Raw genomic sequence first — 144,179 nt, forward strand, 5'->3', positions numbered from 1 at the left:
ATCTAATTTAAAAAAACTGAAATAAATCTATTTGTCCAAGTCTGCTATGTAGGTTTGTAGCAACGCGTTTATAACTACTATGGTTCGTGTGTAAGCTTTTATGTGACCTTAGTCAAGGGTAGTTTTTTTTTTTTACAAAACAGTCCATCAAAAAAATAAACTGCTTTTCCCTATTTTTTGACACATCCTCGTTGGGATGATCATTGTTTTTATATTTATTTGTATAGTGTTAATTTGATGGATTAGATATAAAATCATGGAACACTTTTATGCTGATGCCCACTCGGCTTTGGAATATTTACTCAAATGTGATGATGTTCCTAAGAAACACCTGCAGAAATATTTGGCTAAGCAGGTTTGTAGTATACCAGATTGGAAACATTTTGGATGCAGGTGGAGGGGGGATTTTATTCAGGAAAAATTTACAGGGCTGTAATAAAATAAACTGATAAAATTTCCCGACTGAAATTACTTTACTTCTAAAATTTGCATGTGTAAATTAATTACTATTTAAAACTGTAAGCTAGTAGTTTTGTAGAGACACTGACCCTACTTATAGTTATATTTTGGGTATTGGAATTTGTGAGGAATTGACATAAAACACAATTACGCACATAATGATAAATAACACATATATAATGTATTATACTAATTAAAAATGTATTATACTAGAAATAGAGTTGTGAAATTACCAAAATGACAATGCGCTAAAAATACTGTGACTGATTAACAATTTTAGTGGGTCACATGCTAATTTTTGTAATTTGAGTTATAATTTGTGGGTAGTTAGATAAAGTGTATATTCTTTGTACTGTATTTTAAGCCGGTATGGATAATAATTTTTGATTTTTGCTCCTTGTTGGATCACCGGGCACCAGGCAATAGCCCTTCACAACTATACTTCACTCAAGTTTAATGTTTATAAATAAAAAAGATTTTCACACTGCCGACAAACTTTTAGCACTTCAAATTCAATCTATTAAAACCTAAGGCGCCTACTATGACATGTTATGACATGTGACTAATACAATTTTAACTTCTATTAAATTAGACTATAAATGCCATTATTTTAGGCTATACTTCAATTTCCTGAAACAAATAAACTGATTTTGTTGTTTTATGAACAACAAATGTTATTAAGAATAATTGTTTTATGATGTAACTTAGTGGCATCATTCAAAAAAATATCCTGGATTCACTTATGCATCTTAGTGGTTCCAAATAGTGTGCCTTAAATAACTCAAAAGTGTGCCTTATAAACTTCAAAGAGTGTTTTTAGGCTGTGGCAAAGAAGTTTGCCGACCACTACAAAATGATGAAATGCTTATTTATTTCTACATCTACATTTTTCAGTACTATTTCTTATAATTATGCAAATTTAGCAATGACATTATTGTACCTGGGCAATCATATAGCCAAAAAATTTCGCACAACTTTAAAAGTTTAAGTGTTGTACATTATATACAATTAAAAAGCATACAAATTCTGTTTAATTTAAGCAAATATTTATTGTTAAATTTTTTTTGTTTGATTGTATAGATATGGTCGTCAGCAGATCGAAGTGAACTTCTCTCAACAATATCTGCTGCCATGTTAAAGCCAAGCACAACATGTTTTAGAAATATTCTAAAATCGTTGGGTCCGATTGCTGCTGACTTGATGTTTCGGTATTAACATTTTACATATTTTTATTCCTTTTTAATTTCTGTCTATTATTTGTGTCTATTTTTAACAAAGCTTTTAACATTTTATAGTATTTATTTAAAACACCCAATAAACCACAAATGTTTTCCTATTTAGGTGCACCAGAAAAATCAAAGGGGAATCACTTTCCTCTATTAAAGTTCATGAAAGGATTTGTGTTATACTTGCATGGGCTTGTACTCAATCGCTGCCTAATATTGATGAGTAAGCAATGTTATTTCAAGTGTTTAATGCTCTCCTGGAAGTAAAATAACTCCGTCATCTTTTAGTGGTTAACGAATTTCCATGTTTATAAACAAAACTTAAATAGAGTTTTTGTGGCATGGGCGTTGAATTTAGCGACTGTTAAAAAGTCGACCTTAGATAGTGATTTATTAAAACAGCGACAACACTATACTTTTCCTATTGTTCACCTAACAATTTTAGCCAAAATCTTTTATTAAATTCAACAACAAAAAACTATCCAGGCACACCTACATCAAACACTGCGTTGCAAGTGCTCACCCTAACCCTAGCGAAGATTGATTTTATCACCTTTTCAGTTTACAGTGTAACGACCAATCAGGATATTTGCCTTAGTGAGCTTATATCACAAAGCGAATACACAAACACGAAACACCAGCAATTAAAACATAAGTATGCAACCTTGTGAACATATTTCATTCTGACTGGCCAGTGAAATCGTTCCTATTGACAGTCGCTCATTGTTTTAAATTTATCGTTAATCGTGATGTCGCTATATTAATGGTCCACGCCTCTACAGTCGCTATCCAGCAGCATCCCAGTTTTTGTATACCTAGAACTTGAGAATCACAATTTGTACTATTATAAGGAAACTATAAAAGATGTTTTTGCCCAATTGTGTTATAAAAAATACATGTTTATGTTAAAAAGAAATATTTCATCATTTTTTGTCTGTTTTAGTTTCTGCATGTACTATTTGAACACCTATGGGCCACCTTTCAAACGAATTGCGTTTGTAAAAAACCTAACTACCAAGTTATCCAAAAAGAAGAAAAGCGAACCGCTCCAACATTTCAGTGATGTTTTGGAGGCAACTTACCTTCTTGTCACGGTAAATCTTTACAAAAATGACTGGTAAATATTGTAGAGTTAAGCTCTACAAGTATATACCACATATATGCTTGATAATGATAATATTTTGTCCGTGCATTGAGTTTAGGTTGGTGATAGACACCATTTGTAGTATTGCTATTTAGGTGTCATTTGTAATATTTGCTATTTTTAAGTTTAATTGGGGGACTTCTTAAGCATTGCCTCACCATTTTGCTGCCTTTCAGACAAATTGAGTAATTGTGCTAGCAAGTATGGACCATAATTTATGTACATGTATTTGGTGTTGACAAAAACATTGTTCAAACAGCGCTTTTAGTTAAAAATGGATAAATCTAAAGAAAACGCTTCTCATTGCAAAATATTGACATCATAATTGGCAAAATACTAATAAAGGCAAACTATGACAAAGGATCAAGTATCTTGCTAAAATTATGACTTGTACTAATTGTCTTTTAATGTAGTTTGGTTTCTTTTTCATATTTTGTTAAAACTAAAATATGCGGTTGGTACCTCAAGGTTAACTAAAATATGCGGTTGGTACCTTAATTTGTAGCGCTACCCAAGATTACTTGACATGAGGTGGCCATGGTCTGATTTGCTGGAGTGCTATGAAAATCAGATTTGTCGAGATGCAAGAGACCAAATTTTTCTTCGCAAGATTCTCTTTAGATGGACAGGGCATATCGATTATTTCAACCAAGAATCAGAAGAAGAAAGACTGCTACAGTAGGTTTTAGACAAAGATAAGGTTTTAAAGTTGTAGGACCAAAAGTAAAATTTTATTGTCAAAGTGCATATAAATATGTTGACTAGCCTTTGACTAAGTCTTTCAATCTATTTAAATTGATGCAATGTTACACATTTTGTAAAGTTTTTGTTGTTTTGTTTTCTAATTTCGACAATAGTTTTGCTATTTATCTGTCATCGTTTCTTTTAAATTATACCTATAATATAATAGCCAAACCTTAACCAGTATAAGTAACTTACTACTAAATATATTACAGGTTATCTTGTCATCCTGTCATGCACTCTGGTGAGTTTAAAGACTATCCCAGACTCGCTGTTTCAACACAAGAAAAGATCTTGACTCACACCAACCATGCTTTTGTCTCAAGTGATTTGACGTCGTATGCTGCACCTGTGTGTGGTATTCTGCTTCAAAGAATGGACGTCACCTTAAAATCTGGTATCTAACCCATATATATATATATGTATATATCATATTTTTTTCCTAGGTTCTTTTTGTACATTCTCTTGTTATTGTAAAGAACAGGGATTCTAAAACACAGCATTTAAAAATAAAAAAATGTTTTTGTGCAAACATTCCCTTCAATCATCATTATAGGCAAATTGTATCCAATATTCACCATTTAACATTATTATAAAACCTTACTTGAAAATTGTTGCACATTTAACACTTGCTATATTAGTGATTGTGACCTAACGTGACCATGTGGCAGATTTAGCCAGTAGTAAAAATGTTGTACGATGCATTCAGCCCCCTGTATTAAGTAGGTTTACCAGCCATGTGCTACCGTAAAACTACATCACTAATAGTGCGGCATATTAATGTCATGTTATTAAATATACCAAGGACACACATGTGCACTTAAGAGCTGGAACATAATATTTGTGAATTTATGATATAATTTTTTTTGGAAACAGATTCAGTCGCTAACCAATTAGTGATGACCAGTTCTTGTAAATCTGTCCTCAAAGACTTAGCCCTCGCAATTGCAGAAAGTCAAGCTGTTTTGTTGCAAGGTATGTCAATTGTTTTTAGTCGAAATCAAACAATTTTCCTTTACTACCAACTAAACAATAATATTAAATACCTCTACTGGTTATGTACTTTTTACTAATTGCGTCGGTCAACAACTGTTGATACATTAAAAAATAATAAACCTAAAACATTCAATAAAAAAATATGTTTTTCACATTTAAGTTATTGTATTTAATCATGAACAAAACATAATAGTTAGTACATCATTATTTATTGCCCAGGTCCTGTTGGTTGTGGAAAAACTGCATTGGTGGATTACCTTGGAACAGCCACAGGTTTGATTTATTTAAGTTGTTTTTTAAGAAATATGTAATAAAATAACTAGTTGCTCTCACACTCTCTTTAACAGGCCGCTTCAATCCTCCTCAACTTTCAAAGATTCAACTCAGCGACGACACGGACAGCAAAACTTTAACTGGTGCCTACACCTGCACAGCTGTACCAGGTAAAATAGGTGTGAAGATTTAGAAACATGAGACTGATGATGATTCAGATTTTTCTAGCGACTGATGATGCCTTATTTTGTGGCGAAATATATTTCTATTGTAATTGTCTGACTTTTATCAAGATAGAGCCGAAAGAATATTTGCTCCGATTTGATGCAATTGCCATCATCTACGTATAAGGGCGAGATATCTTTTTATTTTATACATATAGTTTGCCATTAGAAACATGACACGCAAACTTTTTTTTTTATTAGTATTAAAGCGAATTTGGAAATTTTTGTTCTAAACTTCGGTCATTTATTTGTCAAGGTGAATTTGTTTGGCAACCGGGTCTGCTTGTGGAAGCTTGTGTGAAAGGTTATTGGGTTTTATTAGAGGATATTGATCGCGCTCCAATGGATATTGTAAGTAACTTTGAATCCTAGTATTAATGAATGTGTAATACAGATAAATAATTGTAATCTTTCTGAAGAAAAAAATATATACGTTTCCGAATTAGGCAACTTTTACAAAATAAAATTCATGAATTTTTTTTTATCAAACTTGTATGTTCAATAAAGCATGTAAGTTAAACTATGCCAACATTTTTGTAGAATATAAATTCGTGTATACTTTCTTGGTTATAAAAATGACTTTATTAAAAAATGATGTATATTTTGGAACACTATATACGGTATTTTGGAAACACTATATATATATATAAATAACGGCTTTTTACGTCTATTTGGGCCGTTATTTTCACCATTAAACTTATGATATATATTTATTTTAAAGTATAATATCTGTACAAGTGAACTTCCTTAAGTGGGTATTCTGAAATCTTGTCATGTGAAAGGTGTAATATTTTAAAATATATAAGTCAAACTGCATTGTGGAGTACACTTGCCACATCTGCAAAACACACTTCAATAAAGACGTTAGTGTCTCAAGAGATAGTCATCTTCGACAAAGGCCTGCCCAAATTCGAACCAAAACATTACCATTGTGACGTAGATGCCCTTTTCTCTTTTACTGCAGATCTCGCTTCTCTTGCCTCTCATCGAGTCCCGTCACCTCAACGTGCCCGGCAGATCCGCCCAGTCGACCGCAGTCTCGAGCCAGTTCCGCCTCTTCATGACGCGGCGCCTTGGTGCGTCCGGCGCTGGCGCCAGGAGCGTCGGGGTCGACATGATTTGCAAGCACGCCACAGTACTAAATATTCAGGCCCTTCCCCGGGAAGACGTTGAACAGGTTTAAAATAAACGTTTATTTAAAGTGAAGTTTTTGACAGAACTATGTTAAACGCATAACGGACTAAAATTGCCCAAGATTTAAGTTGCATAATTAAGTTATGACAGAAATAAAAAAGCCCAATCGTTTGTAGTTCATTTCGTTTGCAGTTCATAAGTATTTTTGGCATAATATATACGGATGTACGCAGCCACGTTTATATTATAAAATCAAATAAACTCAACAGGTAAAGACAGCTTATCAATTTAGATCAAATTGCTGTTCATTTTAATATTGTTATTGATAACAAAATACCTTCCTAGTTAAATATCTATACGTTGCACCAGTAGCATATGCAAAGCTTGGGTATACAGCACCTGTTTCTTTATGGTAATCAAGTACTGATACTGCGACCTGGTATCTGATTTGACTCTGAGCCAATATTAATGTCCTACCTATTCTGATGCGAATCTTATGTGATTGCCGTACGTTACACTTTCTGTTATACATGTTGGAAGTTTTAGTTTTACACTGACATGGTTCCAAACCTCAGTTTATTTGTTCAAATTAAAACCGATTTTTAATTGTTATACTTAGGTAATTTGCTTTGTTGCATATATGCTTGAAAAACCTGGCCCAGCGTTCTTAATTGTTCGTGTCGATCATTTGTTATTTTAAATTGTTTTACTTTAATTCTGTAGATTGTACTTGCTGACTTTCCCAACCTGAAAAACGTGACCAGAAGGTTGTTAAAGGTTTACCAAGACCTACAAGAAATGACGACGTCATCAACGCAAAGAAAACCTTCTATGAGGTAAAAACGTTATTACACCAGCTGTGCTTTATACACTGTTTTGCACTATTTTTTTTTTTTTTTTTTTTTTCTTTTGTTTGTAACATGTTCATTTTTAATATTCAATATAGTATATTCTAGCCATTTCCGATATACTAATACTGTCAAAAATACGCTAAAGTTATTATGCTTCCCTGCTAAAGTTTAAAATTAAACCTTTTGAGAAAAAAATAGTGTAAAACCGCTTAAAGAAGTAGGTGTCATTGTAAGTAAAATCAATATTTTCCACAAAGAAACGCTTTTAACGTTGAACCTGTTATTACCATGTTACTAGGGATGTCCGATAATATCATATGTTGGCTTATACGCAATGCCAAGTCGTAATACTGGTTTAGTACTTGGCCGGTATCGTTGACGATCCGTTCCAGCTTTTCCAGCTACTATTTGTGATTTAATAGAGCGACTTTTTCCTTATATAGAAAAAAAATTAACAAATAGGAATAACATAGGTTACCAGCGGGAGTGTAATACAATTTTGGCCTATTTAATAACTTTAGAAAGCTTTTTATCGATTTAATATCATCTACTTTGCTTATTTGAGGAAAGTAATAAAGTTATCGGGTATCAGATCAGTTCGCGATAATTTTTCTCCAAAATATCGGGTATCGCTATCGCAATATCAAACCTTCCCACGAAAAAACAAAACAAGCGCAAGCGTTTTTCTTAACCTTTCAACAGAGATGCTACTTGCGTAACTATATAGTATTCCGCTCTTGTTAAATAAAGTTGTTTTGGATCTTTTTTTACAACCTTTGTGATTTTGCTTTGACCTTTTAACAGAGACCTGCTCAAGTGGTGCCGGCGCGTTTCTCATCACGTGATACTGCACGGCGACAAGGACATCGGGTCGTTGGTCGCACTGGCTGGGATCGACTGTTTCGTGGCATCCGCGGCCAAACCAGGCGCCCGGGTCGCTATGGCCGAGCTGATCTGTTCCGAACTAAGCATCTCGTCCGATAAGGTACAGTTCAAAAATACAACAAGTTTTTGCAATTCTTTAATTAATCTGGTTTCCAATTAAGTAAAGCTAAGTCATGTCTGTCTAATTCGAGCTAATAAACCGTCGAAGGTACAGTTGAAAATACACTTTTTTGGAGTTCCTACCTTTTTGTAATTCTTATCAAGTTTAAGAACATTTAAAGGTCTAACCCAGACCTGGGCTTATTTTTCATAAAACTTTTTTTAGCAAAACAATTTCAAAGGAGTATTTTAATAAATAAAATATACTTGAAAGACAAACTTACTGTCATGAAGTGTTCATACGGTTCTTCTGCAAGAGGTTGCCCGCGGTCCCTGAACCGCTTGCTCTGTAGTCACGTGTTTCTAACCATTTATTGTGTTGTGCGTTAATTGTATCGCAATGTAAATTACGCGACTGCTCGCCTATAAATGCCCTTGCCCTTCTTGTGTTATTCGTTTTCGAATTAAACCAATGGCTTACTTGGACTCTGCAAGGAAAACAAAGGTTAAAAACACAACACTCACGTTTCCCAACTTACACTAGTTTGTCAAAATTATGGCATTTGCAGCTTTTCATTTAAAATCACGCTTTTTAAATTTGTACTTTAAACACTTTTTAGCTTTTAGCCACTAACCTCCCAGAATTTTGATATTTCATGAAGCCCTCTGTCGAACATAATCGCTCATCCCTGGTCTAACAAAATTTAGTCCGGTTAAAAATACGTGATTTCAAAGCAATGAAGGAGAACCCAGATAAAACTAGCCCTCGGTGAGATTCGCTTGCTCATGACTTTAGTCATATTGAAACCGTTATTTTTTCGGCTGAGCTATATAGGCTTAGTGGAAACCAAGGCTGCCTGTTGATTTTAGAGCTTAAATATCATATATCGTTAGTTTTTTTTTATTACTCACGTTCGTTTGTTGCAAGGAATACACTGCTCGGTTGACAGATTTTTGTAAGTCGTGCAACCAGCTTTCGGATTGGCTATTGTGATATTAGGTTTTATAAATCCGGCATTAGCTGAGAAATGTATACTTCGATCAGATATTAGTGATTATGTCCCATGTAACCAGTTCATTCATAGCTCGCTGAACCGCTCTGTAAATACTGTAGTGCTTCCATTTTACTTGGTACAAGAATCAAGTTTGGTAAAGCAGCTAACTGTCTATTTTCTTCCACATTCAACCATCTATTATCTCCAGGCCGATTACTACTGTAACTCGTACAAGCCTCAAGTCGACGTCGAAGCGTCACTGTTCAATGTAGGACGAGCCTCTCTGCCGAGAATGCTGTCAGAAAAGCTGTCGAGCTATTGTGAACGCAAACAACCCTTCGCAGAAACCAGGTATTCGGACTGATGGTAAAAGAGCCCTTAAAGCGCTTAACTCCCTAAATTGCCTCCGTTCCTTTCAAAACTTTTAATACTGTTGAAACCTATAAAGCAACCACCTTTTGACCTTGTCCCCAAAACTTGTGTTTTGTTTTGTTGTTTAACATTTTATTAGGTACGGTTTAAAATTCGGGAAATCAGGCAGGTATTTTTTAGGCGTTTTTAAACTAGCTCAAGTTGTAACCTATCGAGTAGTGGGCTACAACGTGTTGTTTGTAAAATTGCTTTCTAGCTGTTTATTGTTAGCTTGAATAATTTACCCTGTTACTTGTGATGTCACCTAATCGCGACAGACATCACTAATAAAAGCTATTTTGTAGAAAAATCGCTTCGGACGTTGTGTTAAAATTTTTGAAGTCGGCGCCTTGACAAAAATAAATATGTCAAGACCTTAACTGTTGTAAAACGTTTTAAGACAATCAACCCCCATACAGAAATAGCTATCATTCTGAACGTTTCATGTTACTTTTTATTATATTTCAATATCTGATGTTGACTTCTGTATGGGCTTTTATTTTCTTACTACGTCTTGCTACAACCTCCAACCATTATGCTCCAAAGTTTATTAACTTTTGAGTTCGTGGTAAATCACTTACACAATTATGTTTGTGTCAGGCATTCGTGTGTTTTGCTTGAGCGTGTGGCGTGCTGCGTGGAGTCCAACGAACCGATTCTGCTTGTCGGAGAAACCGGAGTCGGCAAAACATCGGCATTGCAGTACTTGGCGCAAGAAACAGGTCGAACAAATGTTTTGCATTTGATTTTTTCTTTTAGGACTTTATGTTACCACAAAGAAGCGTATAATTAAAGTCGCAAATACTTGTCGTGATTACTGTAAAATACAAACTATCAATACTCTTAATATCACGGGGCAATCTGACTGGTATTAGTATTGGCCAACAACAGAGTTAAAGCAAACTGAAGGAAAAACGTATCATTTTCTGTATTGTGCTGCTTTACCTAAAATGTTAATTATAAATGCTTGTTAATTATGAATTCTGCTGTTTTACCTGCTGGGATCATAACGAATGAAATAAAACCGAGTACTTGGCTTAAAACTCAGTTATGTTGTTGGTGTCCTCTTTGATTGGATTGCTGTAGAATATACCAACCTTATTTTAGCTTCGTAAATTGGTTAAAAATAGAGTCCATCGACAGAATCAACTAATTAGCCGAGTCGTACTCGGGTTGGACCCAGCAGCCCTGCCTATAGTAAATTTCTCGATTTGGCCAACTAATAACACCTATAAACGCAAAATGGAAAGTTCTATACAATTGTGCATATTATTAACTTAGATAAGTGGTCGGCAAACTGTTTTGTTGCGGCCCAACGTACTCTTTTTAGAGCTATTAAAGGCCCACTACGTAAAGCCACTACGAAAACATTGGTGGATTCAGGATATTTGGTTTTAGGGTGAAATATTTCACTGCGGCTTGATGCCCAAACATTGCCATTTCATAATGTAAAAGAAGTTAAAGTTGGCAAAATATAGTTTGACAGGCTCTCAGGCCACATTTGGCACATGGGCCTTTCTAAGCTGAGCCAATTTAAAAATTATATGCCACACATACTTTTAAAATAAAGTACAACGAATGTACGAAATGTACCCGCAGCCAACAACTACATGATAACACCAAACTATTAAAAGGTAACTCGCGGCCCACTAAAAATGGCTCTGTGCCCCACAGTTTGTCGACCACTGACTTAGATAATGCACTTCGAAAGTCGCACTGGCCTACGTTATCGTCTTCGTATTCTTAAAACAACGGATTGCCAAGTTAGTGTTATTGGCGACATCGTCTGGCCGACAAGGATTCCCAATACTAGCCTGGGCATACGCTCCTATGTAAATGTTCTACGTGGCTTTCTGGTAGGTCGCAAGCTCCACGTGGTCAACATGTCGCAGCAGTCGAGCTCTTCCGACCTGCTTGGAGGCTACAAGCCAGCCCAGATGCGACACTTTGTTCTTCCCGTCAAGGAAGCCTTCTGCGACCTCTTTATGTGCACCTTTTCACGGCAACAGAACCGCAAGTTCCTCTCCCACGTGCAAAACTGCCTTGGTCACAAAAGGTAATAAAACGCGCCGCTGTTCTTATTGGTGCGATGATATAATAAAATAGAGTGAACTTCTCCATTTCGATTTATTTATGTTGATGTTGCTTATCCAAAACGAAATGTAAACTGAAAAAAAAGCACCTAAAATTGAATATATAAATACCTACAGCTAGAATTTAAACTATACGAAACCTTGACGTTGAACTATTACTAAATTGATCGAAGGTCTTTTCCAAAATTCCCTGGCCTTTAAAAAAAATTATGTCGTATTTTTGTATTTGAAATGTTTTTTTTACAGGCCCTATAATTTTGTTAATGGTGTAGTCCAGGGGTGTCCAACTCAAACAAGCCGACGTGCCAATTTTTATCTTATAACTTCTTCCCGTGCCAAAGTTGCAATTATTTTGTTTCTAATATTAAATGCGCTTTTGTTCAAATAATGAAAACAGTATAGTGTTATAATATCAGAAGTAATGGTTTGTTGTCGTAATTGCTGGGATTGTTTTGTATTGTGAATAAACAATGATAATTTTCTGTATAACAAACTTAGCTTTTTTGACAATTGGTTGTGTTTTTTGGGGCCTTGCGTGCCATTTTTTCTTGGGACACGCGTACCTCATGTTGGACACCCCTGGTGTAGTCAATCAAAATTTGGTTGACTAATAATAATGATTTGTTGCGGCAGATATAACGATTTGTGGCAACTTATGTATCATTCAACTCAAGCGGCCGTTAAAAAACTAAAGGTAAGCTTTTTGGTATTAAAATTTCGAACCTATATTAAACAAAATATCTTTTGTATTTAGCACAACGAAGGTTAACTATATATCTGTTTAAATTGTTACGGCACTTTTTGTGATTTTTTATACTTTTGGTTTTTGCTAAAAATTTATGCTTATATCAACGTTGTAAGAAACCTAATGGAATCAATCTGTTTATTTAACAACTTTTTATTTTTACAGGCTAGTGTGGAGTTGGACGAAAATCTTTTAAAATTGTGGAAAGAATTTTCGGACCAGCTGCGTGATCTTAAATTGAAGTTAAAATCGGATTCTCCAATTGCTTTTAATTTCGTAGAAGGTACTCACAAGTTGTTTTGTTTGGTACTGAAACATTTAGAAGGTTTGGATTATTTGGTGTTCAGAGAAAAGATAACTGTGTAACCTTTTAAACAGTTCTAAAATTGGATTCACTTAATCAAGAGCATAACGTTCCCAAATAGTTTGATAATTAATTTTTTGCTATTGATAGCACAACAAAATTATTTTGTATTTTTTTTGTAAAACTCATCCCTTCATAAATAAATACCCCCCTTTTGTAAAATCAGCCATGATATAGTATCGCCAGATGATCTGAACGGCTAATGTGCAACAAGTAAAAAAACAAAAAAACAGTTACATTTTGGTAAAAAAACATTGCTGCGACATAGGTGTTACAGAAAATAACTCGCGTAATTTACGTTGCGGGCAAACAGAGTAATATAATTTTTGAAGTGCGCATTATGGAGTAAAACTGCGTGATTGTCCGGTATACATTTACTGGCCCGCAAAAACGCAGCCTACTAACACCTATTGTGATTCCAGGTCAGCTCTCGGAGTGTATCAAGCGAGGAGACTGGATCCTCTTGGACGAGATCAACCTCGCATCCCCGGACACCCTGGAGTGTCTCAGCAGTGTTCTGGAGTCGGAGTCGGGATCTATCATGCTCATGGAGCGCGGGGACGCCAAGCCTGTACACAGGAGCAAGGACTTCCGGTAAAACATCGCGGCAAGGCGATTGAGGTTTAGGCCTAGTTCTGCAAAAAATAAAAATATATATTGCATGTTTTCCGATAACTCGACATTGGTAAAAGCTATATTGCGACTTTCTATGCTTATTTTGTAGTCTCTTCGCCGCCATGAATCCTGCCACTGACGTAGGAAAGCGAAACCTGCCTGACGGAGTGAGAAACCGCTTCACAGAAATATTTGTGGACGAGCCAACCCAATATAACGACCTCTCCATCATAGTCGGCTACTACATTCAGCAGAGAAGTGTATGTTTTTCTTGGTTGTGATACTAACTGATGTCTGACCTTGGCATAAATTAAACTAGCGTACTAATATGTCTGATTTATGCTAATATTTAAACATTATCTTGTCACCTAGGATTATTGCCACCACTGGCATATTATTTAAGCTATGTAAGGTTTTGTATTTTATAAATGCTTGTAAATGTGATGAACTATCACTCACGATTGTGAAATCTTAACCTAAATTTAAACACGTTTTTTATCGTAAATGTAACATAAGACGATACAACGCGGTGCTGGAAAGAAAACAATTTCTTTCAGCAAATTGGTCTTCACCCTTGTTTTTTTTTATTCTATATTGCTTTCAGTGTAAACATTTGTTATGAATGGTTAAGTCTCTTAATCGCGCCATGTATAAGTAAAAAGTTTAAATTTCTATTTCCAACATAGATTGGCGGAAGTTCTGTGATCGACGGAATCGTTCGCTTTTACCAGGAAGTTCGAAAACTGGCCGAGGACAAACTCGTCGACGGTTGCGGCCACAAACCACACTACTCCTTGCGGACCTTGTGCAGGTTCGAGTCTGTAACCTTAACTGTCGTTTAAGTCGATATTTCGCAATTTTACCACTATAAAGTGACACTGTTAACTTTTTACTAACTTTATAAACGTTTTTATCGATTGTTGTTTAAAATATTGCTCAACCTTAAAAAAAGCTTGTTTTATTGTAAAACATCAATGTATTGGATTTTTACTCCTATTTTTATATGTTTTTATTAAAAAAAATTAATATAGCGGTTTGAAAAAAACGTATTCTCAAAATGCAGTCTGACCGGGTAGTGAAAAGCATGTCTTGACCATAGGAGTTCGTCTGACGACAAAAAAAACAAAAAACTGATAATAATACGAGACCCAATTTATTTGTACTCCCTGTAAACCTCCCCTGTTTTTTTTTGCCGTTTTCCGATAATCTTCCTTTGGCTTACAGGGCGTTGCGTTACGTGGCCGAAAGTACGACGATGTCGCTCGGTAAAGCGCTCTACGAGGGATTCTGCCTCTCCTTTCTCACCGCACTCGACCGTTCCTCTCATCCGCTCGTGATCGAACTCATTGTGAAGCACATCGTCGGAAGGGGGAAGCTAAAGTAAGCATAAAGTCCGTATAAACGGCATAAATACTATATAAGTGCCTAATGTGTACAGTATAGTTGCTCAATCGCTCGAGATGTATTAATAGCTATCTACAGGTCAGCAAACTTGATATTTTTATTGCTATTTCAGGTGTTGTTTTGCTTAAAGTGAACGCAAAGTTGTGCAAATTACATATTTGCGTTTGTAAAATTAAGAAAATTGTTTCCGGGAGTTATTTTTCCCAGTTGAAGTACAATCCTGAGTCAAAAAGCTTAAAAGCCTCCTTTTTTCGTTTTAAATAAGGCACGTATAGAAAGCACTTACTAAAAATAGAACTCCAGTATCAGAATAGGGACACATTTCGTTGCGATACCGATCCTCGATATTTTGGACAAATATATTTTCGCAGACCGATCCGATACCAAATGACGTCATAACCAATCTCAAATAAGCAAACTGGGGAAATTAAAAAAATTATTAGGCCAAAGTTAAAGCATTTTGATCAATGTCCCAAAAGGCTCGCAGAACCCTTGTTTAAAACCTGATTTTTCATTTTTGCAGCGAGTTTTCACATAATATATTTTTTTTATTCAGATCCATCGCAAAACAGGTTCCCTCGGCACCGGAGTACCCCAGTGTGGTGGTTGGGGGCCACCACGTCCGCCGGGGTCAAAGGGCCCCCTCGAAAGACCCCGACTACATCATCACGGAATCAGTGAAGGAAAATTTGCAGGACTTGGCTAGGTTTGTTTTTAAACCTATTTCCTAGTTAAACGTGCTATTTCCACCATTCTATTTTTCCGAGTTTTAATATATCTACTTTTCTACACCACAAATTTTCTCTACAATATTTGCACATGTGCTAACCTGGCCGCTCGTACATTAAACTTGCCGTCGAACTTTTATGCTGATTTTGCAACGCGGGTTTAATAACTACGTCTTGCCTACTTAATTTCAACACTGAATACTTTCCCATTTGTGATAGCCATTAATGAAAAGTAGGTGGTTTCCCGATTGCAATCCGATACCTTCCCGCCTAAGATCTTTGGATGCTTGCGCAAAACTACGCCAGTGACGTCGTTTAGCGTAAAATACGCCGTTTCAAAACAAAAAAAATGCTTTTTTCGGCGTACGATTACGGCCAAAAAAACTATGGCGGGAATTTTTGGCGGCCACGAATTAATTTTAGTGCTCCCCCCCTAAAGATCTTTGGCTTGGCATGCCTGTCAAAATCACGTGAGTGAAGTCATTGGCGTTTAATATCGCTGGCCTAGTAAATTTACTTTGCAAAATAGCCCTGTTTGGCGTCTATGGCGTCCTATTTTGGCGTAGGATTACGTCCAAAAGATTTTAGCGTGAATCTATGGGAGTCGCGAATTATGGAATGCAGTCGGGTGTAGTTTATGAAATTAAAAGCAGCTTGTGAACATTTTGACTCAAGTGAAACAGTTCCTGAACCTATCCACTGAAGCTAAGCTTTGTTTTCTTGGCGACTTACTCCTGTTTGGATCCTTATAATATAAGCAAATTTATAAGTAAACAAATAGGAAATCTAAAAATAAAATACCCTTCTGTTTCACATAAATAATATATCACATTTTCCGGAACATACTTTGACTAAATGCTAGGCAGGATATGGTATATCTCAGGCAGTATAATGTATGACGTAATGCTGGCGTTTTGGTTGGGGTGGGTCAAGCATTTATATTTATTCTCCTAGCATCCATCTAGGACAATAGATGATTAAAAAATACATAACATTGTTTAAAATAAATTTTATCATTACATCATACCTTATCCTGCCTTGGACTCAACGTTTGTCAAAGAAATGTTTTCCACATTTTCCAGGCCTGTGTCGTACGGGAAATACCCGATCCTGATCCAGGGCGAGACCTCGACGGGCAAAACGAGCTTGGTGCGATATCTGGCTGCTCTCACCGGTAATAAAGTGGTCCGGATCAACAACCACGAACACACAGATCTGCAGGAGTACGTCGGGAGCTACAGCAGTGACGTTGACGGTGGGCAATTTTAGGGAATATATTATATTAACGAAGGGAAGTGTTTCTCTCAGCTTGGATTGTCACTATCTTTTCTTGAATTTTATATGAAAAGGACCGCTTTAAAAATTGTTTGGTGTAAAAAACTTTTTTTATGTCTATAAAGTTTTGTTTATTTTTTATATAATTAAAAAAAATTATTGCGAGCATTAAAACAAACTTTCAACGTTAGTCAGGAGTTCCAAGAAGTAAAAGCTATGAAAATGTTTTTAAGGTCGACTCGCCTTCCACGACGGCCCCCTAGTGACGGCGATGCGTGAAGGTCATTGGGTCATCCTGGACGAGCTCAACCTCGCTCCCACCGACATCCTGGAGGCGCTTAATCGTGTCCTGGATGACAATCGCGAGATCTTCATCACCGACACCCAAGAAGTGGTCAGGGCTCATCCTGGGTAAGTCAAAGTTTTAAAGTTCAGCACCGTGTTGAACAAGTCTTATAGTAAGGGTTGCCACTGACATGTACCCCCAAAAAAGGACAGTCAAAAAGTTAAAATTTTATAATAAACTAAACAAACGTTTTTAGACAAATCTTTGCATTTATATAAGCAATGACACTTTACCAAAAACTCCACTTTGCCTCAAAAGCAATTTTAGTCGCTCACTTAAAAAGTAATTTGAATTAATATTATTTGGTCAGAACAACTTGTGGGTTATTTTTAGACAAATATTTACCAGTCACATTATTATGAGAATTACTTTGATTTAAACTATATTGATTGTAAATATTTAAATGCAATTCCAGTTCAAATTTTAGTTTATTTTTAGGTCTTCAATAATGTAGCACTCTACTTCTAATTTGATTTGAAAAAAACGAAGATGATCTAATTCTTAAATAATTTAAATAATTTAAATAAAGCTAAAATAAATCTAGTTGTTTATGTCTGAAAATCTTTGTCTGTCGATCCACTGTCTTTTATATTAACAATCAATCCAACGCATAAAAATCCCGAGTTAAAATATATTCGCGGAATTCTGGGTAAAACGTATGCGGCCGATATGGGCGTTTGTTTAAAGGATTTGCCCATTAGGTTTTTGTTGTTGATTCATTTTGACAAAGGTCAAACAGCATATGGGGTGGTTTGTCTGGAAAGCAACACTGTAGTCGTGAACCGGATATTTATGGCTTATAAAGGTACAAAACATGTTAATATACGGCAAAACACGTATGCAGTAAAAATCAGAAGCATCGCGCATTTTAAAGGCCTTGCTAACTTACTCTTTTTATGTGTTATAAAGATACAAAATCATGTTCAGGTAGGGCAAAATACGTGTGCAAGAATAATCAGAAACTTGGCGCATTTTTTGAGCTGTGCTAACTTACTCTTTTTATGAATTTTAAAGGTAAATAAACATGTTCATACAAGGCAAAATACGTGTACAGTAAAAATCAGAAACATTGCAGATTTAAAAGGCCTTGCTAACTTACTCTTTTTATGGGTTTTAAAGGTACAAAATCATGTCCATGTAAGGCCAAATACGTGTGCAGTAAAAATGAGAAACATGGCGCATTTTAAAAACCGTTGCACTACTCTTTAAAGCTAAAAGGCTGTGGACTGTCAACCCCCCACAACTGCTGTAATATAACGCAGTTTTATTATGACAGATTTCAGTTGTTCGCCACTCAAAACCCACCGGGTCTGTACGGTGGGCGTAAGGTGCTTTCCCGCGCGTTTCGCAACCGGTTTGTTGAGCTGCACTTCGACGAGATTCCGCCCGACGAGCTCAAAGTGATCCTCAACAAACGCTGTCAACTGTCGCCCAAGCACAGCAACAAGCTGGTCAAGATCATGCTCGACTTGCAGGTTAAAATTGCCGCTTGCATCAGTCAACAGTTGGTCATGCTTGTTTTGATTATACTGGGTTATAATTGTGCACGCCACAACGCTAATAGACAAATCATCTTCTTTAAACGATACCGTAGTTCAACGATTCACTACTTTAAGGAGATAATTTACGAAAAAAAGTAGAAGTGATACTCAATATATATTTGATTGGCACCTTATCTAAAGCGGATTTTTTTAAATACTATGATATTGATATAAATCGTAAAATAATACCTAAAGACGAAACAGAATGACATTTGAGTAGCTTATATAAAACCAAAATTCGTAGGGAAACGATTTGTGACAATTGGGTGGGGTTGGACTTTGGGTTAGGGTAAGTGATGAAGTGTGGGGTTTGGCCGGTATAAATCTTGTTTTGGTCTTATTCAGAACTATGTTGTATTCCGACGTTGATGTTATTCTTAAGTTTGGCTTGTTGCTGGCGTCGATTTCATTATTTTATCGATTTTGATTGTTAACTGTAAAATTCTGAATATCATTTGGCATAACCATTAACCATTCTTAGGTTTTACTGTTTTTCTTTCTTCCAGTCCCGACGTCGTTCCACTGGTTTGTTCGCCGGGAAACACGGCTACATCACTTTGAGAGATCTTTTCAAGTGGGCCGAGAGACATCGAATGCATGAGGTAAGGCTTGTACTTTTCAATGTAATGTATTAATCGATATACTAGCTTCGTGTCAGTGCTTTGCGTATGACGGTTTTTAGACAAGTTGAGTGAATAACGTTTCTCGCGTAGTTTTGCCTTGTAAAACGTGGAGATGTGGGAATTGGGTACTGCAGCACTTAATGAAATTGGCAAACGATACATTAAAAGCTTGAAACACGAACCATGCATTTCCTGTTAACAAACCCTCTTTGCTATTGAAAGTCTTTTTTATCGTTTTTAAAATTGCTGAAGTAATGATAAAGTGTTAATATTTGTTTTTGTGGCGTTATTCAAGAAACACAACTTGTCAACAAATCAATTGCGTTTAGCCGTTAAACAAAACCTAAACTAAATGCAATGAATAAGGTGAAATCTATTGTCGAAATTTAACCAGTCATGACCACATTACTGTTTTACCTGTCCTACCTGGGTTTTCATGCAAAGTATTTCCGGTTAATTTTCAGCCCGACAGCGGTGATTATTTTGACTGGGAGCAACACTTGGCCGACGATGGGTTTCTCTTGCTTGCCGGGCGAGTTCGCAAAAAAGAAGAAGAAAAGGTAATACTTTGTTCGTTGTGCTGATTTTTAGTCTTTAAAAGTATCCCGTATATAACCATTTCTGTTTTCTAATGCCTTATTCATAATTCGGCTATATAAAGCGAAATGTTTCTTTATCCGGGATCTTTAAGGTTTTGGTATTTTTAAGTTATTACCGAGTTCTTACTGGTATTCAGACATATTTGTCACTATATCGCAATTTACGAGGGACTTGCAACCATCTATCTTTAAACATTTAACTTTCATGCAATTTTGCCTGATTTTGTAGAAATTAAAAAGCGCCAGATTTTTCCAACGTGCAGTTAATGTATCGTATCACATCTCTTTGGAAGGACTACTTGTTCTTGGTAGGCTAGCACTGCCATGTATTTGTGGCAATATTTCGCCTTATGTTTATTGTGGTTGGATCACCAGCAGATGAAATCAAATAAGTATAGCTTTCTAGTTTAGATCGTGAAATCATTCACAAAAGATCAGGTAGCAGGTGAGCAGTTGTACGTTATATACTTTTGGAAGATTAAGTGAATATTCTATCTGAAGGACACTTATACATACAAAGTGATTATACTATCCAAAATATATTTATATAAACTAAGTGATTATACTATCCAAAATATACTTATATAAACTAAGTGATTATACTGTCTGAAATATACATACATATATATATTAAGTGATTATACTATCTGAAACATCCTTTTATATACTAAGTGATTATATTGTCGGAGATATACTTATACTATAAAACATGAAAATGTCCTAGTAAGATACCCTGTCTTACTGTCATGGCCACGAGTTGCATCCAATTTTGTGTAATCCACAGGTGATAGAGGAAGTCATCTCGAAACATCTCGGCCGGAAGATTAACCGCGACAAGCTCTTCGACGTTTCAAAACAGATCGAGCTAGAAGGATTTTCTCACGTTGTTTGGACGGAACCAATGAAAAGGTATGTTGTGTCGTAAAACAGGCAAACCACGTAGAACGTTCGCAAGGAAGTAAAAAAAAAGTTATTTGTAAAATTCTGTGTGTCAAAATTTAGACAGAAAAAATTGAGAAAGTAATCATCTCTTCGTTGATACTGACATAAAGTGAAAAGGTTGCAAGATTGTCATTTGAACATTTCTAAAGTTTGTTAAGCTAACTTAAAAAAAATCAAATTTTTTTATCGCGTGTGCTATAATAAATTGAGAATGGGTAAATCCAGCAAGGCACATTAAAGCCAATTAGCCTTTTCGGCACCAATTTTTATTGAATTAAACTCTCCCTTGTTTATTTCAATTTACCGCCAACCCTTTAATGTCATAAAAAAATTATTTCAATTATATTTCAAAGCTTCTCGCGTAACAAGGCCTATACCTGCTTGCTTATTGTTTGCACTGTACCTCGCATATTTAGACCTTACTCACTAGAGATAGACCGATCGGTTTACCGATAATATTAGCCGATATTGACCTTTTTCCCGAATTTCGATATATCGTTATCGGTAAATTATACCAGACGTTTTTCATATATAATTTAGTAATATAATACGCATTTCTTAATTCTTTAACTCGTAAATTTGTCACTCCCTTTCATTTTTATGGCTGATTGATTATATGCATAAAATTTGCTTTACTATATGTTAGGCAAAGTGTGAAGCTATTATACAAAATAATAGTCGTTTTATGTTAACATAGGTTGATAAACTGAATGTAGTTTTTAATATATTTGCAATTAAGTTGTTACTGTTGTATCTAATATGTGAAAAATCAGTTATTGGTCTCGGTTATCGGCTGACAAAAACTAACAAGAAAAACGTATAGGGATGTCCGATAATAATGGATCGAAAGCCGATACCCGATTATCGGTTCCGATCCAAACCGAATTAATATTGGCATTTCAGCGATGATTTGCGATCCAGTGAAGCTATCCTACCTTAAAACGTAAACTGAAAAAAAAACTTTAAAAAATAGTAGGTTAACAACTTGGGGTTACGAAACTTTTTAACGCCAGAGCAATTTTAGCTTAAACAATAAATATGCTGTTGCTACCAGGCATAGTATATTTAAAATAGGTTCCTCTGGCATATATTTCTTTAACCAACGTTTCGGCTTACTATCCGGCAAGCCTTCGTCAGGGACTAACACACAAAGCCAACAGGGCGCAAAGTAAAATCAAACAAAGAAAAAAAAAGAGATAAAAAATGTGCGAGACGCGTTCAAACTACCCAGCGATAAAACAGCGTTCAAAATACAAGCGAGAAGACAACGCAATTTAGTGGTTATCTTTTAGCACCTGTAGGTACGGCGCTGGAAACAAAACGTCCGTTTTGATGTTCATCGTATCCGGCCTTTGGTGTATATGCCAGGATTCGCGAAACAGACGTTTTCGGTAGTCTCTCTCTCTTGCAACAACAGTGCCCCCATCAAAATTAATACTGTGTTGACGACTGTAGGCGTGCTGCGCCAAGGCTGACTTCTTGGCGTCGTTGTTGTTCACGTCGCGAATATGTTCTTTCCGGCGTGTGTTGAACGATCTTCCTGTTTCGCCAATCTAAACCATCGGACAATCGCCGCATTTAGCTTAAACAACTTGGACAAAACTACCTTTGAACGTTATCAGTTAATCTAATTGTGCTTGTTTTGAACACACGAATGACGTCATTTGGTATCGCATCGGATCGCGATACGTTTTGTCTACAATATCGGGTATCGAAATTAAATGTCAATTATCGGACGTCTTTAGTTATCAGTATAGGTCCAAAATGACGACCTGTATCACTTACCACACATCAACTATCGACTTCCAAGTCAAGTCATTTTGGTCAAAAAAATACAAGTCAAGTCATTTGAAAACAGCGCTGGACTTAAATGCACTTACGTCAAGTCAGTAAGTCACGTCAATGACTTAAGTCATTACAACACTGGCATCTAATATATAGAAAATCGGTATGGGTTATCGGTTAACCTTAACACAACAACAACAAATATGGTTATCAGAAGGATATAGGTCCAACAAGTGTTCTATGAAGATCTCTATCACTTACCACGCATCAAATTTCAACTTATTTATTTCTGAACTTAGATTGTTCACAACGCTGCAGAGAGCGCTTCGTTTCAACGAGCCCGTGCTTTTGGTGGGCGAAACCGGGGGAGGCAAGACCACCGCCTGTCAAATGACGTCAGCATTGATGGGCAAGAAACTGTCAATCATCAACTGCCACGCCAACACGGAGGCAGGCGACTTCATCGGAGGGCTGAGACCGGTGTGTAGTTTGACCAACGCCAGTAGTGTGTTAATTGTTTAAGATTCCTTATGACTTGGTGGAGTGTTGAATAAGGCACGTTTTTGTCAATATTTTTTGTCTGCTATTTTACTAACGTTATTTTTTTTTTATTATAAATTTGGCTTTTGCCATTCTTATTTTTGTAATATTAATAACACTTTTGTGCACCTAACAAGTTTGTGCACCAAACATTTTTGTGCTTTTCTAGACTTACTTTTTTGGGCCTTTTTTGTGAATTTACTTATTTTGATGGAAAACTAAATTTCCATGAAAATTTCACCTGAATAATCCGAGAATTTGTCGATTCGCGTTCGGATAGAGTTTTTTTGTTACATTCGGCATATTAAAATTTTTAAAATATGCGGACATGTCAAGCTAAGGAGGACAGGTCGTTGATCACTCATCTATCAGCGTTAAACGAATAAGCAAAAAACAATGTTACAATTTGTTACATTTTGCGTGCATTTATTAAAGTTGTCAGTATGCATTCTGTTTATTAAATTGACTATAACCAAACAAAACTTTTCTAACTGAAGCGGTATATGTAGACTTCGATGCAACATTTCATACATTCCCAATTCAAAGAAAACACAGAGTTGAATTAAATAATCTTTCTAAATGGCCGTATTTGTCTAATTCTAAAAAGGGTAATCATGTGGCACTATATAAAGAAAAATTGTATTGAACTTAAAACAAAACTTTTCGAAAATGGAATACAAGTTGTTTTAGTTAGTGCCACGGCCACCTGATTACCCTTTTTAAATCAAATACTGTTTTTATATAGGTGAGGTCTCACCAAAACGAAGACAACGACATTACGGACAAAAAACTGAAGCTTTTCGACTGGGTGGATGGTCCGCTGGTGAAAAGCATGTGCGACGGGAGCCACCTTCTGGTCGACGAGATTTCGCTGGCTGATGACTCGGTTCTGGAGCGACTCAACAGCGTCCTGGAACCTGAACGATCTCTCGTGATTCCCGACAAGATTTCGTCGGTTAGTACTCTTGACTACGATCGAAGGTTCTCAAACTGTGCGTCGAGACGCCCTGGTGTGTTGTTTAAAGTTTCAAGGGCGCCGCACCATGATTCCGCCTGATACTAACCTCAATTGCGGTGATAAAATACTTGCAAACACATTAATATTATACCCTGGCATGTGCGTTGCAAAATTTATTTTCCAAAAATTACAGCAATTCATATTTTCTGTTACAAAAAATAAAGCACAAATAAATAAAAGTGGTTAAATATCTTACGCTGGGTGCAACAAAGGTTTTCAAGTGCGTCGCAAGAAAACAAGTTTAGAAATTAGTGATTTAGGCCATCCCTGGCTGTAGTGTACTACGAAGAGTGGTTCCTAAACTTTTCTGGTCGACTATCATGTATTGCATTTTACTTATCGCTGTGTACCACCTGATTTTATCAGAAAACATTAAAAAATGTGTTATGTGTATCAGGTTCATTGCTAAATTACGATTTTCACTCGCTGGTCGGGCTCCAAAATCTACAAAATTGCCTAGAAAAAATTATCCCTGCCAAAAAAATATGTCGATACTCTATCTCATTGTTTTTTCTATAATAATTTAACCTCACTTTCCCTGTCCGCACTTTTACGTAGTTGTCGTATCACCCGCCTCAATTCTTTGCCGGCCTTGTGCCTATATAGGAATGTTTACCATGTTTGATGACCGTGCTTCGTTGTTTTTCTTTCAAGTTAAACAAGCGTGAGTTGTTAACGATCAAATACAACTTACCGAAGCCGCAACGGTATTATAATTGCGTTAATTTGTCGTTTATATCCTCGATAGCTGTCGATCTTCTTGTTTTCACACTGTGATTACAGCATTTTAAACCTATGCAGTTCTCGCACTCTCGCTGGACACGCGAGAAAGTAAAAAAGAATACAAATATCAATTTCGATTGTAACATATCAATAAACTATTACCCACTTGCAATTCGTAACCGCTGTACGAAATAATATTATTTGTGTACGTTCTACAAGTAATACCATATTAAGTGACGTTCATATCTATAATAACATCGGTTTGTCTGCCCATATTCTTGATATTTTCTTCTTCGGTAGGACACCGATACTTCAGACGCGGGTGCTATCCAAGCTAAGCCAGGCTTTCAGTTTCTCGCTACTATGAACCCCGGCGGAGATTTCGGCAAAAAAGAGGTGAGTGCCCTTATTGCAAGTCTCTAATCTCTATCCTGTCAAGTATTTTTGTTTCGTTTTATTATTTTTAATGCATATAGCTATTAGCTAACCCTGATATTTTTGTTTTTGTACAGAGTATTTTTTAATACTAGCTTTACCTTTTTGGGCTTTTTCAACCATTGTCGAATTACAGCATAATTTTGTATAAAGGTTTGAATAAAACTATTTTAAACATCTTATTAAAAAGACTTCTGATTTCGTTCAACACCATTTTTTACTTCAGCTTCATGTTAAGTGCTAGGTAAATTATTTTCTTGACCGTAAAGTAACTCCCGTGTATATTTTTACAGCTATCCCCGGCCCTCCGCAACCGAATGACCGAAATATGGTGTGACGTCAGCAGTAGTGAAGATGACCTCATCAGCATCATTCGTCATAATCTCCGTCTCACCTCACCTATGGTAGGACTGGTATTTTATTGATCCAAACGCATCCGACTTTTGATTAGCGCCAATGAAAACCTTCTATTTCTTGATCAAATTAGTAGAGTTATATCTTTTTTTAAAGCGTTACTAATGACCAGTGTTGTAAAAAAAGACATTTTGAATAGACTTAAGTCCCAAAATAACTTAAGTTCAAGTCAAATATTTTTTTTTAAATAGCAAGTTAAGTCCCAGTCAACTCATAAAGAGCAAGTCAATTTCAAGTCCTTGTCATAAAAAGTGCACATTAAGCTATTAAAAATCGGCAAACTTGTCCGATAATTATTATTATTATAAGCAATACCTCAACTAAAAATACCAAAAACGCAATATATAGCAAGCAAATTGTTTTTTGTGCAAAAATTTGAATAAATAACCCAATATTTAGAAAAACTGCTTAATGAAAACAATTCATTTCAACACAAGTCACAGGTGAAGTCAAGTTATTTGCCCGGATAACCTAAGTCAATTCAGTTTGCCCAAAATACTTGAGTCAAGTCAAGTCAATTGAAAACAGTGACTTAAGTGTCAACTCATTGAGTTGCGTTATTACAACACTGCTAATGATGGCAGAAATGACTGTTTCTTATCCTTTTAGAACGGCCAACCTTGCAATGATGACGTTTCGCTGCTGTACGCACGCATGATTGTCGAGTTCGTCAACTGGTTTAAAACCACCTTGTTCGGCAAACGGCAAGTTTTGTGATAATAGTGCTTTGTTTCTCTTGTCACCTTTTTGAGTTGCATATGTGATGTAGGTTTTTATGTTTTTGGCAGGGGCCGAGCCAAATTCGCACTTACGCCTAACTAAATGTGCATTTCTTAATGTTAAATACTTTTGATTTTTAAGAGAGTTATATGTATTAGGTATTAAATAAAACCTACTTCAAAACCTGTCGACATCACACGCTTGTGCTTGAGGATATGAATACAATTAGCATCGTTTGTATGTTAAATTAAAAAAAAATAGTATATTAAATTTAAATTACAATGTTAAAAAAATAATGTTTCTATCGTGGGCCCGTGGCTAGCAATACTCTATTCCTTTTGTAAAACACTAACCTTTTACAAATAACCTAACCTGAATAACAATTTTCCCTTCCACTTTTAGATTTGTGATATCAGTTCGCGACCTGTTGACTTGGACCAAGTTCATAAATCTCGCATGTCAAACCATGGATTTACCTTCTTGTCTCGTGCACGGAGCTTGTCTGGTCTACATTGACGGTCTTGGTTCAGGTTGGTCGGGATTTAATTAAATTTGTTCTAGGATTTCGATGCTTTCTGTCAAGTTTCAATATGTTGTTAAGTTACCTGTCTTGCATGAAAGTAATACTTTTTATGTCAATCTGATTAAAAGTATAGAAAATAATAACAAAATGCTTTCTGCCAAGTTTTAACATGTTAAGTCGTCTGTTCTGTCAATGAGAATAATACCTATTTTTTTGTTTTTTGCATTTACTTGTTAACCGGCGGTAAGTTTAATCTGCGTTCAACTAAAAGATAATTTTCTAAATAAGCGTAGGTTGTTTTTTATTGGGGTTTTTATGTGATTTGTTGCAAGAGCTGCACATTTTAGAGTTTCTCATATAACCCAGGGGTCGGCAAACTTTTTAAGATGCAGGCAAATATTTTTGTATATTTTGGTAAGCGCACACGAAGAAAACCTGACAAGACAAAGCATTTTTTTAATTTTAGAGCATAATGGTTGGAGGTTGTAGTAAGACGTAATAAGAAAATAAAAGCCCATACAGAAGTACATTAGGATGTTGAAAATGAATAATAAGTTATTCGAAACGTTTAAAATGATACCTACATCTCTGTATGGGCTTTAATATTCTTAATAATTTTTTAAGTAATTTGTTGAATGGTCCGAAGGCCAGATTTAACGCTGAAACAGACCGGGTCTGACTCGCAGCCCGTAGTTTGTCCATGCCTGTACTAAACGAGTAATTGTGCAGGTTTATCTGGTGGCCTCGCCGCACAGAGTAAAGACGCAAAGCAAATGTGCATCGAGTTTCTTCACAAGCAATTGCTGGAGAAGTCACAGATGCCGTTCGTCTCTCTAGCGAACCGAACGTGGATTGCGGCAATGCTGGATGACACTTGCGAAAACCAAGTTGAACCTGTCGTGGACGATATGGAAAAGTTCGGCATCGGATCCTTTTCGATTTTAAAAGGTTAGTTGTTGCTTTACGTTGGAACCAAGCTTTAATTATGATTACGGCCTATCACTAACGGCCTGCTTCGTTTTTTTGTTTTCAAAAAGCCTTTTCACATGTTTAGCTGCGAAATAGAGCATTTGTTAGTAGGGATGTTCAAAGTAGAATCCCAAGGTATTCTAGAATAATAGGTTTCGAATCTAGAATAACGAATACAGAATAGCGAATCCTAGTATATTTTTATTAAATTATTTATCCTCGATTTTGTTTGGGGAAGGGATTAATCTTAATCTACCCTACAGGGCCCACAATCACAGCAATAAATCGCCCAAACAATTTGCTAACACATGAATTGGATTCGAATCCCATCTGGATTCGAATCCAAGGATTCGATATTCTACTTTGAGCATCCCTATTTGGTAGTAGTCAAGTTGTTAATTAAACTAACAACCCGCTGCGTTATTTTAGCATGGTTTAACTTTTAACTCTACTGGGTATATTGTACAATGTACATATAAACGAGATTTCCTTGGATTTGGTAGATTAAATATGCATAAATTCATAAGGTTAAATATCGTTCTGTCTCACAATTTATCGAAAAACAGACAAATTACGTTCCTTACATTCCTGTTTAAGTTTGTTCTAAATAATTCGATTAAACGTAAATCTAGCGTGAATTCATTAAACACGGACACTTTTGTATTTAACATGCGACATTTCTGCTTAGATCAATGCTTATTGTTCAGTTCAATTTGCAATCCACTTTTCTATCACATTTCCACAGGCCCTCTTGAAGCGCCCAAGAACACGCAGTTCAGCTTTAAGGCCAAAACCACTTGCAAGAACGCGCTACGTGTAATGCGCGCTCTCCAGCTGTCCAAGCCAATTCTGCTCGAGGGCTCCCCCGGTGGTGGAAAAACCAGTTTGGTCTCGGCCATCGCAAGATCATCTGGTCATCAGTTGGTTCGCATCAATCTTTCCGAACAAACGGTTAGATGCTTTGCGTGGTATTAATTATGGACTTTGTGCGGTTTTTTAAATATCGGTCGTTTTTATGGCTGGTAAATAGAATACATCATAGCGTGATTTGTTTTAGTCAATTAGAGTAAAAAAACGTTGGTTTAGCAACTTTCGTTTAAAATATACCAAAAAGAGAGAATAAGTTTTCTGCAAAATAGCAAATCAAATTGTTTTTATGATATGTGGTCCCTTAATGCGATTTGCAAATGCTTTTATAGCTTGTTTTTCACCTCACTCCAAAACATACTACATGCATATTTTCAAAACATATTCATATAAGAAAATCTGTTAATTGGTTTTATTAGCCTATTCCAGTTTTTAATCCTTGCATATAGTTAGATAAGTCTTTAAAAACTAAGTTTTCTGATGTAGTGGATGTAGCGTGTTTGCTATTTAGTAACTATAGTGTAAATGTTTAAGCCGGGAAAACCCATCCCTGTAAGCCATTTTAAAGAGTTGGTTTTTATAAATAGAATGGTTAATTTAATCATCTAATTTGTTTGGTTACATATTTTTGGTTCCGATTTAAAAGTATGCGCCTTAAAATGTATTACAAGTGGATTGTTTTTAGGATGCTTCAGATTTGTTCGGCGAAGATCTTCCTGTGGAAAATGGAGTTGGTGGCCAGTTTTCTTGGCGAGACGGGCCGTTGCTTAATGCCCTTAAATCTGGACACTGGGTTGTGTTAGATGAGGTGCATTTTTACTTGCATTTAAACTTAATTGTTTTATTAGCTTAAGTTAAAGGTTCTCAAACTTTTTGTTGGCAACACAACAAATAAAGAAAAATATTCGGGTCACACTTGTTTTTATAATGTGAAAAGCGTCGTTCATATATCGCAAGACATGGGTAAAAAAATCCCCAATATTGCCTATATACGCGGCTGACTTGAGATTCGTTTGAGGCACACAGTTTAAAAATCACTGGCCTACGCAATAACAGTGTTAAAATAGCGCGATCAATGCAAAAGTTTTTTTCGAACAAACTCCTCAATTTATTTTTTGTTTCTTCTAATATTTTGCCAAATGCAAATAACGTTGAAGTTTTTCTTGTTTGTTAGGTAAATTGCTTTTCGGAACGAACTCCTGTTTTTTGCTTAATAAAATCTTGATATAAGTCATCTGGTTTACAGTATAATTCCTTAAAAAAGCGGTTAATTTTGTTGCATTTGTGTTATACATATTGTCATATGGAATATTAACTATAATAACCTTGATTTTACCAAAGTACCACAGCTCAACCAGCAAAAGCATTTATTACTCGCAATGAAATTATTGTCTATTATTTTTTATCTCTTGCAAATTTTTTTGCAATTGTTTTTTAAACTACCTGTTTCTTCGAATCTTTATCAACAATGTTTTTTAAACGGTGCATTTTGTTATTCCAAGTTAAACCTTGCTTCTCAATCGGTCCTGGAGAGCCTGAACAGCGTTTTCGACCACAGAGGAGAGCTTTATGTGCCAGAGCTAGGCCAAACATTTCAAGTGAAAACCGCGGAGACAAGAATCTTTGCTTGCCAAAACCCTTTACAAGAGGGTGGTGGCAGAAAAGGGCTTCCAAAGAGTTTTCTTAACCGCTTTACCCAGGTGAGTTTAATCTGTTTTTATAGTTTACCAAAAAAATAAAAAATAAAACGTCTATCATGTTTTTCGGCAGTAACAAATAATAATCATTTCATTGTGGCTTGCAAGTTTGTAACATTTAGCATTAAATAACGGTTTTATAGATTGTAAATATATTTTTTCAGGAATTTTATTAATTTAAAGAAGGAGATTTCTTTAAAGCACTGTTTGTCTTATTGTTATATATGTTCAAAAACTGTAGTAACTATCTATAAATGTTTTGGATACCCTAGCAGCTTAATTTTTTGGAACTTTGCACAGAATATTTAGGCAAGCTGTATTTAAAAATCATAAATACTAAGACAAAAACAAATTGACAGTTACAAAACATTTTCATTTTAAACATTTAAAAATATATATCTTGTTGTGACTGGTCCTTTCGCTCAGATTAGAGTTCGCTGCCACCATACTGAAATAACAATATACGCCATTATAAAAACGTTATTTTTATTATGAATTGTTTTAACTTACGTTCAATATCATGTCATAGTGTTCGGCAACATAAGAAATTGCATTGGCATCCTGAACATAAAAGTAATTCATTTTTTTATGGTAAATACATTTTTAATTAAGCGAAAGTATTTAGAAAAAAAAAACGCATATAAACCAGTATTGTAACTTGCTTTTAATATATTTTCTTCTGTGGTTTTAATTTTTATCGAATTCTTTTGAATAGGTTTTATTTTTTTCAAATGTTGGCAGTATACTGCATACATAAAACAAATTGTGGGTCTCCTTTTAAAACTTGAAAAATAAATTTGTTTAACGAACAACTAAACAGAGTTTACTTACCCCTATTTCATAATAATCAGCGCACTGAAAATCCAAAAATAAGCTGATTATATCAACCCTGCTTTTCCGGATACAAGAGTAGGAAAGCATGGCTATATCATCCTTTTGAATTTCCTAAAGTTGTTTTTTTATTTATAAAACATCTTTAAATTTAAATATTTTAATTTAGCCATTAATACAATACTACAGATACTACGCGTAGAACGTTTTTAATCGTTTGTGCTAGTCATTGTATTTTTTATTTAAGTTTTTGTTTTGGTATACTTATTGGCTCCGACGAAACAAACATAAATAAATGTTATGTATTATGTTTCACCATTTGAGGGTCTGCCTGTGCTGATTTTGAAAATTCCACCAGCCAGTGTTTCATGTATAGGTATGTCTGATAGTAGGGTGAAGATTTGTTACATGGACACTTGAAGCTATTGTACTTAAAATCAATAAACTTGAGATGTTGCATTCCATCAAGCGTTCCATTCTGTTACACCAAAAAAAAAACTAATATTTAAAAAGAAGTATATTTAAAGATTTTTTTGTTATTTATTAGTAACATCGTAGTATAATTAATCAATTTAATGCAACAGAGATTTGATATAATTGCTGTTAAGTTTAAAAATATTGTGACATGATTGCATCTTTGCAGTTAAAGGTAAAAGACAGCGAGAGAGTGCTGAATTTGTAATTTTAAACTCAAAAAAAAAATGCAAAGTTTTTGGCAAAATAGTTTATCCCCAATATCCCCTAAACCCACATCTACGCTATTCATTTTGTTCATTCATGAAGGATGTTAACATGTTCCAAGCAACTATATAATAATAGAATACCTGTATTAGCGCTATAGAGTTTGAATGAAAACTTATTTCTTCTACATTTGGTAGTAGTTCACGCAGTGGAATACTGCCAAGTGAGTGAAGTGCATTATTATTACCCATGTCCAATTTCCTTAAACTTGGTAGCGAATAGTTAAGAAACTCGCTTATGTCGTTGCCATCAAGGTTGAGTGTTGTGAGTTGGGTTAAACCTTCGAAAGCCTGCAAATAACAACGGTTTAGTTGTTTGGTATATCACAGTACTTACTTTTATTGTTTAAAATCGACTTGCTTGGTTAAACTATTACATTGTTTACTTTTGAATGTATGGTAACATTGAGAAAATTATTTCATGTGTTTTATGAGAAATATAATATGGTTAAATATAATATAATTTTTAGCCTGAAAATTGTAATAAAAACAATATTTTTTAAAGAAAGGAAAAAAATATTATAAAACAGGCAAAATGATTTTTTATAAAGTAAAATAATTGCTGACCTTAAAGCTTTTTCCAATTTTGCACATAAAATTTAACTTAATTTAAATAAAATTGTTTGTGAATTAAAAATGATGCTTTACCATGATTGAAATATTTGGTGAGTTGTTGCTGAGATCCAGATATTTGAGATGAACAAGATTGTTAAACACAGGATTTAAACCGATTTTTATTTCGTTGCTGTTCAAAATTAATGTTGTGAGGTAGCTACAGCAGCTGGCAAAATTTTTTAGTGTAATGTAAGTGATAAAGTTGTTTCCAAGGTCTATGGTTTCGATTTTCGGGTAAGGTATCAAGTTTGGTATTGTCGTCATGTTGCAACTGTTGAGGTTTAGTACTTTCAAATGTGGCAAACCTAAAATGTAAATTTATTCATATGTGTTATTACTGAAATTTGCCAACAAAATACTTGTCAAAAATATCCGACTAGAAGGTTATGTTATAAGAAAATTAGGTTTACAACTTATTGTGCTATTAAGTTTTATTGGGTTTAACCGTTTAATTATTATTTTCTGTCTGCACAACTTTTTCCTTTACCACTATTTATTAAAAAACCTGTTTTAAGTACTCAAACAATAAATATATTTTTCGCTAAACATGCTTGTGTAGTATATTAATTAATAACCTGCAATAGCTTTTTTGAATTATTTAAAAATATCTTTGGGATATCAAGAATTATTTCAAATAGATACATTAAATTTAAGAATATTTGAACATAAAAATACTTGAAGTGATGTTTAGTGTGCGAAGGTTTGGATTATGAGAAACATCCAGGATTTCCAAGTTTACTGTGGTTAAAAAACTTTCGGAGTTGACCGTTTCAAGATGGTTGTGTGAAATGACCAGCTTCTCAAGTGATGGTAGTGGAAATGGTTCCAAAATCGCTGTTAAGTTGTTGTCTGAACCAAATCATTTTAAATGTATATATAAATATGCCCATTTGAATATAAACCGCATCATTTTATCTGTATGCAGACGGACCTATTTATTATAGGCGAAAGATATAATGTTTTAGGTTAATCCTGTAATGCTTATATTTACCTTTCAAAGTCAGAAACTTGAGGTAATCTAATCCAGATAACGAATTGTGGTCCAGTAGTATTAGTTTGTTGTTGCTCAGGTCTAGTGATTCCATGAAATTGTCTACTTTTAAAGTAGTAAATGCACAAGCGTCTATACTGCTGATTAGTTGACCTAACGTTTAGAAAATTTGTATTGCAAAGTTGCAGTATAACTGTCAAAAATGTTTTTAAATTATAAGCGGCTGCTAAAAGCTTTTAACAAATATGTATTTACAATTAAAGCTCGAGCAATGTATTATATTATTATGCTTATTGAGCTGGCGTTTAATGTTTTTAAGCGAATTGTGTTTAGCTCATACTTATAATATTTGTTTTTTAGTTGTCAGTTGCATTTTTACGAGGTAGGGTTTGTGGCACAGTAGGGGGTTAAGGAAAGGGTTTTAGCAAATAAACCAACAGGGGATATCAATAATATATGTTAACTACTAACCTGTCAAATTCACAGACTTCGCTAAATGAATTTGAGAGAAGCATCTCCTTTCAATTTTGTTGAATTTGTTATATAGCACATCCAAATACTGCACTGTTTTTGGTATAATAGGTGGACGAACTAAATCATTATAGCTTAGACTGAGTTTTCTGCAATAAAAATTTCCCTTACGTGACTTAAATTATTTTTAAATATGAAAGAGTTTATTACCTCAAATATAAAAGGTTTTCAAAAAGTGAAGATTTAAAACCTTGAAAATGTGTTCCACTAAGATATAACTCTTCAATCAATGGCATGTTCTAAAAAAAATTGGAATTTTAACTGTATTTTACAATAAAAAATACTTTTTTACTTCACCAGTTTTTGTTCAAAAGTACCTCAAACTTGTATATTACTGAAATAGGCTTACTTTGAAGCTGTTGTCTGCCACTTTACCTAATCTTGTGTAATTCAAATTTAAGTTTTGCAAATATGGACAATTAAGCTGTGTTATTTTTAAAGAGTGGAAAAAATTTGCAGATAAATCCAAGCTCCGCAGAAATGGGCTAAATAAATTTCCGGTTGTTAAGTTGTAAATTTGCAGTGGACGTTTTAAAAAGCAACTGCAATAAAAATAAATATAAGAAGGTTTTTGTGTTGGATTATTATTGATATATTTATTAACACATGTACTAAAAAAGTATGATATGTTTATTCAGTATACTCCTACCTTTTAGCTTCTAGATATCGTAAATTTGTCAAATGTTTCCACAGCTGAAATTTTGTGATGTTTCTAGACCAGTATGTCCTAGATATGCTAAGATGTAAGAGTTGTTTTACTGCACCAAAGGCATCCTTTTCTATTGTCCTTTGTCGAAGGTTTGTTCCAATTGCGTCTGACAAACTGAGTATTCTTAATTCAACCAAACCTTGGAATGTATTGCTAAGACAAAATATTTTTAAAGGGTAAAGTTGGAAAAGGTCTAGCAAATTGCAATAGTTAAGTTTAAAATTGTTGTAGGAATATCAAAGCCCATACAGAAGTAGGTATCATTTTAAATGTTTACGAATGTTTAAAGTACTACCTACTTCTGTATGGGCTTTGATATTCTTACTACGTCTTAATACAACCTCCAACCATTATATTCCAAAGTTTAAAAAATGCAATTTAGTTTTTCAAATTTAACAGGAGATTGTTCGAAATAAAAAAAACAATCCTATTGACTGAAAAAAAAACAATTAAAATTTTCAATTTTGTGGAAAGGACTTCTAAGACCAGTTTATAGATGGATCGGCCTAATTATTATTCCACATACCTTGTAATTCGTTTTATTCCAACCCCAGCCAAGTTTAACTCCCACAAGTTTGTTGGGAACATGCTTCCATCAACTGCTTTAATATCTTTGTTGTAACTTACATCAAGAATTCTCAATCGATGTAAGTGTGAACAGTCTGGCATCATTGTCAAATGATTGTGATCGGCCATTAGAATCGATAGATTTGGAAACTCCTCCAGTGTATCTCTTCCTATTATCAAAATGCTGAAATTTTTTCAATTATTTGTATTTTAGTACTAATATAGATTTTTATGTTGGTTAAACCCTAAAGTAAATATTTATCTTGAAGTTTTTTTGGTAGGTATGTCCTTATTATTTGTTTTCCTCCTTATGGTCCCCTATCAAAATTGCTAATAATAGCCACACAAATATTAACAGTATGCTAAAAGTTTTTAGGACCATTAATGCTGACTTACCCCATGTGTTTGCCAAACTAAAAAAAGTCCTTAAAATCGAAACTAAGCATAGTTAGTTAGTTATATTGGTAAGGCCCCTAAACTCTCTATGTATTAATGGTACTTAGTAACATAAATTGCATAAATACAGTCTGTTTTATTTACCTATTATAAGAAAGTATAAAACCATCCAGTTCAATTGGCTCAACGTTTTGGAACAGTGTCCAAAAATCCCTTGTTTTCTGAAAGATGTAGTATCTCAGTATTAAGTATTGGACTTTCAGTATCCCAATAGGATTGTTGTATATAAATGCCTTTCTGATGTTGGCATTTGATTCTGATTTCTGAATGTTTCTCAGCAAAACTAAGGTACAATCAGCGCTAAAACATAATGTCTTATTTAATGTACTTTTGTCACATTCCTCTGCCAAACACTCCTGCCATGTTGTGTAGTTGTTCCTTTGTTCAATCATTATCTTGCCTATACCATCGCCACTCGTCATTTGACTATTTATGGTTGTTAGACCTAATGTCAACAATATTAAACTCCACATGCATCTGTAGTCCATCTTGAGGTTTTAAATATAAAATTGAAATATTGTCTTTATAATAAATGTAATGTTGATGCGAATAGTTTATCTCCTTCGTAATATGCAATTGACAGAACACCTGTTACTACACACATTTTCTGTTTGAAAATTATGAATGGGAGAGCATTTTTTTCACCCTAAGTAGGAAATACAAGGAAGCAATAGGTGGTCTGATTGATCAATTAATTACTCACCTACTACAGCACTTAGGTATTTGGTACCTCAATCGGTAGAGCAGGTTTGTTGTAAAAATTGGCACCAATCCTGTGACGATTCTGCGATGGATTTAACCTTCATGCGTCACAAGACTCTTGCTGGAAACAATTCATTAGTGTGATTTCAGACTTCAAGACGTCATTTACATCCCGTGTTTCAACTTCGTTTTTTGTTTGCCCTGTGATCGATTTTTCCACCTTTGACTTTTTAAAGGATCTGCGTCACACTTTCGTAATAATGTATTATCTTAAAATGACAGCATTCTACACATATTGGAACAAAATCTTACCGCTTTCGTTGTTAAATTTTTATGGGTATGAATGTACAGTGTAATTACAACTTCACATTTTCATCATTACCTTTAAAAGTTGTCTAGTTGCGTCTAGAATTATCCACATTGGTTTAGCTTTGTATCCACATTGGTATGGTTTTGCCATTAGGTTACCTAAAGTTAATTCCCATAGGTAAAGCTTTATTGGCGAATTTTTAAACACATTATTTTTTTCTAGGTCTACATTGAGAATCTTGCCAGCTCTGACCTGGTCCACATTGTTCAAACTGCATTCCCACAAATTTCACCCCATACTTCAGAAATCATGGTCCAGTTTAACAGTAAAGTAAGTATATTTTGATTGTTGCACAACGAGGCGGAAATTGTTTTATGTGTTTTAGGAATACAAGTTTCGTGTTCCCCACCTTAAGTTATCTGTTTTAAAACTGCTTTGCTCAAAGTGCGTTTTCTGAATAAAACTCAATTTGGTTGCACTAAAAGTAAAACTAAAATAAAACAATCCTGTACAAAAAAACATATTGCCTTAAGGTATATGAAGAACTGGTTGTGCGACAGAGTTTTGGACACCAAGGCTCTCCGTGGGAATTTAATCTCCGTGACTTGACTCGATGGGGTACTCTAGTGACCAATGACATACTCCAAAATGAGTCACAGAATGTCAGCCAGCACGCTTACCTTGTCTATATGGAAAGACTAAGAACACATGCTGATCAAAATAGGGTCGGTACATGCCTAAACTGTTTCTTATTTTATTTTTAAAACAGCCACATATTTAAGTAAAATACGTGACAATTTACTGTAGTTCGGATGAAACAAAGTTTACAGGTTATTTGATAAAAGCACATTCTTGAATTTTAAATATAACCTCTTATTTCGGCAACACTGATTTGTTGTAGTGTTTTTATTGTTAAGTTGTGTCCTTATAAATCTAAAAATAATTTTTATTGCCCGTACTTTGCTTTTAAATTAAGCAGATTTTTTTAATGTTAGGAACTTCGTTGTTATTGTATTTGTTTAAACATATTTTTTTTTTGTTTTCTCAGATGTTGGAGCTAATGGATCAGTTTTTCGGCACCAAAGTCTACCAACCAACTGGTCACTTCCACATAACTCAGGATTATATTCAGGTGTACAAACTTACTATGCATTGCGCTTTCAACGTCTTTTTGAAATTGTTTTTTTTGTGGGTATAGTCAATATTGGCCCAGTTCAACAAATTTAAGAATTTTCCAAGTAAAAACGGTGTTTCCATGAACAAAGCTAATTTCTGGTGTTTATCCATTGATTGTTTTAGATTGGAAATGTTCGCATGGAGAGGTTTGCTGACTATGCACTAAACACCTCTGTGCAGTATAATATTGTACCAAGCATGCTACACCAGGCGGAATCATTGGCAGTGGCTTTAAATGAGGTAGGCTTGCTTGATTACCTTTTAAATTATTTTATCTTTTTGCAAACATACAAAAAAATGGTTAAATATTTTCTTAGACAGGAAACATGCCAAATGCAGCATAAATGCCAAATATAACAATAGAAAGACAAAAATTAAGTACAAACATAAAAAAAACACATGATACCCCATTATGGGGTGCAAAGTTAAAAAGGTTGTTTTGACTATTACATTCATTACGCTTAAATTAAATTATATAGTCTAATAATGAATTCATAAAATGTACTTTATGTTTTTGATCAGCGTTGCTTGGCTTTCGTTTATAATGATACTCTTGATTGACTTTAATCGAAATTTGTTTATTTAAACTATGTCGTAATTTCTTACTTATGTAAGAACTGGCCTTGCATGTTAACTGGTGGAGCTGGAAGTGGAAAAAGTCGCCTGGTTAAGACCATGGCAGCCCTAACCGGACACCGCCTCAAAGTGCTGGCCACCAACAGTGCAATGGATGCCATGGAGTTGCTCGGTGGTTACGAACAAGCCGATCAAATCAAAAACGCCACCAACTGCTTGCTGAAAGCAAAGAGGTATACGTTTCGCGAACTTTTTGCCTTTAAGGTTTTAAGAGCTGTCACATTTACGCGTACTTTACATTATACCTGAAATTAAGCCTGAGCATAATGATTTTGAGTGAATGGTTTTTATGGTTGGTAGAAAGCCTTACTGGGGCATTCTGCTTTATAAATTTCAAGGCGAGAAGGAAATGTATATTCACTTAAAACCTCAATTTAAAAATATATTTTGTAGGGAGCTGCTAACCATCTGCCGTCGTGCCCTTGGGAAATTTGTGGCCTCTGCGGAGAAGCTGGATTTTTGTGAGGCACAAAGCCTAATAAGGGTAAACTTTCATCTTTTCATGTATTAGCACTGAAACGTGGCTGTGTACTTTTTCGCATTTTTATTTAAGTAAAATATGGGACTAGTGGCTATATTGGGTTGCTGTGCTGTCAGTTAATTTTATGACCTGTTGTTTTAAGTTTGTTTTAACCTTTTATCAAATATTCATACTATTTTTCATCTATACCAATTTAATTTTACATAATTTTTATGTTAAACGTGAAACAAAAAATAAAACTATTGTCAGGTTGGTGGTATTATCAAATGATGTGTGAATAGAACAGTGTATGGTTAAAATGTGAATTCCAGTTGCAACGAATGCCGGTAATAATATAAATATACCTTTGTAAAACTCTACACTACTGCGTATTTTGTTGATATTCTTTCAGTTGGTTGAGAATCTGGACGAATGCGCGAGTCAGCTCAACACTGAATTGTCATCTGACGCCCAGGATGAACAATTCGAAACATTAAAACATTCGTTATTGTCAATTCAAAAGGAAGTTGAGCAGATTTCTGGAGTTAAGAGTGGTAATTTTTGTGAGGTTTACCCTGTGTCGTGTGGTGGTTTTAAGTATAATAATAATATGCTGCTTTTTGAACAGACGCCCTTGAACGCTGCCTGACAGTCATTTCGAGAAAACAACACCACGGGACATATGAATGGATCGACAGCATTTTAGTTGAGGCGGTTCAAAATGGTAACTACTAAGATTATTATTTCATATAGGCCAACTAAAAAGATGTAAAAGTTTAAATGATTTTGATAAGTTTGCGGTGCGTTTGTATTTGTTCAAATATACGTTTTTTTTGGTTGACATTTTTTAACTTTCTTTTCTTGTGTATTGTTTTATGTTTAATTTTTGTATAATCCTAATTAAATTTAAGGTACTTTGGCTCAATAGCTTTTCGTTCACAAACCAGACTTAAGCTGTTGGCAATTCATTTTTTACAAGTTATATTATATAATTATCATCTATAGCTAATAGGCAGTGTTGTAATGACTTGATTAAGTGTTTCGTGAAAAATTGCTGTACTTGACTTAAGTGTTTAGGACAAATGACTTGACTTGACTTAAATCTTGACATGGAATTGATTTGCTCTAATTATGACTTGACTGGGACTTGACTTGATATTTATTAAAAAAGTCTTAACTTTGACTTGGAATTTAACAAATGACTTGACTTGGACTTGACTTATTTTAGAAATGAGAAGTCATTTCCAAATCGACTTGTTTAAAACACTGCCAATAACCTTATGGACTTTTGTTAAAAGGAGATTGGCTGTTGGTCGACGATGCAAACTTCTGTCTACCGTCGGTCCTCGATCGCCTAAATGCACTGCTGGAACCTGACGGAGTGCTCAGCATTACAGAACGGGGCCTCATTGACGGAAAAATTGTCACCATAGTACCTCATGTCAACTTTAGGTATACCGCATGGATACCCTTAATGTAGAATGTCTACTATGCCAAAATTAATTTAGCTTCTTTTTTCAACTTAATTTAGCTACAATATACCTAACTTTAATTGGCTGGTTAATATAGATAACTTAATTTAGCTTCTTGTTAACTTAATTTAGCTACTATATTAAGTTGAATTAATGTTTGTACGTTTACTTGTCTCTTGGGGTTGACTAGGAAATTCACACGTTTAAAAAGCTTTTTTGAACAAATGAAACGCATCAGACATCAAAATCATATACTTGTTATACGATAATATTACACACGTTTAACATACTAAGCTTATATTGCTTTTATTTCATTTTATAATTTGTAGAGATTAGTTATCATCAGGGCTGCGGAGACCGTTAAAAAAGCCCGAGACCACAAAGGAAAAAAAACACTTTCGAGTCCCGAGTCCGACTCTTTCGAGTCCCGAGTCCTGGCCAAATGTGTGATTTTGTTGAGTCCAAGTCAGGCTTTGACACTAGAACCTGTTCACTTATTTACAAGCTTAAACAAGGTGGATATTCAGTAATCTCTAACGGTTTGTCATGTATATTTTATCAACCCACAACACACGGTTGGAAAATTTATCAGAATATGCTATTCCACCTTTACAATTTACAGTTTGTGGCATCCTCGGTTATTAAACTTGTTACTGCACATGTCGGACTCGGGACTTTGGTAGTTTTAGGTAGTCTTACTCCTGAGTTCGATCCCTGCCAAATAAACTGATTTTGTCGAGTCCCGAGTGCGACTCTGCAGCCCTGGTTATTATCAGTTAGGTTTTTCAGGTTAAGAGGTGAACTCTAGAACTTTAAAATAAACGGTTTATTATTGCCAGGTTGATTTTTGCACTCGACCCAGCTCATGGAGACCTGTCAAGGGCAATGCGAAATCGCTGCTTGGAAATCAACTTTCCAACTGACAAAAGTGAAACCGACTGCCTTTCCGCAACCGAGGCCCTTGCTTTGAAAAACGCCAAAACAGTCGATATGGCTGAGCAGACAGAAGTTCAATTGTATTCTGAAAATTACGAAGGTTTTATATTTTTCACTGTCTTATCTGTGTATAATAACTATAAGGTATTAACACAAACAAATCAGTGTGTTTTTATTTACTTGATTGCAATATATTTAAAGCTTGCGATATATTTGAAAAAAATTATTGCTTCGTTACGTTTTGCGCTTTGTTTTCAATATTGTATGATGAGTTTGTAGATATCAGTTTGGTAAACAAGTCATTTTGAAATGATTTAGGTACCAGTCAAGTAAAAAAAAAGTCCAAGTCTAATCATTTTTGACAGAACCAAAGTCATAATAACAGCAAAGTCAATTTTAAGTCAAGTTTGTCATAAAACTTTAACGGTAAACTATTCAAATTAGTAAAGTTGTCCGATTTTAAGCTTTAACTCGGCTAAAAAATAACACACAAACATATAGCAAGCAATTTCTTCAAAAGACAGTCAAGCACTTGGAAAACAGTGGCTTAAGTCAAGTCGTTAAGTCATTACAAACTTGACATATATTATTTAATTTTTCAGATTCTGCAACAAATCGAAGTTTGGCAGAAAACGACAAGTTTTTAGCAACTTGTAGGAGAGGCCTGCAAGACCAATTGGTAAGCGAAAAAAGTATATTTATTTCCCGTATATTCTGTTGGTTCACTTGTTTGTACACCCACCAACCAATTTTTTTTTAAATATGGCTGTGTAGGATTTTGGAGCATAATGGTTGAATGTTTTAGTAAGACGTAGTAAGAATATCGCAAGCCCATACAGAATAGGTAGCACTTTAATGTTGAAACATGAATAAATAATTATTCGAAACGATCACAATGCTACCTACTTCTGTATGGGCTTTGATATTCTTACTACGTCGTATAGGATGTTTTTATTGATATTTGCAATCACCTTGTATTGCATGTTGTGAGAATTTTACACAGAACTCTACACTCTTTGTATTTTGGATTTAGAACAAGGATAAATTCAACGTTGAAAGAAAGCAATGTTCCGATGTCATTTTACCCAGCGTTGAAGATTTTGCGCTGAGGCCGGTGTTTAGCAATGTTCAACGGCAGATGATGTTTTTAAACGACATAAAACTATCTCCAAGGTTGGTTTAGGGCGAGTGCGATTTAAACGTGAAAATTTCTGCTCGTATAACAAATAGTGCGATTAAATTTGGTATGGTACATACTTATTCGAAATGGAAAAGTATTGTAAAAGTAAGCTTTTGATATGTAAAAAATATATTGTTTATGGCAATATAACCTTTTGTTCTTTACCTTAAATCAGTGTCTAAGTTTTCAGAGCTCCGCGCAGCGTTTTAAAAAAACATTGAATTAATTTAGCTAAATAGGTCCGCTATGTAAAATAACTGTGGTAACAACTGACTTGAATGATTTTCCTAACATTCTGTTTTCACAGAATCCGATTTAAAAGTAAAACTGTATACTATTGGGTAAATCGTTGTCAAAGAGGCATTCGAGTAATGACCAACTTTTACGCAAATATGTCACTTTTACAGAAAAAATATAGAGTCGTAAAAGTTTCCCAATTCGATCAACTGCGGCATTGCATGCCTACAACTAAACGTATAATTTAACGCGCACGCGCCTGTTTTGCTCACAAACATGTCAATCTACAAGAAATGCGTGTTTTGCGCCCCGCAAATGTTCTACAAAATCATCACCGCACGTTGCATATTTCAGCAAATCAGTTTCTTCCGATGGGTTCGTGTCATTTATCGATCAAGTCGCGATAGAGGCCAACCACACACCTTCGCGCCAACAGCAGGCGTGGACTTACTTTTGCTTAAAAGCCTTGTGCGAACCAGCAACCGGCCTGGACCGCGAAATTCGAACAGTGATCTTCAAGCAATGTTCCAGTAGAGCGTTGGGTAAGTCAAAGTCAAATTTGGGCTGTCTATAATTTGTTTTTGGCGACGTCCAACGATGGAAAATAGTTTTCATTGTTTTCAAAGTGTGCTAAACTTTTAGCGAAAACACCACAGATCCCGGCAATTTAACTTTACTTGGATGGAAGTGGTGTACATTAGGCTTGAAAATATGAACGTTTTTACACTAAAATGATTACAGTGGACAAAATCCCTTTCATCTGTTCGCTTGGAGAATTTGCTTAGAATAACCTTTGCATGGAAAAGGGACAAACAATAGTTTGTTTGTTTCTGTTTTTAGTTGATTTCGTTAGGTTTAGAAAGACTTGCAATTACTTACTTGACGCGTTAATGTGTAAAACTTAAGTAGTCCAATATTAAGTCTTGGCTTACGAAAACTAATAGTATGCTGTCTATATTAAAATGTTTATATTTTTAAATAAACAAGCTTACCTTAATTTTACCGAAACGTACATTTAATACACACCAATGGTTTCTGTAGTTTTACAGTTGTGGTCACTTACAGGTTCAGATTCGGACTACAACAGCTTCTTTGCTGGGTTGCTTGACACAGTTTTTACGTGCATTTCATGTCTTCCTGAAGTACCAAGGTTGCCTAACGACGTAAGTAAAAAAATCGTGTTGCAATTTTACACCATATTTGTTAGAAGTTGTATTGTAGGCTTTGTTTTATCTTGCATTGTACTTTACACATTACAAATACATTTTCCCAAGTTTTAAAAAATAACCCTAATTGACAAAAATTATTAAGCTATGTTTACACTTTGTTATAGCAACATTGATATAAGTAATAAACAGCCTAGCAATTAAGAAATTTGAGTACAACTATGTGTTACTGGACTGGATTATTAGTAGTCATTAACACTATACCTTTCGACATATTGCCGTCTCGTAAACTATTTTACTTTCTCGAAGGAACCGACCATTCTAGCCATTCCTTGGCATCCTCTCTGGAACCAACACTTGCTGCCCAACTCCGGTATGCATTTTTTCATTTTCCATGTGTTTTTTTCTGTTTTCAAATGTCAGTACTGATGCATAATCGACCTAAATATTTCCCTGTTTTGTATAGATTTTTCTCCCAAGCTTAATGCCATCAGTCTATCTGTGTTGTGTTTCATTACTAAATTCGACGAGGAACTTTGCATTGCCTCGAAACAAACGTTAAAATCAGCCAAGTCAAGAAGAAAAAGGTTCTATTACACTTTTCGTTTATTACACTTAAAAGTATATTTTTCGGATACTTTTATGTATGTGAAAGATTTCAAATTTTACCGCACGTTCTTTACTTAAGGACGTTCAAAGCTTAACAATGAATGTTCAGCCAATATAAGTGTATGGCGAAGTTAACCCTTTAAACTTTATTTTTTGTTTACCTATTACTTTGCAGAAGTGCTGGGAAATTTACGTGCTTTCAGCTGTCGAAATCCTACAACGAAGGCAGTTTGCAAGTCAGTGATTTGCCCCATCCGGTTTTAATCTGTCTCCAACCCCTTTACAATGCCTGGTAAGCAACCGGCAGTGACAAAAATACAAATAGCTTGCCAGCTTTGAGTTGAATGATTCCGCCTTCAACAATATAGTAGAATAATGTATTATATTCCATTGTAAAACATTTTGCGGAAACCAGACCAATGTATCCGTTTAATGTCTTCATGTCCATTACAAGGCTTCATCATTCATTTTCAGGAATTCGTTCCTTTCTTCAATGCACCCAAGAGACACTTGTGATGCCGAAGTTGATCATGTGCAAAGCCTTTTGCTGCAGATTTCCTTTTTCTGGAAGTAAGGGCTACTTTACTGGTATATGCTTTACGGTTTCTCCTTGTTATTAAAAGTAAAAATTTGCTTTGTTAGGTACTTTTTCGCCAGTCAATTTTCCCTTCCTGACTTCACGGCGTGTTACCTGCACCTTAAGGCGCTCGTGCAAGACCTGGTGGTCCCCAACGAAGAACTCGCCCCTCTAAATGCCCTGTTCGATGAAATGGACAGCCATTTGCGCGTCGGGGACGGTTCAGCTTTAGAGGGCGCCATACAAAGTCGCTTTTGCGATAAGCCTTTCGCCGACCTCAGACACTACAGCCAGTACAGCTCGGTGCGAAATTTCGCCCAAGAGTTTTCCGACTACTGCACCAAGGTGTTTTTGGAAGACCGCAAAACGCCGCTCACTTGGTCGGATGTACGCCGTTGTGTCGATTCACTGTCAAACCGCTTTATCACAGTGCAAAATAGTGTAGGTTGCAATAGTACTGAACTAGACGACGACGTCGATCAAACACTGGAATTTGATTTGTGTGCCATTGAAGAGTTGAGTGTTACAGACAAGCTCGTCAAGCTTTCCGGCTGCGGGCTACCGACTAGCGTTGAAGTCGCGGCTTTCGGTATTAACCACAACGAGAAAGCATCCTGGCCTGTGACCCACTGCCTCGCCGTGTTGTCCTCTTCGGGATTCGGCAAGAGTATTTTTGACATTGGCAGTCCTTCCAAGCTGTTCAACGCCGACATTTGGAACTCCGTCGAGTTGGATTTGTTTCGCAGTCTAGGTAATAAAGAGCTGATGAGAAGCTGTATTTTAAAGATGTGCGAGCGATTTTCGCTCAGCTACACAAACGACGATAGTTTAGAACGAAAAACCGCCAAGGGCAGCGGCCTATTTATGCTTCCGGTTGTTTCGCAATCGCTGCACGACTTACTGCACATCGGAGACGAGTCTCTTTCAAACTTGGAGTCCGACATAAACCTGAATTCACAGTTTGACTTCAGCCCGCTGAAACGAGACATTCCAATCGGAGAAGTTTCCAGCAAAATCGAACAAGTCAAACTACTTCAGAGGACCTTGTGGGACGGCTCCTCGCTGCTTTGCGACAGGTCTTACAGGAACATCTGCATGACTTCTTTTCTGGGTAACTGCTTTGAGTTGCTTCTTAATTCTGCCCTGGGTTCCTTTTCCAAACTTTCATCATTCGAGGAAAGCGCCAAGGTCCTTGGCAAAGATTATGTCGCCCTTCGCCGCAGTTTGTTTGCATCTGCCAGTGCCATTCGTCAAAAACTGTCGTTCCATGATGCTGATATCGGTGCCCTATTGGGGGTGTTTTCTACGGAAGAAGTTACACCTGAAAACGAACAGATCAGTTTGTCTAAATGGGGCAAATCTGTTTTAAGCTCGTTAAACAAAATGGCGGGGAGTATTGAGCATCTAACCAAGCTTATTACTAAAAGTTCGATGTCCGAAGAAAACTCAAAACAGGTTATTTAATCCAACGTTTTTACATTGTAGATATTAACGGTCAGTCTTTGTTTTGAAATGTTTATTTTACTTATTCAATATTTTGATTTTTTACTTCAAATCAGGTCATAAACAGAGATGTACAAAGTTATTGCCTTGTTTTATAATTCATTTAAGACAAATAAATGTGCATATAAAAATTATTAAAAAAATATTTCGCTTCAAATACTTGCATTAAACATCTCGTTTCAACAGCGAATGTCGTATGTTTCACGCGTTTTTGTGTTGACATCTGTTCGTGTTTGTAAAAACGTTGTTAATATTTTTTTTTGTAGAAAAATTGCTTGAATCCTAGAGACAGCGTTCTCGCCTACCACAGCATCGGAGAAGCTTTCGTGTACAACGGCCTCTTTCTGCTAAATGTCGCTTCCCCAATTAACGGCGTAGATCCTCTAGAACAGCGTCGTCTCAAGTTAAGCAGCTTAACAGAAGCAGTAAGTCGTAATCGCGATTTCGCTCTATTTCTCAGTTTAATTTTTTCCGAATAAACCTTTGATATGTTTAGAATAATAAAAATATAACAATGGCACTACTGATTGCTAAATAAACGTTAATTGAATATACTGCTGCATGCAGGTATTGTATCCGCTAGAAAATTGTTCTTCCAGCAAATGTTTTTATTAATAAATGTGCCGACGTTTCGATAACCTTTACAGGAAATTTTCATAAGGGCTATGAACTTGGTACTGGGCGAAAAGTATTTTTTATAGTTCGGGCTGCTATCTATATTTTTCGTTCAGGTTATCAAAACGTTTATCCATTTAGCGAAACATTTATCCAAAAATATTTGCCGGAAGAACAATTTTATAATTGATACAATGCCTGGCTGCAGCAGTATATTCAACTGAGGTTTCTTAGCATAAAGTAATCCCATAGTTATTTTTCTATTCTTTTAAACATGCTATAATACATATTTTGCCCAGTTGCAAGTTCATTGCCCTGATGAAGATTTTCTGAATAGGTTATCGAACATCGGTCCATTTATTAATAGAAACAAATTTGCCGAAAGACCAAATTTATTATTAAAATTTTAACATTCTCGCTTTTAAACCTATAACCGCACAAAAAACGGTGAAATATCTTCTAATGCGTTAAAAATATGTAAGTATATTGTTAAACTAAGAAAAATGCAGTAGTTGCCTTTTCTTTAAACAACTCTAATTTTTCGTAGCACGAACTTGGTCGTCTAGAGCTGAAGGCTCAAAACAACTTTCACAAGAAGATGACGGGCCGCGCTCTTTTTCCTGAATATGAAGAGGGATGGAGCGAAGAAGATTGCCACGATCTCGCATTACGTAAGATCCGGCACCTGGCCGAGATTTCAGCGCAACACGAAGAGCTCGCCAAAGAATGCGGATACCGGCCCGAACACAACAAAGTAAGTGTACTTTGAATTCGTTTTACTCATTCCGATCTTGGTCTTTCCAAAGTTCTGTTGTACTGATTGTCGGCGTTGAGCAGTATTTCATAAAGGCTTGAGTTTGAATAAGAATGTTTGACGATTAAAGTAATATACTCAGATGTAGGTATAAGAAATAAGCATATCAAATATAATCATGTTTCTGGTGTTGTTAAATCCTAAATATAATTACTAATATTTATGTTTCAAATTTTACGTGCATTTTAGGAATAAAATAAAATTATGTACGATATAATCCAGTTACTGTAAAACCATTTAGGATACGATTGTCAAAATCATTTATTGCTCGATCTTCTTAGTCGCTTTTATCGTTGTTGCAGGCAAGGCATGCGTAAACCTAGATTATCGTGAGGTTTCAAAGCAGTGTTTCTTAAACCTTTTATCGCAATGACACAAATATTAAGCATTATTGTATATATCAGGGGTCGGCAACCTTTCATATGCAGTGTGCCAGTTTATGAATAATTTCAAAACATCAACAACTCGCGTGCCAAACTTTTTTTATATTTGGTTTTGCACTGGCAACCAGGGCTCCGGAGTCGGTTAAAAACAACCCGAGTCCGACTTCGGCAAAATGTGCAATTTCATCGAGTCCATAGTCCGGCTCAGACTCTACACTCTACAGCAGGGGTCGGCAACCTTTTTCTAGTCGCGGGCTAAAACCAAACTCTAAAAGTTTCCTGCGGGCCGCACAAAATGATGACTAAGAATTGTGTTACTAAAATGTTAGAACAACTCTGAATCAGGCCGCGGCCTCGGATATTGTTTGCACTTCAAAAAGTGTTTAATTACATTTACAGAGGCAGTAAAGTGTTGAGGCAAAGCGAATCAAAAGTGTAATAAAATTACTTTTAGGGAACGCGATAACATTTGAAGTTCATCTAGTTCAGTGTTTATTAACTATTTGAAGACAAGGCGCATCTGGCGAGAGAAGCGATCGCGATTTTTTTTCTATACCGGTATTTCAAGTTTTTATTACATTGCCGAAAATAAAAAGTAAAAAAATTATAAAAACTATTATATACAATATTTTTTTTAACTTTTTACCATTTTGCGCTACGCACTTGGCAGCCTTCCACGGCGCAACGGTAAAGAATCGCTGATCTAGTTGAAAAAGCAGCATTGAAACGTAAACAAACCGGACGTATTATGAGCATTCGAAAATTTTTCCCAATTACGGAGTTATAATAGTCAAAAACTATGTGAAATAGACTCGTGTCAAAGAGGTCAAATTTGTCAAAGAGGCGGCGGGCCGAATGAATCACATCGGTGAGCCGGATCCGGCCCGCGGGCCGTAGGTTGCCGACCCTGCTCTATTTCACCGATTTACGTAACTAAAATAAGAATGACATCCACTCATAGGGTGAATGGAAAATATACCACCATTTGCTATTCCACCTTAACAATTTATAGTTTTCTGCCTTACCAGTTTCGAAATTTGGTACTGCGCATGCGCAGACGTCGGACGGTAGTTTTACCTAGTCTTATCCGAGTCCGACTCCGCATTCCTGCTGTGATCTGCTAATTTACAAATGATCTGACATTTAATTTACGCATCTTGGGGGACGCCAATAAACCTAATTTCATAAGTTAAATTGTATAAAAACACCCTAACCCTGCTGAAAAAAACGAACTGTCACTAACACAATACCCGCTATTTTGGAATATACCCGCTATTTTTGGAATATACGACGCTTTTCAGCCGATACCTAGAAGTGTTAACTATCAGTTTAGATTTTAGTTTGGTTTCTTATTCGCACAAAAACACACGTGCTTACTTTTAATGTAGAATTCCCAGCTTTAACGCAGTAAACATCACGCCAATTTTAGGCCTTTGTGACGTAATACGAACGGTTAGTCGTTACCAATAAGTTTAACGCCTACCAAAAACAATGTTAAATACAACAGTTAAGACACTAATTTGTGACACGAACTGGAAATGTTTGCAAACATTTAGTTGGCAATAGTGTCAGTGATGTAATAATAAAGTTAATGATCTGGGATTGGTGTAATGGTTGCACTATCTTTAGGTCATATAACGTGCGCGTTAAATCATTTGGCGTGCCCGGAAAAATCATCTCGCGTGCCACTTTTGGCACGCGTGCCAGGGGTTGCCGACCCCTGGTATATATCATAGCTTTGCCGACCCAATTCTCTCACATGCACTTTTTGCAAGTAAACGCTATATTACACAAATATCTTAAATAAATATATACTATTATGCGCCACGGGTTCGTGTTTCTTGCACAGTTTTATCAAATTTAGTCAAATCTTGTCCAGAACCAATCTCAATAAACCTGTTCATGTGAACCGCTTGGCGACCCAACCTAATCAAACGTCGACCAAATTTTTGGCGACCCGTAGATTGAAAACCTCTGTTCTAAGGACACAAATGATTTTACTTGCGTTTTTGTAGGGGCGGAGCCGTGGGCTCGAATTTAAAGTGATTCTATTTTTGCATTAACATAATAGAAAAATATTTTCTTAGTTTCCAGAATTGTCAAGTGCTTGTCAAAACTTTTTGTCCTTGTTTGGAAACTGTGAAGCAATGGAGAAAATCATCACTCAACTACAAGATAAGGTAAACTTGTTAAAATGAAGAAATTAGGACGCTTTCTAATAGCCCCCCCCCCCCCCCAACTTATTAACAATTTATCAGTAATCTTTCTGAATTGATGACATGGCTATCATCAACAAGGAACCAAAATTTAACATGATGTTAAAAGCACAAACAAAATCAAAAAGCATTCCTTTCAAAGCATTAAAAAGTGTTTATTCAAAATGTTTTTTTCAGCGGCAAAAATGGGTTACAAATGGTTTTAGGTTGATCTAACCCTATTTTGTCGTTTGAAACAAATTTATATAATTAATAATGCACTTTTATTCCGTTTTTGGCTTAGGCTCGCCCCGTGCTTGGTTTATCAATGGAAGAAACAATGCAAAGCTCACTGGATTCTTTCTCGAAACAGCTTGAGAAAAACTTTGCCGCGTACCCCGACTTTGTGCAGCCCCTTCGACATGCCATTGTGCAGGTTTGTTGAGCCTAGTTTGCTATATTTTTTATCATTCCAATGTTAGTTCTGGCAAAGAATGTACTACTTCAAATTTAGCAATAGTTAGCAAAATGCATGTTGAAAAAACGACTTCTTGAAGCTTACGCTTGCATTTAGTTTTAAAAGGTTTTTTTCTTATTTATTTAGTGTGCAGTTTAGTTTACATTTTACGTACTTTCAATTTGTGAGTACCATTTTGAGTGTTAAGTTAGGCAACGTAAACAAGAAAGTAATTTTTGACAGTGTAAAAGCGTTTTTTTTTTCAATATACTTTCGAACACGGGTTCTCATTTTTTTCATCTGCGTACCGTTCAGATTTTTCTGCATTTATGGCGTACCCTTAAAAACAATAAATAGTAAAGACGAAATACATGTTTAGGGTCGGAAGACATACTTTTGGTTTGTTTGTAATAAAATTATAAACTTTTCTTCTTTATCGTTATCAGATAAAATTCGGACTGAGCCTAACAAGACAAGCCTCAAAGATCAGACACACGCAAGACGCACTTGTCTGCAGCAGAGAATTTATTTTTGAAGAATTTTTCTCTAAACTTTTACGCCAGGACTCACAGTGGGACGTACTACAACTTTCCCAGAATTTGTCACTTGCTGGGAAAGTTATAAAAGGTTATAAATCTGTTACTATTACGAAGTGGATTAAACAGAATAAATTATTATAGAATTTACATAAATGTTTTAACTAGTCAAGAAATTTGTATAAGCTTTGAAATGTGTTTCTACCGACTTAAATTAAAAGGATTACATAAAAAGATTAAACTTCCTCCGATTTTGTCGATTTTGACAAAAAAACTTAGTTTTCGCTGTAAAGTGTGTTGTATGTGAAAATAAACAAGGCACATTTTAAAATAACATTTTTGTTATGCTCGAACTCCAACACAACTTGGCTGTGTCAGAATTACGCACTGTGTTTTGACACGTAATAAATGTTCTATTTCATTTGTAGATGTCAACCTCTCAAACTTTGAAGATTTAGTACCAAGGTAACTGATAACTTAAATTTGCTTGTCCACTTGTCTTTATCTAACTCACTTATTTTTACAAAATCTCGATTTGTTGCAGAGTTCTAACTAAGGTCCTGCTGGACATAAATTCTCAGTTTTTAAACGGAAATTGCCACTTGTGGAAAAGTCTGTTGGCAGTCTTGAATACAGTCAATCAACTGTGGATGGATCGCCAAGAACATCAAGAAAGGAAGTAAGTGTACTTCGATTATTATCAAAGTCTGTGACTCGATCAGGACTTATTGTTAAGTATAAGTATGGTAGGGCAATCTAATTACTTAAAGTCAACCTATACGTGTTAATATATTACATGAAAATAATTTTTGTCGAAAGTATGAGATCGATATAACAACCTTTCTTTCAAAGACCTCTGAAAATAAGTAAGCGATTTGGAAGTGCATGGAAGTAAAGGCTTCTATTTTTGTATAGGAGAGAGAAAGAAGCTTCGATGTTCAAATATAAAGCGCAAGTCCACGACGATATTAACGACCTCGACGAAGAAATTGAGTTGAAGGAAATGTTTCCCGACTTTGAAGAGGTTTATTGACTAGTTAGAAAACATTTATGTAAATTCTACGTTAAATAACATAACTTATAGTTGAGTACACTATGCACGGATCTGTAATGTAGCTTGATAATAAATTGCAAAGCCAAAAAGGTCGAGTAAATCGACAGCATCTTGATTAAGACGTTTCGATACGAGCTTGTATCATCTTCAGTTAATGTGACTGAGAAGCAATTCAAGCATCACTTATAAGAGATGGGACGCAATTGTTACCAGTCTGAGTTTCGAAAGTCGGGGCATTATTTAGCACCTTCTTAAGTCGGGGCATTATTTAGCACCTTTTAGGGTGTAAAACAGGTACAGCGGTGTTGATAAGGTGTCGACGTTTAGTTCGGGGCTGCAGTCTTGTATAGATAGCGACTCGAGTAGCCGCAATCTAAAAACGTCTGAAGCCCATCCGAGAACTTCGGGTTTGCCAAAATCAACTTTATGATCGGAATGTTGCAGAAGATGCCTACAAACCTCTGATTTCTCATCGACTCTATGTTAACGAGGGTCAAAGAGCATAGAGTCGATGAGAACTTGTTCTTTCCAGATCACTACTAAACGTTGACGCGTCTTTTTCATCCTGAACTTTGTTTTCCAGGATTTGGGAGAATTCAGAGAACCCGAACCTTCTTTGGATTCGGATCAAAGCAAAACCGACTCAGTGGCCAAAGAAAAATCACCGTATGATTATTCGTTGAACCAGCTATTTTATCTTGCTGTAGTGGTGCACTCTCGATTTGTTAGTCTACATGACCGCGGCAAAGACACCAAAGACAAATCTGCAGGTACGAAGTTTTGTTGGAATTTAAAATTATGCTATTAAATATCTCAAAAACAGTCGAATAATTCAGCTTTTATTTAAACACCTAAACTTTGAACATATAGTCTCATTTCAGAGAATCTACTTTTAGAAAGGCGCAAAAGCTATATTTTGATTTAAATCCATTTTATTGTGTATCACGTAATTGTTCTTGAGATAAAAGCAGAACTAAACTTAAACTAACTTCATTCAAAACTTTGTAATTCGATTAACAGTAGAATAACGATACCTCTTTTATGTTGCCAAATTGCAACAACGACGACTAGTGTTATAGTTAAATTAGTCTGGTCACCTCGTATCTTATTACTGGTTTGCGTATTACGTAAAATGCTTAATCCTTCATTAACACCATTCATTAACACCATTGCAACTATTCCTTGTATGCAAGTGTATTATGCATAGTCAAGTTTGTCTTACAATGATAAAATTTTATTCAGGTTCAATGATATATCAACCGTTGCATACTGTTTCATTTTTTTTTTTCAGTCTTCAAGAAGCTGCAAAATTTCGTAAGTTCCCTAATTGAGATTAGCAATAATAGCTCTAACTTTGTAGATCCATCTGACGTTCAAGAGTCAATGTTATACGCCCACCAGCTCTGCGCAAAACTCAGCTCCAGCACTTTCGGCTGCGTTTTGGGCGGCGAGATTGATTACCTGATGTTGAAGTCTCACGTCGTGCGACTTGCCAAGATCAAAGATTCACTCACTTGTCAACCTGGTTCGTACTTCAACAAATAAAAAACTAAAAACTATCTTTTCCAACCATTTTGTGTTCGGAATTTTGAAAATGAGCCCAATGATTTAATCATTTTTCGTCCGTATTGGAGCCTCAATTTTTGTTGTTTTATACTTAATGATATATCTACAGGTACAATCTACATGTATATAATGTGAACAATAAGTAGATCATTAGATAAACTGTATTTTGAATAAATTAAACATTGGATCCAAAGAGGTCTGTGGCATCTAACATTTTTTACTCTCGCCGCCCGTCCTGCCGTATTTTTTACTGTTATTTTAAAGAATCTTTTGTTTTTAAGTTTCGATAGATTAGTTGTTTATTATGCGGTTTCGCATTTGTCAACAAGTATAGGTTTTTGTTCACAAATGACTGGTACAGTAGCTTCCACTAAGTTAAGATTTTAATTATGTGTTATACATTTAACCTAAATACTGTAGGGATTATTTTGAATAATTTCAGATGCTGCAAAGAAGCTGAACCTCTACAAGGACGCTTACCCCTTTGAATCGAGCCAGTGTCTCCCGGTTCTAAACTCGTTCAAGGTCGAGGTAGAGGGCAAACTCCTTCCGCTCTATCCGGACCACCCTGTGCTACTTCAAATTGTCGTTATCATTTCGAGGATCCTATCGTTTTCTGTCCACAATCCGCTCATGAAGTTTGTCCACGGCCTGGAACTGCTGCTCGAAAAGTCGCAGGTGAACATCGCACTCCAATTTGAGTTTGTAGTAGAAACAGAATCTGCCAGTAACTATAGTCACTTTACTTTCTGAGCACTTTCTGAATTTGTTCGTCGTTATTTTCAAAATGTTTAAATCTTTTGAAAAAATAAAGTTAGTTTTGGAGAAGTAAAAAAAAAATACAATTTTATTCCGACAATACCATTTCACTTTCTCTAAGTATTTCAATGTTGTCCTTAGCTTAATACTAGCTGATTACGAAGTACAAACTGGCGAAGTGCTATCTGATTGTGCGTGTACAGGATTTCACGCCTAAAAACATTATCTTGAAAATATCACAGTACACCAGGCGAAGAGACTTTAACAATACTTGAAAAAATGATTGTAGATACGGCGTTCGTTTACTGTGATTTTATTTCCTATTCGGCTAGATGTCCAAATAAAATCCCAAACACCAACATATATAGAACACTAATTGCCACATCAAATAAATCATTAACATTATAAAATAGTTTTACACGAATTTCAATTAGGAGCGAATACTTAACAGATATTTATAGTCATTTTTGAATTGGTGAAGCATCTCTTTATATAACTATCCTTAATAGTTAAGTTGCATATTTATTTTTTTGTCATACGAGGTGAATAATACGTGGGGGTCGTGGGTTATCATTTCTTTTTTAAATCCAGGAATGGGAGAGAAACGCCAGCACCGAACTGTCGATCTGCATTCATCTGGAAAACGTGACGCACGTCATTCTGCGCTGGAGGAAACTCGAACTCAAGTCGTGGAATCACCTGCTGGACGAAGCCACTGTTGCCGCAGCCGGCGACACCAGTAAATGGTGGTTCCACATCTTTCAACTTGTGCGCGACAATGCTGAAAAAGGTTCGAAAATAGGTAGTAAGAATACCATACAGAAGTAGGTAGAATTTTGAACGTTTCGAATAACTCTTTTACCATCGGTGATACCTACTTCTGTATGGGCTTTGATATTTATACTACGTCTTACTATAACCTCCAATCATTATGCTCAAAAGTTCGAAAATAGCTTAGCTAAAATATTTAACTTTTCTAACTATGCTCAATACTCGCATTTTATTTCAAATCCCAATATTTGGGCAAAAAGGCCGCGATTTGATCCGATGCCAAATCACGTCATTAACACGATCAAATAGGAAAAAAATGACCAATTTGTCAATGCAATTGTAATATCGAAGCCCATACAGAAGTATGCAGCATGTGTGAACGTTTTTAGAATTTCTTTATTGACTATAAACGTGTAATTATAATAATTTGTACCGTTTTAGGTCGAAACTTGCTTTTGTTTCGGAAAGGACATTTATCTTCGATTTTTAATATTTTCTCGAAGAAATTGAGCTATCAATGTACAACAAAGTTCTACAGTAAATGGCAAAACATTGCCCTGTGCCCCATACAATAATTTGGTATTTGATTGGCAACAATACCACCCGATTAAAAAAGGAGTCTATCACTTGGCATCGGGTATCGGCTGTGATCTGACAAATAATGCGTCTTAAGTTGTTCTTACCTGTGGTAACCAGTTATATAACTGTTGTCTCCTAGAATTAACCCCTCCATGATATTATAGCCGATTCTACGTTTCTATACCGTTTCTAACAACACAAAAACAAGTTTATTCTTTTATACTTTTACGTTTTTAAAGGTTCCACCGATATACTGGAAGTTGTGAAATCGCTCCAACAATTTGTCGAGTCTTCAACGATCGTCGAGTTTGTGGGCCGCGTTAATCTTCTTTCTACTTTCCAACAGCACATGCAGCTGCAAAGTATGGAGAAAGGTTAGTGAAAAGTGAATTGAAACTTCCTAAATGATGAACATTGGGTTAAACCGCAGTTGTGTATTTCTAAAAGAGACATCACGTCCAACCTTTTTTTTGCTATAATGTGTAGGATTATTAATAGATGCCAAACTTGTAAATTTCAAATACCGTGGTTAGATTTATACTGGGGAGTGTCTTACACAATAGTCTTGGTTGTTACTCGACTCGCTCCTCTCTGACCCTGTGTGAGCTCGATTGGTAGAGTGACGGTCCCGGTATGACGGGGTCGTGAGTTCGAACCTCACTGCAGTCTAGTTGTTTCGTTCTCACTGCAGGCTAGTTGACACTGCAGGCTAGTTCGATGAGTCTGCGGTGGCTTTCGGTGTACTAATGATACGTAAGCCGTAATCGAAAAAAAAGTCAAAAAGCAGCTTCAAAAGGGTTAGATCACAGTTTTTAACACACATGTGTGTGTGCATGTTTCATTTTTAAATCCTATAAATCTTTTTCAGCAAACTTGTCTAAAGCGCTGCGAAACATGCACCGCTACTACCGCCAATTCCAAATCAGCTGCGAAGAGCGAATTGCTGCTTTACGGAAGCCAATCGAGAAGGAACTCAAGAACTTTGTAAAAATCGCCAAGTGGAACGACATTAATTTCTATGCCGTAAAAGAATCAATCGCCAAGTAGGCACTGAATTTACATAATATTACTTAAGTATTTTTGGTATTTTTTGTGTTTTAAAAAAGGTGATCGTTTGTTTATTTTAAACAGTGTTTCTAAACCTGTGAGTCGTGACGAAAAATGGCCGCGGTTTGATTTGATTTGATTTGGTTGTGTCTCCGACTGCAGTAGGTTTAGAATTATATGGTTATATTTGTTGAGATTAGTTCGGAGTAAGATTCTCCAAAATTTAAATAATTGTGCGAGAAATACGTCATGGCTTATGTTGACTCAATTGAAGGTCATTAGCTTTGCTGTAATACTTACGCTTGGTGTTTGAGTCGCCGCTAAAAAGATATAGAAACACTGATTTAAAATAAGCTGATGATCTTAACACTTTTATGAAACAAAGTATAAAACATAAAATTATTTCTTAAAATATAAAAAAAAATTTAAGAAATGATTTTATGTTTTATACCTGTTTTTATAAACAGTGTTAAGATCATCTTATACAAACTTTTTTTCTTTTTTTTTTACTTTTTATTGTCTGCGGGAGATTCCTTACTTCCTAAAGTGTTTCAGCTTAAAATAAGCTGGTCATTTTATTTGTTCTTAAGCCTGAATTTGCTATAGACTGACTAAATATTCTTCATAGGACTCACCGGACTCTGTTCAAGTTTGCGAAGAAGTTTAAATCAGCATTGTTGGAGCCGGTTCATCTGAATGTATTAAAATCTTCGCCACAAAGCTCCACTTTCAGCAATTCAAATGTTAGTGTTTTGTAGTTTGTGGAATTGAAATGCTATAGTCAAACTTGTCGCGGCCCAAAGTACTCTTTTCAGTGCTATTGAAGGCCCACTGCGTAAAACCACTACGGAAGAGTTGGGGATTCAGGATATTTAATTTTGAAGTGAAATATTCCACGGCGCCTCGATGGCCAAAACAGTGTCATATCATAATGTAAAACATACTATAAAACGAACAATATACTCGCGAAGCGCGAAAAGTTTTTCAATGACATACAGTTGAAAAAATATAGTTCCACAAGCTCTCAGGACCACATTTGGCACATGGGCCTTTCCAAGCTGAGCCAATTTAAAAATTCTATGCCACACAAACTTTTAAAATAAAGTAAAATAAATGTGCAGTTATCACTCGGCCCACAACTACATTATAACACTAAGCTATACTCAAAAGTAACTCGCGGCCCACTAAAAATGGCTCTGTGGCCAACAATTGGGTCGCGGCCCACAGTTTGCCGACCACTCTACTAGAGGTTAAATTATAGTAAAATTTGTTTTTGTAGAATTTCTCACATGGTTGCCATAAAGCGAGGAGGCAAAGTGATCCTAAAAATAAACTTAAAATGGTTAAAACTTAAAAATTATTTCAGTAATTTTTCTTTTGGTTGATGTACTTCCCGCCTACGCAAAACACAAAGTTACGAGTCGTTAATTTCATAACAATTTTATAATAAACCTAACACGTTAATGCGGTCGCGCTTTTCTAAATATCCGCCAGCGTTCTAAAAGTAAGTACGAGGGCAGTTGGAGTTCTATTTCACTTACCTCAACCCAGACGTGTTCTAAATCAAGGAGCCAATCGGCGTAAAGATTTCCCAGCGAATGCAAGGCGTGACGGTTGCCAAGAGCGACGTTACGCAGGCCACGATCAACGCGTGCGACGTTTTGAGCGAAATCTGGGGACAAAGCGACGATTCTTCCGAACCTCCAACTTCGCTGCTGCCTCGACTGGGAACCGTTGCGAAGAAGCTGTCCAAACACGCTTTCTCCTGGCGCAAGGCTTCCTCCGCGTGGTACCCTCCCTGTCTTCTCGAAGTTGAAGAAACAACAGGTACTTTGGGCGCTGGTATTTTTGGGCGACTTGCAACACACTTTGAAAAGACCAATTTTGGCCGTGTCCTTAAGAGACTAACTGTTTTAACCTTTCGTAAAAATAAGGCTAGGTTTTTGTGACTTAAACTATTTAAAGAAAAAAAATTCTTTTTTGAAAAATGCATGTTAATACTAGGTAGAGTAACGTCGGTTCTGTTAAAATATTGGTTAAAGTAGTCCAGTGATCCGTTAAATTTTTACCACTTGCGCAGGAGCCCAAAATGTTGGGGTTAAGCCATAAAAAGCTTTTTATTCGAACTTTATTCGCTCGTAGCTTGACTGGAAATGAATCTGGACCCATTTTTAAAACTTTTTTGGCAAAAATCGGGTAATGCAGTTATTAATGTAAATATCCTTGTAATATAGCGATCGTGGTTACAGGGACGATTGGCATTTGAAATCTGTAAAAAAACGTATTATAAAAGCGCTCAGCATATACACTCATGTAATTTTTAACCAATTTTAGTTTGTTGTGCCGAGTGTTAAGGCAGATCCCCGAGCAACTATACCATCGCCAGTATGTTTCTTTTAGGTGACGTCATCGAAAACTTCGTTGCTCTGAGAAAACTCGAGCCCGCCACAGCGCCATCCGGTGACGAGGAGCAGAGACAAAAGCGTTTGTCGGAAGCCAAGCACATTCAGGCGAGGAAGCGTAAATCGCTGTCCGATCTATTCAAGCTGCTTCGTCTGACTGGTAAGTACAAGGCTAAAAAACGTTTCGAGTGTACTTACCTGATGAGGGTCTTTAACTGTGATCACTGTGGGATTTGTGTCCTGACATTTTTTACTGGGTAACACCGTTTTTTTTTTTGGGGGGGGGGCAGTAAAATATTAAAATTATTACCTTTAATACTTACACTTTACCTATTATCTACACCATAACCAAAAAAGCGAAAATGTTGACCTTCTGCCGATACGCAGTTTTACTCTGGCCCTACCTCCAAGTGGCGACACCGTCTACCTGGACTGGGCCTGATCATTACTGACACTTCAGGCATTCCCGACCTAATTTTTGTTCAATGGGAAGAATAAGCCACTTCACCTTTATCCTTTACTTTACACTTACTTTCTTTATTTTCTTGTAAAAAAAACAAACTCACGAATATAGTTTACTTTAACCCACTTCTAAAAAATCAAAGAAACATGTCAGGATTAGGATTACTTAACTAACTCCGATATACATTTTCTAGCATTAGCATAATTTGATGTTATAAAAAATCAAAAACATGCACTTTCTTTGATTATTCACAGGATATTGCTATCTTGATTTTGATCATTTGCCAAACGTTTTCTCGTTTGCAGGGTTGTCGTACAGAAAAGGTGTGGTTTGGAAAAAGAGCGTTTCCGCTGCTCAATTAATGCTTACGGCGTCACCCATTGGTCGAAGCGTAGACGGCAACGATGCTGTCAAAACGATTGATTTTGTAGACGACTATTTCTACAGACTCTTGGCAAGATGGTCTGCCTTACAGGCGTCGCTTCATTCCCCCAACAAGGTTAATTCGAATTTATGACACATCGGTTTCAATCAATCCTTGAAAGTCGTGAAGTACTTTGTAAACGAATTTGCCGATTAACACCAAGTCGTAATCCCGTTTAAGTGTCTTAAACTGTTGTAATCTTTTGTACGTAAGACAAGCGGTAATATATATTTTTTTTAATTATAAAACACGTCGCCTGATTTTCGCGTTTTGTCTCTTATAGGTTTCATTGGCCAGGATTCATTAATTTGTGCTAATTAGTTTCGTAGTTGTTTAGTGTGAATGTAAGTATAGCAACTACTTACCAACTAACCATTTTAAAGGCGATTTTAGAAAAAAAAACGTACAGAACAGCCTAACAAATGTTGTTCAAACCCTAAATTAATGCATTCGTATATTGACCGTGTACGGTTTAACCACTTAAAAATCCAAAATGCCCAACCACTTAAAAATTCATCTATTCCATTCGTGAACTTTGCAGGAAGTCGGTAGTTCGAATCTGGAACGCATGAATGGTTTCACCAACCACCTTTTCATGCTTGCGACCAAACAACGTGACGCGATGCTTGACCTTTCCGAAATGGAACGACTGCTTGAGAACTTTTCAAGGTCGTCGAGCAACCTGACGCAAGCCACTGGTAAACCACAATTTGACACATTTACGTTTTGTCTCGATTGAAGCAAAAAGTGTATCCAGGCTTGGACAACTAGATTTGTTTTAGCTTTTAAAAATTAGATTAAATTTAAAATTAGAGTATTTTAGATTTTCTAAATTAAATTATAATAAGAATTACCGAATTCTTGAAAAACACAATCAATTTCGTTTAAATCGCGAATTATTCTAATTAGAATTTGAATGGTAAATATGTGTGTACCAATTTTTTCCTTTTTAGCATAGCATATGCTTCTCAGACTGTAAGTCGTCTGACCACGAGTTTTAATTAAAATTATTTGTTTCGACCAAGAGACTAAAAATGCCGTTGGACAAAGTAGCAATTTTGGTAAAATTCGAGAAATAGAGCACACAGCCGTACTTTAAAAAATGCGCAGAAAATGTTTTGGCGGGCTAGATTAAAAATGCGATCTGAAGTACACATAATACAAAGAGTGATTCCTTTTCAATGAATCTCCAAATAGCCTTGTTTTGACAAGCCGGTAAGGATGCTTTAAAAGAGTCTATATTTAATAAAATATTTTGAAATCAAGAAGACAAATGTTAAGGCTTAGTTTTGTCTAAAACTGTTTTGTTGAAAATGAGCCGCGGGCCATATTAAATTGCTTGGCGGGCCAAAGTTTGCCCAGGTCTTCTAAGGCCAATTTTTTCGTAGCATATTAGCCAGTAAATTGAGTTTATATCAAATGAAAAAGAAGGCACACTGTGTAGAACATTTCAATCAATGCCACCATGTTTATTGCTGATGATTACACTTTTTTAGTTGTGGTCTTACCTGCGTGAACTTTGCTGTAAAGTTATGCTAAAATATATCTTTTTTTCTTTTTTTTTTCGTGAAGTTCTATTTGGTGTGAGTTGACTGAACGTGTAATATTCGACGTTACTTGTTACTTCCAATTTTTCAGATTGCTACATTCCAAAACAGCAGGCTGTCCTCAATTATATGCGACAGTGCGTCTCGGTATCATCTAGTTGGGTCACCTCCCTTGAAAGGTTTAAGGTTGTCCTACAAAGTTGCCCCGAAACAAAACCAGGTAATTTTTTTTACAACCGAAAATAGAAGTTTGGATTTATAACAATATCACCCAAGAAAAAATAGGAATCTTACAAATTTATGGTCTTATTTTAATTTCTCCTAATAGTCCTAATATATCTACTATTTTACGGTAATTGTAGATTTATTTGTGAAATTGGCTAGATACTAAAAAATTGGGAAATTAGTAAAATGCTAAAAAATCTCAAAGCTAATTTTGCTTTACTACTTCGAGAAATTCGATTGGATGTTTTGCAGTCTCCGATGGAGAAAGCTTTTCGAGTGTGAATTCGTCCTCTTACTTATCTTGGTGTCACGGCGATACCAACTGGAAGAAGGCCATGGAATTCAACGAATCCAATCTGACGAGAGCCTTCCAAATTCATAGCACATTGAATTTTGAATTGAAACAAATTTCAGGTGGCTTCGAAACTCAAGAAGATTTGAGAGAAGGTAAGGTTGGATTTTTAGTAGGGGAGTCAGCTGAACAGGTGGAACTTTTTGCTGTTAAAAGTAGCGTAACAATGTACCGTTCGAGGCTAAAACTTATATGTTTTGCTTTTCTATTGTATTTTTCTAAACATAACAAATGTATTTTAATATATAACTTCATATGTAAAACCGCGCTTTGCGAAAGAGTTTCCTTAACCAAGGTTAATTAAATAATTATTAATTAGGATAACTTGAATAACGAATGTAACCTCCCATAGGAATGATTTTTAATAGCTTGTTCCTATATGGGCTTAAATAATCTGGACTTTCCGTTGTCATCTGGTAAACAATAAAGTTTCACTGAAACACCCACATCGAATAGATTAGAAGCTACAAACAACTTTGATGGCTATAAACAACTAAAACGATGACGTCAAACTATTTTAGATGTTTTGTGCCCTAATTAAAGACCCATAGGGGGTAGAGTCCTAAACCTCTGAATCGCACCTACATACCGCTTACGTCATATCTAAAAATTTGAAAATTCTACGAGGTCTACTTTTTCTATAAAGCTCCGGACAAAATCGGTCTGAAACATACCAAAGCAAACAAAGAATAGCGGCAAAGACATTTATGTCCCTAAAATAAATTTTCGCCCAATCTAATAAAACAACAACATGTGGTAATAATTAAATAAAAAATTTCTAACGTACCACCTTTTTTCCCGCAGGTTGTTTTTTGACTGGCACAACTTTAAAGATGTTCCAAAATATAATGGACGAACTCGAGTCATCTTCCGCAGAAATGAAGTCGAAGTTTGGTCACTTTTTTGCAAACGAATCGGGATTGGATGACGACCAGTCAAACTTTACGCACTCCCCACTTATGATTGACATTGTTGAGACTTGTCAGCAAATTTCTGAGTTCTCTACCCGGTCAAAACACGCAGGTAAGTTGTCATATGGACCTGACTATACAATGCATTTGATATGTTTGGTATTTTAGTTAAGTTTAATACAGATATAATGTTATGCTTTTACATCTATTTATTCATAGCTATTCGTATTGGTTATCTAAAATAGTGAAACTGTGGAGACATTCTTTTTGTAATATTTTAACATAGTTTTACTATTAAATGTTGTTCAAGTGTTTTTTAAATATTTTTGTGTTTGCATTAAATTTATTAAAACAAAGGAATAACAGTCTATAGCAGCGGCTGCCAAGATTTAGAGGGTCCGCAAACAAATTAGTCAGTTTTTCAACATTAGGCCTTAGCGAACGTTTTTTAACATTATAGGCTATGTTTTAAACATTATCTCTTTATATCTGTCATCATTATTGTCTTTATAGCTATGCTTTATTATTCGACCATATAGCGTGTTTTATGATGTTGTACTACCTGCTATAAGCGAATTGTTCGCATTAGTTAGAAAGTTGTTACATTAGAAAGAATCGTGACTGCACCAGTGCACCAGTGTACTACAATTAACAAATTAACAAACATGAATTAACTGACCCTTGATTTTTTATAGGAACGCGAAATATCAAAATAATTGCAAGGGGTCCACCTGGCAAAATATTTAGAAAAGTTTGGGAACCGCTGGTCTATACACACAAAAATATTTTAATATCTGGTGTAACTTTATATTTCTATAAAGCGCTGCTTTGAAAGTTTTAATACGCCTCGTGCCTTACATAGATTTTAATGGGAAATGCAATGCTGATGCGGAGTCACTTCTGCGCGCGGCCAACAACCTGGTTCACAGCACGCTGATTGCTGTACAAGATATGAAGACCTCTCTTCCCACCGTGGAACTGGTAAGTCCGACGTTGTTTATTTTTACCTATAGGTTTCACTTGTAAAATTGTTCTTTCGGCAAAATTTTATTGCCCAACGTTTCGACCACCTATTGGGGCAATATATATATTGCCCTGAAGAAGAATAAGTGGTCAAAACGTTGGCACTTTTTGGCACTTTTGCAAGGTAAACAATGCCTCACAGCAACAGCACATTTATAGGTTTCACATTCGTTATAATAATAAAATCCCTCAAAGTATCCACTAGACCAGTGGTTCCCTTTTGGATGCCGTTTTTAACCCCCAAGGGTGCAGAGAGATATTTGGAACTCATATTTCTTTAATTCAACTTTATGTGTGACATTTTCCTCTATGTGTACGGTTGATTGTTTTGGTCCAGAATCGTTGAAGAGACATTACACTATTACAGTTACACAAAAATACTTGAACGATAATTCTGGTACAGGGTTCCGCAATCTATTTATGTTTTCTGGGGGTGCCAGAAACCATAAATAGTTGGGAATCACTGTACTATACATCGCAACTTTTTGTGTCAAAATGTAAGCTTGCTAAAACTCGTTTTAATTAAATAGGGTCTCGAGAAATGCCTACGCTGGTCAAGATTGTCGTAATACACTATCAACTAAGTAGAGAGCTACGAGTACGGCATTTCTGCCTTTAAAATTTCAGTAGCCGTTAATGAGAAACAATTTTGGTTTTAATATTTTCGAGATAGTATTGCTTTGAAACCAAATGAAGAGCGTGTTTGTTGTTGCAAGTTTTAATCTATTTAATTGGTCAACACAAAACGAAGAATTGATAATGTTTCCACAAACATTGCTTTATATAAATTATAATTTATAATTTATCAATTGTAATCAAAACAAACTCTGATGTTTTGCTTTAATAGCACAACCCAAAACACAAGTCAACACAAAACACAAAAATCGTACATATTTATGGTTTTATTCTAAATTGTCCTAATATATCTACGGTATCAATTGTAATCCAAACAAGTTCTGAAGTTTAAAAGCTAACCATCCCAGCTTCTTTGTCAGGACGAAGAAGGCCTCAGAGATGGCCAACTTGTCAAGCACCTGCACTCGCGATGCCTCGACGACGTAAAGAACCTTAATCTCGCTGCTGTGCGTGAAAACCTCTGCGAGGTTGCGCGCCTCATTCGATCTTGCAACGGGGAGCAGGGCAACGTGAGTTTAACGTCACCTCGAAATGTTCGTGTTTTAGTTAGTAATCGTATGCTATATTGCCGATGATGAAACATGCCATGCTAATACTGAGCGACGGCCGCATGTATATGGCTGTGCAATGAGTATAGTTTTCTCAAACGCTGAGGCAATTGTAAGCTAATGTGTCGTCTGATTCTATATCAGCTTTGTAAAATAGTTGAAAACATACAATATTGCTTGTAAATATATATACTGCAATAAATTTATTACGATATGGCAGATCAACAGCACTCAGTAGTAAGTTATTGTTACTGTTTCGCAAAAGGAATTTTTCACCAGTCCGAAATTGTCAAAAGGTTAAGAACCACTGGCCAGAGAACCTTACTTTGAGGTACCGTTATAACTGACTAAGAAAAAACAACGCACGTTTGTTAACACCACAATTTTGCAAAGCCAGGCCGTACAACTGGTACACGCAAGGACCTTACTTCTCCAAGGGTTCGCCCACCTAATTGGTCTGTTCTTACGTCTCATTTAGACAACGCGGTGCCTTCTCAGAGCGCTGGATCTGTTCTTGGGCGAGTACAGAGGGCTGGTGCGCGAAGTGGCCAGCACACTCTCAGCAGCGCACCGTTCCACCTGCAAGCTTGCATACATCCTCTCCACCATCTTTGCCGAGATCACCACCAAGGGATTCTGTCCTCCGGCTGACGTGGAGGAAGAGCTAGCCGGTAAGATATTTTTTTGCGGGAATTTGTGCATTTAAAGTGGGAAGCAGCGGTGTAAGATATATGCCTGAATCGAGTTTTGGTTGTGATCAAAGAGGTGGCTTTTTTAATCTAAGCTACTTTGCTTCTTTAGACATATATCCAGTTTTAGGGCTGATTCAAAAGCATTTGTTTCATTTTTTTGCCGTTGATTTCAAAGATTTTTTTGTGTTTGATTCAAAGATTTTAACTATAATTGGGTGCTTTTTCCTAGGGTGGGTCTTTCTAAACCTATACTTCAGAATCTGATAATAGCGCCCTGAATTACGTCATCAATGTCAATATCAAGTTTAAAGTATGCTTTTGAATTAAGTCAGAAAATCGCTAATAATAAAATATCAAAAGCCTCGTGTTGCAGGGTTTCTCATGGGATATGTTTTCCCGATTTATTTCAGGCGACAAAGGCGAGCTGAAAGAAGTGGAAGATGCAGGGATCGGGGAAGGTCAAGGGTCTAAAGATGTCAGTGATCAGATCGAAGAAGAAGACCAGGTAACTGAACTTTGTGTTTTTTTTTTTCAATATAGCATGTCAAATGATTACAAGCTTTTTACTTCTTAATGGTTGGTTGTTAGCTTTCGCTGACTATAAATGGAAAGCTTTTATGAGAGAATGAGATACGAAACTTGTTTGCAACGGTCAGTTTGAAACCGCGCGTTTTTGCCGTTTTGCTTTTTTATTCAAACTATAGGCCGAAGCAACATTTCGCTTGGTAAATTGCCAATGATGAACCTGCCATGCTAATACTGAGTGATGGCCGTGATAAGGTTGTCCAATGAGTACACACTTCTCAAATTCTGAGGCAATTACTACCATCTTTGAAATGTATTTGTCGTGCTCTGGGCATAATAAAGCACGTTAGCTTGTAAGAACACTTCCCATGGTTACTAAACAACACCCGGAAACATACAGAGCAAAACGAAAATGTTTAAGGTATTTTGCAAACAACAATGTACGACATGCTCCTAGAGTAAAAATCGCACACTATTTTGGCATTACTGTACATTCATAGATCAGTGTTTTTTTTAATAGTAGTTAACCCCCAACGACGCATAATTTGACGATTTCAGGGATATATTTCAAAATGAAACCAGGTGTTTTTAGCGTTTTATAGCAATAAATTCGTATTAGTTGTTTGTATTTTAACACGTATTTTAAGGCAAAGTTTTTAGCATAATTTTTATATCCGATTAAAGTCCATAATTATTCAAAAATGTCGATATGTTACGAGGTATTTTTCCTGGCGCGGACGATGCTCCTGTGTCTACGGGCCAAACAATGAATTTACTTTGAACTTCAAAAGGTGGAAGACGTTCCCGGCGAGAAGCAGGAACAGTCGGAGGACCAGGATGAAGACATTCCGGAGGAGGATAACGCCATTGAAATGTCCGGGGACTTTGAGGGTCGGCTGCACGATCCCGAACAAAGGGAAGACGACGATAATGAAAGCGAAAGCGATGAAAACGAAGAGCAAGAGGTTTTTTATTATTAATTTATATAATTCAATGGTTTACAAGTGGATGTGTTTTGTACGTTTAAGTATGCTTAAACTACAGCTCTAAGTCTGTATTCCGGAAAAATACTCTGTGAAGCGGATCCTTGCCTGTGGAAATACCCTAAAGTTCAATTGAGACTTGGACAACTATATAATTCTAGTTTTCCAATTCAATTAGAGCGAAATGCACCTAATTCCAATTCTAATGTAAGGTGCGAATGGCTTGTTTGCTCTAATTCTAGTTCTAATCTATTTCGGATTTTACCAAAAATGCTACTTTGTCCAGCGGCATTTTCAGTCTCTCAGTCAAAACAAATAATTGGAATTAAAACTCTTTGGTTGGAAAGACTTGAAGGTGATTTCTACAGTCCTAAAAGCATAAGCTATAGAAATTAGCACAAATATATTTACCATTCTCATTATGATAAGAATAATTCGCTGTTTAAATTCAAATGAAATTGATTGTGAATAATCAAATGTAATTCTAGTTCAAATTAGTTTTTTTTAAGAATTCGTTCGTTCAAATTCTATTTTAATTAAAAAATCTGAAATGATCTTATTCAAATTATAATCTAGTTTGAAAAAAAAACTAAAATGATCAAATTCAAATTCTAATTCTAGTCTAATTTGGAAAAAATGATCTAATTCGTAATTCTAATCTAATTTAAAATTATTAAAATAAATCTAGTTGTCAAAGTCTGGCTCAACGACCGCGGGCAAACTGCCCTTTTCAAGTCCGGATGTTTTTTTAGACAGAACTTAGAAAAACGAATAAAGCCGGATCAAGTTTGTATATTGTTAAAAAACACTTTGTTTCAATGGGCATTTTCATCACAAAATATTTCTTCGCCCAACGCGACCAATATTTTGCCGACCCGAAAACAGTAAATAAAGCAATGTGCAATTATTGCAGCATTTTTTGAAGTCCGGATGTTTTCTCTCAGGAGCTGGACAAGCAGATGGGCGATCTCGGCGAAAACTCGGCCTCTGACAAGCTCGACGAGCGAATGTGGGGATCGGAGGACGAAGAAGAAGAGGAAGAAGATGGAGCGGAAGACAAGAGGGAGGAAAAAGGAGCTGGAGTTGATCCGGTATGGGAGAGTGTTGTTTTTGGCATTTATTTGTAGAAAAAATTTAGGAAAACGAGTAAAACCGGTTAAATTCGTTATTCGGTATTTCTGCAATAACTCGTTGTTTTCTGCAAATAAAAATTGCTATAAAACTGTTTTATCGTTAATGGAAACGACCTTGTAAGAAAAGTAACCACTTCTATGGTGAATAAACTGTATTTTATTTTTCCAAGTGAGGTATTTGTTGTGGTGTCATGCACAAACTGGACAAACACGAGATAAAACGTCACAGATTATGAAAACATTTTAATACAGGTTATTATTTGAGGTTCATCGCATAAACTAAATATGAGGCCGTGTGCTATAAATATGATATCCTACGATACTAATGTTGAAAGTTAACATAAAACATAGGCTAAGACAATAGAAAACACTTTAAAACTGTACAGAATATATTAATTCAGCTTTCTTTTTTTTTACTAAAATTATATGTTTAAGACTTTTATACAATATAAATATTAAAAAGTTGACGCACTTTTATGCTTTTTTTATATAAGGCTTTGACTAGCGAAAAGCATGAATCAAATTTGCTTTTCTGTAATATTTTTAAATGGCGAGCAACATGTTCTCTTTTTTAGAACTTTATGTACTGCTTTTTTCTCATCCAAAGAAAGAGAGTTAAAGTAATGAAACACAATAGTAAGACCACGGACACGACAACAGCAAATATCGCGGCGTTGCTTAACGGCTTTGGTGGTTTAACGGGGTCTGTGAGCTGGCAGTCTGGTATTCCCCCACTCTGAAATAACATGGACATCATTATTGGTTGTCTTCACATTAACGTTGAATTATTCTTACATTTTTTGGTAATTTATACACAATAAGCATACAGGCTCCATTTTTCGTAGTTTTACAGTATTTTTTGTAGGCATGTACGTACATTGTACACTTTAGTATAAATGTACATTGTACACTGATGTATAAATCTATATTAAACCACTTTATTATGTGTTTAAAACGGCTTTTTTTAATTATTTTACTACAGCAATAGGAAATAAATTTATTATGATAAAGAATACTAAACTAACATTTGGAGCATACAGGTTGGTTCACAGTGAACGCCACTGGCGTTAACATAAAACGTTAAAAAAAACGGTTGCGGAAAAGTTAAAATATTTCAACGTTGACGCTTTCGGTTAGAAGCGAGGAAATTTGCAGTTAACGCTGGCAACGCGTCATGTGTGAATTGGACAACGCTAGCGTTTTACGCTAGATGCTAACGCTAGAAGCAAAACGCGTCTAGTGTGAACCAACCTTAATGGTTGAAGGTTGTAAGAATATCAAAGTCCATACATAAGAAGGTATCTATTGAACGTTTCGAAGGTATTATTTTGAACGTCTTTGTTTATTTTTAACATAGTCTATGAAGAGTTATTCGAAAACGTTTAAAATGATACCTAGTATGGGCTTTGATATTCTTACTACGTAATCTAACATTCATGATTAACCTCGGTCACATTTGAAACCAATTGGTTTTTTAATTCTTCCGGTGTTGCGCAGCTAACCCCAGGTAGGTCGTCAACTTCCAGTTCCATTTTTGATAGTAAGTAATTTACTTTGAGCAGCTGACAGTCGCAGTGGAGAGAATAGCTTCGCAAAAGTACCTAATAACAACAATGACATACGTATATATATGCCATATGAAATTCTGTAACGATGAGTGGTGATTTTTGGTATAATTTACTGTAAACATAATCGCATTTATTACAAAATTAACACCATTAATAAACAGGTATTAGTTACTTCAAGGGGAAATCATCTAACATTTATCATAGATTTTTTCTACAATAGAACCTGGTTTAGTTTTGGTTTATTCCTGAACCAACGTGGGTGAATTTCCTTGTGAAAGTTCAACGCGATGTCCAATACTTTGAGTTTCGTCAGATCAACAAATGTGTCGTTTGCAATGTTTTTAATACGATTGTGAGACAGGTGTAACTCCTAATCAAGTAACATTAAAATACACTCACGTTACTTTATCGATTATTCGTGAATCAGGATTAACCTTGACTTATATAAATTGTTACTTGTACGGCCGTTTGGGTGTATGAATACCATTTTTTAATGGTTGTGTGTGATCATTACGTATAAACAGTGTACAAAACTGTATTTGAATTGTCACTCATACCTCTAAATTGGGAACAGTAGAGAAATCATTTTTTGTAAGATTTATTATTCTGTTTTCTTTTGCTTCCAATATTTGAAGGTTTGCCGGTAGCACAGAAATTTTGGTTAGCCTATTATCACTGATTTGAAACCTTAAGTGTATAGACAAAATAGATTGTTAATTTTGTTACCAGTTATGATAACAGTAAGCAATAACACGAGTGTTAATAAAATTGTCAAACCAAATATAATAACTTTGGCATAAATAAGATTACTTACATTTTAAGATTACTTTGGCTAATTGTAATATTTACACTCGCGATTCGATTTCCATTTGCTGATAAATGCGTCAGCTTTTGCGGTAGCTCCAATTCAAGTGTTCTCAGATCATTGCTAGATTAAAACAACTAGCGGTTTATTGTAAAAAATGAATAGGACGTTCAGTGCTGTATTATAATTAAATAAGATGCATTACAGTACTTTAAAACTGCCTATTTTACTTTAAAAGATAGTAACAAAAATATAAAGCTTTTGATTGATAGCTATCAGCACATTGTAATTTACTGGTTTAGGTTCAATTTTGTAAGGTTTGCGAAGTCTCTTATGCTTGCTGCCGAAACTGTTCGAATTCTGTTGTTTTGCATCAAAATCACTTCCATTGACTGGGGAAGGTCTGTTGGCCATTCCCTCAGCTGCCTTCCTACAAATATAACACTAAAAGTTGGTAAAAAACATATTTGACTTGCACTCAAAATCATTTTGGGGTGCAATACTTGGTTTGAAAAATCCCAAAAGCTTCGCTGCCCTAGAACACTGTTGCAGACATGGACAACTAGATTTCTTAACTTTTTATATTAGAATTGAAATTAAAGTTTTTTATTTGCCAAAATTCGATTACAACTAGAATACACTAGAAATTAAACCAAAACCTGAGCTAAAATCACCTTGATTTAATTCACATTTTTTTAATCACACTTTTTACACTGGAAAGAGAATCAGATTAAGTTACACTATGCACGAATCTGTAATGTAGGTTGGATTATCAAAGCCCAAAAGGTCGAGTAAATCGACATCATCTTGATAATGCCTTTCGTTGCGCACCTGTATCATCATTAGTTAATTTAACTAAAATATATCCAAACCTCGCTTATAAAGGGAGAAACGCAAAAACATTAAAATGACTTAACATTAAAATGATGCATTGTCACACCAGAAACATAACACGCTTTAATTTCAAAACCAGCGCAGTCAACTAAACACCATATTGTTTAAATTTCGAAACTAGTCCACTAAAAGTGTTTAGTTGTCTAATCGTATAGTGGTTTATTTTACCTGAGCAGTCTGCCGTCGTTTCGTTGCACGAACAAATTTCGGGACATGCAATCGCATCTCCACTAACAGTAGTGGCTTGAAGACGAGCTGTATCTGTCCAAATCAGCAAACCAAACAAAAGCGAGCACATATATTTCAAGTCCATCTCGGCCCGCTGCTTCACCCGAATGATTAAACGTTGTTCATACTCTTTGCGATTCCGCAAGCTTAACAACAGCTGTTATCGATTTAAATAAATAATTGGTGTGTTTTTACGCAATTGTAAAAACGTAAGCCGCGTGTTTTGCGCCTGTTTAACAATAACGCCTTTGCACTTGTTTTCTCTATTGCTCGGTCATTTGAATTTGAAAAGAAATTAGCCTTTGTACTTGCCTGGCCACTTAAAATGCTCCCGACTAATATAGCTGTTTTGGCCAGTGACGTTGTTGACTTTACAGATCGTGATTGACAGAGGTTTTCAGGATTAAATAAAAGCGTGCGGCCTAATTAAGCGAAAACAGGTTACGGCGCAAGTAACTTCACTTGTTTTCGCTCGTACGTAACGATAAAGCTATACGTTAAATTTTACCAAAAAAATGTAACGTATTTGTTTTAAAGTTTTGTTTATGTTGATGCCAACCAAAATAAATATAACAACGCCCAATATTCTGTGAGTAAGTATACCAAAATGATGTAAGAAATGCCAACAATTCGAATTCAGGAAAAGTTTGATTTATAAAACGAAAGTAGGTTTTTTGAAAAATTTAAAAACGTTAAAATTCATAAATTATTATTTATTATCACAGGAAAAGAGCGAAATGGCCGCAAAGGATAACGAAATTGGTGAAGATCAGAGTGAAAAGGAAGAATCGAAAAAGGAAGAAACCCCTGAAGAAAACCTGGGTGACCAGAGCGAATTCGACCCCAATGAGAGGTGACTGGTTTCTATTATAATCCAATCACTTATGTGCTGTTGTGTTAACCGCGTAATGATCCCACTGCCAACGATAACCCGCTTATAAATAAGCTTTACGCCTTACAGCAGCGTTACTCAACCAATAGGTCGCGACACCAAATTTAGCTCGCCACATTATTAAGTCGGGTCGCCGACTGCTTTTTTATTTGGTTGGATTCATTGAGATTGGTTCTAAGCAAGATTTTGCGAATTTTAGTCAAATTGCCGAAGGAATGCGGAGACATGGATCATTTTAGTTAAATTAAAACTTCAAAACTTCAAAATATTTTAAATGCGCCTGCTACATTCCGCTTTGCTTTCGACTTGTTGAAAATTGTAAGGCCACAATATAACTTTATGCAGATTCGTCCGTGTCCGTTTATGAGCCCTTGTGAATAAGCGAAACCACCTCCATACTAAATTCTGAGATTGGTGGGTCTTACAATATTATACCTTTAAATAGTATTGACATAACGGTTAAATTTTTTTTACAGGGATGACAACCATGAGCAGGACAACCAGACAGCTCCCGAGGAAATGGACATTCCAGATGATCTCAATCTTGACGACAATGACAGTAAGTCTGTTTTCCTTAACCGCTTTAAATTATATACGCATCGTAGATTTAGGAGGTTTTGTGTCTCAATGATTATGGCTTTGTGAGGTTTTGTGTCCTAGTATTGCATTAGAGTTGCGTTGCAATATTACCTCCTATAAGAATCGATTTGAAATTGGCTAAGTAGGGAAAACTTATTTGCTCTAACTTTTAACTACATTTCTGTAATCTCGAAATTCAATTTTTGAAAAAGTTAGCATACCTATCATTAATGTTTCGTCGCAATGTTACCTCTAGAGAAAACTTCCTTGGCCTAAGTTTTCACAATATTTCTGGATTCTGTACTTTTCGAAAAGTTAGCATAACTAAATCGATTCGTATAAGCATGATACGTCTTGGGGCGACAAAAAACAAGCGTGATGCGTCTGGCACGCATGAATCAAGATGTTGAGGTTCAGCCAGCTCATTTATTTCATCCCGGAAGTCAACCCTCTCCCCGAATCCTGGTTGGCTTCCTCATCTTGCCGACAACCGAGGATGAGGTGCAGCGATGCTCAAGGTCCTCCGTAATCCTGAACAACTTCTTCTTTAGGGTCTTTGCTATTTGCAATTCACCCGCCCTGCTTCTTTATTTCCTTGGGTGGTTTGAAAAATTGGAGAGGCATTTCAATTCTGTTCCGCATTTTTCAGGGGTAACATTTTAAGCGCGTTCGCCAAATCTTTTTTAGTGACGTGATTCGCCTGAGAAATCTTGGACACTTGGGTTTGTTGCGATTGGGCTGGCTGGTGCAGTTTGGACTATTTGTCTTTAGGCCCACTGCGACTGATCTGTGCACACAAGTGCAGATACAGAACTCACTTTGTGTGACGACGTAAGGTCAGTTTCTTGCCTCAATTGAGAACATGGAGTGTGGGCAGTGTTAAGGGTTAAGTCTAGTAAAATCCATTTTCACAAGTTGCTTGAGGCTGCTTGGTACCCGCAGTTTGGAGTGAGATAAAACTATTATTGTCCCATTTACTGCCGTTTGCTGTAGATTTAAAATAATAAAACAGGTGTCTTTGTATTTTTGGATTTCGTCTAAGGCGCTTTTCGCTATGCGTCGATTCTTGCTTGCTTCGCTACCTTCTCTTTAAATTAACGCTGCCAATCTTCCTCCGTTGGGTTAAATATGGAATTAAGTTAGAGCTGCCCGGTTTCGTAGTTATAAAAGTTGTTTGGCTGCTCCTTTTGCTGTGCGTCGAATCTTGCTTGCTCCGCTAGCTTCTCTTTATAGTAACGCTGTCCATCTTCGTCTGTCGGAGTTTGGCCAACGCTTTTCTCAGGCGGGAGTTTGTTGTTAGTTTTATAGTGTAAACCTTTTACGGTTTATTTGTTACTATTGAACTTTATAAGTTTCCTTTTCCTTATCTGGAGTATTTCGGCTAGTCCTTGCTGGAAGTGTGTTGGTCTGCGTGCTTTTTGTTGTACTTCCATCTTGATTTGAGCGCTGAAAACAGTTATGGCCGTCCCAAAGATGGTTGGGGTAAATGTTACCACAGTTTTTATTCCCATTTGTCTAGGTTAACACAGTCTAATTCAATATGGTTATCCGTTTGTGGAGTAAATATAGGCGAGGCTTTGAGCATTGTTGTCTGGTTGGAAACTCGCATAACGAAGACCATGGAAATCTGTGTAAACATGGGCACAGAGTAAACGCTGATTTTTGGTTTCTGATTGGCAGCAGCCTTAGCTACTGATCTTGGACATAGGGGCTCCTGCTCAGTTGTTGGGAAGTGTATGCACAAAAGGCGGCTAATGCCTAGGTCTAAGCAGAGACGGTTCCGCGACTGATAGTGTGTCTTGGCTGAAATGGATTTTAGAATTGACTCTTTAGTTTGAATGCAGGCGGACATGTAACGTTTCCTGTTGGTTTGGGTTGGTGGGATGTGACCCATGTTTACTACTCTCGGTTGACAAGGGCGCTTTTACAAATAAGCCTGTATGGGTTGATGGAAGTTTTGCGTAGTATATAGCAGTTTGGATCGCACAGGTAAAGTAGACCTGTTGCTGTTGTTCGGATGAGCTCTTAACTGATGGACTGTTGATTGTTTACTGTAAGTGGCCGACCTGCGACCAGCAGAGTTGGAGACCAAGTAATCCTGTACTTTGCATTGTCTTACATTAACCAGAAGGATGTTGGCCTTTGTGATAACATTCCTTGTGAAATGCTCAAGGTATGCGTTGGACACGTCAGGGACGATAATGAAATGGTCCTTTCGGTCGGGCAGCAGCCTGTGAATGAAAACCACCATGCCAGCTGACAACAGGAACGGTGGTTCGCCAGGTAGTTTCAGGGCTGGTTTGTTAGTACACTTAACGGCACATTCGATGTACCTGTAAATATTAAATGCGAATTACATTTTATAGGACTTGGTCAGGAATGAGAAATCACAGATATATCTGTCTCAATACCTTTCCTTTGACTTTCTTCCTTGCCTGTATCCCAATTGCCAGTAGTTTATCAGTGAACGTTCAGATTTAGTGCATTTTGTCTCCAATATATTGTTGGGGACGTTTTGAATGTTCCATTTTTGCTAATGCAATAACAAATCATAGTTCAAGAAACCAAACCTAAATAAAATGAGTTTTCATCGATATATTGTATTCGTTGATTCTCAAAATTGAAGCAGCCAAAATAGTAGATAAATATCTAGATAACAAAAGCTGTTTTATAATGCAAAACCCCGTCACCCAATGACTACTACTGACTACTACCCTTTCCATCATTAATCGGCGAAGAAACTGTGGTTAGCGAGTTGCATGCAGCCCCTTTCAAGTAACTTTGTACTTCATTATTTATTTAATAATCGCATTTAATCATAAATATTTACTGAAACGTTTTCGGGACTCACTAGTGTTTTCCCGCACACCTAACTTACATATCACAAAATCATCAATTTAATTGTAATCTCATGTGTATTTTAATTTGAAACATATTTTTTTTTATTGCCCATTGCGAAAAACTAATAGAAAGTGTTTTAATACAAAAAAATTATATCACATATTCTAACAAGAAAAAAATGAAATGTTGTAATCAAACAAGTCGGACAAAGTAAACTAGTTGTTTTACCTTCAATCCTTCGGAAGATGCGACTATCTTGGCAAGCGCAATCCTTCGCAGAAAGGTCGAAAACCTTGACAAAGTAAAATCATTAGAGCGATTATGTGTTAGAAAAACCTAAAAATAGTGTATTTTGACAAAATTTTACCCTCTTAGAAAAACATTGATTTAAATAACCTATTGTTGATTGAAGGACTGCATTAGTGTCTTGGTGTCGCCAACCACACGTTTGTGATAGTTTAAAGATAACCGGTCGAACACAAGGCAGTTCATTTTTCAGGTAATGCAAAATTCATGAAAATACCTTATAGGCTACTTTGATCTTGATCTTTTGTCATTTCAAAGGACAAACAACTATAAAAATGCCTTAGAAAACAAGACGCTGGTTATTTTAGAAAAAGAGTTGAAATGCACGTATAAAATAATTGCAGAAAATTAATAGATCTAGTTAAAAATGACAACAAATATTGTTGAAAACATTTGTCCAAATCAGAGAGGCTTCGGTGGTTTATTCTGCCGGCTTATGTATACCGTATATTACTCTAATAAAATATAATACAGTTAAAATGCCGTTGAATAAAAAACAAAAAAGCTGATTATAGTTATTTTTATAATTTTCTAAAAGATTTATGTGCATTTTTATTCGATTCTGACTTTAAATAACACATTTTGACCTACCGTGTAAATTTGGACCAAATTTTGACTTTTTTTGACAAGTCAAAAAATATTCTCCCTAGAAATCTTGCAATCTAAATTTTAAAAGTAAAGGTTATTTTAACAAAACCGTTACAACAAAATAATATATTTACCTCTTTGAAAATTCCATTTGAGAGCAAACAGCTTTAAGTTGAGTCCATACGATCAAAAAACAAGGTTTTTGCTTCTGCCACTGATTTGATTTCTGCATTATCCGACCAAAGATATCGAACGAATGAGTATGAGTACAAATGTCAAAAATACTTTGCTTTGCCAAAAAGCCATTGTTTGAAGTCGGTTGTGACGTAACAGATACTTTATGAAACTGGTTTGAACTAATAAACTTTTCGGAAAATTATAACACAATTTACATCAGTAATATACAACCAATAAATTACTTTACATTAATTTGTTCTATGTATCTGTTTTTTAATTTTACCTTTTTGTATTATTTAATAAAAATCGAGCTAATTAGGGTAGGCTACCTTAAATTTAAACCATATTATTCTAGACTTAACTTTGGCAGTAAAGCACTGATATTGAAATCTTATTAACGCTAGCATGCTTTTAAGTTGTGATCAGGACCTACAGTAATACGCTACCCGTTTTAAAATAAAAAATTGTGGGTTGTTTTAAATGAGAAGTGCAGAACAATACCATGTTTTTACCTGTTTATTATACTTTTTGCTGAAAATTGTACTTTTTTTTATCTGTGCTTAGAACATGTTATGTTGCCCCATTTTTTAGTTGTACATGTTTCAACAGGTGATGGAGACAAGGATACTGCTGAAAACGAAAACCCAGACGAAATTGATGCAACAATGAACGACGAAGTTAAAGAAGAAAAAGAACCCAGTGACGAAAAAGGTTGGTGGCCATCGCAGAGTATTTATTCATTGTCGATAATCACTATGTATATAGCCAAGGTTTCCACAATACAAAATATGCACGACTTAACATTGATACAAAGTAGGCTGTAGGCCTGGTGAATTTCCACGTGTGAAGGTTGTTACATGTATTGTGAGCAGTGTGGTTTTTAAGTTACAGTTACATCATTTGACAAAATTTTGATAAAATGCAATGCTCCTCTATTATTAACACGGCAGCCCCAGAAAATAATACCGTTAATCCCCGAAAAAAAGGTTCAATGCAGGCATTAGGTGAGTGCAAAAATAAATGTTTGGTATTCAAGTTACCCTTTTTTTTACAAAATTAAAAAAAGCTAATTTAACGAAATGTGATTGATAATTACAAATTTTTTTATGCAAAGACGACAACTTATTGTTAAGCATCACTGTCGTAATGTTGGCAGTCATTTTCAGTGTGTATAAACGTTGGAAGGCCACGATGTGTTATTTATGGTAGAAGTGCCATTTTTTTAGTAAAGGTGAGATTTTTCATACTTTTTAAACCAGTTACAGAACAGATACCAGATTTTTAGGCTTGTACAGTTTTCGGAGACGGAGAATAAGCGAAACGTCCGTGGCCTGTTTGTTGAACGGATTAACTAATATAATGGAAAGTTTTATCGCCCTTGATGTTTTTCCCTTTTAATCTTAACTTGCAGACGCCGAAAAAAGCGACTCTGATTCAGAAGAGGTTGAAGGCGACATTGGTGAAGATGGCGACCCTTCGAATAATGAAGAGGATATAAACAAGCAAGAAGAGCCGTCTCAAGACGACTCCGAAGCTCGAGACAAAGAACAAGAAGAAGATGATGATGATGATAAGAATCAAGGAGCACAGGAAGAGATGGCGGAAGAGTCCCAGGAGCAAAAAGATCCTCCAGAACAACAGCAAAATGACGAGGAGAAACAAGACGACCAGGAAGAGGTGTGTGACCGTGGACTCTTAAAATTGTAGACTAAATATTTTTTTACTCAATCCTAATTTAAGTATTTCCAAGGTTGGTTTTTTTGTACCCCAAGCAGTAAAAAGCTTTATTTTTTAGTTTGGTAATTTTTTATTTTAGTTGCTGATATAAACATGTATTTATTGGATTTACTGATTTGAATTGTTCTAATAATGTTGTTTCATACTTGTTTTTTAATATGTAGGTACTTTTGTACAAGTTCCTGTGTTTGTAAGAAATTATGATTTTTTGTTATGTTTATGGTTAATATGGATTAGCAAAAACAGTGTGGAACTTGTTTTTGTTGTTCTTTACCCTCTACTCATAAATGTTCGGCCATTTTAGAATGGAGCTAAGGACAACAAAATGTCGGCGAATCCGCAACCAAGCGAAGAGCTGGAGACCGCTGACGAAACAGAAGAAAAAGAGAAAATATCCCGGTAAGGCCAAATAGTTTTACACATATTGCCAGTTGTTTGCCTAGTTCGCTTTCTAGTGTTTGTTAGGTGCTGTACATTTCACATAAATTAGGTTGACAATTTCACAAATATCGCCGTAAATGCTGGTTGACTGGTAAATCCTGTCTAAAGTCTCGGTTTGTGTTTTTGCGTGAAGTTATTTCGTATACAGGTTCAATTTTATTAATTTTAACGTTATTAACATTTGTTTTTCATTAACGTAAGTTCTCGCGTTAGCTGCTCTGATTCTGTCAATTCTCCAAAATAATATCAAACAGAATCTTAATATAAAATGTTTTATTTTAGACAGGCAATAAAAACGACTGCCTATAGCAGTGGTCGGCAAACTTTTTTGTCGCGTCCCAAAGTACTCTTTTCAGAGCTATTAAAGGCCCACTACGAAATCAGTGGCAGATTGAGGATATTTGTTTTTAAGGTGAAGTATTACACGGCTCCTCGATGGTCAAAACAATGTCATGCCACAATGTTAAACATAGTATGAAGCAAAAAATATACGCGCGAGGCGCGAAAATTTTTACGTTTACATCGACAAGTAGGCTGCTCAAGACCACTGAAACCACGCTGAGACAATATAAAAATTCTAAGCCACATCTAATTTTAAAACAAATGAATATACGACTAACACGCGCCCCACAATTCTATAATAACACTTTAATATTCAAAAGTGACTCGCGGCCCACTAAAAAAGGCTCTGCGGCCTACAGTTTGCCGATCACTGGCTTATAGGATTTCCACTAAGTCGTTCAATCTTTAAAAGCCTGTAAATAGATTTGGGCATTGAAAAGTCTTTAAAAGATCATATGTTAAATAGTCTTTGAATTTATTGTGTGTGGGTATTGGCTTTAAAAGTGCCGCAGTTAAAAAACAGTTTTAGACTATTTTTTACTGTGTTGACATGATATTTATACTGACTTGGTTTCCAATTACATTTTCAGGAATAAGTTCGGGAATACAAAGTCTTTATATGTATTTTAATTTATGTCATGTGTGTAAACAGTGCGTGGTGCTACATTTTTGTCACATCATTTCTACCTCATTTTATTACAGAAAACAGGCGAGTGAAAGCACTGAGAACGCCGAACAGCATCAGAACGCAACCGAACAAGTCGAACAGGAGAACAAACTTGACGGTAAGTTTACTTCTCAACAAGAGTAATTTACTGTAAAAACTCAAAAAATATTTAGATTTCGTTGCTATTTTTAAACAACAAGGGTATCGTTTTTTGACGATTTTTACTTCTCTATATAATCTAATTGTATACTTCGATTGTATCGCTATTAAGCAGCGTAAACCTACACTGGTTCTTCGCGTATAAACCCTACTTGTGTAATTTAAAAGTTTTAAAAATGTCTTCACAAATCTGCCTATGAAGGCGAGTTCTGAAAAAGTGAACTTTTTAAATGCAGTCTCTTTAACAGAGCTAGCCGATTTGTTTGAATATAATGATTCTAACAGGTGCACTATTCATAAACTAAACTATTTTATTAAACCGTGATAAACCTCAATTCAGGTTGAATAGTTCTTGCCAGATAACAGTCTTAAACATCTGGAAATACATGATGTTATGGTTGTTTCAAAGTCGTAAAATTAGAGTAATTTTCTTGCCGGAAAGATGAAAACTGTTCTTACCGTGAAGCATAAAAATTCTTAGAGATCACAAAGTTACGTCATAACGGGAAGTCTAAATCAAGTAAACATTTAGGAAACTTGGGTTTTAATGTAGTGCACAAAAATGATACAAATCATAGTTTAAATACATTGAAGGAGATATTGGTATGGCCTAATGAAAAAAATGCATTTTACCAAAAAAAAATTGTACATTTTGACAAAAATTTACCTGTACGGCTTTCAACCTATGGTTGTTTCTAATTCACGCCTTTTAAATAAATACAAAACCTTTACTTTTTTGAAAAACCTTTGATAAAATAAAGTTAAAATCATCAGGCGAGGAGGATAACGCTAACGGTGCCGCTCCCTCTTCGGAAGAGAAGTCCGAGTCTTCCTCCGACATGATGTCCCGGAACGCCACCAGCACGGAACGCAAGGAGCAAACGAGTCAAGAGGAGATGAGCAGGGATGCGGGAAGATCGGATGCCAAGAGGAGCCTGGGAGACGCGCAGGTGGAAAAGTTTAAACAGAACCTGAGGATTTCATATAGCAGTGGTTCCCAAACTTTTTTTAGTGCGACTAAGATTGGCCTGGCGACCTAAGACTCTATCAACTATTAGGAATGTTAATTTTTAGTAAATTTGGAAAAGACGAATAGTTTAAATTTGCTGAGCGTTTTTTTTTCACCCAACTATTTACGAATAGTTTAAACATAACCTGAAGGGTTTCATATACCAGTGGTTCTTAATCTTTTTTTGAGTTTGACTGATTGAAACCTAAGACCCTAACGACTATAAGGAATGTAAATTTTTAGTAAATTTTTGAGGAATACTTTAAATTTTTTGAGCGTTTTTTTTTTCACTGAACTATTTACGAAGAACAACAAGATTTTCACATAGCAGTGGTTCTTAAACTTTTTTTGAGTGCGACGGAAAGCTGATTTTTTTTCTGGCGACCTAGGACCGTAACAACTATAAGGAATGTTCATTTTTAGTAAATTTGGCAAATTTTTGACGAATAATTTAAATTTGCTAAGCGTTTTTTTTTCACTTAACTATTTACGAATAGTTTGAACAGAACAACAAGGATTTAATATAGCAGTGGTTCCCAAACTTTTTTTGAGTGCGACTGAAAGCTGATTTGTTTTAATCAAGCGAACCAAGACTCTTGGGGTCCTTAGGGATATTAGTTTTTATTAGATTAGTCATTTTTTGCGAACAGTGCAAAATTGTTGATTGTTGCTTCACTCCACCTGTGTTACAGTTTCGTCATCAACTAATGTTGATTTGTAAACTTGTGCCTGAATATCGTTCAAACTGCTTACAATATATTATTTAGTTGACATTTTTACCCTTCGCCTACTATTATCATATAGCAGTGGTTTTCAAATTTTTTTGATTTTTTTTATGCGAATCAATACCCTAACAACTATAAGGAATGTTAATTTTTAGTAAATTTGGTAAATTTGTGACGAATAGTTTACATTTTCTTTTTTACTCAACTATTTACAAATTTATTTAGCTTCAACCCGCTTCTGTAACTTGTACCTGATTTAATAAAGTGACTTGTATACCGCTCAAACTGCTTATAATATAATAATTCAGTTACAATTTTTACCTTTCGCCAATCATACTTTGGGAACCCCTGCCATATAGCCGAAAATTGGATATTACAATATGCTTTTTTAAATATTCTGTGAGCTTTATTTTCTAAAAAAAGTTTAATTTGCTGGTGGTTTGTGCGTTGTTTGTCTAAGAATAATCCAAAATCTTTCTACTGCTAACCGTAATAATTTCTACTGCTAACCGTAATAATGCGTAATATGCTATTCGTCCCACTTCTGTATAATGACGGTCGTTTTTTTATGGAAAAGTATTTTGCGAACAGAAAAGTGCGTTACTATAAAGTATAAACTATAACGATGTACTGCAAAAACGAAACAGATGTCATGTATTTTTGTGCCACATCTGTTTGTTTATGACAAAGGGAATGTTGACATTGCCAAAGAACCTAGAAAATAATAGAACCATAGCATTAGGACCTAACTCATTTGAAAAAAATCATAAAAGCCATGACAATAAATTAACTAATTTGATTATGTTAATTTACTCAAATGTCAGGTTTTCACTCCAAACATTAGCAGTGTTTGTGTGTTGCGTCAAAACTTCTGGTTATTTGCCATGAATAATTACTTCTAAGAGATATATGGCTTTACCCTATGTTTAGGAATCGCAGGTGAAACGACTACGAACGCTCGATTCTCAACTGGAAGATCAATCCCGCGAAAAAAAAGATGACATTAAAAGGGAGTCGGACATCTTCCAACATATGAACGACGACCAGAACGGGTGCGTTTTTACGATTTTTTGGTTCGTGGCCAATAGTGTGTTTCGGAAGAGAAGCAATCTCAAAACTATAAATACTTTAGGCCTACGTAAATTTTGTCGGTTGTTGTAGTATTGTTGGATTCTGTCCCAAAAAAGTCATTTCTTTTCGCAAACGCCCGGATATTTCTCCTAAAAATATTTTTGCTTCGCGTGGACCAGTGCAGGCAAGGTATTTTAAAGATGACGTCATAAAATTTATGTCGCAATACTTCAAAAAAATGCTGTTTCCGGTCAAAAAATGTGAAATCGCAATCTAGTCTAAATATAAAAAAACGTTTTATTTTTAAAAGGCTTTTCTTTACATTTTATTTTTATTTTTAAAAAGGCTTTTTTTTTAATAATTACTTTTTTTTATAAACTAATATTTCAATTAGGGCTTTATGGTTCCCTTCAAAAACTAGTTCACGTACCTAAGGGGTCCTTAGACCCCAGTTTAAGAACCCCTGTCCTAAAGCTTCATTAAAACACCTGTTTTTGTGAGGTTCGACTTTACGCCCGTGAGATTTTGCATCTCTAATGATCTTGCTTCTTTTACTCATCTCCAAAGCGAATTTTAATGATATGTAGACACGACAACCAGACGTTAGACGCCGCCACCGACCTTCAGATTGAAGAGCAAAAAAATGAACCCGAAGATAAGAAAGAGGGCGATGAGGAAGAAGTAAGATTTATTTAAAATAACTACGGTACTCAAAAAATATTTTTTGATTAAGATTTTTTGTGTTTTAGGATATTCCGTTATATAAACGAGCAAGTCGTTGGTTCAAGTCGCTAGAAACATGTTACAGTATGATCCAGTGTTGTTTTCTCTGCATAAGACTGTATGCTTCTTTACTCACAGGAGGATTTACAAGCGAAACGGTCGCACCAAGATCTAAACGAAACTCCGGCCATCGAAATGATCGAAGGAGACCAAGAATATGAAACAACCACGGCACAAGAGGATGGATCCAAACAGGTTGAACGAATCTTCGGTTATTGTTTTTCAAAAACTATTTTTTTATTACATAATTTTTAAATATTTTAGGTTCCTTTTTAATTACGGTTGTTTGAAAAAAAAATAAGCTAGGGTATACAACCTTTTGTGTAACGGGGCCAAATATCCGTATAAAGTTCAGACCGCTGGCCAAATAGCTGGTTGCGGAATAAGTTAAGGTCAAGACGCATTGTGGCCACGACACGTTTAACCTCCACTGAAGTACTGTAGACCTAAAGTACATTTTGTTCATTATTAGGTATACTTGTCGATATCGGGATTTCGTGAACTCTTTAGTTTGGCAAAAATGCTCATCTCAAACAAATGCCAATTTGTAGTCACTGGAGTTGCATATCAGATAAAACTAGTGCCCTTCTTCCCGGTAGATTTGCAGAAAAAAACTTGACGTGTGAATAAAAGGTTCTGCTTAAAATTTGTCTATAAAACTCATTGTCAAAGTATTCGGGTTCTGGGCCTAAAACTTAAACCTGTCGCGGGGAACTTATTTTTGATCTGCTGGACGCAGGTTTCGCAAAAATCATATTAATGCGATGATCGGCTTAATCCCCCTACGTAAAATTCGCGAATAGTAATAAGAAAGAAACAGTACGCTGGTAAAAACACATTCGAAAAAAAAAGAAAAAAAAGCTGTCCGAAAATTTCATATTCAAATTCATGTTGCTTTATTTCCACCATCTTTATTTCTCAGTCAATAGCTAGCCATTGCTTGGAGCAATGTACTTTGTTGAGCCATATATTCAAGCGAGGAGGTATTAGCTTTTGGTTAATTGCAAAATAGCTTAATTATGGTTATATATTAAATTGACGTATTTGTCAACATTAATTGAAGCAGCTGGATTCTATCTATTGACTAGTGCAGTGCTTTTCAGCCCGTGGGATGGTACGCACTTGGATGAAAAAGTGAGGATGAAAAAAATGTAGTGGGGATGACAAACGTTGTGCGTATGAATGTGCGGTTAAAAATGGTGCATTTTGTTATTTGTCATTATGTGTAATGCAGTAACCGAATAAGCTGGTGCCCCCTCTTGTGCGTTACAGGTACTGTAGTATAGTCTCTCAGTGGTTCAATGCAGCTCAAGCTATCTATTTTATATCGGTCAAGGCTTAGGCTCACGGTTTTAATACACAAACCCTTTCATTGAAAATAAACTAAAGATACAAACTAAAGGTTTTTTCGTGCGGATGAAAATTTTACGAAATAAAAAAGTGCGGATGGAAATATTAAAGGTTGAAAAGCACTGGACTAGTGTAACTAGTGAAGGTAAATAAACACGTGATTTTATTTACTATTGTTATGTCCATGAAGGAAATCGTCCAGCAGCCACCCAAACCCGAAGAGGAGAAGATGGGGTTGGATGGGGATGATGAGGATGCTGCGGACGAGCAAGCGGAAGCGAGGGATCTTCCTTCCTCCTCGATTCACACGCAACGTAAGAAAGTCGTTTTGCGAATTATTCAGGTTGCACTCAATTTGCTAAACTGAAATAAATGAAAAACTGAAAACAAGTGGAACTTTGACAAATTGTGTTTAATGTTGACGAGCTTTTGCACAACCGTGCTTCTTCAGGTCAGTGGACTATTTGAAATACAATTTGTCAAAAGTGCCACTTGTTTTTACGGCTATCGACCAAGATTGAAATAAGTCAGGTATGCTTTAAATCAGGACTTCCAATTCAGGATCGTAATCATGATTGGCGTGGCACGAAAACCAGAGTGATTTAAGACTAGAAGGAGTGTTTAATTTACACAAATCGCACTTTGAAAAAGAAAAAAACTTTTTATAATACTACCCCAAACTAAGTCAAATAATACTCATGGTGTTATTTTTATGGTTTATATTTCGGAACTAAGCCTGTTCCAACACTGCCAGCTGTAATTATCCATGTCACAAGATCTAAATCAGGGATGTCCAACCTGCGGCCCGCCTGATGTTTACGTGCGGCCCACCGCTTATTCTCAATTTCAGTAGTCTTTATTGAAAACAATTGTTTATACTATTATTAAAATGTGCAAAACGCGCAGTATTTGATGTAGACCTAATTTAAGAATTTCTGAGACTATAATCGAGTCTAATGTCGCATTTCAACATCCATAGAACACTTGAGTAGGCTACGCATCATTGTTAAGAAAGAGGTGTGTGTGTTTTTTAATGCGTGTTTTTGCGGACCGTTTTAAGGAAATAAATGGTGTCATACCACGGAATGATACGGCATGTAAACTCAATTTTTCGCGTTTCGCGCGATTAGAACTTCGCTTTCCCGGGATTAATTCTTGCGTATTTGCGCACAAGTTCTATCTGGAAGAGCGGTTGTTTATAAGTAAAGTTGTTTTATTACGTCACGATATGACGTCACCTCCTTTAGAGATTTGCGGCCCATCAAAATTTTTGAAGTGGCAATGCGGCCCATTCTGCTAAAAGGTTGGACATCCCTGATCTAAATGATCCACACAAAACATGAATCATTCGAATTGAGATTTTAGGAGATCTAATAATACCGTTTTGGGCGAAAATTTAATATTCTGTCTTTTAATGAAGTTGTTGTCTTCTTTTTTTAATATTTTTTAACTTTTGTTGTACCTTTGGATCTACCACAAGTAGGTCACATATAAGTTAGTAAAATTGTTTTGTTACATCTGACAATACCTAGAAGCCCTGGAGGGTCGCGAAAAGTTTCAACGAATAACATATAGGTCAGGTTTAGGAAACGCCGCTTTAAATAAAAGTGTCAGCCTAAATAAAATAAAAGTGGTAAACAAAAGTGTAAAACCTTTTATATTAAAAGACAGACCCAATCTGATCTAAGGACAAGTTATTGACATTTTTGTGACTCGTTACTGCATGGTCGATCAAAAACTTCATTTATTAAACGCAGTCCATAATGCTGAGGATCAACTTATTAGCAGACTATACCTGAAAAAGTTAGGTCGAAAATGCAGCTGGTAAACATTAGCACTTTTCTTAAATAGAAACACACAAAGTCATCTATTTCGGCTATATATATTGGCAAGCTAATGACAGATAATTATTTAAAAGAGTCGAATCATTAACTGTTTCCAATGTTAGTATAAGTGAAATCGAATTATAAAGTTAAGGCACTTAAAATATACAACGGTACTATAAATGCCCCGGCATACTAGTAACATTTTATATTGGGAGTTTTGAGCGCCAGGGTTGCGGGTTAATCTATTGATATTAAATAAAATGTTAGCGCGATTTTGGAAGTGCAACCGTCACGTGTTTACGTTTGCAGTGCATCACGTGTTTGCCGACGAAGCCCTTCAGCCAATCACGGCCGAGGAAATCGCCGAGGTGCGCAAGGATATGGAAGAACAACTTAGAGAGATTGTACGAACCAACGGCGAAATCGAGGTTCGCAACTCTCCTTTGAAAAGTTATTTTTGCTATTTTGGGTTAACTTTGTATCGTTTTCCTTTCTCTTTTGCTACACTATAGCTTTCCCGAGTCTTAAAAGTTTTGTTTCGCCGGCGTTGTGTCCAACAAAAATGTGGAGCCTTGATTCAAAAAAGTTCGGAAATCCTTGATCTGAAGCGTAACTCACCAAACCTTAACCCAGCGGTTCACAACCTTTTTTAACCTCTATATAAAACTTAAATTCCCCCTAAAAACACTGATTGGTATGTCGATACGTCATGAGGGAATTGTATCTCTTTAAATTTGTAAATTTTTCAGCTTGGTATAATCAAATTATTAGGAATACTTTGTCAAAAGATATTTTAATTAAAGCAATGTTATGTAGTCGTAGTAAACACCAGAGAGTACACAGATTGTCACGTAATAAAGAAAGTGTACAATTCAGTCAAAATTTGTCTCGCTTGCGAAAAAGACTTGCACTGTTAGATTTTGAAGTGTTGTCTATGCTCATAGCAAATTCAAAATTCACCCCACGAAACGTCCAAACTCTCCTCTTTGGGGTGAATTCCCCCCGGAAACCTGCTATGACCATTTTGTGTGTCCCCATAGGCGGAAGATTTGTCCAGGATGTGGCACCAGTATCAGAGCCTCACCCAGCCTCTAGCCCAGCAGCTGAGTGAACAGCTTCGCTTGATACTCGAGCCGACACAAACCGCCAAACTAAAGGGCGACTACAGAAGCGGAAGACGGCTCAACATGCGCAAGGTGACTGTGCTTTGGAGCATAATGTTTCGAGGTTGTAGTAAGACGTAGTAACAATATCAAAGCCCATACAGAGAAGTTTTCAACATCGTTTGAAATCGGGTGACACGATTTAAAGACAAATTGTGTTCCAATTTTAACAAGCTTTCTTTTTCTGCTTTTTTTGCTTCAACCTAATGAAGCATGGTTGTGAGAAAGCTTGTGAAGACCTTGACAAAATTGCTATACAATTTTTCGGTCACCATGCAATCTGATTTCGAGAAAAATTACACCCGAGTTACAGATTTAGGTTTAGACAAACACGGCTATCGATAAAGATTGTTTTTTGATCGTGGATTTTATTAGTTTTCGGGAGAAGTGGTTAGTTTATTTTTCCTTCGCCTAGACCCGCATTGTATTTTTTTTTCGTATATCATGAAAAAAACTTTTTTAGTCGTGCGAGTTGTGTTTATGGTGGCACTGCATAACGTTTAAATTATCTTATTACTAAACATTTAATTCGCCGATTTAAGCCAATTCTTTAACTATTTTAAACCAAAAAGTAAAATAATATTATTGGCTGTTCATAGGAGTATCTTGATTTTGCTGCTCCCCAATACATCAAGCTCGATCACTCACTAGAGAGGATTTGCACTAAATTTAACTTGACGTTTTTGCTTTCCGGTACAGGTTATCCCATACATTGCCAGCGGTTTCCGCAAGGACAAGATCTGGTTGCGTCGTTCCAAGCCGAGCAAGCGAGCCTACCAAGTAATGCTGGCTGTGGACGATTCATCAAGCATGGCCGATAACCACACCAAACAGGTCCGATGTCCGATAATATCGTATTGGAACCGATATTCGTTTAACTCCCTTTAACATGTTTGACTATAGTTATGACTGCATGTCGATTTGGCTTATGACGTCATATGTTGTCTGGTCGGATGGTCGTAATGTGTGGATATTGCTTTTTAAAGTATATCCGACATCCTACTACTTAAAGTACATCCGATATCCGATATCGTTTTTGCAACATATTTTCGCAAATAGACTTTTATTGACATTAGTGTTGGCTTGTAAACATAGACAATTTAAATAGACTTCTATCCTATACCTTACCTCACTTCCACCACCAATCAGTCCTACTTGTTGTTTTTTTTTGGATATTTTTTTGGCGTCCTTTGAATTATATAGAAGAGTCACAATTAGTATTTTAAATAGCAACACAAAATTGAAGAAGGGGTGTTTCACGAATAGATCAGTATTTAAAAAATATTTGTTTCTTCACATCATGGCGATCTACTCGACCTTTTTGGCTTTGCAATTTCTTATCAAGTTTACATTACAGATCTTCGCATAGAGTACACAAATAGTTTTTTAATCTCTTAAAACGGTCAAATTAAAATAAAGACAAAAAAATAGCAAGTTGTAAACCAAAACAACGCGTGTTCGAAGTTGTTGGGTCCCCGGGTCTCTTTTTAAAGAAGACCAGTAAATATCACCGACTCAACGACTTTCTACCTCACAGCTTGCCTTCGAATCGCTAGCCACCATTTCTACGGCGCTTTCAACTCTGGAAGTCGGCCAGCTTGCCGTGTGCAGTTTTGGAGAGGACGCACGCCTTTTGCACGACTTTACACAGCCTTTTACAGACCAGTCGGGAGCCAGGGTGCTGCAGCAGTGCTCCTTTAAGCAGGAGCAGACCCGGATAGCCAAGGTATGTAGGCGTATGGTGGTTAGAGTTTGCGCGTTCATGTATTGTACATATGACATAAGTTTTTTGTGTATGGTTCAATGCTATTGAGTAACATTGCGATTAACGTACCGTTGCCAAAAAGTATTTAAATCTTAAAATTTCTTTGATTAGTTTTTTTTTTAAATTGATTTGCATAATTAATTTTTTTTTACAAACACATTGTTTTACGTAGGTCTGTGAAATTATGTTTTGCAGCGCACAAGTTAGGCGTTACTCTAGTCTAGAACAGTCTTTCTTAACCGGGGGTAAATTTACCCCAGGGATAAATTTTCTCGTTATAGGGGGTAGATCCAAGGATATGTATTCAAGCTCTAAATATTCTTGTTCCGTTTTCTTCAACTAACCTATGTGAAGCGGCTTCTCTGCATATCAAATGTAAAGCACAAAACCGACTTAGCATCTTAAATCCAATATTCGTTGTGCTTTACCTACTACTTTACCAGACATTGAACAACTTGTTGTCAAAACCGCACTGAATATGACTGATGTTTTTTTTTAATCAATTAGCACCACTTTATATATTGGGGGTAAATCTGATATTCATATTTGTTAAAAGGGTAAAACATACAAAAAATATTAAGAACCCCTGTTCTAGAACGTAGTGTCGTAAAACATAATTTTTCAACTGTTTTGTTTTTTTGTTTACCAGGACATTTATCTTGTTTCTGGTACGAATTATATTCTAACACGTGTAGTGATTCAATTTTACATCTTTAAAAACTTATTAACTTTCTCCGAAAAATATATGAATGCCCTAAAATATAAAAAGTTGTTAGTTGCTATATAAAATGATAGGAGTTATTTTACTTGATTGATATCTCTATATAATATATATGATAACTTCCTTAAGTGCAATGCGATGTTCCAAAATAACATTTTGTGTTCTTTGTAATGTGTATTATTCAGCCCTCTATAAGCAGCATATGTGTTTCGCATGTTTGCAATTTCTGTTGACGGCCCGCGATTCGTCACAAGTGTATAGTTTATTGGAAGCGACAAATGGTGTGCTATTAATTATTAAAGCAAATGCGCTGACATGTTTATCGGTTTACTTTGAAAATACCTTTGACATTATTCCTTGGATTGCTTTGTTGATAGGGCTAAAGAATGTCGTTTTGTGCGAGTGCGACGTGATAAAATAACGAAATGCATTAAAGCTTATACGGACTAAACAAACATTTTGGTGCCGTGTCTCTAATATTTTTTTTTTGGATTCTGTATGAGTCGCAAGCTGAAAAAGTGATGTCTTCCTGGGCTGGCAAAATTTTGACCAAGTTAAATCAATTCACGCCAAATATTTATTTTGCATTGCAGCTTCTAAATTCCACCTGCAAATTAATGAAGGCGGCCCAGCAAAACTACACCTCGTCTGCCGATCCACGGATAGCCCAACTGCTTCTTATTATTTCTGGTGAGATATTATTTAACTTTTTTTCAACAATCACCAATCTTCAATTTATCAAAGTAAAGTTTTGTATTACTACCATTAGGTATTAGTGCTAATTTGGTCTTATTCCGAAGTGTTTTTTATTTCGGCGTTGAAGACGTTCTTATTTTGGTCTTATTGTTGGAGTGCGTTTTACAATTATTAGCCATGCATTTAATTTTCAGATGGACGTGGCCTATACATAGAGGGCAAGGACAAGGTTTTGTCGGCGGTTAGGGCAGCAAGGAACTGTGGTGTCTTCATTGCTTTCGTTATTCTGGACAACCCTAACGTGAATGACTCGATACTGGACGTTAAAGTTCCCGTCTTTAAGCCAGGACAGGTGCGCCAGCTACTCGACACGCTTTCCACTTATGAAAATTTACGTTTTTTCATATTTTTGTACTGCCAACTAAACTTTAAAAGCATAAATTACAGCCAAGTAATGGACACACTGCAAGCTTAAACTGAACAAAGTACTTAGACAAGCGATAACAAATAAAAATTTGAATTGAATTAAAGTGAGCCTTAAATTTTACAGGTCAACATTTTCCATTTGTCCCGAAAAAAATATATAACCGAATGACCTCTTTAGCTGGTTTTGACGACAATAGTTTTTTATATTTTCTATGCCAAGCACTCAGCATAGAAATCTCTTTTAGAAAACCAACATAAACTTCTTACTTTCTCCAGATGCCCGAGATCCGTTCCTACATGGAGGACTTCCCCTTTCCCTTCTACGTCATAATTCGTGACGTCAACGCGCTGCCCGACACCCTCAGCGAGGCGCTGCGCCAGTGGTTCGAACTCGTCACAAGCGAGTCGTGACGTCATCAACGTACTGTGACGTCGCCCGTGTTTTATCGCAATAAACGTCGAAAAACTTAATGTTTCGAAATGACTTTCACAGTCTCAATGGCTAGCTACTGCAGTAAGTTAATGTCGAAAATATGTTCCGAACCCACGTATTTTGTTCTGGCCTTGGACTGCATCTGGAGACAAGTGGGTTTTTTTACCCAAGCCATGTCTCTTTTTCAACAGGCCATTTCGCAATCTCATTGAATGTATTTTGACGAAGATGTGAGTTGCATATTTCTAAACTACGTCGGACGATAGCCTCCGGTTTCCTAAGGTTACTTTTTAGACTTCCATGCAGTTATAACGTTACCTAGTGACGTCGTCTTTAAAAATTATTATACGTTGCAGTAAGATTTTTTCCGTTGTAACAGGAACAATTATTGTTCTTTTACCCGTGGGGTATTAGAACTATTAAATTGGATGTTTCTTCTATTCGAAGCACTTTTTACATAGCAAACATCGAAAACAAAAAACAAGGAGATTGTTTTATGCGTAAATCGTTGAAGTAAATATTTCCAAATTTACTGAAAATATGTTCAATTAAACTACTTCTTTTCAGCTAACGTATTTTTCATAAATAACAATTGAAACTTTGATTTGTGCGAAAGAAAAACTTTTCTAAAAAACATCGATTTGGTGCACAACTCAAAACCGTGATTTCAAAACGTTTAGAGGCTCGCGATACGCTTCACAACAGTCTCCTACTAATAACAATTTAGACGTAAAAAGATTAGGTACCGTATCGTCTTCGTAATTCGCAGTAACCCGAGTGGCTAATCGGTAGGAACAGATGTTGTTTGCAGATAGATTAAATTGTTTAGCATGGTTTACGACCCAACGACTCGTTGTAAACAGTGATTTTTTTTACAGACTTTCAGTGACCGACAAAAGTAATTCAATATAAACAGAATTAAAAACATATGGTAAATTTATTGGTTCTTACAATTTAAGCGAATCGTAAGTTTTTTAACTAAAATTAAATCGTCCTAAAAAAAACTTACGGATTACCTGCCAAAGAGCCTAATATTAGTTGTAATCTGCTTTTTTGCCTATGCGTTACTTTTAGGCTGATCATATGACGTTATGTAAACAGCAACAAAAATAAATTTACGTATCATAGAAAAACTGTCACTCGGTGGCTCTGTTGTAGCAGTTGGTCAAAGCTAATATAGTTCATTTCATTAGATAAGAAAGATATAAAAATCTGGATTTAAGTCAGCACCAAGTAGTTCCCGCAATATTGGAAACGTTTGACAGGACTTGATAACCCAAAAGCGAATTTCATTCAATGCTTTAAAAAGATTTATCAGGTGTATCGCCATCACCTGATGAATCACATTAACAAGGACTGCTAAAAACGCGAAATAAAAAATTCCACTTTGCTAAATACCATATAGCCCCTATTTGGAAATTCGGTCAACGTTTGGAAACGTTATACGCTTGCATCTATGAAAACATTTTTACCAAGGTAAACTAGTCACACGTCACCACTCGCTAATAACAACGCAAAATGAGAAAAATATAAATGAGAAAATTCTAAAATTGGCATAAAAGGGGTTATCACGCCAGTACCTCTTTGTTTTAATAATTTAGTATCACCATTTGTCGCTTTCAGATAAAACCGGATTTGTGTTCAATCGGGCCCCTAAATGAAAAGGTATTCGATACTGGTGATGGCTAACTAAGTCTGTCAGAAAAAAATAAGGGTATTTAACGTCGCTTGCAAACAGTGGTCAAACAGGTCGTAAAGCTTCGTATTAAAGCTGTGGTGCATACAGCCAGGGGTCAAAACAACAATAATGAAAATTAACTGAGGAGAGCGCAAACGAAAAATTAACGTTTCGTCTTATAAGTTTTTTAACGAAATTTGAAGATAGATCGCTTGTTTTAAGTTAGAAGTGGTCAAATTGAATTAAAAGTTACCGCTCGCTGTGCAAGAAGTCGTTGTCTTTTGACAAACAGCAGTGAAAATGTCTGCTGAATAGAAATCTAAGTTAGGAATGAGAAACATGTGGTTTACGTGTACAGAAATTGTGGAGTAAACAAAGCAAAACAATAACAAAAAAAGCTTGAGTAACATTTTATCATTTAGCTACCTTGCCTATAGTCGGTTGTACGAAACACGGTAGAAATAAACTAAGAAAGGAAAACCACTAAGAATTGGCGTTAAAATGAATGACAGCGACGAGAACGTCACAACCTCACTGCGGTGTTTCCGACCCCGCCCCAACTACCTGACCGACAAAACTCTGTCAGTGTCTCTACTCGGCATCATCGTCGTTGGTGGAATGTACCTTTTTGTCGCAGCGCTCTACTACCAGCGAACGCACGGCTCCAACGGCTTCCTGAAGCTACTTAACTGCCTTTGCACTCTTAGCGCGGCATTGGCGGTCCTGAACGCCACCTGGTCGGCATTGGTCACACGCTACGTTACCAACTCGGTGACGGTTTGCCGAACCTTTCTGCCGGTCACCTTCTTTATGTACTACGGCAACGCGACCTGCTGTTGCGCGGTGATCTGGATAAGACAGGACTCGATCCGCGACCGATTCCGCTTCTCGCGACGCTTTAACCGGCTCTCGGAGCTGGTCAGCAGATCCGTGCTGGCCGGCATCGTGCTATTTGCCATTGTGATCATCTGTTACACCGTTCTGACCCAGGCGAGCCACAGCGTAGCGACAGGCTGCTGCGTCCAGCGCGACTTTTCAGCTCTTCCGGCGCTCTCCACCCTTGGATTCATCGTCTGTCAGTTCGGCCTGCTTGGCTTGACAGTCGTTCCGCTGGTAGAACTCAGCTCTCCTTCCAACGGCCGACTGCGCGCCGTATGCTACAAGCTGGTCGCCTGTACAGTAGCGTCAGTGCTCTCCGACTTGACAACTCTCGCTACTCGCATCTTCCCGCTGGAAAACAGCTGGACCAACATCTTCGTACCGCTAACGGTCGGCAGCAACGGCGTCTTTAATGTGCTCTTTCTCCTTCTGTCGTTCGGCGACTTTAAGCTGCGACTCTTCCCGTTCGTTAACCGCCACTACTGGAGCACGGCGCGCAATCGACAGCTCCAACAGCGCCGCGAGAACCCGGGCCAATGGGCGCCGTCGACAAGAATCACTGAACTGGGTACCGGCGCCCATTTCGGGTTTGCGTACCGGGTCATGGCCGCTCTAAGTCGCTTCAGAAACTCGCCAGTGCGCAAAGTTGCCAATGGAAATGCTCTCTCAAACGACGGAGATAAAGTATCCCCAGACCAAGCACAAGTTTACCAGACTGCCACGGGTTGTCGTGTTTCTGCAAGACGAACGAACAGCACGTTGAGCGCGACTGGATTCTCAACTGACCTCCAACAGCTTCCTGCTTTAACAGAGGCCTGGACAGAAAACGAATAACTCCGGTTCAACGACTGTTTTTGATTGACAATTTGACATGTTTTGAACACTTTGTAAATCACCTTTCTGTTGGTTTCGATAAATGTCGTGCTTTGTATTGTGAAGTGATCACGCCCTATAATGATTTTGCTAAACATCTGTCTTCATTTTGAATAACAAAAAGTTTACCTGTTTGTCGAGTGTTTAGAGACAGATATAAAATAAATGATTTATAGTTGGACAACAACTGTTGCGTTGGTTTGTTAGTTTAGACTCAACATGCCCTGTTTGTTTTATAAAACAATTCTGATTAAATAGTACGATTTTATTAACCAAAACTGTAATAAAGTTGTATTATTTATTGTGATTTGTTTTAGAAAATGTTAGGGCAGTATAGTTCGAAGATCTTTGTCAACAAATTGAAGGTAACACCTTTAGAAATCCTTTTCTTTTCATGTCGTGATAACTATCGCCATTTATTTTTTTTATCAACTTGATTACAGGTAAAAAAGCTTAAAACACTTCTTATTTTATTTCATGTTTTTTTTTATTAAGTTTTGTTTTCTACTTAGAAAAAAATCAATAATAAAATGAAGGCTGAAAACAAGTAACCTGCGGATCCATATGAGTCGTTTTAAATTAGGTTTGAACTGGCAAAAATATTTTGGAAGCGGATGCATTTGGCACCAAAAATGCGTTTACATTTTATTGGCTAGTCTTAATAAACAAATTTTTTATCTCGTAAAAACACTTAAGTTTTCGACTTACCTCTTTTAAACTAATTGCAAATGGCCCAATTTATACGAATCGCTTTTATGTTCCTAAGCCGGCGATACGTAACTATTTAATGTAAAGTTTTTTTTGAAAAGTAAGTAAACAAAAGCGCACACGGAGGTAAAAATTACATCAAGCAGTTTGATATATGGTGTGAATATTAGGTAATTAAACCACATTCAGTTCGTTTTAACTAAATGTATAAAAATAAAAGAAAAATTGTTAAAAATTGCAAAATTCGTATTATAATAGTGCTACCATATTTTCAGCAACCAAAAAAAGACGTTTTTGCCGGCAGGTAAAACGAAAGTAGAGTTACGTTTGAGTTTAACGATGTTTCATGATGATTTTCGGAATGTTTGGTTGTTTAGGGATTCTCGGATTGATTTTCGATATATAATTTGGTGTTGCTGGCCGACTCGAGCGCACTTGTTTTTGTCATGGTTTAGCAAACTGTTCGAAGCGGCGTGCTTTTTAAGCAATTGGGTCACGCGTCTTAATCTAATGCAAAGCCAAAATCGAGCGCAAAACGCTGTTTTTCGTCTTTACTTTGGTCGACCGTAAACGCTGAAGAGTTTTTCTCTTTCGTTATTTGTTTAGGTCAGTGGTTCTCAACCTTTTTTCTTTCGTGGCCCATTTACCTTGCAAAAAAATTCTGTGGCCCAATAGAATTTTTATGAAAGAAAAAACTTAACAAAACACAGAACAGATTTCAAAACAGATTATTTAATCAACCGTGCATTAGTGAGATACTTGCGGCAGAACAATAAATTTGTATTCCTTTTTAATTCCTCCCAAACCATTATTCCTTTAAAATGAAATATAATGACACAAATGAAACTAAATCTAGCTTTTTAAATAGGTCTGTGGCCCACCTCAAATGTTCTTATGGCCCCCACTGGTTGAGAAGTGCTGGTTTAGGTTGACTGATTAGTGATTAGCAAGTATTCGACAATTGACAATTTCGCTAAGTCAAACCTTGTTTATTTTTTCTCGCTAAAACAACGTCAAGTTATATGCAGTATGTTTCTCGCTGTTCGGTCTCTGCGCTAATATCCGATGTTGGTGTAACATCGACATTTGTTTAAATGAAGCAGATTCTTAAGGAGGTATAATGGTGACTGTCGTGCGCGTTTCAAAGTATAAATTTTTAAGTAATGATAGTTCAAAATTATGCTCTTTATGCATACTCAACCACGTGCTAAGTGTGAAATGGACACGACTTATTTCCCCTCAACCACAGCTTGTAATTTAGCTGACTTGGCACACAGCTCGGCGCAGATGTTGCGCCAATCGTGGCATAATAACACCAGGCAAAGACGATCTTCGTTTAGTATTGAACGTGGTGAAAGGCTTGCTTGTAATTTAGCGCTAGTTCCGTTCATGGAACTTGAAAACTGCGCTGCTGATAGTCGAATTATGTATGATTCTACCACAATTAAACACACATATTTTAAGGTCTTGGTTTGTTTTTTTGCCTAAAGTTAACGATTGTACACTGTGCTTTCGCAGCTGGCGCCTGACAGGATTATCGACGACGCGCACGTGCTCGCTTTTGCTGGACGTATTTGGTGTTTCTGGGTTTTTTCTATCACGTCTTGCAATCACCATTCTATGACGTCATACTTTCACTGTTTTAATGACGTCATTATTCATTAACAACAGGCGAAAAATAGGGGAATTCCCTAAATTGAAAATTCAGGACCCCTGATTGACCCCCCCTGGAAAATTTTCTGCGGGCGCCCCTGCATGTGAGGTTCGGTTGCAATTTTTCTGGCGCATGAAGAAGATAGGACTGGTAGGGCAATTAGTTGGAAAACCATTTTTAAACCAGCAGTTCAACATGTTTCATGGCTACAGTAATTTTGGCAAATAAATACCAAGTCTCGCCTAAAAGCCTTGTTGAAACTATCAGCAACTAACTCGAAATGCGAAAATAGAAGACATTTGGAAATTTTTGAGCGTCCTCGGAGGACCATTTAATTTTCTTGCGAAAAGAGGACAAATCCTCCTGAAAGAGGACATATGGTAGGCCTATATTATAAGGAAAAGAAAATGTGATTCGCAATTTTGTAAACAAGTAATTTTGAAATGACTTTGGCCCCAGTCAAGTCATTTGTAAAATAACCCAAGTTCAACCGTCCCAGTCAAGTCATAATTAGAGCAAGTCAATTCCAAGGCTTGTCGTAACAAGTAAATGTTAGTTTGTTAAACCTGTCCGATCATAAGAAATTTCTAAACTAAAAATACCAAAAACTTAACATGTATAGCAAACAAATTGTTTTATTTTCAGTTATTAATTTACATAACCTGATTTAACAAAAATACTTAATGGAAACACTTTATTTCAACCAAAGTTATTTGTTAAGTCAAATCATTTAAAACAGCGACTTAAGTAGGTCTTGCCACACTGCTGATTGGTGTTAAAAACGTTATTTTTTTGGGGAAAGCCTAAAACAAAATTAAAGTTTAGGGTAAGCCGATGATATGAAGGATCAGTATAGGTTGTTGTAGGTGGAGAGTTTGCGATGTATCAGTAATAATACTACTTCAAAAATATTAGGCTGATCATTTGTTTTGTTGTCTGTAATTTGTAGGATATTTTTTTATTTGTATTTTTTTGTTCGGCAAAATGCTATTGTAAAGAATAAGCCAAGAGATTAGAACCTCTAATCTCTTTGCAATAAGAGGCCTAAAATAATTTTCAGTCGACCCAATTTTGGGTCGCGACCGAAACGTTGGGAATCACTGGTCCAAAGAAGTTAGGTCAAAATTTGTCATAACTAGTCAAAATCAATTAAAAATGCACATAAATTGTATACAAAATTTAACAAAAATTGTCAGAATTTTGAAATTGTCGTTTATGCTTTAAAATTTTATCAAAATTTCGTTTTAAATTATATTCAACAACATTTTAACTGTGTTATATATCCATTAGACCCCCCCGTATTATATATCCATTAGACCCCCATGCAGATCCAGACTTTCCGTTGACTCTGAATGAAGCAATTGCATCCGCCCCATTGTTTTTTTAAACAAATAAAATTCGGGTTTATTTATTTTTAGCTTTGTATTGCGGTCCGCGAAAAAACATATTTACAATTAGTGGCCCGTGGTCCAAAAAATTTTGGGAAACCCTGCTTTACATCACTATTACACATGTGTAGATAAGTAGGCTAAAGAAAGTGGTTCATGAATTTGCGATTTTGGGCCGCTATGTTTCAATACACTTTTGGCATGTTTTAATAGTTTCTAGGTGTTCGACAATATTTGCTACGGTAGGCTTACATATTATGGCCGATTTGGGCTGTGTTTTGTTTAGTCAGAACAGTATGATATGGTTGAAGGAGATCTAAGTTGTGCAAGGAGTTAAACACCATGCCACCTTCTCCACAAACTCAATGCCCTCACAATATGTTTGACAAAATCAGCTCGATGAAATTTAATTTAGTCTATCGCGCACGAGCATTTTTTTCCGTGCCCAGGGCGTCAGGTCTAAACCAAATAAAGAATTTTTTTAACGCTTAGCGCTATTAAGAGTCAACCTTCTTTTCATGTTGTCTTACTGATATGTAGAGTAATCAAAAATACCCGAGACTGCACAATGACGTTTCTTTTCGTAATGCGTTGTTGAAAATGTCTAACAGGCCCAGGCGTTTGATTTGTCCCGCTGTTTTCCACTGCATGGCTGGGTTCTGTTTTATTAATGTTGTTCCGTTTTAAAAAGTTTTGCGAACAATTTTGTTCAGAGTATTGAAGTCGGTACAAAATTTGCAATTTTGAAACAAATGCTGTTTGCGCGAAACGAAATTCGGAAAAATATTAGAAACACCATGCAATATCCTATATCAAGGATGGCGAACCTTTTTATTGCGCGGGTCACAAACACGACCATAATCCTTACAAAATGCACAAGTGGGTCACATAAATAACTATATACTAATTTTGCGCAAAACTTTGCTGCTGCGTCGTTTTGAGTGTTATTGCTTAGGTTAGTATTTTAAGGTTTTTGGATGATTTCCCAATTTGGATTCCCACGAATAGTAGGAACCTAAATAGTTAACAAATGCTTCAGTATTTTTTATGAAATTGAATAAGTTCAGCAGAAAGATTTTCAGCATGGTTTAAACCATTTTTGCCAAAATTTTTAGTCTGCGGGCTCTTAATTTTCTTAAAGGATCGCCACAAAACAAAATGCTTTTAGTTGTGTGCTTTTCTGCACGTATTTGTTGGTTCCGTTGAAAGAATAGGACCTTTTGGGTATTAAAAACTCCTACAAACGGATTCGCGCGAAGCGTCAAAAATTTGCTTTTTAAGTTAGAAAAGCGATCGTGGCCGCGTGCCATTTTATTTGTTATCATGCTAAAAAATAATAGCTTAGATTTTTCTGCAAGCAAGAATCTTTTATCAAAAGAGCCATACGTCGCCACTAAAAAAGCCATAGATTCCCGACCCCTGCTGTAGTGCTAGCTAACCAACAATTTATACTTATGTCTCCGTTAGCTTTAGCAATATTAATAAACTGCTATTTGTGTTCCCCTGGTCAGCAATATGAAAGTTTTGCAAACAAAGCAGAACGGCTCTGCTCGTTCTTCGCACTACAAACATTTAGTGAAAACAAAACCCGGGATATGTGTGTAGCCTAGTATTTTCCATACGCAATACCCGTCATCGGCTTACCATTATAAATACCCACTAAACCCAGTATAGTTTGGTGAAAAGCGAACACCTTGCTTTATAAATTATTGACTTATTTAATGGCCAGATTTTGTTACTTGCTTAATGCTTTTGAGCGTGTAGCTATAGGGTATTGCTAGCAATTTCCGGTTCAACAGCAGATTGGGTTTCGTAATTTTGTTCGTGAGTTTATGCAATTATTGAGACAAAACGTCATCAGCAGGTGTTGTCAAAGTCGATCTGTTTGCGCCGTTTTTCTATAAGTCCGTTTAAATAATTTACTTTCATGAAGCCAAATTAAAACTAAAAAAGCTGATCATTCTCATGGCGATAAAGTCACTTTACTATACACTCGAAATTCCAAAAATTTTGGCAAGATTTTTTTTTAAACTGCCACTTCACCCCAAATTTTATTACAACTTTCTATGTAGGTACCGAAAAAAAACCTAAAAATTCGATTAAACAGTTCGTTTATCTAGTATAACTAAAAACACATATATTAAAAAAATCAATGGATTTAATGTCCTTGGGTCGTTTTGTAAACACGTAATCGTTTGTGTAAATTACCGAAAATTTAGATGTTTTTATCTTCTTGTTGAAAAAATGCGTTTATGGTATAATATGTATTACTTTTTAATAAGTCAAGAGGAAAGTCTTTTTGTCGCGAAAGTGCTGTGCATAAAGATAATTTTAATCAAATTGAATAATTGCGTACAACATTGACAAAACGTTACCTTAACACTTGTGGATCAAAACCAAAAAAAAAAAAAAAAAAAAAAAAAAAAAAACTTTCAATTTGAAATCACAACGGGTTAAAATAATAAGGTGCGTCATTTTGGTAACATGCTTCTATACTATTTTTATTTGTGAGATTTTTAGTTGGCATTATAAAAATATTCTTGGTTTTTACAAACACTTACATTGTATATAGGCTAATACGGTGATGTCTGGTATTAAGTTATAAACAACCAACTTGCTGTCGTATTTGTAAAGTTTCCTTTGCAAGTGTGTGTGTGACACCTATTTGAGTAATATTAGACTAAGACGGTTTAATTTTTTTTGCTTTACAAAAGTAATTAACCGCATACTGGAATTGAAGCCTGGTTTTACAAAATGGGACATCGCACATGAGTGCATTCCCCAAATAGCTTATAACAAAAAAACATAATTGGGGCGCGCTATCGCAGTAACATTCTTTGTGAGAGCAGAATCACAAATGTTGTATTGTTTAACCAGCAACTATATATTTTTCTCGGATCTTTTCTTGTTTTTTAATTTGGGGTATACGACGTACATAGAACGCAATAATTCTGCGTGTTAGAAATTTGGGCCAACATTGATTTTGTAATCACGGCAATAGAAAAAAGGCGAGAGTAGAAGTAGGCATTTGAATAGGATTTACTGAACGGTGGGGATAAAGGTTTCAGTTCAAACTCTATTCGTATAGGGCTACCTTCATATAAAACAGAATCAGATATATTTTTGAAATTCAATATCAATAATTTTTTGTGGTCCTTGCAAGGGACTAGACCTGATTTTTTTGAAGAACGAGGAGTATGAACGTCAGTGCAAACCAATCTTTTGAAAACATCAATAAACTGCTGCGTTGTCGATATTCGAGTGATGTGCTTGGTTTGGGTGAGAATTCATTGGCGCTCATCATACTTGCATCATTTCTGTTCGTCAGCCTCTACCTTGTCGCAGCAACAGTAAGCTACCATCTAAAACAAGCACAAGACAGTCCCCTCAAACTCATCAACGGCTTGTGCAGCCTTTCTGCATTTGCTGCGGCCACGGCCAACGCTTGGATGATGCTCTCTGTTTGGCTCCAACTGCGCTTCAAAGAGTTTTGCCACGCTACCACTCCGACGTTGTTTGCAGTTTTGCAAGTTAACGCCTTGTCTTGTTACTTGGCGATATGGCTACGGCAGAAATCCATTCGCGACAAGTTTACGTTTTCGGAAGAGTTCCGCAGTCGGGCTGCGTTGGCCAGCAAAGCGGTACTCGCGGGCCTCGCAAGTTTTGCGTGTTTGACCACTGCCATTTTTTTGATTTCCGATATTTCGTTTGTCGAAGGAAAGCGATGCTGTATTAACTTAACTGACCAATCGGTCTTCGTTATGGTATTGGCCACTCTCGGCTCTGTACTTTTTCAAATTGGCATGTCCGCTTTAACTGTGATTCCAGTGCGATATTTGGATGACGGCAGCGATAGAGAACTCCGTTTTACAGTTTACAAATTATTAATTTGCACATCTGCAACAGTAGTATCGGACGTTGGAGTTCTAGTAATAAGATTGGTTCCAATAAAAACGACAATTGGGAACTGGCTGTTTCCAACAACAAGTGGCTTGAATGCAATCTTAAACGTGGTAGTTCTGCTTTTTTCTTTTGGCGATTTTAGAATGAGATTGTTTTCCTTTTGTCTCGAACAATCTCACAACTCTGTAACACCTGATATGGCCTAAACTAGAGGCAACACAGATCATTATTGACTGCAACATTTTCATTGTAGTTGTACAGGAAAACAACGAATGGCCATCCCATATATACCTTCAGACAAATCGTGATTTTCCTGTTTAATATGTTTATTTTATTTTAATTTTTGTGTCATTCGTCGATCTGTGGATCTTTGTTATGTGTTTTGAAATGTGTTGAATAGACTTTATGTTTCTAATATAGCTGTACAATTTTGACGTTTTACTATCTAAGTTTCTTTATTATTTAACTAACTCTGACGTCCAGAGTTTGACATCGATGTAAGTAATGCTAGCCTAAATACTCGAAAAAAAAATAAGGCCTGAGTCCGTTTTAATTTAAGTCTTCATTATATTTTGGAAATTTATAGTCATAATTCCATAATTATTACGTCATCTCCAACTTGATTTCTATAGGAATATAATGTTTTGTGCTCTTAACAACAACGTAAAACCGTATTAGCATAGAAAAAAACTTTGTCCTACACACGTGAAGTGACCAAAGTGCAGGCGTGAGCCTAAAATTTTCATAAAGTCACGAAATTCTCGTCATAAATGAGTTCATAAATCAAGTAACTTTAAAAAAACGTATGTTCTCTGTCAAACACGTGCACCCCATTTATTGGAATGTGTTTACTGAATTTAATTAACAAATGTTTCACAAAAAAGTGACGTGTATACACAAAATAAAATATAAGCATTAAATACAATAGCATTTTTAGCTGTCCAGAAACCAAAAATGTAAATAGTGCGTAAATCTTGTTAAAGTTTGAATAATGTTGATAGCGGTAAAACTCTTCATGATTCGCGCAAAGTGTAACCGATATGTATTAGGCCTAACTAAATTGCTATTCATTAATCTTTTAAAAAATATTTTGACTTTACAAGGGCTTATTTTACTATATAATTTGTTATTCATAAATATTTAACTCCACAAAGCCTTACGTTACTTACGTTCACATATAAAATGAGTAACAAAAACTTTCGTGAAGGGTGATCAATTTTATTGATGATTATCTTTGTATAAAAAATTATAAATTAAAGTTTAACGACTATATACATTCAAAAAAACGAAATTATCTAAAAAAAGTGCCAAGAAAAACGTTAACTGATTTTTTTAAGTTGGTTAATTCATGTCATTAATACGAATCCATATAAGTTGGTAATCTTATAAGTAGTATATCCTTATATGAAAACATTAACAATTCCAATAGTGGTGTTAAAGGGCTTTTTTAGCTAATAGTATTCATAAACGTCAGATTTTTGTAATCGAGCACTATTTGCAATACAACCCGAAATAATACAACATTTTGAAAAAAACGCTACAAACACTTTTAGGAGAAAGTCATTCCCTATACTTCTAACGATGAAACATCCGTATATAAACTACATACTATATTTGACTTACCGGTAATATAACTAGCGAAATAAAACATATACGGTAGTGTGCGTCACAGCGCGGCAAAAAGTAAAACGCCAAAAATTGATTGCGATCATCTGAAATATTTTTTGGAGACTCGCGATCGACTGGTGCAATAAAATAGTCAGAAGAACACTTATTAAACATTTTGAACGTTAATTAATTATTCATAATAGCATTCCAAGCGAGCGATGAATCTTATGTTGTTACGTTAAAGAACGTTTTATTTGGCTTGTCTAGACAACAAATAATTATTTTAATGTTTGCCTTGTGTGCGACAGCTACTGTAATGACGTAACACATATTCGACGCGATCGACCAGGTGAAATGCGGCGATCGACGTGTTCGACGTGTATGCTTATTACAGTAAATAGGCCTAAAACTTTATTTGATTAAAAGCTAATAACAAACGTTTTCTCTAATGCGTTTTGTCAAATTAACTCCGGACTTATCTTCTCTCTACAATATAGCAGGAAAACGATAAATCGACATGAAAGTGTAACGAATAAACCTTTAGTGGAAAATATGCACACCGATTTATCGAAATATTCCTAATTGTTTTTTTTTACACACCAAGTTATCGAAATATTCCTAATTGGTTTTCTGCCTATTAAGGTAGGCTACCTATTTAGGCTTTTTTGCTCAAATAACATGTTTATATTTTCCGTCTTTTGAAAATGAACCTATGTGTCGAAAGTATACCAAGCCTATTTAATGTAGACTACCGGTTACCTCGCAAAGGGCTTTACCAAAGAAGGTATAATATATATATATATATATATATATTGCCGAAATCGTTGATTAGTTTTACTTCAGCAAGGCTCATCATAGTAGCTTATATGTCCATGTAAATTCTAGGTCTCAGGGTTCAATTTTTATTACAATTATAGGCCAGCTTAAACTAGGTTAATTGAAAATATATGCACAAGCCAGCGCCCAGTTAATATGTACAGCACACTCTAGGTATATTGTCAATGCATTTTTGCAACTTTATTCGAATCTATGAAGTTTTTCCAATATGCTGACCTCACCTTAAGAAACAGTTTTTCAGTCAAGATGAATGTAATAGGAAATAGCCTATATTTTTAGCACTTGGCGAGAAAGTTTACCTGCCGTGGAGTAACCTAAATGGCAATAACATATATTTTTTTTATTTTAGGTTATGTGTAATATCCCTGTTTGATTTTAAATCTTCAATGTGAGATAATAGCTAAACTCCAAAGCTTTTTCTTACTGACTTTTGTTTCTATGGTTTTATTACATAATAAGCATGAGTGCACAAGGCACACATCTTTAAATCATTTGGTCTTGGTCCTTCTGACAAAACGTCTTGTGTTAAGAACTATACTTGGAAGATTTTAATTGTGCCGTCAAGACAAATCAACAAAAGATGGCCAACAGTGCGGTGGTTATGGCCGTTGCCGTTGCGGTGTTTGCCGTTTTTCTAACTTTTGCCCTGCATAAAGTCGACGAAGGTACGATTTAACAGTTTGATTTACTTAAAAAAATTGCACAAACTTCATTTCATCCGTTTTCCGTTTGCTGCTAATGGTATAAATTGGCGCTGTTTAGAATCCTACCACAATTATCAAATCAACGCACAATATTTGGGTTATGGTGCGAGTTAGCGTTTGGGTGTGGATGGGCATGGGTCAAGCATTATTATATTCCTTATTTATTAATAATACTTGACCCACCCTAACCCAAAACGCTAACCCTAACCCAAATATTGTGCGTTGTGGTAAGATTCTAGACCAGCGCCACATTTTCGTCCAAGGGTTTATATTGCTAACATTTTTTGGGCTAGGGCCAGATTGGAAACGTTGGATCTGCGTGGGGGAGACGATTTTGCAGCCTAAAATTGCCCGACTGTAAAAACATTTCAGCCAAATTCGCGACTGAACTCATTTTACGTCACTGATTTTACATTAAATGTGTGCTATGACCGCAGCCAAGCGAAAAACTGCGCGGAGGATTTGTCCATGCCTTACTTTCCAACCTAGGGATGGGGTGCAAGTTTGGGTGGGTTGAATATTGTGATATTATTTTTCAATTTCCACGTTTTTTCTCCCTTGCAATTTCTATTTTGACAACTCGTTTATTTACTGTAAATAATGTGGGATGTCACAACGATATGTAAATTAGGGAGTGGCTATTTGGGAAGACCGTTCTTTTACACTTGACCAATCCGTGATTATTTGGGATTTTGGTAGTATAGATCTAATTTTGGCTTTGGTGGTATAGACTTAATATCGCTATAAATCAAAAGACAATAACGATCATACAGTTGATTGTATTGTCATTAAAGTTTAAACTTTTTTAGTGAGCAGATCTGTTGCATTTCAACTTCCGAGTTTACACAGTACGCCATTAAATTGAATATATATATAGCAAATATCATAGCATATCAAGGCCGATACAATGAAAGAGATAAATAGTAAACCTAATAAAATCTAAATAACTCTTGCCACATCTTGACTATTATTCAGATAAATGTTCCCAGCAATATAGAAATTTGTTAAATTCATGAATCTACGCAGTCACTCAGTTCACTTTGGCATCAAGGATAAATGTATCTTAGTTCCAAAAATCACTAAGTGATGGGTTAGGTGGCACTGTTAAAGACTAAATCAAAAGGCCTTTAACACTAACTATTTATTATTGTGTTGGCATTTATACTGTGGACACGTTGGGTGATTTAATTTTTTGAGATTTACATTTTTTTAATCTATTTTAATTTCTTGAATTTATTTCATAAATTGTGTGACAACCCCATAATGTATTTTAGATGTTGTTTAGATGTTTTTTTGCCATAAGATAATAAAGAAAGTACTGTAGTCATGAAATTGCAAATCATTTCAGGCGGGCAAAAATAATCATCAAAAAAAGAATTATTCCTATTTCAGTTTTATTCTTACCTTTTCCAGACATTGATACTCTAATTTTGTTCTTTCTTCTTGAGTTTATCTTATTTATATTCAATTTAACAGTAAGTTGGTATCTTCACCAGAATGTTAAATAAATGTATTCACTCGGCTTATGTTATTTTCAATCCAAAAAGGTTTGCCAAAAATTTTATGCCTGTTTTATTTTAGGTCATGTTGCTGTCTACTACAGGGTAAGTTAACTATGACTTGTTTTTTGTTTGTCTGATGCTTGGTAAATATTAAATTACTACGTATAGGGAGGTGCCTTACTTCAATCTACAGCTGGTCCCGGATACCATGTCATGCTTCCAATGGTCACATCATATAGAACTGTGCAGACCACTTTACAAACTGACAAGGTTAAGAATGTCCCCTGTGGAACTAGGTAGGCAACTTCAGGATTAACTGACATGTTTCTATTATTAGATCAAAATAAACCTATTTGTTTTTAAACATGTATTTAAAGTTAGTGGAAGCACAGTTTTAATACATATTAGGGTGTTGCCAAAACTCTTTGTATGTGCCTTCTACAGTATATAAGACTAGTACTTTTTATTTAAAATTGTTATTTATATGGGCCTAAAATTTATTTTCGGGACATATCTTGTTTTTGCTCTTTTTCTTTTTTGGTTTTTATGGTTTGCTTGGTTTGTTTGAGACCAATTTTTTTTTTTCAGACATGGCGTAGAGTGGTATGTAGGTGCTATGTAGAGGTTTATGAAGCTGCACCCCTAGGTGCCTTTGACTGGGGGGGAAAAAACTTAAAATATTGTTATCGTTTTAGTTTATAACAGCTATCTACTCCTATCTTGCGACAGAAAAAACTTCAATACAGAATGCTTTCAAATCACTTGCTTTATTCAGCTAACGTCACGTCGCGACGAAGCGGCTGCTGGCATCCTGCTGCGCTTTATTGTCCAGTGCGTGCCAAAGTTTATAGTGCGAAGTAGCTTGTAGTAAAACTAGGGGCATGCGACATGCCTTTTAGTAAGAGGCTTCTCTTAGCAAAAAAACTTATTGCTCTTACAACCCAACAAATTTTACCGCCGCAAATTTAATTGCGAATCCTGGAAGCAGTATATACCTCTCTGTTAGCACCTGTTGTAATTGTTGCTCCATCCAAACATACTAACACCAGGCCTAAACACATATAATTATACAAGCCGCAACAACAAAATGCTAAAGTTTAATGCATTTTTAGCGACGACGTTACAAAGCTACGTCATAACATGGCGTCATACAAAAACAAATATTAACAACACTGTGTTTATTTGATTTAAATTGGAAAAACTTTCAATATAAAAGGTTGCTTATTAGGCACATAAAAGTGTTTTGCATATTGCTCGAAACTACAGATTTAAAGTCTGTTTTAACAGTGATTGCTCGGACCAAGCCATGGGTAAAAATTTACCGAGTAAAAGTTGGCAAAAGTATAGCAAACCATAGGCGTTAAACCATTTGAAGTCTTTAGGAGAATGACAATTATTTTGCTTTTTTTAAATGTTAGATGGCCGAAATGTAATTACATTGCCATAAGCATTATCTACGTAAATTATATTTATCAAATATATGTTTCTATCATTCCCCAAATACTACGCCATTATTTGAACCCCTTTCGCATCAAAGCCAAAGTTAAGTGGAGAAGTTTTCGGCCCATATCTGTTTTTGCTTGCAGAAACAAGTTAAGGAAAAAACTATATAATATAAAATATACAATATAAAATATCAAAAAATAAAAAAAAAACACCAGGCCCTGAAAATATACTCCCTAACAAAATATACAACAACCGCACCCCCGTCTAGTTGAATTTTGTTTTGACATTGGTTGTTCACCATACCTAAAACTTAATGCAGTGAGTTTAAAATTAAATTAACTCCTAGTAAAACATGTTTTCCTTGATATGATTTTAAAATGCTTATATAGACAAAACAGTTGTTTCACAATGGTGCATAATTTTAATCCCTTAAAATGGGCACCGATATAGTGATTTTACATGCTCATTAAAATATATTTAGCTTTTGGTATTCACTGCTTTTATTTCTCAATAAATGTGACTCTTTCACATTTTGATTAAATTGTGATTCCATTGATTTAATTTTAATGAAAAAACATTTTTTTATATCATTGTTTTATTAGCTATTACTACTTAAATTACTATTCGCTAGGCGCAAGTATTTTGCTTTATTTGCAAGCCAAAATTGCGATAAATAGAAGCGAGAGAGGATTGGACCTACTAAAATTATTCAGCATATAAGTTTGCCTATTTTGTGTTACTCATGTTTGGTTTTTAAATACTAAACAATATGTTACCTTACGTGATTTTTTTTAAAGGACAATGTGGTGTTTGTCAGTTAGTGTACAAGATGTACATAAATAAAACAACTACACACTTAAATACCATATGACTTCTGATGACTATTAACATTTAAAAGTAGTAATAGTAATCTGCTGGATATGGGAAATGAACTCTAAAATATGGTTGAATAATTCTGCTGTACTTTGTACATAAACAAATTGCATGCAACAAGAATGTACAGTATTTTACTCCCTATATGTATACTATTATTGTTTGAGGGTACGGGGAGTCTTAAGCACCCAACATTCTGCCAAAGGTGCTTCAAGCAACCTAAATGTTGTTGTATGTGTGGTAAACAGTGATTGACATTTCCAAAATCCACTTTAAAAAATAATTTTTATAATTTGCTTTTCAGTGGTGGAGTGATGATCTACTTTGATCAAATCGAGGTAGTGAACATTCTGTCAGCAGTCGCTGTACACGAGATTGTCAAAAACTACACTGCAGATTATGATCGCGCCCTTATTTTCAACAAAGTTCATCACGAACTAAATCAGTTCTGTTCAGTTCATTCCTTGCAAGAAGTCTATATTGCCAAATTTGGTGAGAATACTACTAGTTAAGATTAAATGTAAATCACAATTAAATATTCAGTGATATATTAAAGCTGGGCTAAACAACTCATTGCAAATGCTCTACATAACTTTTTTTACACAAAAAAAAAGTTACTTATTTTTGGGGGTACTTGCTGTAGCTAACGTTTTATTATTTAATATTTTTTTTACGACAAACTGGTTTGCTTTTGTAATTTTAATCATCACATTGATTTTCAACATTTTATTTTCGAAAGACCGCATTGATGAGAATCTGAAGAAAGCTTTGCAGCAAGATCTAACAGAAATGGCCCCCGGCCTTTATGTACAAGCTGTGCGTGTGACAAAACCCAAAATCCCAGAAATGATCAGGAAAAATTATGAGCTAATGTGAGTACAACAAGTATCTAAAATCTCAAACATTCTTATTGTTTGCAAAAGACCCTACAAAATCACCAGACATATACAGGGTAATTTAATTTTATAACATATAATATATGATCAGATCCGATACCTAATGCTTTCGATACTAGGGTTATTTTATTGGCGATTCATTACCAGTATAATTTTGGAGTTTCAGCTGTGATTTCCAATCCAAAGTAGAAATTTTCATTTTTAAATTTATCTAAAAATGGTAGGTTAACGGACTGAAATTACTTTTGACATAATACCCAGAAAATTTACCTTTAAACGTTCAACTTTTATCTTTTTTGTTTGCTTGGACATAAAGATGTCATACCAAAATTAAACATTAAGTTATGTTACTCAAAGTAGACTTTCTATCCTAATACTGTAATACAAAACAAAAATTATGTTATTTTGCATTGTAAAACATATGTTTGAGTTGCGATTTCTTAAAACATTGTCTGCATCAAAGAATTGTTTTATTATGATCCAGCTTTTATTGTGTGTACCACAGCTGTTTAACTTACAATAACTCCTTCTTCTATTTGTCCACCGTCGCAAAAGTTTTCAGTCTTCTTTCCTATTTTATAGGGAAGCAGAAAAAACAAAGCTCTTGATTGTCAATGAGAAGCAAAAAGTTATTGAAAAAGAAGCTGAAACTGAACGAAAGAAGGCTGTTATAGGTTAGTAAGAGTATATACTTATTGTATATATACATAATACTTTGCCATAATAGTTTGGGTTTTTTTTAAATGACTGCTTGACAAACTGTGTTGTGTATTTAAACAAAACATAATTAAAAATGTTTAACAGAGGCGGAAAAGGTTGCCCAGGTGTCCAAAATCCAGTATGAACAGAAAATTATGGAAAAAGAAACCCAGAGAAAAATTTCGGAAATAGAAGGTATTGTTACCTCTTAAAAAGTGCAAAGTTTGTATGTTGATTAACAAACACCGAATTGGTCTATTAGCTAATATCATGTGTATTAATTCATGATATATAAAAATATTCATAAATACCAGATGACAACTTGAACGTTTAGGTTTTGCTTAATGTTAGCAAAAGCATACTTAGTTTAAAAAATCTCATCTTGCCCTTACAAATTAGTTATGAATTGTCTATAAATAAAAGAAAATAAACCTCCGATTGTTTAGGCATGTTGTCAAAATGTTTTATTTTATGAAAAACTATTAAAAAATATATTTTGCCAATAACGCCATTATCAACCTTGAGAAAAATCCTATTTTAAAATCGTTAAATTGATAGCTGCAACATTATAACATATTGAGGCATTATATGCACTTTGCTGTATACAATACCACTATTTATGACCCAAAACCTGTATCGCGAAATCCTTACTAAGTGTTCCAATTAGTTTTTAATGCAAGCCATTATCGAAGCAGTGTTTTGAATATGGCCATTAGACTGTATTGAAAACACGTCATTAGCAGGTAAGTGGTCGCGTATCATTACAACGCAATAAAACAGGCGGATCTTGGAATTGTTTGCATTGGCGTCGACAAGTTTTCGGTTTTCTGAATAAAAGCACTGTGCAAAGATGCACTTTTTCTTAACCTAATTAGCTAAATCCTTCTGGTACTTGAAACGAATTGTACTCATAATAGATGATGATTTAATTTTTGCCGAATGTGTTTGTTTTACCTTGAATGTTACCTACTTCACATGCGATAGTATTACGTGTTCGGTAAGATAACAGTCCTATCATACATGGCTTCCCCTGCGCCCATAAAATTTCCAAACATTCGACACCAATCGCTATTTGCCAGAAAAATTAAAAACAAACACGCCGCGTCGTGTGTGCGTTCAAATTGCAGATCTGTCTCACTTGGCCAAAATGAAGGCACGGACTGACGCGGAATGCTACAAAGCGACGAAGGAAGCTGAAGCGAACGGGGTTTGTTTATTTGAGTATTTTATTTTAGAGTGTTTTTTAACGACGCTCGTGATCGTAAGACTCCTAAAACCTACCAAACCAGGGCGGCGGTGAGGTTAATTTAACGTCCATCCAGTATTGCAGCGGCGTGATTTTAGGGGCGTCTACCTAGATATAAATTATTACACTGGAATCGCTATCGTTTTACAGAAACAAGCGAAATCGTTCAAATTTCCCCACCCTGTTTTTTTGGTTTCTGGCCTGTTTAGGCCAAATTTAACTTTGTAACCGGGTTGAAGTCATGTCATAGTCTACACTGGCCAGCCAAGCAGGAAACAATTTTCTTTGACCCGCGTTTTGACTGATGTATCGCCTTGCCGGATTCCGGGTGTATTCGGCGTGGCCGGCTCCAAATAAGCATCGCGATTTGCAGATTGACATTCCGCGCTCAGCAGATTGCAGATTGACATTTCCGCGCTCATGCATGCCTAAAGCGACTCAATGTTTCCTTTTTAATTTTTTTTTGCATGTGTGACTAATATAAATTGTCTGTTGTAGTACGAAAATTGATTTTTTCACGTCGAATCAATTATACCGAACTATGCGACAATGTAACATGCTTACACGATATACGTGCATAACACACAGCATTCTCACGGTCCACAAAAATATTTGTACTGTCGCAAAGTCTGTTATACTTTGCATCTATAGTTTAAACAAACACGATCCTTTGTTACATTAAATAGAGCGTAACTAATGAGCTAGAGCCTAGAGATGTACAACAGTTTAACGTTAGAATTGTTCTGCGCAGGCTATAATCGTTAATTTTTGTTCGACTTTGTGGTTAACAAGGCAGCGTAGCAGTAAAATCTTATGTTGGGCATAAAATCGTATGTTGGGCAGAAAATTGTATGTAGGGCAGAAATTGTTCAATGGGCTTCATTATTTACCTGTACTTTTGTCAGGAGAGTATGTTAAAAAAGTTGCTAAACCTTTAAATTAAGATTTCGTGAATGACAATATCGTTTTTTGTTCGTTTTTGTCAACGTTTAAACTCACCGTCCGAAGCTGCGTGTTTTTTAATGTAATTGGGTCGCGACTCACGCGTCTTAAGCTAATGCAAAACGAAGATCGAGCGCAAAACGCCGTTTTTCGTTTCTTGTTTGGTCGACCGTAAACGCGGGATATTTTTTCTCTCGCATTTCGTTATTTGTTCAGGTTGGCTGATTAGCAAGTGTGTGTTCGACAATTAACAACAATAAATCAAGCGGTTTCCGCCTTTTCTCGCTTATAACGTCGAGTTAGGCGGTGCTCATGTTTCTCGCAGTTTACCAATTCATATACTTTTCGACTATTTTAACTACGTAAGTGTTTTTTCGCGCTTCGCGCGAATGACTTTTCTGCATCCGTTTTGTTTACATTTTAATGCTATCTTTTGAACTAGATCAGCGCTGCTTTACCGTTGCGGACAAACTTGCAATAAAATTAAAAGAAATGCCGTTATACCAAGAAAAAAAATCGCGCTCGCTTCGATCGTCAGGTGTGCCCTCACTTAAAAAGGTTAAAACACTGATTTTAGAACTATTGAATTGGCGTTTTTATGTTATGCTAGTCGAATAACACCCGGGAAAACGATCTTCGTTTAGTATTGCATGTGGCCAAAGACATGCTTGTAATTTAGCGTGGTCCCGTACATGGATCTACCAAAATCAATCACATATATTTCACGGTCTTGTTTTCGATTTACTCAAGAAGTTAACGATTGCACACTAAGCGGTTTTATTTATGACGTCATCACAATCTCTATTTTATGACGTCATTAACGTCAGACGGAAAAACGGGGAATTCCCCAAGTTGAAAATTCGGCACCCCCCCTTTTTAAATATCTGGATACGCCCCTGGATGTTGTGCATTAAAGCCTCGTATACTGCCGATATTCGAATAGATTATTTTCCAAAATCGAAAAATAGTTCTGCGGCTTACTTGAGAATTTCGTGAGGCACACTATTTCAGAACAACTAACCCAGATGAATATTGCTGGATGGTAAAATATCACACCTAGTTTGCAGTTGTCGTAGTAACAAAAACACAACTGTTGTAGCTAAAAAATGGTGTTCCTGCACATTTATTGTTTTATATTTTGTCCCGAACGTTGTTTATGCGATTTAGAATTCGAACCCTTGCCGATTACATGTTTATAAAGGTTTCGGACCCGTTTGGAAGACGAACTTTGGCAAAATGACTTTTTTCGAGAGGTATATGCGTGGGTGAAAGTTGTTCCACGCTAAGTGACAAGCGAACGCGGTCCATTAACGTTTGTCGAGCTTTGCTGTGTAAACTAAATAAAATTATGCATAGCTCCTAATGAAAGTACAATGCGACTCGTGTTACCGTCTCTTGTTTGATTGCTGCCGAAAATTTGATCAACCTGTAATTAAACGCAAATGTTTAGAAATATTTTAAATGCTTAAAATTCGATGATGGGCACCAAACTTGGCGACTAAATTGTACTTTGGGTTTTGGGTCGTGTGGTTTCCCCATTCCACCCTTACAAAATAGACAAGTGTCTTTGTTAAAGTATGTAAGTATCATAAGAAAGTCCAAAGTTGTTCTGACTTTGTCTTTCTCGAACTTTTATTTTTCATCTGATTTTTGCGCAGCTTAAACTGACGCCTCAGTACCTGGATTTACGTCGTATTGAGGCGCTGGCCCAGACGTCCAAAGTCTACTACGGCCCCAACATACCGCAGATGCTGATCGACAGCTTCAACATACCATTGGCCAAGCAATCGCCCAGCGACGCTGAGGTAAAGCCATTGTTTTCGTTTTTAATCTTGATTTTAACTTTACACAGACCTTATTCAGATACAAACCACCAAACCGGTGGTTTTAACTTGTGACTATAATTGCCAGTGTTGTAAACAAGTCGTTTTAAAACGACGTAAGTCCCAGTCAAGCTATTCGTAAAATAACTTTAGTCCAAAGTCAAGTCTTATCAAAAAATAACAAGTCGAGTGCCAGTATGAGTCATCAGTTAACCAAGTTCAGTCCCTGTCAAGTCATTATTAGAGCATCTCCAAGTTAAACCGCTTATATCCGAATTAAACGATAAATCTTTAAAATTTTTAAACTTATCCGATTTGGGGCAAAAAGCCAGCTGAAAAAACATGCGGCAATCTAATAGTTTTAAGTGCAAAAATTGAAATAAATAACTCTATTTTATTACAGACTGTTAAATAAAAACACGTAATTTCAACCCAAGTTATTTGACTCAATGATTAAAATCAAAGGCATTTGTGAATTATCCTGTCCTCCAAGTTTTACTTACTAGGCCATTTTCATTTCAATTGTTCGTTTAATATTAAATAGAGGTCTTTTCAAATGGGATAATTGAAACCCATTAAGTTCTTCTTTTTTCATGGGTTCCACAAACTAAAAAGGTTAAAAAACCAATGCTATTATATAAGCAAATTGTAGTGGGTCGGGTGTCATCTTATTATTTACCAGAAGCATAAAGGGCTAATATGTCTTATGAAATGTCGAGCAGTAGAGGTTATACTTTTACAGCCCTACGAACACTTTAGAATTTTTTGTCACATTTACTACGGAGAAGTTACCTTTAAAACTTTCTGTATTTTACTTTTCGTGTAAAAATGCCTTCCGGATTGTTTTACACACTCCGTCGCACTCTAAATTGAATTATGCGTTGGACATCGGCTGTAATTCCATATCTGACTTAATTAGGCCTTTCGTGTTTACGTGTGGCTTTCTGGGTTGCCGTTTTTATAAAGCCAGTAAGAAGCAGTTTTGCCTTTGTAATATCCCTTTAGCAAAGCTGGTTGCAAAACAAGTTTAAAATCACACTCGGTATTACGGTTTGCATGCAAACGGCGCCAGAGTGGTCGATTATTGCCAACTGGTCACCATTTAAACGCGAATGACCGACATTGGTAAATCGCTAACGATATAGGCTTGTGAAATTACAAACGAATTAAACAAGATTGTCGCACATGGTAAACAGTGCTACGCATAAAGCAGTCCGTAAGCGACAAGCGTAAAGGTCGACAATACGAGATCGAACTACGCAAACGCATCGATGTATAGAAAGACAGTACTTTAAATCTTTGTAAAAAACAATAAATATTTTTCTGCAAGTGTAATTTCGTCCTGGCATGGGCAAGTTTTAGGTTTTCATTCCCACTATGCATTTCGACCTTTGTCAGTTTGGCTTAACCAGGGCATATTGATTTTGAGTAAGACGTAATGGCACATATTTTCCACCAAGCAATCTGTGGCTGTTTTAGGAGTTTTCTTATAATCGATCTCATCTAACATGTGCTTTTCGCACAAAAGCTTGACGAAACACTAACAAATTGCAGGCCTCTGTAAACAATCTATTTTGCCCAAATGGACCCCGGTCTAAATTAAAAACGTTTTCCATCAAACAGTTATAATGTCCATTTTTTCTAAATCGTAATTTTCTAAATCGTCTAAATCGTAAAGTTTAAATAATTATGCGGGCAAAAGTTTTGCCCAATTGCCCGTCGATTTTCATTCGTCCGAATGAAATTTTCCTGCCGAGCAGACAGCTGTTTTAACCAAGTCTTGTTTATTTTTTATTCATCCTCAGACGTTTGTTTCAGATTGACAGCAAGAAGTCGGACCTTTTACTTAAAGAAGCGAAATTGCCTCCCAAAGAAACCCCCAAGTCGAAAAAATAACCCCTACTGAATTTAGCTTCGGTGTCCGTCCGCACGCAATTTGAAATTCGGTAAAAAACAGAAAGTGTTTAGTGCAATTTCCTCGCCTGGCAAATCTGCCTGGGTCTTTAGTTGAACTGGTCGCTATTTTAAAGCCCCCCCCCTAAGAAATTTGTTTTTTCTCGACAGATACGGCGAAACAATTATAAATTATTGCGTTTGCTATCGTAACATTCCAATCAATATAGCGCGGGTATAACGGTATAAAAGTGTCCACGATTTATATTGTCGTTTAATCATTACCCTGACATCAAATCGAGTAGGCTTTATATTTTAATTATGTAGTAAATTTTTCACAAGTAGTAATTTTTGTCATTTTATTTCACGCCTTTGTCCAATCGAGTTCGTTGTTATACCGCTTTGTTTTGCCGAAAATTCCATTTGACTGCATTGGCTAAGGCATTGTGCTGTGTGCAGTTGATAAGATAACTACAAAGGTAAGAATTTGTGATTGCCTGGGGAACGTAATTGTCCGCCTTATTGCTGTTTTCCTGTTTTATGTTGAGTCTTATGTGTTTTGTCCCATGTTCTGTCACTATTTTTCAGTGACCTGTTTTGTCTTTAATTTTTGTCCAAGCTTTACTAACTATAGTTCTGATGTTGAAGTGTATAGAACGAATCTCACGGTTCCTGAACGTTTGGCAATTACTCTTAAAAGGCAAATTTCACGTTTTCGAGGGAAATCTTTTAATAGCGAAACAGTACCATAAGCCATTCAACCATTTCCGTTTTTAAATTAACTGCTTAGTTAAAAACAGGATTGTTTTCGAATTCCGTTCTCTCGTTTTGGGCCAAAATAGGCAAAGTTTTCTTGTCCGACTAACGTTATTACAGCTAGATGACTTCCAATTTAACTTGGCTTGGCTTCTTTTGTTTCTGAATTTGTGATTATAAAAGCTGTCCTTTGATCGGACAATGCCATGGTTATACGGGTTACACTATATAGCACGGGTGTGAAAGTTTTAATAGAGCGGGGCATTGTATCCGGATGAGGTCAAGGGCCAAATATTTTTTTTGCAAAAACCGCGGGAAAATACATTTCTCATCATTCTGACTCGCTAAACTGCTGGCAACATAATGTCGATTTTTCGGGTGTTTTCAGTACTGCTGCTGTACCCTTTCGAACCTAATAAATCCTCCTAGTGTTAAATGCCATACGCAGTGCTCGAAATGCTAAATTTTTAATCCCTCATTTTTGTGTGTCGTTTGCCTTACATTGCTTTGAACACCGCTTCTGGGTTGACGCGATAAATCCTCTAAAGTTTCAAAAAGTGTTAAGAAAATAATCGCTCAGTTCAAGCTTAGAAATTTCTCTACATTCCAATCCAATTTTTTACTTAAATCTTACTCAGTGTACGTTTATTTCCCGATTGTCATCGTGCTATGATAAAGCCATTATTTGTTGTTTCCTAATTTTACGTCCATTTTCGCTCGCCATTCTGCGTTTAAAAACACGCTGGATTTGTCTTCGTCCGTCAATACTTTTAATCAATAAAACCAAAAAAACGCTTAATCACATCTATGTAATTTTCACTTTAAAGCAAAAAATTAGCAAGTCTGTTTTTAAGTTTAGGATTCAGGTCAAATTTGTAAGTTTAAACTATATTTACAATAGCATGTTATTCTAAAAACCGTAGAAGGTAAAAATGTTTCGTTTTACCTCTTCTACAATCGGTTGCGATTTTGACACAAATAGGCATTTATAAATAACGCTTTATGGAAAATTTGTCCCTGTAATCGCTATTACTAATTTGGCTTGGTCTGAACTCTTCATCCGCATTTCCGGTTCTGCATATACGAGCATTTGAGGGCAGCTTTGAAACGTTGATTTTTTACGTGCGATGCTGCACACGTAAAATGGAATCTAATATACCAAACACTCTGGCTGTTTTGGGTGCGTGGTTGCATATTTTATTACTCGCATGTATTACACAACTGTTACGCATGTGGCACATGGACTACTCACAATAATCGATACGCTGTGTGTGTTCATTTGGCTGTAGTGTTTACAGTGTGACATATTTTCCGGTTTCCTTGCCTTTGCCCATACTGATCATCCTGGCGTTTCCGCCCTCAACACTCTACTTTATTTGTATAGGACACACACGGGATCTTAAGTCATTGTGATCTGACGATTGGTGGCAATGCATACAAACATTGGGCTATTTTACAAATCTACAGAAACTTTACCTCGGAGACTGTACTTCGTCATTTAAACTACTAGATATTTCAAAATTTATTCAAAAAAATATTCTGCTTTGTATAAAAGCGGATGGGCTCGCCCAAAAATTAAACAATAAGTAGGCGTACAATACAAATGTAGTTTTACGTTTCAAGACGAACACCTTTTATTTAAAAACGCTTCTTTAAAAAAACCCGCAAATTGCAAGAATTTCTGTTTTTTTTTGCAAGAGTGGCTTTTCTGGCCCAATATCGAGTAATTGCTGCCCTGCTGTATATTTTGGGCTTCTTATTCATGGAAAAGAATTTGTTTGATGTCCTATACTTCGCATTTATTCCACTGCTCGATATTTTACCTAAAAAGCATGGTTGATCCAACTCCGAATGACTCTATTAATATGGTCTTATAAAAAAACTGAAATGTAATTTAAATTGACAAAACGTTATATTTTCCTAGCAAAACATTTCAGAGCTGCAAAACTGCGTTACTGTTAAGTTATTTTTCAATAGCATGACCTTTAGATTTAGAAAGCGAAAACCATGGTTGAATTACCTAAACTAATTTAGTGTCAAATTGTAACCGATACTATCCAATTGGCTTCCAGTATTGGCTACGATCCGATGGTATCGGACATTCCTTCGCTGTAGGCCTTTATGTCCCCTCTTTAAGACGTATTCCCAAATAACGCCCATATACAGTAGTAACCTACCAAAGATGTTGATTCAGAAAGGTGTACCTGAGACCAGGGGTCCGAAAATACTTTTTGGCGCGACCCAAAATAACTAGTACCGAGGTCTCGCGACCCAATTACTTCGGTTAAAAAAAAAAATAGCTTCGCTAAAAAAACAGTAATTTATTGTGTTTCTATTCATCAAGACAGATCTATATGTTATGCGTTTTTAAAGAGAAAGGGTTCTGTTCGACACCTGAAAAGAAGCCTTGAGTTTTACTACTTTTGATGTCTCGTTCGGATGACAAATATGATTTAGCAACGAATATGGGTTGCAGGCTTGCAGCCCCACCAATTCGCCGCCATAACCCCTTCAACCCGCGTCCGCTATTTGTGCTTTTCTTGGATTTTTTGGCGCGAATCACAAAAAATGCCCGACGTCTCATCGCAATCGTTTTGGGAAACTCAACATTATAAGGCTCGCATCTAAGGATTTTTCAGAGGGCAATATAAATTTTAAGACAGAGGTCAACAACCTTTACCAATTTGCGGACCAGACCATTTTCAGCAAGTTCTCGGCGGGCCGTAAATTTCCGCTAACATTTTTTTTATAAAACGTGTGGCTTTTAAGCACTTTAATATTCTTAATCAGGGACAAACCCAAATGTTTGATGCAGTGAAAATGAGTCTAGCTACACTACAACAAGGAAACAACGGGCGTAGCGCGAAAAAAATGTTTAAATTGGTAAACCTTTAATTTTACAGTAAGACGTGACGCATTTTCCACACACGAAATAAAATACGAACATATTTCTCATGCTATTTTTGTGAATGTTTATCATTAAATTATACATCAGCGAATTAATTTGGAAAAAATGATTTAAGAGGGTTTCATGCTACGAAAAATTTCCTACTTATAGTTGTCATGCGCACGTCACCTTGGGTCTGAGAAGACTACATTAAAACGGCAATGTAATTCAAAGTCAAATTTGATACGCGCGGGGAAAAATTTTGTGCAATTTCGTATAGTTAAATCAGTTAAAAATATTGAGCATGCTGGCCTTGTGTACAGTTTGTGAAAGAGTTTGCAGGCAGGATGATTTTCACTGGAGGGCCGGGGCGCTTTGGTTACAGAAACGGGATAAAAAAAATGAAAGAGAGTTTTTTTAAAATCATATACCAAGAAGTAAACCCAGATTGCGGTAAGCAGATCAGTTTGGAGTGGTAATGGCCAAAATAGTGTTGGATTTCAAGCGCTCTGTGACATCACCTGGATCGAACGAACACTCTTTTTTTACGGGGCTTGGTGTATATATTTCGGGTGACAATTTGAGTCGCGCTCAAATTACGACGGCTCTCTTGTATACAATTCAGTGCAATGGAAACAACTAGAAAACTTAAAATTTAGGCCTCTATTATTGCTTTCGCGACCCAAACTGAATGGTCCCGCGACCCAAATTGGGGTCGTGACCCCGTATTTGCGGACCCCTGCCTGAGACCGAATCTTGTCAGTTTTGTTTGTTGTAGGTTTTTAAAGAAAACGTATTCCTTATTTTTGCCCAAATATATAATTATACCCTAAACTCATCCAGGGTTGAAACCTGCCACTACACCGCCAAGAACAATAAACCTTCGACAGGTTTTAAATGTAAAAAGATGGGTCTAAGAACAACCCTAGCAGATTTCAGGTTACAGGTTTAGGGGTATTTGAAATGTTAAAAGTTTGAGCATTAATGGTTTTAGCACAAACATTACAACCAACGTTTAACTTCTATAGCAGCTGTATTCAAGCCACAGTCGTTCAAGTGATCTTTATTTCGCAAAGGTGCCGCATTTGCGGTGGGAGCGCCCCCCACAGGCGACCCCGTAGTAGACCCCGTGAGGGGGCGTATATATGACGTCACAAGGAATGGAGGGGCACAGGTAGCAAGCCTCCACGATCGAAAGCGTCTTCTTTCGAAGGGCCTTGGATGTTTTGCGGCACTGCAATGCATTGGAAAGTTTATTGCTAAAATGCTGGTCAGTTTGTAAGGCGCTAGCAATTTCCGTTATAATCTTATATAGGTCCGTTTATCCTCGCTTTTCTTCAAGTACGGTATTATATTTAAATGTAAAATATCTTTCTGTGTTGAAAGGTTAAACCAGGGATGTCCAACCTGCGGCCCGCCTGATGTTTACGTGCGGCCCACCACTTATTCTCAATTTCAGTAGCCTTTATTTAAAACAATTGTTTATACTATTATTAAAATGTGCAAAACGCGCAGTATTTGATGTAGACCTAATTTAAGATGTTTTTTGAGACTATAATCGAGTCTAATGTCGCATTTCAACATCTATCGAACACTTGAGCACGCATCATTGTTAAGCAACATGTGTGTGTTTTTTTAATGTGTGTTTTAAGGAAATAAATGGTGTCGTACCATGGCATGATACGGCATGTTAACTCAATTTTTCGCGTTTCGTACAATTAGAACTTCGCTTTCCCGTGGTTAATTCTTGCGTATTTGCGCACAAGTTCTATCTGGAATAGCGGGTGTTTATAAGTAAAGTTGTTTTAGGACGTCACGATATGACGTAACTTATGACGTCACCCCTTTAATTTAATGGGATTTGCGGCCCATCGAAATGTTTAAAGTGGCAATGCGGCCTAAAAGGTTGGACATCCCTGGGTTAAACGATAGTTTAAATGTTCATTCGACGCAACATGACATAATGCATAGCGCCTTTTTGCTAAAACGTACAAAAACATAAACTAACAGCATAAAAAATGTTCGCGAAAAGTTTTTGCATTTACATTGTAAAAGTAGACAAAATTTATAGTTTCTCAGGTGGCCATGGCCTGTTGCCCCTCTATAAACAAACACAATAAACGGGATATATATTTTTGGATAAGTATACTTTTAAGGTAAAAGAAACTTTTTAATTTGACAAAGTTGTTTCTATATCCTTCAAAATTTCGGGACAGCTCTCAATCTTTCGAATTAATATAGCTCTTCAAATATGAAAACTTTTAATACAACGATAAAGAGTTCACCATATCGAGACAACTTTCGAGGCAATATAGCTAAACTTTTTTCACCATAAAACGAGTTCATGTGTATACAAGACATTCAATCAAACGCCTAGAACACCGTTATTTTCTCAAGGTTATACTCACGCTCGAGTTTAATTTTTATCCGTTTCACATCAAGTTACTGCCCTGTCTTTGGGGCGGAAAAAAGTAAAGCCATATTTTGCTGTCAACGTTTTAAGTCGTTATATGTCACGAACCTCGGAAAGCGCTCTTATCGCTGAGCTGCACTCTGCAGTCATGGGTGGCGGTAGAGTGCCGGCGTCGCACAGACAGTCGTTGAACTCACCTTCCCACGCTTGTTTGGACTGCTGCTGCACCCTGCATGGCAACAAGAAGCAAGTGTTTGGGAAGCTAGGGTGAAACATGCCGTAGGCGGAAAAGTACTATAGATTTTTGGACGGTGTTGTTTACAAGTCGTTTCAAAATGACTTAATCGCAGTAGCTTCAATCCAAATCAAGTCTTTGTCAAACAAAAGCAAGTCCAAGTCACCAGTTGCCCAAGTCAAGTCTTTATTAGAGCAAGTCAATTCCAAGTCAGGTCATGGCAAAAAAACGTTAAACCGTAAAATTTGTTAGCATTTTAAACATTTCGAATATATATTTTTGTTGAAAATGAATAGAGATATTCGAAACGCTCAAAATGCTACCTACGTCTGCACTTTGATATCCTTACAGGCCCACGATAACAATTATTAATAGAAAAACGTTGGCGCCTCTTAGAAAAGGTAATGCGCGTCGCCCACGCATTTTTGCTGCTTGTTATGTGCCCTTGTTTTTCAAGGTACAAGGAAATAGCGTAATACCGAGATGGTTCGGTGTTAAACTGCTGGTAGCTTGCGGCCTTGGCTGTCTCGGCTTTGTTGCCTTCTGAATACGCCGACTTGATCTGCCGCAAAACCGGCTGGTTGGCTTCGCGATAACCGGTGGCCTGAAAACTCAAACCAAATGTTAGAAAAAAATAAATCACACGGAAGTACAAATCGGTTTTAACTGCTAAAAAATGCAAATGTGTGGCGCGTTCTGGACAAGTATACCTAAATAAGCTTGATTTTATCGAAAAACGTAGAACATAGCATGAATGCCGTATTTCGTGCTTGCACAATCTAGTAATCGAGTTATTTAACTGGGGAGCTATGACAAACTATCACACAAGTAATTTAAATATTACTGATACCATCATCGGCTCTAATTTTGCCATCATCAGTGGAATATAAAGTTTTTGTTTTAAACAGAAAATGATGATTTTAAATAACGTTTGGCATATATTTTTTAGATAAGATAATGAAAGAAGCGAACAATATTGTAGTGCTGCGTCGGCGTTTTGTGTATTTCTTTGGACTCCAAAAACGCCTTCGAAACATGTATACGAGGTTGAAATGTGCAGTGAGGTATTCTAACCGACTTGTGGGTTTAAAAAATGTTTAACCAAATCTATCAAACAGTTTAGTTCACCGTTGTGCATCTGGGTTGCTGACTTGCTTCCCCTGTTTCGCTGGTCGCTTGACCGAAAGTCATATCGCCACCCTCAGCTAATGGCCTTCTGCGCCGGGAAGACGTCTTGCGGTGATCCAAGTTGATAAGACCGCCCCGGTACCTGGCGTACTGCAGCATCACCTGCTGCTCAAAGCAATGGCGACGTCACACAATTGCAAAACGAGTATACGCAAACTTTGGTTGAATTGTAAACACCAGGGACGGATCTAGTTATGACCCCGCCAAACTCTATTTTTAGCCTGATTTTAATACTAATATGGGAATTGTTTTCTCTTCTGTCTTTCTCGTAAGTTCCACGCGAGTTGTTAACATTGTTACACACAAAAAGCGTCCTCTGCACTGTTGTACTATCTCCAAAAAAAAGTTTAACAAACTTGGCCTGATATTTAAAAACTGTGCCACTCTTGTATTATTCAGTTGTCTATTTTAAATTCTATGTGACAAAAACACGTCCAAAATTGTTACATGTTCTTTGATCACAAATTTCATGAGTTGAAGTTTAAACGTTTGCTACTGACGTTTAAACTTATAATCATTTCATTTAGGAAAAAATAGACTATTACCGGTAATGTTATTTAACATCTACCTGTGACATTGTCTTTTGCTCGTTCTGCACGTGGCGACACCGCGTGGAAGCCGCTATGATTTCCGGGCAAAGATCTAATATTCGAGTCCTCTCCAGAATTGTATCTCCCATTTGATTTCGTATCTTTCCCATTGTCTGGAAATGTAGACAGTCAACATGCATTCCGATCAATAGTTTCTACTTTCGAAAGTACCATTCCAGGGGTCGGAATTCGCTAACAATTATGTTGTTAAAAACAAGTGTTTTAAGCGCATGAAAAGCGTTCGTTTGGATTTAATTGTCAAAACTTTTTATTTAGGAGAAAACATAAATTTGCGTGGTCAATCGCCCCCACAGATTTATGGCTGCACAGAAAGCCTGTAAAAGTTGGCATGGAGCACAAAATTAGTGCGTTTGTCTTTTTAAATTTATTAGTTGAGGAGGTGTTACTATCTATTGAATGGCCATGATGCAAAGTCGTCAAAGTGACATTATATGCTGCTGTTTCGCATAAATTAATTTTTTTGGAAATATATGGTCACAACAAAAATTCATTGTTACAAAAAATAAACTGTATAAAAATACTTGCAGGAAGTGCCTGTTGTATTCATTTTTATACTGGGGGCCTTAGGAGGGACTTACTGAATTCAGTTGATCAAACTATAGCTAGTTTAGAAAAGCACAGCCTGCTGCAGTGAGGATCGAACCAATGACCTTGGCCATACCGGACCGTTGCTCTTCCCACTGATTGTACTACGATATGTGTGCTCAGTACGTCTTTCGAATGGTTAGATCGCAGTTAAACACACACTTGTGTATGAATGTTTCCGTTATCTAGTTTTAGATATATATATTTGAATAGGCCGAGTAAACTCTCGATGTTATATGGTATAGACGCAATACTCATAAAGCGCAATAAAATAGATTTATATAGACTTTTCAGGAAGATTCCTTCCAAACGCAAAGATGCAAGAAAGGAAAACATATTTGAATTTTCTTTCTCTCAATATAGACAAAATATATAGGCCAGTTTGACAAAGAGGCGGCGGGCCGGATGATTTACACTGACGGGCCGTAGTTGCCGAAACCCAAACTATATCCGGCCAAAAACTTTTATTTATTTTCTTAACATTAATTGACTTAATCAAAATGTTTTTAGGGTTTTTAAACCGTAGACCTTTAAACACGAATTTGTGTTTTTTGTGGTTTAAATTTGGAGAAACAATTTTCCGTTATTATTTATTAAAAAAAACAATGCTGTTCTCTGTGGTATTTCTCAAAAACTGTAAAACATACACTCCCGACAAGTACCTGGAGTTGCTCGCGAACCGCCATGTACTGTTTTCGCAACTTCATCTGGGCGTTCTTCATTTGGTGCCGCTGCATCCGGACGGTGTCGCCGCCTCGGTCGCAAGGTGGCACTAGCGCGTCCCGGGAACGATTTTTAATAAAACGGGGTCGTTTTAAAAGCGCGTCGGCACGATTTGAGCTCAGTTCGATGTTCAGCAGGTCGAGACTTCGCGCAAGACCTTCGCGAATCTGCAAAACTCGCCTTATGTAGTCGTACATACTAATCTGGTATAATGTATCATAGACAGTCGGTAGCGTAATTCAGAAATATATTTTACTTTTTTTCTAATACTAGAAAATGCATTATGAAACCGTTTATTTCTTATTTGAAGCGCAATAAGTTTTCCTTTTTGAAATAGAAAACTCTATTGGGCAAGTTGGCTACCTTAACTTTCAAACGCTAAAGTATATTTTGCATTAAAACCTGAAAAGTATTTGTTTCTATACTATATACTTGCTTGGCCTGCCCTCTTAACATTCTCCAATGAATATTAAACAGTCAGTCGGGAAAATAAATGCTACTCTTATATAAACGGTAAGGTTTATTGAAATGACACAAATGGCCTAAATTGAAAAAAAAAGTATCTTAATTTATTGGTATAATACACAATCTTGCTGGTAAGTATAAAAATAAATAAATTATATTTAACGATTTTAAATACCTTTAGCAATGACTTAATTTCTTCGTTGATGAGGTCAAGTTTTTCACGCAAGTTTAGTACTACAACGCGCAACTGACGCATGTAAGTGTGTACTTTTGAAAGACTAGCACCGGCTGTTGAATTAACATAATCGCCTCCATCTTTTTGTACCCTTATCCAAGTGGTCGTAATTGGAGTAAGTCCGTCTCCGCCATCATAGTTCCAGTCTGTTGCCGGCGGTAATAATCCTGATCCTTTTGCCAGCATCGTGGTTTACTTTATAGCATAATTTTAAAAAGTATTATATGCCTTTGTTCCACGTACATTTCATAGTTAATTTTAGGTTCATCATGTTTAGCTGAAAGTTGACTGTGACTCACAACGCTTATTATGACGTAGTACGTTTTGCTCACATCTGCCGGGTCACGTGACTGACTACGCACGAGTGGCCAGAACTAAAGTTTCTTGACAAAAACTCGTTCGCTCTACTAATATGAGGGCCTAGCCGCTATTTGAACGCGTGTGAGTATTGACGAGTAAGCGCCAGTCGATACTAGTATAATATTACTTTCATTCTGGCGGCATTTTGTTTAACTGTAGTGATTTGTACATGTGACTAGTCGCATAAATTTGTTTTAGGTAAATTTACTCAACTCTAGATAATTAAAACTAAATTAAACTCAGAATAAATGCAGTGATTTAGGTTTAAATCAGACAACTTTTTAAATACTTACAAAAAACTAAGTTCATGATTTCTAACTAAAAGACTAGAAGAGCGACAAGGGCCATTATATGTTTTGATATGTTTTCTGGTGGAACAATTTCTATTTTAAAAAAAAACTTTAACTAGGAGAGATAGTGAGCATCCTAATTTAATTATTTAAGGCAAACAGAGAAAATGGGGGTTTGGTTGGGTTAAGTTTTATTACTACATTTATTTTTCCTTGCAATTTCATTTTTGAAAACTCGTTTCATGACTGTAAAAAAAGTTGTTGGATTCTAGACCAGCGCCCAGGTTTATATATATTGAATTTCAAGATAATTAATACTTTTTAGTATAAACTCAGTGGCAATTATTCAGGTTGTTTTATATACCAAGGATTTTGGTATTAGTAAAGCCAAATGATTTATCGCCGCTGTTCTAAAAGCGGTTGTATTGCTAACAAATTTGGGGTTAGGTTGCGAGTTAGCGGTTGTGTTATTATTATATTTATTTTTATATATTTATGCCTTCCATTGAATTTCAACTTTGACAACTCGTTTCGTTAGTGTAATTAATTGATGTGGTAGGATTCTAGACCAGCCCCGATTTATCTAACTGAACTATGGTACACAGTTGTTTTGCGTATTTGTTTTCTGTACAACCTAAATGTTAGGCGTCTAAGTGGAAACAATGATTTTTTGAAATTTATGCAAAATTTGTATGTACATGTAGTTTAATAACTAGATTATCAAGATTTAAATTATTTTTTAGGTATTATTTTAGCTTAAAAAACTACACAAACAAAGCCAACTTGTTTGCAAAAAGTTTCCACCTTTTCTTTAAAATAGTACATACATACCGTTTATCTAAATATAAATACAACATCAGTTCAACTATGTCCGCCACGGACAAGAAAGAGATTGTGGTTCAATCTGAACAAAAAAATATTGAAGCAATAGAAAAGGACAACAATGAAAACAAAATTGCTGTTGTGAAGAAACCTGCAGAGGCTGCTGCTATTGGGGAGCCAGAGAAATACATTAAACACCCCCTACAATCAAAGTGAGTCTTTGTAGTTAAACAAAATATTTTCATTACCAAAATTAATTTATTACAGTTATTTAGTAAGTTTTTCATTAGAAAGTAGTGCACATTGTATTTAAAAATAAAACCGTTTGAGCTAGCCATGTTTGATATTTCAAAATTGATTTTCGACACCAATATCCAGTGATTCAATCTATTACCAAATAATGTCATCAATGTGGTAAATTAGACGAAAATAATCACATTAAAATGTGCAAACTTAGCGTTTTCCAGAGCTGGAAAAGTGAGTTACCTTTATTGGTAATATGCTATCTGATAAAACTCACTATTTAAAGTAAAAATCTGAATTCAAAAACATGTCATCGGGTATTGGCGTACCTAACCATGTATATGCAACTGAAAAGTTTCCCAGCTTATTTAAAATGATTGTCAAAGCAGTAACTTACTTTTGCAGATGGGCATTGTGGTTTTTCAAGAATGATCGAACAAAAAAGTGGGAAGACAACTTGCGATTGGTTACTAAGTTTGATACAGTTGAAGACTTTTGGGCGTAAGTTTGTGTTTGTTTTTGAAGACTATATTAGCAGGCGAACTTGCTTAACACATGTCTTACTTTACTTGAATACACATAAAAATGTACTTGACAAACTACAAGAATAAAATAGTAAGCAAAACTTGCCTAACACATGTGTTACTTTAATTGAAGTCACATGAAAAAAAACTAGTCAAACTATTAGGTAACCTTCAGCATCTCTTACAAATTACCATTTTTTGTTTGTAGGTTATTTAACTATATTCAGCTGTCAAGTAAACTGCAAAGCGGTTGCGACTACAATCTGTTTAAGGTAACTTACTTCTGTTATTAAAAGTGCTTTATTCTCTCTAGTAAATTTTAAAACTTATGTTTGTATAGTGAGTTTTGTTAGTTTTTATACATTTAATTTTGTGTAGGAATAGTGCGTTTGGCGAAGCCCCCAAACTTAGTTCCACTATCACTAGAAACCTAAATTGTCAGATCGGATCTGCCTGTGCATTCAGTTTTGAATTGGGTGAATTCCCAGAATATTTACATAAATGCCTGCCTTGTGTTGACTCCCTTGTGATTGAAAGTGTCATACACACATGCTTAGGGTGCTTTTTTATAATCTTATTTTCCTAGGTTGTTAATTCCAGCATAAAACTATACAAAGATATGGCACATACTTAGTCTTAATAAGTTTTAAATTTTAGGATGGCATTCAACCTATGTGGGAAGATGACGCAAATAAGAAAGGGGGAAAGTGGATGCTTCAACTTAACAAACAGCAGCGAGCGCAAGAACTTGATAAAATTTGGCTTGAAACTGTAAGTATTGAATACTTGTATATATATATATATATATATATATATATATATAAATAAATCGATATAATTGAAATTTTGTGTCTAATAAGCTTAGTAACCATTTTATATATACATATAACTCTGAGTAAAGTAGATACAATAAACATTTATCAAAATGATAATGTGTTAGTTAACGGACCATGCAAATAAGCATGTCCAGATATCTGTTTGTGTTATTTATGACAGAAAAAAATGTATGTATTGCAGTTATTAGTTTTAATCGGAGAAGGATTTGGCGATGACTCTGAATACGTAAATGGCGGAGTGGTGCAGGTACGCAACAAAGGCGACAAAGTTGCAATTTGGACTTCGGACTGGAAAAATAAAGAATGCATTGTACATATCGGGTAAATAACTTTTTAGTTTTAAAACAATTGATTTTTTTTGAAAATTGAATTTTCATTTTTGAATGTGACAAATGAACGATCACAAAATTTTCAGTTTGTTTCAACAGTAACATGCATTCAGTGCAAATGCACCTGCACAGTATCCACTCGTTTTTGCCAATGCGTCTCCACTTTGCATAAGCATAACCGCATGTCACGCTTAACTTCTTAGCGATTACCATGTTTCCTTTTTAATATTATGCTCAACATAACTACACAGTGTGGGTACGTTGATTGCATCACATTGATTTAGTAGCTCTTAAGAGCTTAAAACAGCGATTTTATGTAGAAGAAACAAAAGCTTGTCTCACCTACGCACTCACTTACGTTTTTAGAGTGACGTCATCATAAAGAAAACGAAATACATAAATTGTACTAAAACAGTAGAAATCTGTTGAGTTATGGCAACCCCACAAAAATTTTAGGCGACCTCACTCGGCGTCGCGACCCACAGGTTGGAGACCACTGATCTCGGGAATGTCCAAGTTAACATGTAACCTGAATTGTGTCATCAATTAATATTGTTTAATGTACTTTTTTTACACATAAATAAGATAAATTACATAATTTTTAACACAAATAAAGAGATACATGTTTAATTAGCTGTATTTTGGAAAAACCCTTGTTTTATGTAACTTTTTTTTATATTAGTGAAGTGTACAAGAAGCGCCTTGGACTACCAAAGAAAATGAGCATTGGATTTCAGGTAAGTAATTAATAAAATACAATTAAAATTAGACTTGAGCTTGAGGTCTAATTGCAATAAGCCTAGACTTAATATGTGCTTTATTGTTTGTCACACAGGCACACGAGGATACGATGAGCAAAACAGGATCTACTGTAAAAAGCATTTATCACGTATGATGGCCAACAGTGACAATATTGTGCTTTTACCACTGGATAGCAAGGAGATGTTTAAAAAAACTGGTATTACGCAACTAAAATTATCTGCAAAAAAACAACAATAATTCTCTCAACCAAAACAAGTCCTATTTTGACTGGGCAGAAGCAGGCAATTGCCATAAAATGTGCGAAAATGTTGTAAACGATAAGGTGCCGATTGTAAGTTGGTTTTATTTGTTTTACCTGAGGTAATGACTTTCGCTCTTTGAATGTGGTAAGCTAAATGGTTTAGCAATCTAATTGGGAACGCGGCCAATCGGTAGGGGTTCTTATTTGCATGTTTGAAACTTATGTCACAAAATTGTAATTCGTTGATCCCTTTTGCCAATGAACTTGAAATGCATTTTTGGTGGATTTCTACTAATTTAGCTGTTCATAACTGTATTTCATTGTATTGCGTTGTGTTGTTTAATTTATTGTTAATGCCAATTGCCACTTCGCATGGCTCGTCCGTTTGTCGGCAGGGTTGGTGATTTTGCCCAAAGCATTTTCACCAGTACCGCACGGAGGGAAGGTCTTTTTTCTGTTTTCGGGTAAAAGTTCGTTTTGGATTCAATGTTTGAACAAGCTGCGCAAACTGCTAGTATGCTGTCGCCCGCAGGTTTATTTTTGGCCTGCAGATCGCATAGACGACGTTTTTCAACCTGTTTATGTTGCTTTTTGTCGCGAGCGTGCAGATTATTTTTTTCGTGCAAATTTCTTTCGTTTTTTTTTCAGTGTGTTTAGAAAAATTAAACTTCCGTGTAAAGTGTAGTCTTGCTTGGTTCTGTGTAGTCTGACGATTTATACTAAAAAAGGTAGGCTAGCAACGCGTGAAGCGCGAAAAAATCGTTTGTATAGTTTAAACTTGCAAACCTTGTAATTTACCCGTTGACGTGACAAAAATGAAAGATTTTGTGTGTTCCATGTAGGGGCTAACCAAATTATTTTATTCTGGTTGTTATATGTTTATCACAAAAGACGGAATGCTTTACCGAAAAAAGTATATGGATAAGTATAAAAAAGTTTCATGCTACGAACAATTTCCACTTCTTTGTTCTGAAAAGACTCCCTCGAGACGCGAATTCACTTCACAGTTACGCGCCATTTTTTGCATTTTCGAATAGTTATATTAGCTAAAAATATGGGACATGATCTAGTGTCCAGTTTGGAAATTTGGTCGAGGGTCGAATGATTTTCACAGCCAGGCCGGACCGGCCCGTGGGCCGAGGTTAACGACCCCTATCTCAAGTATGCCGGCGAGTGGATGGTTTTCTAATTAAAATAATTGTTATATTAAATTTACATTTTACAATGGCAAAACGTTTGTGCTGATGACCGATCTTCGATTAATTTGTGCAGCTACGAAGTCACATCAATGTATCATTGGTTACACTGTATCATCACATATTATTTTCAGGCTAGATTATATTTATTTGCACAATTGAAGCAATTGTTAAAACAATAACCAAAAATGACAATTCTTACAAGTATTAAAGTATATTGGGCTACGAAAGTACTAAAACGTTTAAAAAATTTGAGCAACGAACTGTTTTATGCTAAAAGAGATTAGAACCTGTATTAACTTATAAACTCTTTCTTTATGCCAACATCGCTGATTTTATTGTCACTGTTAGCATTCTATGTTTATTTGTAACAACAAAACTATTTTGGCGGCTCTGCAAGTCGAAGTTAAATTTTTACTCCCAGAACAAGAAATCAAATCATTAACCTTAAATCTTGGCTGAAAAAACTTAAAGTCGTGACTTCTAAGTAAACTTACCACACTTTATACTAAAAATGTTGTCATAAAAGTGCTAGGATTGGCGACCAGTGTCAAAGTGCGGCGCTCTTTCACTATTGTACGTAAAAATTAATAAAAAAAAAATTTTCTTCAAATGCCGCATACCACAACGCATATTGTTTGGGTTAGGGTGCGGGTTAGCGTTTGGTTGAGGGTGGGTCAAGTTATTATTAATAATAAATATAATATTACTTGACCCACCCTCGCCCAAACGCTAACCCTAACCCAAACAATATGCGTTGTGGTATGCGGTATTATTATTATTTTTTTTTCATAACTTTTCACGTACAATAGAGAAAGAGCGCCCAAAGTGCCATATTGTAATGTGCCGTAAATTTCCTGCATTTACAGTTTTTGTTAAACTTTTTGTTCTTTCAATTTACAACGTACAATATAGATTCATTGTTCAACGTTCATTGCATGTTTCAAAAGTACAACCCCAATAAATACCACGCCCACTTGCAACGCTCACATTTTCAAAATTTAACTGCAGGCTGTAGCCAACCCTGAAAAATATGAGATGCAATAAATCTAAAAATGCAATTCTGAGATGCACTAAATCTAGAAATGCAAGTTCTTAAAAATGGGAAACATTATTCTGTTTAATATAAAATACTGTATAACCATCAGAAAATATATACTTTATGTTGTTATCGGGGTTAATCACCTGAGTTAAAAAATAAATATTTTGTTTTAAAGCAGATTTACTAATTTGTATAACTTATTGCTCACTATGGCTATGTTATCATCTCTCCTTAAAGCCCTAAAACTGACTTCTGGGTTGTAAGTATTACTTTCAAGTTGACATTAAAGTAAAAAGTGTAGCTAAAACCTAATAATCTATTTTTATATTTTTTTGAAATGGTGTTAACAGTTTATACTAATTATTTCTTTGATAAAAATAAGAATAACTGGTATAAATCTTAATATGATATAAAGTGTATGGATTATTCAATTTAGTTAAGGTGTAATTTATAAAATATTGCTTTATTTATAACAATTTATAAAGGCCTACAACATCGGTGTTGGCTGGAAGACCATCTTTTGCTTTTATGTCAAGCGTTGAAAAGCCAAAACGTCCACCTAACAGCTTTTTGTTATATTACTTGGAGGAGAGACAACGTGGTGAAAGCAATATTAATAAATTAAAAAAATTGAAACATTGCTTTTACTATAAAACTTGCTTTATTGGTTTTCTATGGTAAACATAATTTTACAATTGTTCCCTACATTTTTGTCTGATTGCTGCTTAAATTTAGAATGTGCCCTTAAATTTTTCTTGCTTACAATATTTTAACTTTATTCTTGTGTTATTATAACGTTTGACAGCTATAATTTAGGTAAAGTAAGAAAAACGCACAAAGTGTAATTTAATCTTATGAAATTGGAGCAGATGTTAATCGCAAAGAAATCATGTAATAATCTTGATAAATCAAAGAAAAACGGTGCCTGTGAATCTGAGTTGTCTTGTAACATCAATACCAATCAATTAGTAAATATAAATAACACTTTAAAATGCTAAAGTGCCTATTAACCTTAAGAAGGGTTTCCTTGGGCTCTGGTACCCCATGTTAAGAACCACTGCTGTAATATTACTAAAACTTTTCAAGTTTTTATGTGTTAATTAGACAGCCACCTTGCGAAAGAAACATTAAAAGTGAAAAATGCTGCTGAAAAGTGGAGGCTTTTGGGACCAGAGGAAAAACAGGTTATTCATACTAATGCTAAGTTTTATATACTTGTTGAGCAACAAAAATTAAACTAAAACAACTTAGTTTGCTATTCACAAAATATTCTTTTTTGTACATAGTTCTAAATAACAATAGTCGCTTCACATTCTGTGTTAAGTGCACCTTTGTATTTAGGTGACTTCTTGTAAAAAGTCCTCCAGAGTGTCAAAATAATAGTTTCCACCATTTCATGCATTTAGTTTTTCGTATATAACCTATAGCTGGTGTTCTAGCTAGCCGTTTGATTTTTACAAAAACAATTAAAAAAATTCGTATCCCAGTAATATAAAATATAAAAGAAACACTGTAGGTTTATAAGTGTGCTGCTATGTAAAAGTTGACTGACCCACATTTATTTGTAGCCCTATATCGACCGGTCAAAGTCGGCATTTGAAATGTACAACAACGCAGTAAACGCATTTCGTGCCTCAACTTCAGACTTTGAATTGGATGAAATAAAGAAGAAAAAGACCAACAGATTGGCAGCGCTGAAGAAGTTACGTGAGAAAAGGGTAAACTACCCTATAAATGGCTTCCACTTTACAGAAAATTGTACTTGTCTTATTTGAAGAAATAGATTAGGAATGTGTAGATGATTTTAGCTTAAATAAAACTTATTCAAACCAAGTTTTTCAGTGTCTCAGTCAGAACTCATTTTTGTTTTCGCGCAGAGTAGTTATGAAGCGTGATGTTAATTTTAATCTTATGTAAAAGCCTATTCTAAAAGCTAAACAAATTCTCTTTGTCCGAATCTGATTATATAGTTAAGTATTGTATAACGTTAAAAATCCATGACAGTATTTTTTTTTACAATTTACTCACCCTACTTAAATCCAGGTGAAACGGGCAATGGGTATGCCTAAACAACCAGCAACGGCTTACAACTATTTCTATCAGTCAATGGCCAAATCTATGAAAATCCAGTCTCGCTCACAAATGTACGCATCAATTCGGTCAGAATGGGCGAAGATGACCGATGCCTCCAAGAAGGTTTTTACATGTTTTTTCGTTTGTAATACCCGCATAATTTGTTAACTCAAAAATTAATTACGAAAAATACGGAAACATTTTTGTGCAAATATTCTTCTGAAGTAGTACTGCCAAGTGCCCAACAACAACGGCACATATCATAAGATACACTTCCGAAAGGCTTACCGGAATCAGTCGAAGGTCAGGCTCGAGAAAAAACTAACCGAGGTGAGGTTCGAACTCGCGACTTTCGGCCCAACCGGGCCCGTCGCTCGTGCTGCGCGGGCTCAGTGAAAGATTGTCGAGAAACCACCATAACACCCAACTGATTTCATTAAGTTTTCCGGGGGCATTTATGGGTAGAAAATTACCGACGCGGAAGTCCCTCGATCAGAATTTTCAATCGCACCGTACAAAATTAAAATAACGATTTAAACTGTTATCTGCTAGAAATTCCAGGATCAGGCCGATTTGGACCGGGAGAGATACCGTGCCGAAATGCTCGTCTATATCACGAAACTTAAAAAGGAAAACATGGAGCACCTTATTCCGGTTACCTACAGGAAGAAGCACCTCACATAGCTCAACTGGCCTACAGCCGTCCAAACTAGACATTGATTTGTTTCGTTTTCCTGAAACTTATATACGACTTTCTGCCAGGCAGTCTCTGTTTTTGTCATTGCTGCTACTAATTGTATTTAGTGCGGTCCTGCTAGTCGTATTGCGGTCCCCATCTTGGGTTTTTCGTCTACATTGCCTTGGCAGACGGACTTACTGCTTGTAGATCTAGGCCTTGTTTTGGGTTGCTCTCGGCCCCCAATTTTTTACTTTTTATACAAACAACTCATTTTAGGCCACGTTTCATTAATTGATTAAGCCACAGTTGCTTATACTTATTGTTCTGTTCCCCCCAAACTTGTATGCGGTTGTCTATATGATTTACGTTTGCGGCCTAGCTTCCATTTTGTAGAAAGATGTTACCGTGCAACGGATTTCTTATACATGTGTTTCCAAACTATTTTGCAATTACGACTCGCGTGTGATCATGTACATTTGTATAATTTTGTCCAAGCCGCTACTACTGGCGACTGAACTGCGCACGTTTTACGTTGTAAGGGCAGATTTAGGAGTTTTTGCTTTCACGATTAAAAGTGAGACGCTTTGTTTTGTGCTATAAAGCCCGGGGTGCCTTTTGTGGTTGATTAACTTATTTTTTGTAGAAGAAAACAATTCGGTGTTTCCACTGAGTTGTGCCAGAGACGGTAGACTTTTGGCTTAAGTTTAGGCATACTAGAATGGTCAAGTACATTAGTTGATTTTATTATATACTGTTTGGATTTTCTGTAGTTGATAATCTTCAGTGACAAATCTGCTGATTGGTCCTAATATTTGTCTCGTATAGGCGTAGTGAACATCCAGTCGCTTACCACGATCGCAAACTATCTCGGTTTTGGCTTAACATTGACTTTCCTGCTCATTACCGAAAACAAACTTTTACGACTTAGTAATAGAGTTAGCTTTACCAGGCAACGTATCAATAAATAGAAATCGCTCTTCTGGTGTAAACGAAGTATAAACCGACGTTTCGGCAGCAGATACTAGCTGACCTCACCAGGGTTAATAATTAAAACGAGAGTGTGTTGGACAGAGTCCGGCCCTGACTCTACATCCTGTATTTAACTATTTGCGTAACTAAAATAACGTGAATGTTCAGCAATCTCCTTATACGGGTGTCGTATAATTAATCACTCACAATACATGGTTGGAAAATATGTCACCATATGCTATTACACCTTTACAATTTATAATTGGCGACCATATCAGTTTTAAAATTTGATACTGCGCATGTCGGACTTCGGTAGTTTTACGTGATCTTACTCGATCTCGAGTACGTCTACAGCAAGGGTCTCAAACACGCGGCCCGCGGGCCGCATGCGGCCCGCGAGAACATTTTGTGCGGCCCGTGTAGAAATTTTGGATTTCCAAGTATTTAACCATATTTAAGAGCCACATATCTTTTTTAGTCAGATTTGAAAGTTAAAATTCACTCTAAAATTGCTTCAAAAAACTGAAACTATACTCACCAAACTTCACTGTCATATCACTTTCAAACGCTGTCATTTATGCGGTAAAAGATCTACTATTACGTCACATTGCCTATTCAACTCTGTACAGTTGTCACAATAACGCTGGAAAGTGCGTCAGTCAGGTGTTAGTGTAATTGGTCATCTCATAATGTATAAATTGATTGTCGAGTTGTAGGCTTTGATTGTTCTAGCCTAGTATTGAAATAAATTTCTATAGCTTAAAAAGCTAAATTACACTTGTCTTTTGCTTCAAAAATGAGAAAAATCACAGACGAAAGAAAAGTTTTTCAAGATAAGGGGGAGGAGTTATATTTTGTCACCGCGGTCAGAGGTACTAGTTATTGCCTTATTTGCCGGCAGAAGATCGCTGTTATGAAGAAGTATAACAAGGGTTTGCACTTCGAAACAATGCACCGCGATAAATAATATGCTTACCAGGGCAAAGTAAAAAAATAAAAAGTTGAACCAGCATTTTGCAAAAAAAGAAGTTTCTTTGCCAATATTAGGCAGTCCACATCTGCAAGCAACTCTAAGATTTGTTTCTGCTGACAATTTGAAGCCCAATATCGAGATTCTTGTCCTTGAAAAACGCTGCCAGTAAAGTAGCCAGAACAAATAACTGTAGCCTAAAATCCGCCTGCATGTGTTTATATTATATTGTGTTCTTATTTATTGTGAATTGCGGCCCTTGGGCATTTTACACGTCCTCATTTGGCCCTCAGAGCAATTTGAGTTTGAGACCCTTGGTCTACAGCAACCCAAACCGACTCCGCAACCCTGGTGTTAGCCAGCTTATATACTGAAAAGTGTAAAGTTAAAAGACTATAGATTATGCGATAAGCTGTGACGCGACGGAGTCATCATTTACGACTTATTAGTATTAACTTAGTCCTCATACTTGGCCAAAAGTATGTAATGCTTTGGAATAAAAAGTTTGAAATAAAACACAGTTTTTAATAACAAGTGATCAAATGCAATTGGCCCACGCAAATTGTTTACATGTTTAAGTTTCCTGAATTGCTTAGTGATTTGTACAGACGATTTAATGGCAGTTGGTACTAACCGTATAGCCTACTCGCATACGAATCACTGGTGGTATCGATTCGGATCTGTAAAGGTAGTATTTCGTAATCTTTCGAGCTGAAGGATATTTTTGCTCAAAAAGTGAACCATAAAAGTATTTAAGTTGAAATAAACAAAGGTATCATAGCATAAGTACCGTGACCGTTGCAAAATTTAAAAGCAATTTTTCGGTAAAAAAATCGGACAAAATTGTGTTAAATGTGCCTACCGCAATTAAATAAATGTCCTTCGGGAGTTCTGCGTGAGTATACAATTATGCATAAAGTGGGTAGAGGCTACCTCTTACTGTATTACATTGTAAAAAAGCAGAATATTCATTAAAATGACGAGTTTGTATTAGGGCAAGGATTTCGTGAAAAAATGATTTCCAATTAAAAAAAGTAAGCAAGTTCTTGCGAAATTAGCGTTTAATATACATGCAAGCGATTTACAGTTAACCAATAAAACCAAAAAATCCAACAAAACACATTCTATGGCCGATCATAACATAAACATGTATTAGGCAATAAAGATAATTCAGGCAATTTTCTAGCAGTAAGTTCGTAACAGTTATTAGATTATAGCAGTGCTTCCCAAACTTTTCTGGCTCGCGGCACTGTTAAAAAATCTTAACTATTTCGCCGCACACTTTTAACAGAACAACAACAGAGTAATTTTACAATTGCCCTTAACACACGACAAACGATATGAAAATGTACCGAACTTATTAATTTGTAATAAATATTGCGCAATTATGTCTAAAATGCTTGCGTGTACCGTATGCCTATTGGTAATACAAATACTCTCTTTTCCGAAATTACAAAAAGTTTCGCGGCACACTTGACAATCTCTCGAGGCACATTAGTGTGCCGCGGCACACAGTTTGGGAATCACTGGATTATAGACTGAAGGACAAATTACAGGCTATTTACAAAAGAAATCCTTAAGTCCGTAAACGCGGCTTGTTGCCGAGGAATGATTTATGCCTTTGATGCGTTGTTCTGGTTGAAGTTTGAGTTCGTGGGAGGATGCACTCCGTTTGTGCCGCCTGTCACATCAGCATACGACGGTGGATTATTGCCATAGTTCTGCCGAACATACAAAACTTGAATCACCAGACTTAGCTAAAGTGGAACGTACTCAGGAGTCCAGGACGTTTTTTGTAATAAAAAGGTTTCTCGGTACAACACTATCACAGGAATCGCTAACAAAGGCCATCATAAGACTGGTATATTTTGTAACACATGACGATTTTTATTTGTAGAATCCACTATAGCCTATCATAGGGATAAAAGAATGGTAGATATCATCTATTAAATGTTTTTTCTATTACGCAAATCACCCGGTTTGCAATCTGTTACACGCTGAATATCAATCCCATAGCAAAGTTTTTGCGTGCATAAGACGTATGTCTTAGATAAGATGAAAAATATTGATAGTAATTTTTAAACGTAATTTTTGTTCCATTCGCATATGATTTGCCTGAGTTTCTTTAAAGTGTAGTTATCTCCACTAGTTGCACAGTTGCACTCTGATGAGACGGGGACGCGAACATGTTTTGCGCAATGTGCGCAAAAATATGCACGCGAAAATGAAAGAAAAATGTGCGCACATTTTAAAATGCCTTTTAAACAGTGCGCACATTTTAAAGGAATGTGCGCACATTTTGAGATAGGAAATACGGGCACAATTTGATGCACTTTCTACAAAAACTTTACTCCTATGAATCTTGTCCTCTTACTCTACTCATCTACCCTTCTCCATTAACTGTTCTCCTTTAACTCTTCCCCCCTTACTCTTCGTCGCTAAACGTTCTTCTCTAAGTCTTCCCGCTTTCAACTCTTTTCGTCGACTTGTTCAAACTTCTTCCTTTAATGTTCCTTATTCCTCTAAACCCTTCTTTTAAATATTCTTTCAACTCTTCCTCCAACTGCGACTCTTCCCAACTCCTCCTCCGACTATTCCTTTAACCTTTTCTCCAACTCTTACTACACCTCCATGTTTAACCTGTCCTCCGACTCTCTAACTACTCTTCCGACTGTTTTTCCGCTTGCGTACATTGTGCAAAACAACGCCATCTTGGCTCTGATGTGACATGGGAATTATTATACGGCTAGGCCTACTTGTTTTTTAATGCATTTACTTGTTTTTTAAGAGGCGGTATGACATAGTTTTGTGAAATCACTTATAAAAGTGACCTGCGACATTTGGTGTGTTAAATGTGGCGCTCAATAAATGCCGAGCAAGTTTTGACAACTAAAATTAATTTTAAAATCAAGTTGTATGAATGGCATGAGGTGTTTGTTGAATTTTTTTTTTTAAAGTATATGTCAAACCACTACTTTCATAAATTAGAAAAAAAATAATGAACTAATATTCCCAGACCAACCTGGTTCCCAAAGCCGTACGTAGTGCTGTTGGAAACAGACGTAACAGTGACCGGTCGAGTGACCACGACAGTGCGTCGCCTCATCGCCTCTTCTCTACGTCTCTTGCGTACGCAAGCTGCAATCACGCTGCCTAAGATGCTTAAAAACAACCCGACGCCGAGCCACACATCTGTGAGAGAAAATGCATACAATCTGGTCACCAACTGGGTCTGAGTGCTGTTTAGATCAACGTGGCGAATATTGGTCCGCGGCTGTAGATTTTTCGTATTTGATGACCCATATATACTTTAAACTAGGCAATCGGGCCCCGAAAAGCGGAATCCAAGTTATCCGTAAAACATCTTTCTTTGCTTTTTAATTTGTCAATGATCCTGCTTTACGATTGCGCACAAAACATCTTGGAACACGTGTGCTAAATAATTAGGAATAAACTCCGGTAAACCGGATTAGTAGGAGTGAAGAGCAACTGCATGATTCATAAACTTTCTTCATACAAGACTTTTTTTAGGGCTATTTTTAGGAAATATTGT

The 144,179-nt window shown here is 36.0% G+C and overlaps 5 protein-coding genes and 2 non-coding genes across 8 annotated transcripts; 6 read left to right on the forward strand and 1 right to left on the reverse strand.

The window, feature by feature from the left end:
- The first annotated feature begins 227 nt into the window (after positions 1–227).
- Positions 228–93,618, forward strand: LOC146137814 (midasin-like). The gene is made up of 104 exons (XM_083394445.1): positions 228–355; positions 1,540–1,667; positions 1,801–1,908; positions 2,629–2,779; positions 3,335–3,507; positions 3,786–3,967; positions 4,447–4,545; positions 4,786–4,839; positions 4,914–5,009; positions 5,320–5,414; positions 6,028–6,240; positions 6,921–7,033; positions 7,853–8,033; positions 9,236–9,378; positions 10,039–10,160; positions 11,299–11,494; positions 12,165–12,225; positions 12,442–12,559; positions 13,063–13,234; positions 13,365–13,515; positions 13,942–14,066; positions 14,480–14,635; positions 15,216–15,365; positions 16,470–16,642; positions 16,896–17,073; positions 18,285–18,483; positions 19,056–19,151; positions 19,637–19,732; positions 20,556–20,680; positions 22,798–22,978; positions 23,784–23,993; positions 25,080–25,175; positions 25,508–25,618; positions 26,238–26,332; positions 26,751–26,878; positions 27,601–27,819; positions 28,586–28,791; positions 29,393–29,515; positions 30,210–30,407; positions 37,079–37,186; positions 37,390–37,581; positions 37,905–37,988; positions 38,156–38,272; positions 38,648–38,841; positions 39,062–39,152; positions 39,541–39,682; positions 39,757–39,852; positions 40,427–40,580; positions 41,440–41,636; positions 42,139–42,215; positions 42,570–42,709; positions 43,308–43,495; positions 44,019–44,116; positions 44,429–44,492; positions 44,586–44,706; positions 44,904–45,020; positions 45,203–45,298; positions 45,371–46,760; positions 47,075–47,233; positions 47,971–48,177; positions 50,708–50,800; positions 51,120–51,251; positions 51,719–51,899; positions 52,237–52,273; positions 52,353–52,487; positions 52,724–52,832; positions 53,446–53,632; positions 54,223–54,387; positions 54,871–55,106; positions 55,779–55,977; positions 56,777–56,911; positions 57,406–57,580; positions 58,213–58,327; positions 59,153–59,411; positions 59,985–60,146; positions 60,755–60,948; positions 61,415–61,571; positions 62,512–62,640; positions 62,898–63,092; positions 63,802–64,020; positions 64,771–64,889; positions 65,927–66,076; positions 66,594–66,786; positions 67,218–67,312; positions 68,124–68,297; positions 69,260–69,406; positions 73,669–73,796; positions 74,312–74,394; positions 78,936–79,037; positions 79,738–80,003; positions 80,368–80,462; positions 81,549–81,631; positions 82,447–82,622; positions 84,337–84,458; positions 85,065–85,158; positions 85,339–85,455; positions 86,801–86,924; positions 88,746–88,864; positions 89,477–89,632; positions 90,299–90,433; positions 91,137–91,325; positions 92,679–92,775; positions 92,976–93,133; positions 93,484–93,618. The coding sequence occupies exons 1-104, from the start codon at positions 257–259 to the stop codon at positions 93,616–93,618; spliced, it is 16,023 nt and encodes a 5,340-aa protein (XP_083250571.1). The 5' UTR covers positions 228–256.
- On the reverse strand, positions 30,228–36,435 carry LOC146137815 (toll-like receptor 8). 2 transcript variants are annotated; one of them, XM_083393371.1, is made up of 14 exons: positions 35,929–36,435; positions 35,348–35,558; positions 34,762–34,974; positions 34,462–34,654; positions 34,263–34,351; positions 34,053–34,201; positions 33,582–33,734; positions 33,266–33,439; positions 32,624–32,895; positions 32,060–32,266; positions 31,552–31,713; positions 31,236–31,349; positions 30,915–30,965; positions 30,228–30,852 (listed from the first exon to the last, which is right to left on the reverse strand). In XM_083393371.1, exons 1-14 carry the CDS (start codon positions 35,951–35,953, stop codon positions 30,832–30,834), a joined length of 2,034 nt encoding a protein of 677 aa, XP_083249497.1. In that variant the 5' UTR covers positions 35,954–36,435; the 3' UTR covers positions 30,228–30,831. The 2 variants fall into 2 exon arrangements, with proteins under 2 accessions (XP_083249497.1, XP_083249496.1); XM_083393370.1 differs by having other exon boundaries at positions 35,348–35,572.
- LOC146137816 (small nucleolar RNA U6-53/MBII-28) lies at positions 66,134–66,225 on the forward strand. Its single transcript, XR_014501540.1, has one exon. It is a non-coding gene; the product is annotated as a small nucleolar RNA U6-53/MBII-28 (small nucleolar RNA).
- On the forward strand, positions 67,539–67,626 carry LOC146137817 (small nucleolar RNA U6-53/MBII-28). The gene has a single exon (XR_014501539.1). It is a non-coding gene; the product is annotated as a small nucleolar RNA U6-53/MBII-28 (small nucleolar RNA).
- Positions 93,619–107,683: 14,065 nt separating the features above from the next.
- Positions 107,684–119,195, forward strand: LOC146137818 (erlin-2-B-like). Its single transcript, XM_083394446.1, has 10 exons — positions 107,684–107,833; positions 109,454–109,476; positions 109,543–109,670; positions 111,998–112,185; positions 112,433–112,565; positions 113,172–113,263; positions 113,394–113,483; positions 114,416–114,495; positions 117,135–117,281; positions 119,118–119,195. The coding sequence occupies exons 1-10, from the start codon at positions 107,749–107,751 to the stop codon at positions 119,193–119,195; spliced, it is 1,044 nt and encodes a 347-aa protein (XP_083250572.1). The 5' UTR covers positions 107,684–107,748.
- Positions 119,196–130,688: 11,493 nt separating this feature from the next.
- On the forward strand, positions 130,689–134,336 carry LOC146137819 (eukaryotic translation initiation factor 4E-like). Its single transcript, XM_083393212.1, has 7 exons — positions 130,689–130,974; positions 131,411–131,506; positions 131,738–131,801; positions 132,187–132,300; positions 132,547–132,686; positions 133,377–133,431; positions 133,530–134,336. Exons 1-7 carry the CDS (start codon positions 130,808–130,810, stop codon positions 133,587–133,589), a joined length of 696 nt encoding a protein of 231 aa, XP_083249338.1. The 5' UTR covers positions 130,689–130,807; the 3' UTR covers positions 133,590–134,336.
- A 1,752-nt stretch (positions 134,337–136,088) lies between these two features.
- Positions 136,089–139,288, forward strand: LOC146137820 (transcription factor A, mitochondrial-like). Its single transcript, XM_083394118.1, has 6 exons — positions 136,089–136,194; positions 136,421–136,536; positions 137,040–137,119; positions 137,504–137,653; positions 137,979–138,131; positions 138,561–139,288. The coding sequence occupies exons 1-6, from the start codon at positions 136,145–136,147 to the stop codon at positions 138,690–138,692; spliced, it is 681 nt and encodes a 226-aa protein (XP_083250244.1). The 5' UTR covers positions 136,089–136,144; the 3' UTR covers positions 138,693–139,288.
- The last annotated feature ends 4,891 nt before the right edge of the window (positions 139,289–144,179 follow it).

Source organism: Ascidiella aspersa, chromosome 7, assembly GCF_963924565.1.
Source record: "Ascidiella aspersa chromosome 7, kaAscAspe10.2, whole genome shotgun sequence".
Taxonomy (NCBI): Eukaryota; Metazoa; Chordata; class Ascidiacea; order Phlebobranchia; family Ascidiidae; genus Ascidiella; species Ascidiella aspersa.

Bases quoted from the DNA above. Each gene is read 5' to 3' on its own strand.
- LOC146137819 (XM_083393212.1), top strand. From the start codon at position 130,808: ATGTCCGCCACGGACAAGAAAGAGATTGTGGTTCAATCTGAACAAAAA. The intron at 130,975-131,410 runs GTGAGTCTTTGT...TTACTTTTGCAG, and splicing joins AAACACCCCCTACAATCAAA to ATGGGCATTGTGGTTTTTCA. The intron at 131,507-131,737 runs GTAAGTTTGTGT...TTTTGTTTGTAG, and splicing joins ACAGTTGAAGACTTTTGGGC to GTTATTTAACTATATTCAGC.
- LOC146137815 (XM_083393370.1), bottom strand. From the start codon at position 36,332: ATGGACTACAGATGCATGTGGAGTTTAATATTGTTGACATTAGGTCTA. The intron at 35,573-35,928 runs GTAAATAAAACA...AAAAAATTTCAG, and splicing joins TTTATACTTTCTTATAATAG to CATTTTGATAATAGGAAGAG. The intron at 30,966-31,235 runs GTAAGTAAACTC...TTTTATGTTCAG, and splicing joins CTGATTATTATGAAATAGGG to GATGCCAATGCAATTTCTTA.
- LOC146137818 (XM_083394446.1), top strand. From the start codon at position 107,749: ATGGCCAACAGTGCGGTGGTTATGGCCGTTGCCGTTGCGGTGTTTGCC. The intron at 112,186-112,432 runs GTGAGAATACTA...TATTTTCGAAAG, and splicing joins AGTCTATATTGCCAAATTTG to ACCGCATTGATGAGAATCTG. The intron at 113,484-114,415 runs GTATTGTTACCT...TTCAAATTGCAG, and splicing joins AAAAATTTCGGAAATAGAAG to ATCTGTCTCACTTGGCCAAA.
- LOC146137814 (XM_083394445.1), top strand. From the start codon at position 257: ATGGAACACTTTTATGCTGATGCCCACTCGGCTTTGGAATATTTACTC. The intron at 45,299-45,370 runs GTAAGGGCTACT...TTGCTTTGTTAG, and splicing joins CAGATTTCCTTTTTCTGGAA to GTACTTTTTCGCCAGTCAAT. The intron at 82,623-84,336 runs GTGGAAAAGTTT...CCCTATGTTTAG, and splicing joins GGAGCCTGGGAGACGCGCAG to GAATCGCAGGTGAAACGACT.
- LOC146137820 (XM_083394118.1), top strand. From the start codon at position 136,145: ATGGCTATGTTATCATCTCTCCTTAAAGCCCTAAAACTGACTTCTGGG. The intron at 136,195-136,420 runs GTAAGTATTACT...CAATTTATAAAG, and splicing joins CTAAAACTGACTTCTGGGTT to GCCTACAACATCGGTGTTGG. The intron at 136,537-137,039 runs GTGAAAGCAATA...TGTGTTAATTAG, and splicing joins CTTGGAGGAGAGACAACGTG to ACAGCCACCTTGCGAAAGAA.